This window comes from Pantherophis guttatus, chromosome 8, assembly GCF_059756535.1.
Source record: "Pantherophis guttatus breed Tessera chromosome 8, ASM5975653v1, whole genome shotgun sequence".
Taxonomy (NCBI): Eukaryota; Metazoa; Chordata; class Lepidosauria; order Squamata; family Colubridae; genus Pantherophis; species Pantherophis guttatus.
Window position 1 is genome coordinate 73,304,638 of NC_142070.1, and position 144,179 is coordinate 73,448,816.

Genomic DNA, 144,179 nt, shown 5'->3' on the forward strand with positions numbered 1-144,179 from the left:
TTGCAGTATCCTTTCCCTGGAGTGGGGTGGGCATGGGGATTTTGCAGTATCCTTTCCCTGGAGTGGGGTGGGCATGGGGATTTTGCAGTATCCTTTCCCTGGAGTGGGGAGAGAATGGGGATTTTGCAGTATCCTTTCCCTGGAGTGGGGAGGGAATGGTGATTTTGCAGTATCCTTTCCCTGGAGCGGGGTGGGCATGGGGATTTTGCAGTATCCTTTCCCTGGAGTGGGGTGGGAATGGGGATTCTGCAGTATCCTTTCCCTGGAGTGGGGTGGGCATGGGGATTTTGCAGTATCCTTCCCCTGAAGTGGGGTGGATATGGTGATTTTGCAGTATCCTTCCCCTGGAGTGGGGTGGGAATGGTGATTTTGCAGTATCCTTCCCCTGGAGTGGGGAGGGAATGGTGATTTTGCAGCATCCTTCCCCTGGAGCGGGGAGGGAATGGTGATTTTGCAGTATCCTTTCCCTGAAGTGGGGTGGGCATGGGGATTTTGCAGCATCCTTTCCCTGGAGTGGGGTGGGAATGGTGATTTTGCAGTATCCTTCCCCTGCCACGCCCACCAAGCCACGCCACGCCCACCAAGCCACGCCCACAGAACCGGTAGTAAAAAAAAAAAAGATTTCACCACTGCTTCCAACTCTTGTTACTCTTAACAACCCCCCCCACCCTCTCCCCGTGAGGCGAGCAAGTACGGGCAGTAGGGAGAGGAGGAGTCAGACTCAGCTTCGGCGTCATGACCCCCGACCGCGCATGCTCTTCGGGGCTTGCTTGCGGCTGAGGAGGATTGTTTTTTTCTGCGCCTGCGTGCTCGCTAATTCCCCCCCTGCCCCCGGCCGGAGGGCGCGAGCGCGCGCGCAGGCGGCTGCGAATAACCGTCGCCGCGAGTGGGCGGGGCGAAGCGGGCGGTGGGCGGGGCGCGGCGGCTGGCTCGCGGGCTCCGCCGGGAGGGCGCCCATTGCGGAGCTGGAGGGTGCCGGCTCCGCCGCCCCGATGAGCTTCAACGGACCTCCGGCACCCGCGGGAAGCGGCGGCGGTGGCGGCGGCGGCCGGCCGAGGCGGCTCCTTTGTCCGCCGCCGCCGCCGCCGTCGTCGTCGTCTCTGTTACTGCTGCTCCTCCTGCTGCTTCTCCCGCCGGCGTCTCCAGCGGATGCCGCCTTGCCCGTCCCGGCTACCCCGGCCGGACGCTGCTCGTCGTCGTCGTCGTTGTCGGGGGACAAGCGAAGCAGCTCGGCTAAGGCTTCTCCCGCCGAGAGGCGCCCGCCGGGAACCGGTAAGCTATAGGAGCGAGACGACGACGACGACGGCGGCGCCGGGTGGGCGGACACGTGTCAAGGCCGACGTGTGCACCGGACGCGGCTGCCACGTCATTGCGGGGCCCGGACGGGGCGGGCAGGCGGGGATGCGGATCTATCTGTGTGTGTGTGTGTGTGTGTGTGTGTGTGTAGGGTGGGGGGGGGAAAGGGTGTTTCGGGGTCTTTGTCCCCCCCCCCCCCCACCGAGGAATGAGCGGACACGGGTGTTGTGGACGGGTGGATGGGTAACCCAGGAGGGACGGGAACGGGAAGCCGGATGGTGTGCGGAATGAAAAAAGCTCTGGTTCCTTTAAAGAGAGAGAGAGAGAAAGAAAGAGAGAAAGAGAAAGAAAGAGAGAGATGTTGAATTCATCCTGGCGGGCTCCTCATGTATGGTCCAGATTAGAAAAAACACAGGACAAGTGTTTTCTCGGGATGAGAGAGCAGCAAACAAAGAGCTACAATCTCTTTTATTAGTTACCAAAATACAGCGTCATCAGAAGGCGTTATTATGGCCACACATCTCATATTACATACGAGAGATAGGAAAACAATGGTAAAGATAAAAAGCAAAACCTAACTCTGGCTGCTTGGTACCAGATACTACCAGGCGAGAGGCCCATCTCTGTTATCTGATTCTCAGGAATGTGTTTACAAAGAGATAAGAGATATTTTTACTTTGTATCTCAGGTACTTTGTATCCCAGGATGTTTATACAAGGAGATATCTTTACTTTGTATCCCAGGATGTTTATACAAGGAGATATCTTTACTTTTGCAGGCACGTCCTATGTTAAAAACAATGAAAGAATGAATTGGGCCCTTCAGAGAGTATCCATATGAACCCACTTTTCATAGTTTGATTATTTCATTGCTAAGCTCCATACAAGTGTCCAACCAGTTAAACTGGTCTATACATGTACTATGGCCACTGCATTCCCACATTTCCTCTGTTTTTGTTTTTTGCAACAGGGTTCAGCTGTGTTGTTATTATGATGTTCTCTTTATGCCTGGGAAATATGTCTATCATCATAGCAAACAAAGCAGTAATACATTGAATACTACAACATACAGAAATAAGCAAAGCAATAATCATGAGTACAGTAGACAATATGTTCTTCATCCATCTGGTTTCTGCAAATGTTTTTAGCTCACCCATCCTTTTATTACGGTGAACAAAGTTAGTGGAAAAGTGGCCAGGAGATGTCAAGCGAGGTAGGCCATCAAGTTTCTGAGTTGTACATTTCCACAAATCACTCACACAAATTGTAAATCCATCCGAATCCAGACACCCAAGAAAACCACATGTCAGGAGTTTGTAACCTCTGAGTTATCTTGGAAGCCCTATCTTGCAAGTCTCGAGCACCTCCTCTGACCACACCTGATTTGTTCCTCCAGTTCCAGAAGGGCTTTGGTTTCACTTTTCAGGACGTCCTTCCTATTGGAGGGAATAAAACCTTTGCACATTTGCAGAAGGGAGGGGAGACATTGGATACAGCAACAAAGCAAAACAAGCAGTACAATTATAGATACAATAGTTGGCATAATTGATTTCAACCAAGAACCATCCGGGAGCCATGACCAAAGAGCAGCCCAGATGTCAATGGCGCCAGATCCATTGGATGATAAGGGATTGTTTTTTGATCAAGTTTTCCATATGTTCTATGGTGTGAGTGATGTTATACTAATAATCAGATACATAGGCACAACAATGTGAATGTATAAGGGCACAATCGCCTCCTTTAGCTAAGGCATATCGGTTTTGTAAGACTACCTCTCTGATTTCAGCCAGTTTTTTATTCATCAGCGTCAGCACCTTGATAGTCTCGTTGAACATATATACTGTCCAGTTATTTAATAAATGAAGATCCCAATAGTTCATTGCCACCCGAGATTGGGCAAGATGTCTCTGGATATCTGAGTTTTTAATGAGCCACCCAGTGTCAGTGATGGGTGTGGTTTAGGAAATAGGAGTAGTGCAGTTTGTCCGATTAGCAGCTATTTGAATGTCTTTTATTACTGTCCCATCATGATTGAATATAGAGGCTGCTGACATGAAGGATCATGAGATGTAGGGGCAATAGATGCAAGATCGTGACTTAATTCCAGAATCCATGATATATAGTCTCCTTTATGCAATTGTTACAGAGGCCCATTGTCCTTATTCACTCCCCCCTCAGCTGGAAATGTCAATATGGGAACCTTAGGTGTTGGAGTAGACTTAGGTAGAAAGTAAGGACCTTGTGCATAGACAATGCGTTTGTGGCAGGAGCGTTCTTACATGGTCACTTGAGAGTCCCAAAGCTAACAATGTCCAAGGCCATAAACAAATCATAGTCACTTATACGTGTGAAACAAAATTACTAGCAAAATCAGAAAAACAATTCTACTAACATTAGTATGTGTAAGAAAGTGTTAAAATGTATATGTACAATGTGAAGTTTCCTCCTGATGAATCTTCCACTGTGCGCAGGGGACCAACTTCCGGTGTAGTCCTGCAAAGCTGATGGTCACCACCTTGCGTTAAGAGTCTGTTGCCGGGAGGACTCAGCAAGATGTTTTTTCTCTTAAATCTCAGCACCAGGGGTTTCTCCTTCTTTTTGTTGTAAATGAAATGGTCTTACGTGTCTTTTGGGGATCCAAATGATGCGATCATTGTCCTGGACAGCAGCATATCCATGGCCCCAGGTAATAAGGTCAGCAGGTCCTCTCCATGCAGGATCAGGTAGTTGGTGGAAATAGACCTTCGGTTTTAGGGCAGCTGATAGATAAGCAGAAAAATGACAGGTCGCAGCCGATGTGGGAGGCTGTCCAGTCAGATTAAGAAAGTTCAAAGTATATAAACAAAGATTGAGTTTGTTTTGCATGGCTGGGAGGCTGAGGCATTTTTCCTCTTTCAATTTTATAAGCCAAATTTATGTGTGATGGACCACTTGTTACAAAAGTCTGCAAAGGCAGTACTGGTGTACACAGGTCCATTGTCAGTTTTAAGTTCAATTGGGCGTCCCATCGATGCAGAAGTCCGAATACAATGATTTATTACATGTTTGGTTGCTTCCCCCCTTTTAGGGAATGCCAATAATAAATCCTGAATAAGTATCCAAGGAAACATGCAGATATTTCCATGGGGCAAAGGATGGATATTGAGTCACATCCATTTGCCAAATTTCACAAGCTTTTTAGAACTCTAGGGTTACACCCATAGGGATAGAATGAGCTTGTTGACTACAGGTAGGACATTGTTGTATGATGGCAGTCACTTCAGCTGCCATGAGACCAAATTGTTTCGCTAATGCTTTTTATTTTGATGAAAATAGGCATGACTGTCCCATGGTGTGATGGAAGATATAACCATAAGCGCAGTTGCAGCTTTGTCATTTCCCTCTTCCAATCTCTGTCTCCGCTACCCACAATATCTATAACCTTCCAATAAACAAATCTCCTTATAACACTAAACATTCAAGTCCTTCTCTCACTGCCATTCTGACTTCCAAGCCAGCCCGTCTGTGCAAACCAACTTTCTCTTAAACAATTCAACTCCTTCTTACATTCCCTGTAACACTGGGTTCTTTGCATACCAGTCTTTATTTAAAATAGCACAATTATCTATTTACAGCCTACAATATCCAGTCAATCCTAAAAATTTCCTCAACTCTTCAGGTGTTATTTTCTTTCATTAATTAAATGTCCTAAGTATTTGATCTGTCTACATATTGTAATTTCTAACTCATCTCTGTGATAATTCCTAGAAATGGCAGCAATTTTTGCTGCTGACAAAGAAACAAACAAATAAACAACAAACAACAAAGAACAAACATGCTATCTGTTAAATATGCAAAATGCACGTAGACATAAAAACAATAAGGAGTATTTTGAGTCAATGCTCTGAAATAGAATTGGGTATGAAAGTATTTAAAACGTCAAAAATGTTCAGAAGGAAAAAAATCAAAATTGCATTCTGAGCCGTTCAGTGCTCTGCAAAGGCAGGTATCAGATATCACCCTTTCACTCCCGCCTTTCTCTGGCTGGTTCTCTGAGAGAAAAAAAAATGGTTAAAAGTACAAAGTAGCCCCCCCCTCTTTCGTGCCTCTCGTCTCCCAGGGAAAAAAGGGAGGGGGTGAGGGAAAGGAAAACTTTTTTAAAACAGACCAAGCCTCCCTTCTCCTCGGAGGGCAGGGAGAGAAAAGAAAAAAGGTGCTTATACACAAAATTACATTTCATGCAATCCAATATACACCCATTCACATCTGTACTGCAATCAGACCTTTTGTATAATACATCCTTCATGCGAATCAGTCATTCAAATTATTTCAATGAACTAGTTTATTCCCAAAATAGTGAAAAAATTCAGGCAACAGTCATAATCACAAAAAGTGATATGGGCCCATAACCATTGCCCGGTTTTCCACAGTTTCAAGTTCAAACCCAGTCAATTTTTGCTGGCCAGCCAAGCATATCAATTCCACACACTATCATTATAGATGCACATCAACAAAATATTTTTAACAGAAATCACTTCAAGTTGATTAGTTCAAATTATCTGAGTCTTCCCATTTAGACAGGCTCTAATTTTATTTCCTGCTAAACCCCGGGTGGGAAGAACAATAAACAATTTATTTATTTATTTATTTATTTTTTCAGCCTGAGAAACATACTGAGAGTCAGAGATCAAATTAAAAGCTTGTTGAGAAAAAGTGTGAAAGCTAAGATAGTCGCAGACAATTAGTGTAAGATTCTTTCCAGATGTCCTTGTAAGCAGTGGCTCCTCTGGAGAAAATCATTAAGCAAGTAAACCTAGGATCTTTAGGCAAATGATATGAAATACAGTTTACATAGTCAGTTAGAGCACACTGAAGAGATGAATCATTCCGAAGACAAAAGTAAAAGTCAGATTTTGAGATAGAAAGAATAATATTTATTAGATCAGTTCCATTTCTTCGACAGTGTGGATTACGTCCCATGGTTATAATTTCAGCAATAGCTTAAATAAAGGGTAAAACATTTTTAGATGGTAATAAGACAAATAAAGCAATGTACCTTTTGCTGTTCTAAAACAGAATTAAATCTCCTGGCTTTTTCTTTTAGTCAATAACTCAAATAATGGACTAAGTAAATGCATAGGTAAAGAGAAATATGAGCAGTCCCAATTAATAGTATCCAGTAATTGTTGCAAATTTAACTTTGGGTAACTTTAAAAGCCGGAGCAGAAAGAGATTGCACATAGTTTATGCCCTATACAGATAAGAAGCGTACAGTTGTATTTTTTCTGGGGCAATGTGCAATTCATTTACACATAAATCATTTTGTATTTTCAAAAAGCCAATTAGGTTGTAACTTTTGTGCTCCAATTAAAATGTCATCTATACGATGATCCTGACACACTTTAATCATATCTGCCAAATTAAGATTTTTTTTTTTTCCAGCCCAACAATAGCTTTTAAGTGGTGTTGTTTTTTAGTTTTCTTTCTTTATGTTAGAGAAGGCTTGTTGACGCTTGCCAGAAACAAGCATTTTTCTGAAGGCTTGTTAAGCACATTCAGAAGAAGCTTGCAAAATTGCAGCCGGCAGACACACTGAAAGCATTTCAGCAATTTATTCTATCCATCCCCCTTTTTTTTTGTCTAACTGTTTCTTTAAATTCTGCTTAATGGGGGTGTAACTGACTCCTTCAGAATGAGCTGATGCTTAATTTCATGCCGTGCGTCTGCGTGGGTGATTTAACGTGAGAGCAATCTCTCAACAAAGTCTGAAAAGGAACTATTAACAGTGTCCTGAAGGCTTTTATTTATTTATTTTTTAATGTATCATAAAACACTCTATAACTAATCTCCAGAGTGCAAAAAATTTTTCAGGGCTGGGGAGGTTTGTGGAGGCATGTTCCCATCTGCTTCCACATATTCACTTTTAAAGAGCCCTTTTATTGCCAAAAGTATTTTAGAAGGTAGATCAAATTCTTTTCATGGGCAGGACTTTCCCGTTATCTTTTTAAAACAATAATTGAAGACTTGGCCAATTCTCTAAGTTTGTGGAGGTACGTAACCTGGGAGAACTAGAGAATTCTGCCCCCATACTCACGATTTATGGGAGGGTGCTTCGTTCGCAGACGACCGGCCCTGGTTTGCAGAGGCTCTTCCAGCCGAATGAGTATGAGGGTGCCAAGAGACGTGCTCGATCCATGAATCACGTCGGGGTCACCAGATGTTGAATTCATCCTGGCGGGCTCCTCATGTATGGTCCAGATTAGAAAAAACACAGGACAAGTGTTTTCTCGGGATGAGAGAGCAGCAAACAAAGAGCTACAATCTCTTTTATTAGTTACCAAAATACAGCGTCATCAGAAGGCGTTATTATGGCCACACATCTCATATTACATACGAGAGATAGGAAAACAATGGTAAAGATAAAAAGCAAAACCTAACTCTGGCTGCTTGGTACCAGATACTACCAGGCGAGAGGCCCATCTCTGTTATCTGATTCTCAGGAATGTGTTTACAAAGAGATAAGAGATATTTTTACTTTGTATCTCAGGTACTTTGTATCCCAGGATGTTTATACAAGGAGATATCTTTACTTTGTATCCCAGGATGTTTATACAAGGAGATATCTTTACTTTTGCAGGCACGTCCTATGTTAAAAACAATGAAAGAATGAATTGGGCCCTTCAGAGAGTATCCATATGAACCCACTTTTCATAGTTTGATTATTTCATTGCTAAGCTCCATACAAGTGTCCAACCAGTTAAACTGGTCTATACATGTACTATGGCCACTGCATTCCCACAGAGAGAGAGAGAAATTAGGTAGATGGGAAAAAAGAGAGAGAGACATTGGAGATGACAGGCAGGTATTGGAGAGGATAAAGAGAGAGAGAGGTTGGCGATGAGAGATTAGATAGATAGATTGATAGATAGAGGGATAGAGGGATGGATAGACAGACAGGCAGGTATTGGAGAAGATAGAGATATATAGAGACTTTGGAGATGAGAGATAGAGGGATGGATGGATAGATAGAGGGATGGATGGATGGATAGATAGAGGGATGGATGGATAGATAGAGGGATAGATAGATAGAGGGATAGAGGGATGGATAGACAGACAGGCAGGTATTGGAGAAGATAGAGATATAGAGAGACTTTGGAGATGAGAGATAGATAGATAGAGGGATGGATGGATAGATAGAGGGATAGATAGAGGGATAGATAGATAGAGATATAGATAGATAGAGGGATGGATACAGACAGAGACAGAGGTATTGGAGAAGATAGAGATATAGAGAGACATTGGAGATGAGAGATAGATAGATAGAGGGATGGATGGATGGATAGATAGAGGGATAGATAGAGGGATAGATAGATAGAGATATAGATAGATAGAGGGATGGATACAGACAGAGACAGAGGTATTGGAGAAGATAGAGATATAGAGAGACATTGGAGATGAGAGATAGAGGGATGGATGGATAGATAGAGGGATAGATAGAGGGATAGATAGATAGAGATATAGATAGATAGAGGGATGGATACAGACAGAGACAGAGGTATTGGAGAAGATAGAGATATAGAGAGACATTGGAGATGAGAGATAGATAGATAGAGGGATGGATGGATGGATAGATAGAGGGATAGATAGAGGGATAGATAGATAGAGATATAGATAGATAGAGGGATGGATACAGACAGAGACAGAGGTATTGGAGAAGATAGAGATATAGAGAAACATTGGAGATGAGAGATAGATAGAGGGATGGATGGATAGATAGAGGGATAGATAGAGGGATAGATAGATAGAGATATAGATAGATAGAGGGATGGATACAGACAGAGACAGAGGTATTGGAGAAGATAGAGATATAGAGAGACATTGGAGATGAGAGATAGATAGATAGAGGGATGGATGGATGGATAGATAGAGGGATAGATAGAGGGATAGATAGATAGAGATATAGATAGATAGAGGGATGGATACAGACAGAGACAGAGGTATTGGAGAAGATAGAGATATAGAGAAACATTGGAGATGAGAGATAGATAGAGGGATGGATGGATAGATAGAGGGATAGAGAGGCATGAATAGACAGGCAGGCAGGCAGGTATTGGAGAAGATAGAGATATATAGAGACTTTGGAGATGAGAGATAGATAGAGGGATGGATGGATGGATAGATAGAGGGATAGATAGATAGAGGGATAGATAGATGATAGAGGGATAGAGGGATGGATAGAAAGACAGACAGGCAGGTATTGGAGAAGATAGAGATATATAGAGACTTTGGAGATGAGAGATAGAGGGATGGATGGATGGATAGATAGATAGAGGGATGGATAGAGACAGACAGACAGACAGACAGGTATTGGAGAAGATAGACATAGAGAGACACTAGAGATGAGAGATAGAGGGATGGACGGATAGATAGCTAGATAGAGGGATAGATAGAGGGATAGAGGAATGGATAGCCAGATAGCCAGAGGTATTGGAGAAGATAGACATTGGAGATAATAGATAGATTATAGATAGATAGAGACAGGTATTGGAGAAGATAAATAGAGATATATAGAAACATTGGAGTGGATGGATGGATGGATAGAGGGATGGATGAATGGATAGACAGAGACAGACAGACAGGTATTGGAGAAGATAGATATAGAGAGACATTGGGGATGATAGCTAGATGATAGCTACATAGATGATCGATAGAGACAGGTAATGGAGAAGATAAAGAAATAGAGATATAGAGAAACATTGGGGTAGATGGATGGGTGGATAGATAAAGGGATAGTGGGATGGATGAATGGACAGACAGACAGACAGGTATTGGAGAAGATAGAGATATAGAGAGACATTGGAGATGATAGCTAGCTAGATGATAGATAGAGAGATTGGAGAAGATAAATAGAGATATAGAGAAACATTGGAGATTAGAGATAGATAGATACATACATATGATGGATGGATATGATGGAAGGGTGGGGTGTGTGGGTGTTGTCTGAATGATCCTTTGCAGGGCTAACAATGCCTCTTCTGGGTTCCCCCATTGCAATGACTGCTCCTATGCAAATAGGGTCTTTCAAGACGCCTGGTTGATTTCCTTCCCCCCCACCCCCCCCTTTTCTTCAAAGGAGCAGCTTTTTCCCGTCTAGCCGTGCTGCTGCTTTTGCTTTTCCCCACCAGCCCTTTGACTTCTGCCTGTCTTTTGCTTCTGGTTCTTTTTTTTGGGGGGGGGGGGTGTCGTCGTCGTGCAATTGGGAGGTGTGTGTGTGTGTATGGGCTCAAAAACAGCAGAATAAGCAGCAACCCCAGCAACAGCAATGCGCCAGGGACGCTTCTCCATCAAAGCTTCTGAACCCAAGTTCCTAAGAGCCTCTTGACAAGATGTTCCTGATCAGGAATGTATTTTTTGGGGGGGGGGGTGAGAGGGAAGGAAGAGAAGGAGGGGCAAGTGAGCACCAGCACCTGCAGCCCCATTAGTGGGTGGGTGGGAGCAGCGGCTGCGGCCTTCAGCACAAGGGAAGGCACAACAACACACCAGATGCACCGCTGAGGCATCTTTGCTTTGGCATCTCGGCCGAGTCTTTTCTCCAGCAAAGTTGGAACGAGACGGACAGTCCTGCGAGAAGGGTTCGTCTTGAACGATCAACAGGAAGACCCCCTGGAAAGTGGTGGAATTCAACCCCAGGAAATGGATCGGCCATTTGTGTGTGTGTGTGTGTGTGTGTGTGTGTGTTGCCAATGAGGAGCTGGAATGCAGATTGTTTTTGTAGAAAATTTGCCAGGTTGGTTGGAGATGAAGTTTGAGCCCCAGGGTAATGGGGCTACCGTGGACTTGAGAAATTTTTTTCAGAGGGAAGTTTCCTGCGCGTTATGTTTGATTCCTGGGATCCATCCATCCTTATCAGGGAAGCTGTTTGTGTGTATGTGTACATGTGTAAAACCAGCTTGTTATGCCCACGCACCTGGCCTTTCCTGGTGGTCTTCTTTCCACATATTAAGCAGGTTCTCAACCCTGTTTAGGTTTTTTTTTTTTTTTTTTTGAGATCAGGCAAGGTAAACTGTATGCTGCCACCTGCCGTTAGGTTATATATAACAACATGGAGGAAGCATTTCATATTGGAGGGGGGAAAAAAAGGCTTTTTGTTTTTGTTTTTATTTTGTTTCTTCAAAAGATTGAGGTTTTGCTAAAGGTATTCCTATGACATTCAGTGTTAGATGTGAATTCTGGATTGGAAGCTGACCAGCAAATTGTGTCAACTGAGAGTGAATGTGGGTGAGAGTCCAAAGAAAGAACGAGATGAATAACTTCCATCTCTTTGAAAGAGATGAATCTCATCTGAATTGTTTTAAGTATATGTAAATAAATCAGAAGATATAAATCTTGAATAAGAAAAATATCTTCTGGGCTAGAACCATTTTAGGGTTTTTTTTTCTCCCTGAGCAAAATAAGCTTCAGTTTTGTCAGCCTGTTACAAAAGACTGTTGCAGCAAAATTAGCAGCTTTATGGTACTTAAAAGACACAGCCTAAACTCTTTTGGAGTACAGTCTGATGAAGTAGATTATTGCCAGTAAGCACCATAATATGCTTTTATTGTTTAGCTTGGATAATTTTGCTTTTAATTTCTGCCCTTTTAAAAAAATTTCAAAATCACATTTTAAGATGTGGGGTGAGAGAGAGAGAGAGAGAGAGAGAGAGAGAGAGAGATTGTTTTCTTTCCTTTTCGTAGGCTTCATTTGTATTTCTCTTTAGCCAGGTTTACGTAGGAAGAACCTGGCGCTCTCTCTCTCTCTCTCTCTCTCTCTCTCTCTCTCTCTCTCTCTCTCTCTCTCTCTCTCTCTCTCTATATATATATATATATATATATATATATATACAAAATATATATGTGGTGTATATATATATATATATCTGATTTTAAGTGATGAGACACCAGAGCACATATGTGCGCCCTGGTCTCTCATCACTTAAAATCAGCTACTATTTGCTTAGATCATATCAGCATGCATAGGAACCTAAATTATTTCCCCCCCAAATACATCACTTTGCATTGGTTTACATGTTCATTCTCCCACATCAAAGAGGTCTTATAGTCCCTCCCTCCCTCCCTCCCTCCCTCCCTCCCTCCCTCCCTTCCTTCCTTCCTTCCTTCCTCCCTTCCTTCCTTCCTTCCTTCCTTCCTTCCCTCCCTCCCTCCCTCCCTTCATTGATTTTTCTCTTCTTTAATCAGTTACAAAGCAATACAATAATTTCCTTTTTGTTCCATTATTGTTGTTTTCTGGGAGATATTCACGAAAAGCCCTTAAAAGCCACATAAACATAATTGATTGGATCACTGGGTCCACAGGATCCTGTCAACACAGTCAGAGAACTCTTAAGAAATTATTTTTGCAGAAGTTGGTTTTTGTGTATGTTTATCCTGACACTTTGTTATATAAAGCTTTTACCAACTTAGAGGAGTGAACTTTAAGATAAGAAACCAGTAATTTCCTGCATCCTCCCTTAATCCCTTAAAAAAAAAAAAAGATGTTACATTGGCTGCTGTCCAGTCCTCTGGTACAACAGCTGATCTTCAAGTTATGCCACATGTTTTTTGTTAAAAAGATAAGTAATTTCACATCTGCATTCTGTTGCAATTCCTGGGTGAGTTCCATTTGGACCTAGGAACTTGTCCGCTTTCAATTTTTCAGCAAACTTCAGCTGCTCTTGTTTTCACTCAAACACCCTTTCTAAAATCCCCAATTTAGAAACTGGCATCAAATAAAACTATTTAGTTAACTTTGGTATATTTTCCTTGCCTATTTTAGAACTCTTCTTGTTTTCTTGTCATCCATTGGTCTAAGCTTCTCCTTAGCTGGATTCCTATTTTTGATATATATTTAATTTGTTGTCATTTAATTTGTTGACTTAAATCCTTAAAATGTTTTTTTTTTAATTTTTGGCATTCTCATTCCCTTTCCCCAAGTTTTTTTTTTCTTTTTTTCTTAATATAGATAAAAAGAGCAACATGTTCAAAATCAATATAAACAGTGTGTTCGCTGGTTACAATTCTTTTAGGTAACATTCATCATAGTAACACTAATAGCATTCTCCAATAGTAATCTCATAATAACAGTGCTTTCCCCTCTTAATATTAATACATATTAATTATTAATACCAATCAAAATTAATAAGTTACAGTAAACAACCCTAATAATAAAATTAATCTTTCTCTTGTAATTTTTGAAGTTCTAACTCCTGTTTCTCTCATCCAACCATCGATAGAACAGATCCCATACCTCAAAATATTCAGTGTCTTCCTTTTCTTTAATTTCAAATGTTAGTTTATTCATTTCGGCACATTCTAAATTTTTTGTTATTATCTTTTCTTCTGTGGAGATCTCGCCCTTCCAATGTTGTGCAAACACGATTCTGGCCACATGTATTATTAAGTATACATTTACTGTATTTGTCTGGTATGATGCCCAATAGAAATGTTTCTGGTTTTAGATCTATATGTTCCTTTATCATCTTTTCTAGTCAGGTATGTATTCTAGTTCAGTATTTTTTTGCTTTCGGACATGTCCACCACATGTGATAATACAAGCCCGGGGTTCCAACAAGTTGTTGCAATTCCAACAACTTTCCCCAAGTTTTCATTCCTTTGTATTTTTCTTGATTATAGTAGGGCAACAGTCTTATTTTTTGACAGTAGCTATACATTACCTCATGACTGCGCTTGTAATTGGGCCTTAATTGTTTTGCGATACACAGTAATATAATTCAATATTCTTGAGCTTTGTTTAATGCACATATACATGTATGTACATACCCACCCATCAAGAGTCAGATCACAGTGATCAAAGTCATGTCTTTTCAGCATAATGAGCGTAACAATTTGTAGATTTGGCATGCTTTGTGTTAAGTATGAATCCTGCCTCTTGCAGGATGTGGACAGCAGTGATAGAATCGACTTTCTTCATTTTCAGGATATCAATAATACATATTTTAAAATTAGGGAGATGGAGGGACATGCTGTTCAGAACAGAAGTCACTCTGTCAATGGAATGGAATGGAAGGGGAGAGGAGAGACCTTTGGGATCTTCTAGCCCAATCCCCTTCTTAGGCAGAAAACCCTATAACCATGATGGCGAACCTATGGCACGCGTGCCACAGGTGGCACACGTAGCCATATCGGTGGGCACGTGAGCTCAGCTCAGGCGCATATGCGCACACCGGCCAGCTGATTTTTGGGCCTTCTGCGCCCATCAGAAGTAGGGAAACAGGCTGTTTCCTGCCTCTGGAGGACCTCAGGGGATGGTGGGGAAGACCTGTTTTTCTCTCTCCCCAGCCTCCAGAGCCTTTCTAGGAATCTGGGGAGGGCAAAAACGGCCTTCCCCACCCCCCCGGAGGCCCTCCGAAGACTAAAAACAGCCCATTTGCCAACTTCCGGTGGGACCGGAAGGCCTGTTTTTTGCTGTCCCCAGCCTCCAGAGTCTTTCTAGGAGTCTGGTCTCATCAGAAGTTGGCAAACGGGCGGTTTCTGGCCTCCAGAGGCGGGTGGGGAAGGCCATTTGCCTTCCCCAGACTCCTAGAAAGGCTCTGGAGGCTGAGGAGAGCAAAAAACGGGCCTACTGTGCCATTGCGTGCCAGGAACGGGGTGGGGGGAGCATGGAGGGGCACACATGCATGCATAGGGACACGGTACATAAAATTATGGGTGTGGGCATGCGGACGCGCGACCCCCCTCCTGGCACGCAATGGCAAAAAGGTTAGCCATCACTGCCCTATAACATTTCAGACAAATGGTTTCCCAATCTCTTCTTTAAAACTTCCAGTGTTGGAGCATTCACAAGTTCTGGAGGCAAGTTGTTCCACTGACTAATTGTTCTCACTGTCAGGAAATTTCTCCTTAGTTTTTAGTTGCTTCTCTCCTTGATTAGTTTTCATCCATTGCTTCTTGTCTTGCCCTCAGGTCCTTTGGAGAATAGCTTGATTTCCTCTTCTTTGTGGCAGCATTCCAAGTGTGGCCTTACCAAGGCATTATAAAATGGTATCTTCATGTGATCTTGATTCTATCCCTCTGTTTATGCAGCCTAGAACTGTGTTGGCTTTTTTTGGCAGCTGCTGCACACTGCTGGCTCATATTTAAGTTTTTGTCCACTAGGACTCCCGAGATCCCTGTCACAGTTAGTACTATTGAGCGAGGTACCATCTATACTTTACCTATGCATTTTGTTTTCCTTGCCTGAATGCAGAACCTTACTTTTTTCACCATTGAATTTCATTTTGTTTGATAGCGTCCAATGTTCAAGTCTGTCCAGATCCTTCTGTATCTTGAGCCTATCTTCTGGAGTGTTGGCTATTCCTGCCAGCTTGGTGTTGTCTGCAATTTTGATGAGTTCCCCATCTATCCCCTCGTCCAAGTCATTGATGAAGATGTTAAAGAGCACTGGGCCTAAAACAGAGCCTTGGAGTACTCCACTGCATACTTCCCTCCATGTAGATGCAGTTCCATTGAGGGCTAATGAAATCGTGCTCCATTAAATGAATAAATTACTAGTTGTCAGTTTTTACAATACGCCTTAGAATCATTTGGACTGGCACCAAAGATGATCAATAGAAAAATATCACTCAGTGGACAACCACTCATTTAAGTGATTCGCATGGAGACCAGTTTTTTGGCTTTTTTGATTGACTTCTTTTATCCATCTCCTGTAAGATGGAGCCATCTTTAGTGGCAAAGCAATCTATATAAATTTAATATGTGCTAATGATCAAATATTCGTGCCTCTTTCCCCTTCCGGAATAATTTGGACTTGTGGCATAAATATAAAAGTAAGACCCTTACTGAACAATAACATCATTTTTTTCTCAATATGTGGCTTTCATTTTCATAGTTTTTATAGACTAGGGTAATTTTAAACAGGGCTTGAGTTTGAGTGTCATTGTTTAATGCAGCTAATAACGAGTTGAAATGAGGGTGTGTGTCTTACATTTGCATGCTTCTCCTTTTTTCCTCCCTCGCTGCTCAGATATTCCACCGATTGGGGATAATATCCACTGTCACTGTACTGACTGGGTGCCATTCAAACTTCCTCTACAGCCTGGTCACGCCCCTTTCTTCTGCGCATGTCCAGTCTTTTCACTCAGTCACAGGTGATCAGACTGGTGTGCCTTTCGTTATTAGATACATTTGGTTAATTTGTTGCAAATGGTAGGATTTTTAGTTGTTTCTTTGTTCGGAGATGTCCTCCAGATCTGTGGGATGTATCTGGAACAAGTCAGAGTGAATAAATCACAGTGTTGCATTTATAAAAATGTGATGCTAATATCAAAGAAACTACGTTACAGCTTGGTTTAGTAGCTGTACAAAGAGCATCAGTGTATGAATCCAACAAAGATCCTTCTAAAGGAGAAGACAGATAAGTTATGGGAAACTTCCAAACTCATTGTAACTATATAGGAGGAACAGCGTGAGAGCCGAAGTCTCCCTGTGAAATTACTCGTCGTGTTTGAAGGTAAATATTAAATTAGAATTTTAAAGCCACTTCAGCCCATGGATTAGCTTCTTTCAGACCCACCCATGCATGCATCCTGTGCTCCTAAGGAATATAGATAGTTTTTCTACTTTTCACGCAGGACGTAATTAACTTGCTTTTTCACAAAATTTTTACTACGAAATGTGATGGCTTTAAGAAGGGATGGGATAATTTAATGGAGGACAAGCCCTTGAGGTCTGGTAAAGATTCATAGAATTGGGGGGTTGGGGGGCAGCGTATTTACAAAACCCCAGTTTGTAGAGCAAAAATGGCGAAGGTGAGTTTGTTTCTACTTCATTGCTGGACTAACAGAATTTCACAAAATTAGAAGGTCAGAATCTGTCAGAATTCTGTTAAACAGAAGATTGGGTCTTGACCTGATCCATCAAGAGTTTTTTATTTTTTTTTTGGTTTATATTTATAAAAAGGGGAAAAATCTGACCCACCTCATTGTCGACCAACAGTTCTTGGCAAACTACTGTATTTTTTGGAGTATAAAACGCATCTTTTTTCCCCCTAAAAGGGGGTGAAAATTTAGGTGTGTCTTTTACACAGAATGTAACCCCGCCCACCCACTGGCTCCCACCGTTTGGCCTCTGCTTCCCAGCAATTTACCTTCTTGCAGCAGGAAGAAACAGCTCCTTTCAGCTTCAGCACAGCCTAATTAGCACATTGGATTGATTGATTGGATTGGCCTCCCGACTCTCAGCTATTTTTCACGGGCCTCTGCTGCTTGCTGCAAGGAGATAAATTGCTGGGAGCAGATTTTTTTTTTCCTTGTGCTAATCAAGCTATGCTGAAAACGAAAATGAAAGTAGAGCAGGCTGTTTGCTGTAATGAGGCAAAATTGCTGGGAGGCAGAGGCAGATTTCTTTTTCTTTTTTTTCCTCACCAAAAAAGGTAGGTGCGTCTTATAGTCTGGTGCGTCTTATACTCCGAAAAATACGTTAAGTATAAAGCATTTGAATTAGAAGCAAGTGATTTCGCAGGAAATTGGGACCAGCAGTGGGGGCTGCTGAGCTACTCCATCCACCCAGTGCCCACCACAAGCAGAGTTATCTTGCTGCTTGTATGCCCTATGCGTTTCACGCTAAAGGAATTATATACCACAGCTTATTTTACCACTCATCCACGATTAAAAGCTAACTGCTTCCAATCGTTTATATGTTCTCAATATGTAAATCAAGGGTATTTTTTGATTTTTTGATTTTGTCTTATTATCTTCATGAATAGTCCAAACAAAACTGACTATGTGTTTATTTTGATTTCCTGTTTGCTTGTTTTATCCATTTGTATAAACAATAGATTCAGAAGTTTCTGATCTTTGAGCCAAGAATAACAGAGTTGGAAGGGACCTTGGAGGTCTTCTAGTCCAACCCCCTGCTTAGGCAGGAAACCCTATAGAATTTCAGACAAATGGTTATCCAACATCTTAAAAATTTCCAGTGTTGGAGCATTTACAACTTTTGGAGGCAAATTGTTCCACTGATCAATTGTACTAACTGTCTGGAAATTTCTCCTTAGTTCTAAGTTGCTTCTCTCCTTGGTTAATTTCCATCCATTGTTTCTTGTCCTGCCCTCAGGTGCTTTGGAGAATAGCTTGACTCCCTCTTCTTTGTGGCAGCCCCTGAGATATTGGAAGACTGCTATCATGTCTCCCCTAGTCCTTCTTTTCATCAAACTAGACATACCCAGTTCCTGCAACCGTTCTTCATATGTTTTAGCCTCCAGTCCCCTAATCATCTTTGTTGCTCTTCTCTGCACTCTTTCTAGAGTCTCAACATCTTTTTTACATCGTGGCGACCAAAATTGGATGCAGTATTCCAGGTGTGGAACCAAGGCATGATAAAGTGGTATTAACACTTCATATGATCTTGATTCTATTCCTCTGTTTATGCAGCCTAGAAGTGATGGGTAGAACCATTTTACAGGATGCATGATCCATGCCCCTAACTGGTTTAAGGAATGAGTTATGAGATTTTGGACTCTTCAGCGAAATTATATATTTTATTGTCAAAAGTTGAAGGTTCTGGTCTTTCCTAACAAGTCAATTAAAAACAAAGGGCAAATAATGGAAATTCTTGACCAAGGCTTGATAAATATTTGAGTTGACATTCATGGATTTGGGATTATAGAACATTTAGCTAGAGGACTTAGAGGAATGGGATTGTCACTTCAGTTTTTCAAGTCTGGACATGATCTCTTGTAAATATGTTGCTCTATCCAAAGAGGCCAGCTGCTTTGAGGATCAGAGATCTGTGCCTACCAAATTTTGGACCGCACTGAAAGTATGTGTTCCAGTTTTTGAGAACTTTATTTGCATTAGTACCTTAGAGTCTGGGATGGTTTACAACTGAGATTGAAACTTGTATCTGGTTTTGTAATTTATGACTTAATCCTTTAACTTTGCTAGTCTGCCTACAAACTGCCTGGAAGGAATCCCTGAAGAAAACAAAAACTTTGGTCATGCAGGTGTCCTCATGAATACAGGTAGTCTTTGACTTACCGCCGCGTGTTTAGCGACCGTTTGAAGTTACAGTGACTCTGAAAAAAGTGACTTATGATCACTTTACGACCGTTGCAGCCTCCCAGTGTTCACGTGACCAAAATTCGGATGCTTGGCAACTGACTCCTATTTATGACGGTTGCAGTGTCCTCGGATCAGGTGATCCCCTTTTGCGACTTCCTGACAAGCAGACTCAATGTGGAAGCTGGATTCACTTAACAGCCGTTGTTACTAACTTAACAACTTTCCCTTAACAACTGTGCCAAGAAAGAAGGTGAAATGGGAGAAAACTCACTTAGCAACTGTCTTAATTAAAGGTAAAGGTAAAGGTTCCCCTCGCACATATGTGCTTGTCGTTCCTGACTCTAGGGGGCGGTGCTCATCTCCGTTTCAAAGCCGAAGAGCCAGCAGTGTCCGAAGACGTCTCCGTGGTCATGTGGCCGGCATGACTAAACGCCAAAGGCGCACGGAACGCTGTTACCTTCCCACTGAAGGTGGTCCCTATTTTTTCTACTTGCATTTTTTTTTATGTGCTTTCGAACTGCTAGGTTGACAGAAGGTGGGACAAGTAACGGGAGCTCACCCTGTTATGTGGCGCTAGGGATTCGAACCGCTGTAACTGCCAACCTTTCGATCGACAAGCTTAATTTTTAAAAAAAATTTTTTTTTTATTTATATGCCGCCCTTCTCCGGAGACTCAGGGCGGCTTATAAGGCGTTAAGCAATAGCCTTCATACTTTTGTATATTTTATACAAAGTCAGCTTATTGCCCCCACAAACCGGGTCCTCATTTTACCTACCTTAGAAAGGATGGAAGGCTGAGTCAACCTTGAGCCTGGTGAGGATTGAACTCGCAGTAATTGCAGGCAGCTGGAAGCTAACTACTACCTTTAACAGTAGCATTAGTCTGCTGCGCCACTCAGGCTTAATTAATTAATTAATTAATTAGCAATGGAAATTTTGGGCTCGATTTTCATAAACCGACGACTTACTTGGTTTCACTGGCATTTTTTTTTAGAGTGATTGCTCCCCCCCGTCCCCCCTCCGCCCCCGTCCCTACACCATGGAAGTGAGTGGGTTCCAATTTTCTTAGTCTCAGAAGAGTCTAGGAATAATTGTGCACCCCTCCCATTCTTCGCTTTGAATCTTCAAAGCGCCTTGTTGAAGGCCGGTTGAGACAGAAAAATGCATTTTCCTGTATTGGCCGCAGTCTTAAGAGTTATCTGGCTTAGTCATCCAGTATTACAAAAATTTTATGCCAGGCAGGACTGCTATGATTTAATTACCTTTCCCCCCCCCCCCCCGCCCCATTAGATTAGCTTTGGGCAATTTCTGAAGAAGTTGCCAGGTTCTGGGCTATTGTTTTTATGCCTTGTCAGTGAGTGACTCAGTCCTCCCAGCTGGCTTTCTCTTAAGGGTGTGCTGATTTTAAAGCTGTCTGTCCCCGTGTTTTGTTTTTAATGCCCTTCTATTAGCCCTCGGTTGCAGGAGAAGAGTGCCAATCATCCATTTAACACATCAGAGCGGCCCACCAACCAATTTTGGGCACTGGAGAACGTGGCTCCTGTGTTTTTGAATAAGGTCATTTCAGCTGCCGTTGAGAACAGCCCTTTTTCCTCAGGGCAGGAATATTTCTCCTCAGTTCGCCCGATTGATGCTAGAAAGTTCTGCAGAACTTTTGAGCCCACCTACCCATTCCCTATTTTCACAAGCAACTTCACGACATGTCCATAAAGACATCCCCTTGGTCTCATCCCTAGTTTTTCTGTTGCATTTTTTTTTAAAAAAAAGGTCTTTCCTTTAGCATGAAACATGTTGTTTCAGTCTGTGCCTTTTATTTTAATTCTAACAAAACAGCATGGTTGTGATTCTGAAGTATAATTGCTCATGGTGTACCATCATTCTTTGACATTAACTGAGGCCAGGCAAATGTGAGACTGTCTGATTTTTGAGGTGAAAACAGTTACTTCCATCTGGAAATTGAGTCATGGCAACTGGTCTGTCCATCTTTCTTTCTTCCTTCCTTCTTTCCTTTCCTTTCCTTTCCTTTCCTTTCCTTTCCTTTCCTTTCCTTTCCTTTCCTTTCCTTTCCTTTCCTTTCCTTTCCTTTCCTTTCTCTCTTTTCTTTCTTTCTTTCCTTTCTTTTTTGTCTTTCTCTCTCTCTCTCCTTTCTTTCCTTTTCCTTCCTTCCCTCCTTCTTTCCTTTCTTTCCTTTCTTTTTTTGTCTGTCTGTGTCTTTCTTTCTTTCTTTCTTTCTTTCTTTCTTTCTTTCTTTCTCTCTCCTTCCTTTCCTTCCTTCCTTCCTTCTTTCCTTTCTCTTTTCTCTCTTTTCTTTCCTTTCTTTTTGTCTTTCTTTCTCTCTCCTTTCTTTCCTTTTCCTTCCTTCCCTCCTTCTTTCCTTTCTTTTCTTTCCTTTCTTTTTTTGTCTGTCTTTCTTTCCTTTCATTTTTGTCTTTCTTTCTTTCTCTCTCTCTCTTCTTTCTTTCCTTTTCCTTCCTTCCTTCCCTCCTTCTTCTCTTTCTTTCCTTTCTTTTTTTCTGTCTGTCTGTCTGTCTTTCTTTCTCTCTCTCTCCTTCCTTTCCTTTTTTCTTCCTTCTTTTCTTCTTTCTGAACCAAAAAAGAAAAGTCAGTTGCCATTACTCAACTTTCAGACAACTCTACCTGGACGCCCGAGAATCTTCATTGACAGTTCTTTCCATCATTTCATGGCACAGACTTTGCACAACACGGGATCCTTCAGCAATGACTGGTAACCACCCAACACGAACTGGCATCTGCCCGGCTCTTATTACGTGCTTTTGGGTTAGTGTAGGCACACTTTGCCTTCTCCAGTTCCTCCTGACTTCCCTCCGTTGCTATTTTGGGTTGGGTTGATGGACCACCATGACGCCATAAGAGAAGCAACAGCACCACCAAAGCTAGTGGAGAAAGCTATGGACCAGAACATCTCTTAAGTGCTGGACTACCATTTTGCCCACCTATATCCTTAGAAAAGGTAGTAGGATGTTCCTAAAGTGAAGTGTAAAAGTTCTGAGGCATATCTAAACCTTCTGCTTTAGCCACTGTCCATACTGCTGGTCCTCCTTCAAGACCAGCTTGTGTTAGAGGGTGTGATTAGATAATGTTTTCCTGTCCAACTATGACATCCCCAGCCGAAGTGGCGCAGTGGTTAGAGTGCAGTACTACCGGCTGCTTCTGCTGCCTGCCGGCTGCCTGCAATTTGGCAGTTCGAATCTCACCATGCTCAAGATTGACTCCTCCTTCCATCCTTCTGAGGTCGGTAAAATGTGGGGCAAGAGGTTGATTGTAAACCACTTAGAGAGGGCTGTAAAACACTGTAAAGCATCATATAAGTCTAAGTGCTATTGCTACTGCTATTTGTACCTCCACTTGTCTCAGAGCAAACCATATTAAAGAGGCTGCATGGATAGATCTATGACTAGCTCTAGCCATACTGAAGGCTGTGCCAGTGCTTCTTTTAACTGATTTAGGGTTTTTTTTTTAAGCATCAGAAAGCATAGAGTTCAGTTCATCAACTCCCCCCCCCCTTTTAATTAATTCACAGGTAAGATTTGCTATACAAATCTTGTGGGTCTAACACCTTTTTCTATTCCATTTTCCTTTTCTGAAAAAAATGTCTTTGGAATGCGATCTGTTCCTTTGATATGATGGTAGACTTGTTTGCTAGATGTTAATATTGAACAACAACAACAACAAAAATCTAGATTAAGAAGAAATAGGCATAAATTCACCCCTCCCTGAAACCTAAAAGTTTAGTTGTGTTTGAAATGATATTTATTCATGTAAAGAGCCTTTCAGTTTGAGGTTTGGAATGAAAGTTGTAATCATTTTTTAAAATCCATGTTGTTATGGATAAGAATACCTTGTTTCCCCGAAAATAAGACATCCCCTGATAATAAGCTCAATTGGGCTTTTGAGTGCATGCACTAAAATACTCCCCCCCAAAATAAGCCCTCCCCAAAAATATTTAAACGCATGCACAGCTGGTCCCCACCATTTCCTCTGGTTACAGAGACCAGACAGAGCTGGAAATCAGGTTAGAGGGCAAGAGGAGCCCCGTCTTGCTCCACGCGCCCCAAAATAATAAAACCTCCCCGAAAATAAGGCCAAATGCTTATTTCAGGGTTCAAAAAAATATAAGACAGGGTCTTATTTTCGGGGAAACACGGTATCATTACGTCCAAGGAATGTGTTCAGTGAAATTAATGACTGCTAGTTGATTGTCATTTTCTGCATGATTTTCCTCGTCATGGGGTGGAGTTGGAGGGGAGAGCTGCTTATTTTGCATGAATTTCTGATGTTCCTTGATTAAACCAATGTATAAGCAAAGATTTAAAAACAAAAAGCAAAACTTAACATAGGTTAAAAGTGATACATCCCCAAATGTTCAAACCTTTGTGCTTCTTTGTTCCAAATTAAAGCTTGACTAGCCTTAAAAAACCTGCAGTTTTGCTCCAGGGTGGATCTGATTTAAATCAAGTCGATTTAAATCGTGATTTAAATCACGATTTAAATCATGATTTAAATCGATCTGATTTAAACCAAGTCGATTTAAATCATGATTTAAATCACGATTTAAATCACTAGTAAAAAGGCTTGATTTAAATCAACTAGATTTAAATTATAGTTTTTAAAGAGCAACTGTCATCTCTGTCCCGCAGCAGCTCCTCCTCTGACCCGCGGTTGACTCACCGACGGTCCCAGTATTGCACAATATACAGCCTCATGCTTCATAACTAAGCTCCATTTCATGCTGAATAAACTAAATTATTAATGGATCTTAAATAGAAAAACTATCGTTAGACAGATTTTTACTCCAAAAGCATGTTATTAAAATAAATTCGATAAAAATAAAAAAAAAATCCGATTTAAATAAAAAGAATCTGATTTTAAAAAATCCAATTTTTAATTTTTTTTAAAAAAAAAATCATCGATTTTTATCTACCCTGGTTTGCTCATTCCTTCTCCTGCACTAGGCCAAGATGCCTTGAGTTTTATATGTATTACATTTTGGGCCTGTATGAATCCAAGGTTTTTACACATTGCCAGGAAAGTCCTTGGCAAGTCATTTTTGCAGAAGCAAAAAAAAAAAACTTCCTGCTTTTTGAATTAGTGATTGGCTTGTGGATGAGTCAAGGACTTATCCAGAGGACAAGTTTCATCAGTTTTAGCACTTTCCTGTTATTGTGTTACTGAAGGACTCTTACGGCAGGGGTGTCCAATCTTGGCGACTTTAAAACTTGTGGACTCCAACTCTCAGAATTCCCCAGCCAGCATGGCTGGCTGGGGAATTCTGGGAGTTGAAATCCACAGGTCTTAACATGAATTTCTATCTCTGATGCTTCCAGCTTCTCCCTTTTGAATCACCTACATATTTATGAACGGGTGCTAAATCTGCTCGTTATTACAGCTACTCTGAGTCAGTGGCAGGTGTTCATTTTCTCATAGGTCAACTTGATGCCCAGTATTTGTGTGTGTTCCTGTCTGTCTGTCTGTCTGTCTGTCTCTCTCTCTCTCTCTCTCTCTCTCTCTTCTTCAAAAGCAATTAGTATCTAGCTACATAACAAAGCTCCATTTCGTGCTGAATAAACTATATTATTAATGTATCTTAAATAGAAAAACTATCGTTAGACAGATTTTTACTCCAAAAGCATGTTATTAAAATAAATTTGATAAAAATAAAAAAAAATCCGATTTAAATTAAAAAAAAATCTGATTTAAATAAAAAATAGGAATATTGGTCCTCTGTCTTTATTGTTGGTTCCAGCTAGAGATTAAATAGTTTTTTTTTTATTTTTTTTATTTAAATTTGTATACCGCCCTTCTCCTAGTGGACTCAGGGCGGTGCACAGCCAAGTAAAAAACATCCAATACAAAATTTAAAAATTTAAAAGAATTATACCCTTTGGCCAAACATTAAGAACCTTGCAACTAAAACCCATTAAACAATTAAAAAATCTAATATCTCAAAAACGGGGGGGAGGGGGGGAGATAAAACCGGATAATGATGTAAACGATCAGAGCAGTAGAATGAACACAAGATGCATTAACTTTAACCTCAAACTTTCCTTTGAAGAAAAAAAAAACCCCCGAAAACAGCTGAAGCAGAAGTAATGGTTTTTATACGAATTGCTCTCCTGCTTATAAAACTGCTAATCTGAGTCAAGCAGCCCTTAATAATAATAAAAAAAAACTGGAGCTTTTCAAGATTCAGGTGTCCCTCTCTGAAAGTTGGGGAGCCAGTTCTGCAGGTGGTGGAATTCCATCTGATATATAACGGAAAAAAAAATATAAATTCTGAAAGGTTGGTTGTTGTAGAAACCGAGCTGCGTGATAACCCCTGTGGTTAAAAAAAAGAAAAAGAGAGAGAGATTACAGTATATAACACTTGCATGCTTTCAAATAATTAACTACTCTTTTGTGTCACCCATAGACAATTAAAAAAAAAAAGAATAAAATTAAAAATAAGGGCTTTCCCGAAAGCCAGCAAATTGCCGCACTACAGGCATGTGTTTCAGATTATTGCGTAAGGCTCTGTTGTTTGCCTGCAAGCATTTTAATGCCTTGGCTTGTATTAAAAGAGAGATTTCCATAGTAACCGGAACTTCAGCTGGGGAAGATGCAATGAGTCCAAAGCAGAAATCTTAACTTTTGGTTTCTCTGCATGTCTTTGCGTCCGTTGTGTGTTTGCCAAGAACTCTGCGAGTTTTCATTTGCAACGGAGTTCTTTGATACCAGAGGAGTAACGATCGTGGAGTTTATTATTATTATTTATTATTATTATTGTCCTAGAATTTTTCATAAAATGGGTGACTCTAGAAAACACATTACGATTTTGCTTTGACAGACAGGGACTTCTCAGAGTTTGCAGCTTTGCAATAAAGATTGGCCTGACGAAAAGTAAATCAGGTGGCAGTCCGTCGTTTTGCAATAGTATTCGCGATAACTCTGGAAACCGTCAGCTTGCATTATTACAGCTTTTTTATTTCTAGAAAGAAAAAAAAGAACCCCGTCTTTTCTTTTTGAGCCTTGTTTTCTTTCTGGGTCATAACTTGGCTCCTTGTTCCTGCGTCACAGCTTGTTTTGAGTTTTCAGTCACGTTCCTGGGTCTGTTTAGTGTTCTTTTCTAAGCCTTTTGAAAAAAAGCGAAAGGCCCCCACAATGGGAGGCGAAGGGGATCTTTTTTAATTCCTTGGAAACGCCACAAGTCTCGGCTTTTGTAACCAAAGCTGAAAATATTTTAAAATAAACCCCGTTGATACATGGGTAATCCTTGAAAAATAAACGGCCTCTTTTTGCTTGTATATATTTAGGAAAGTAACACAGCGACATACGTATCTTTCCATTTTCTCCAAATTCAGTTTTTTTTTTTTTAAAAAAAAACTTCCTTTAAAATTGCTGGACGCTTTAAATCTCTAATTTATTTGGGGGAAATATAGATAGTCCTTGACTTACAACACTTCATTTAGTGATCGTTTGAAGTTACATTACTAGAAATAAAGTGTTCTAGGATTGTTTTTCACACTTTTTTTTTTTTAAATTTGATTTTTATATGCCGCCCTTCTCCGGAGACTCAGGACGGCTTACAATGTGCTCAGCAATAGCCTTCATCCTTTTGTATATTTATACAAAGTCAGCTTATTGCCCCCACAAACTGGGTCCTCAATTTACCTACCTTAGAAAGGATGGAAGGCTGAGTCAACCTTGAGCCTTGGGGAGTTTCGAACCTGCAGTAATTGCAGGCAGCTGGTCTTAATAACCAGCTTAATAACAGGGTGCCTTAGACCACTGTACTACCAAGGCTCTTAACCACCATTGCAGCATCCCCATGGTCACATGATCAAAATCCAGCTATTTGATAACTGACTCAACTGGATGATGGTTGCAGGGCCCAGAGGGGTTATACGATTACCTTTTGTGACATTTTGTTGAGCAAAGTCAATCGGAAAGCCTTAACAACTGTCTCACTTGCCAACAGAAATTTTGGGCTCAGCTGTACAGTAGTGGCCAAAATTGTGGAAACTTTTTTGGAAAAGTGTATTTTCTAAAACTAGCTAATAACATCACTTTTTTTTGGAGTAGTGCCATAAAATTATATATCAATGGAAAGATCATTTAACCAAGAATGTAATGCAATAACTTGTATGGAGGATTTGCTATTAGAATAGAATAAAGAAGAAAAGTGAAACATGTAGAAAAAACGAGATATACAATAATTGTCACCATATCAGTTAATACTTAGTTGGGTAACCTTTAGCAAGAATTACGGCCTTACAACATCTTCCCATGGAGTGAACCAAGCCTTTGAGTTCTGCAGCTGTTATGATGTGAAACCAAGAATGAAGGATGGCTTCTATTAACTGGGTTTTATTGCCGGGCCGCTTCTGACTAACAAGTTTCTTTAGCCGGCTCCATAGATTTTCAATAGGGTTAAGGTCTGGGCTATTCCCAGGCCATTCCAGCAGTGGAATAGGATTATCTTGAAACTCCACAAAAAAAGTGATGTTATTAGCCATCAAATCTCAAAAATACACTTTCCCCAAAAGGTTTCCATAATTTTGGCCTCTACTGTAAGTGTACAGGAGTCTTAAAACCTGGTTTACATATCTTGGTAAACCTGTTTGCAGTATCGCTTGGATTGCAAGAGCTTTTTTTACCCTCTGTATGCCAATCTGTTCTTCTCCGTAGTCTTTCAAATCCAATCGTTATTTTCTCCAACTGACTTTTTCTGCAATCGTACCATGGCGCCTTTTAAGAGTCTGAGCCATTTTACTCTAGCAACAAATGAGGTAATCTAGAGAGCCCCCCCTTTGGGAGGGGGGGACCGGTTCCATGGAGAGAGGTTTTTCCGCATACCAGAAGGGACATGGGTTTCACATGCTGCCTGCATCCCACGGATGGGGCTTCTCTGGTTTGAGTGGCCCAGTTTCTGGCATGCCACGGGGACCGGTGCTGGTCCACAGACTGGGGGACCCCTGAGATAATCTATGCTTTCATCCCTCATTTTCCATAATCGGCATTTGGCACTGTCGGAAATATGTTTCATTTTGGTTTTGATGGCATCGTTTTGCAGGGCTAGTTCTTGAGCTTCCATGGCTCCTTAGTGTTCTAGGGTTCAACTAAAATTCTGTTAAATTTTAATCTGCTTTTCCTTCAGAATTGTGCTTAAAGTGGTTTTGCTTTGCTTGGGTCCATTCAGCTTTGAATTGTTTCCTCGTATTTCAACACAGCTAGTATGTGACTTGCAACCATTCATTTACCAAGTTACAACGACTCGGACTTAAGTCCATCACAACATCCCCATGGTCACAGTGTTCCAAAATTCAGGCACGTGGCAACTAGCCTGCACTTCTGATGGTCCTGTTCTGAGCCAGCCTTAGCAGAAGCAAGAAACAAACTCCTTGTTGCGAAAAACTCCTCTTTATTTACCCCTTGTGAATTAATGGCATTCACCCACTGAAAAGTCCAGGCAAGAGTCCTGCAAGGAGTTAAATGCAGCAACAGACCTTATCAGTTTCTTGCGGATAATTACAAGGCCGGGAGCTCCCAGCCGAAAGGCTGCAAATTAAGTTCTGGTAAGCAGTCTTTGATGCACGAAACACAATGAGCAAAATCTTCAGAAATACGAACTGTTGTCTCACACAACAACCACTCCCTTTTCCTTCTATTTATTCCCCAGCCAGGGAGGGGGCCATTCAGCGTCCACCTTTGCATTGCTTCCTGAGTTGACTCCTTGTCCTCTGTTGTTCCCCTCTCTAACTACGCATACGCATATCTGGAACAGGCCCCAGCTGTTCTTTCTCCTCACTCATATCAGCCTCCAAAAGCAGCTGCCTTCCCAGTGGCTGGGAAATGTCGGACGGCCCTGGCTCTATCTCTGTGTCCAACGCGGAGCATCCATCAGATTTTCCCCAGATTCCAGAACTGGCCCAAGTTCTTCCCCAACCTCCTCATCATCCGATTCTGCCACCAGCTCTGCTGGCATACTGCAGTCATTTGCAACCTTTCCACTTCCGGCAAGCAAAGCCCATGGAAGCAGAATTGACTTAAATGACCCTGTGATTAACAACTGAAGTGATTCGCTTAACAACTGTGGCAGAAAAGGTCATAAAATTGGGTGCGACTCACTGAACAACTGCCTTCCTCGGCCATAGAACTTCTGCTCTCAATTATGAGTCATGTTTTAATGCCATTTCCTGGAAGGACCTCTGCTTGCTCGGTAAATACCGAGGCCTGCCAGTCTACTATTTTCGGTTTTTCTTGTTTTACAGACCTTCTTTATAAACTCTTAAGTGGGTTTGTCTACCTATGCCTGATGCAATAATTCAGACTGTTTTGTTTTATTGTTTCCAGTACTCTTCTATTATATTTAATCTGTGGCTGTTGGGCTTGAGTCCAGCCAGTTATCTCTGCCCAGTATATTTAATTTAGAGACTGCTGAAGAGGTTGTTCTGCTAACCATATTTCTATCATTTACCGTATTTTTCGGAATATAAGACGCACCGGAGTATAAGAGGCACCTTAGTTTTTGGGGACGAAAATAAGAAAAAAGCTGATTGGTGGGTGGATCGGCCTCCTGGAATACCCCCAATCAACTGTTCCTAGAGGTGAATTTTAGCAACAGGTTCCTTGGTTGTGAGCTCTGTGCCTTGCTTTTTTTTCAGCCTCTGAAACTTCTGAAACAGTGTTTCAGAAAAAAACTTTTTTTTCTGCCTCTGAAAGCCTCCGAAACAGAGCTTCAGAAAAAAAGGCTTTTTTTCTGAAGTTTCTTTCAGAGGCTTTTTTTCTGAAGCTTCTTTCAGAGGCTTCTTTCAGCCTTTGAAATCTCCGTTTGCAGGGTTACATTCGGGGTTACATTCGGAGTATAAGACGCCCTCAGATTTTCACCCTCCTTTTTGGGGGAAAACGGTGCGTCTTATACTCCGAAAAATACGGTAGTCCAGATTTTATACCAGTTGTCTTTTTAACTTGGTTAATCAATAAACCGACTATGCTCAACATGTCGCCCTCAGTGGAATTTCATCTACTACATGGAGAGTAACCTGTGGTGGGATAATCTTGAGAGTTATAGACTACCATAGTAATAAAGTGACAGTTACAACAGTGTGAAAAGAAACGGAACCCCAGCACCAGGGTCAAAGCAATAATCACTATAGAAAACAAGGCAAAACATTTAGATACATTTTTCTAATCTATTAAACTGAGCTTCAAGTGGTTTTTGGTTTTTTTTTGCAACTCTTACAGTAACGTTTCTCAAACAATCCTTATCAAAAGGTACATAGCAAGCAGAGTCCCTTCCAGGAAAATGTCATTAAAACATGACTCACAAACTTTAATGCCACATGGAGAAATTGTGCTACTTCATAACTCACTGGGACACTTGCCGTTTCAAGTGCCCTGAAATCAGCCAAAAATTAATTCCGAAGAAAAGAAGAATAGGATTATTTTTTTTTTATTTTTTTTTTGAGAGAGAGTGGGACAATATGGGGCAGGTAGACAATTTGTTGCTACAAGCCTAGCCAAGGGAAACTGAGTAACACGGACTGTACTGCATGCCATACAGGTCAATATAAAAAGAGGCAAAACTAGACAAATATTTGTAAAGGCACTTTAAAATTGGGACACAGTGTTAATATTTGTGTACCCGAAAAACCTTACTCACTTCCAAGAAACATGGGAAACAAGTGTTCCATTTGGATCAGATGAAATTTCAATTATTATTTTTTTTCCTTTCCGCAGTAGCCAATATTATTTATTTACCGTATTTCATCATTCTAGCCATTCCATTGCAGGATGAAGGCTTCTTCTGCATGTTTCTAACCAATCTGGTCCTGAACTTCCTTTTGCCAATTGGGCCTGCCATACTTGCTGACGTGGTCGGTCCATCTTGTTTTAGGCCTCTTTCGTTGAGGCTTTTGATCAAGTGGGATCCATTTTAGACCGCCATGGTCCACCTGCCGTCCGTTCTTCTTGCTCCGTGACCAGCCCGTTTCCATTTCAATTCTTTTACGCTCTTGATGATATCCTTTCATTTGTCCGCTAATCCAGGGGTCAGCAACCTGTGGCTCTGGAGCCGCATGTGGCTCCTTCCTCCCTCTCTTGTGGCTCTCTGTTGCTAGTCGGCTCCACAATTGATAGGGCTTTCGGTTAGGACAGGTAGAGGAAAAAGGATGCCATGCTAGGAGGAGACTGATGGGGGAACCGACTTCCAGTCGGCAGAAGAAAAAGGATGCCACACTAGGAGGAGATTGATGGGGGAACCGGACTTCCGGTCAGCTCCAGAATTGAATGGGGACCTTTGTGGCTCTTTGAGTGTTTAAGGTTGCCGACCCCTGCTCCATGTGCAAGTCTTTCTATCTTGTCTTCTGATGCTGAGCGTGTATCTTTCCATGACTTTTTGTGTCCCTCATCGCTTTTGTATCAATTGTGAGGTTAGTGTCCCATGTTTCACCGCCATATGTTAGAACAGGTAGCACACGCTGATCGAAAACTTTTCAGGCATAGTGGGAAGTTCTTCTTGGATATTTATTTATTTATGCCTGCAGTGTCTCATTGACTTGATTATGGCTGTTTAATTTTGTGCCTGTATAGTTTCTTCATTGGTTTTGATCTTAAAAGTAGGTCTTAAATTGATTTTGCAACAACAAAAAATGTTTATCAGCATTTTCCTTCTTCCGGTGTGCCTCTTGTAGAAAAACAAATTGCTTTAGGATCAGATTGGCTGCAAAGAGCTACGGTGGCGCATTGGTTAGAATGTATTTATTTATTTATTTGATTTGTATACCGCCCTACTCCCGAAGGACTCAGGGCGGTGAACAGCCAACAATAAAATACATAAATACACAAAATTTAAAAACCCGATAAAATCAAATTAAACTTTTTGGAATGTAGTATTGCAGACTAATTCTGCTGACTGCCAGGAGTTCGATCCTGACCGGCTCAAGGTTGACTCAGCTTTCCATCCTTCCGAGATCGGTGAAATGTGGACCCAGATTGTTGGGGGGCAATAGGCTGGCTCTGTAAACTGCTTAGAAAGGACTGTAAAGCACTGTAAAGCGGTATATAAGTCAAGGTGCTATTGCTATTCCTATTCTCCAACCAGCCCTCAAATCTCACTGGCTCAAGGTTGACTCAGCCTTCCATCCTTCCGAGATCGGTAAAATGTGGACCCAGATTGTTGGGGGGCAATAGGCTGACTCTGTAAACTGCTTAGAGAGAGCTGTAAAAGCACTGTGAAGCGGTATTGGTATTTCTCTCTGGATTTAGCATCCCGCAAATAATTTATATCTACATCCTAAATTCTATTCACAGTGAGAATTGATAGCGGTGCTGAATTTATTCTTTTTAATTCGGGAGCAAGTCAGAATTTTCAATGTGCTTGAGTGTCATGGAATTGGCTCGGAAGGCAGCGTGACTGTAAGGAAAACTTGCTGCTCATGTTGGCTGCATTGGGTGAATCAGAGCCAGTTTGGTCTAGTGCCGTGATGGCGAACCTATGGCACCGGTGGCACGCGGAGCCATATCTGCGGGCATGCGAACCATTGGCCTAATTCAGCTCCAGCATGCATGCTGATTTTTGGCTGGCATCACCCATGGGTCCCCTCCCAGGAGTCTCCATGCAGACCGTTTTGGATGCCAGGTAAGTACAGGGCTCATGTGGAGGCTCTGTGAGGGTGTTTTCAGCCTCCGGGGGGTGGGGAAGGCCGTTTTCGCCCTCCCCAGGCTCCAAGAAAGCCTCTGGAGCTGTGGGATGGTGAAAAACAGGCCTACCAGGCCTACCGGAAGTTTGGAAGCAGGGAGGCCTTCTAGGCCCAAAATGGGATATGGGCGGGGGGGTCATGCGTGCATGTGCAGAGGAGCGCAGGGGGATCGTGCGCATATGCGAAGGAGGCACGCACGGGGGGCATTAAATTATGGGCGTGGGCACATGCGCGCACGACCTCCCCGCTTCCCCCACTTTTGGCATGCGACAGCAAAAAGGTTAGCCATCCCTGGTCTAGTGGCTAAGGCACCAGTCTAGAAATTGGGAGGCCATGAAAGCTGGCTGAGTAACTTTGGGCCAATCACCAGGAGACGGTGAATTCTAGTCACGCCTCATCCATGAAAGCCGGCTGGGTGACTTCAGAGTTAGTTCCTATCTCTCAGCCCATCTCACGGGCTTGTTGTGGGGAGAATAAAAGGAGAAAGGAATTTTATGTATGTATCTTTGCCTTGCAGTTACTTTTTAATCTAATTAAATAAACTTCCTGTTCTGGACCATGTTCAAGAGCTGCTCAGGAAAAAGCTACTTTTCCTATGTCATCCTTGAGTTAACAGAGTGTAAATCACTGCAATCAAGTTTATCTTCTGAGTAGGGATGCACCTGTGTTACCCAGCTGTTCTTGACACTGATGCTTCCTTAATGGAAGAGAGAAATTTGCAGATGCTAAAATCTCACCCCTGAAACCACAAGCCTTGCTGCCTTATCTGAATTCCGGCTTCACTTTATTGTTTTACATCTACTTCTTTACAACCTAGAAAAACAGGGCCTGCAGTAAAGTTTAAAAGATAGGAGAAATATATGTATTTTAAACAGGAATTTTTTTTTCGAATGGGAATTTCATAGTACCCCAAGATTTTATAATGAAACTTATTTTTTTTTATTTCACCTGCAAATCAAATCTTGCAGTTACCGAGTTTGTTCTGAATTTTGAATTTATAATTCTCTTTTATCAGTAATGCCAGCAATACCAGCATTTATTTATTTAACAGAAAATATATATCTACCGGCTTCCGTTTTGCCTCTGGAATCAGCAACTTCTCTGCCTTGTCCGAGTTCTCTTGATTTTTAATTGCAGATCTAAGTTTACATATAATGGCATTGTCAATCTACTGGTATATATTTTAAATACATCTGATGCCAAAATGAATATTTAGGATAACCTGAGAAAACTTTAGACTAACTACCTGACTCCTGAAACAATATTGATTGATGCTACCCGTAGTAATATTGAGTGACGATATATTAGTTTAACCAAAATTGTGCCTATATTCAGTGGTGAGACAGCATTTCGTTTTTTAAACATCTCTCTGCCTTCTTTTAGCTTGACTGTATTCTTAGCGAGGTTATATTCACTATTTTAGCAGATGCTTTAGAACTCAAAGGAGTTCCATAAGATAGTTTGTCTTTAGGTTTGATACCCTCTTTAATAGCTGAGCTATAGTTACAACATAGGGACGTGGTGACTCAGTGGCTGAGACACTGAGCTTGTCAATCGAAAGGTCGGCAGTTCAGAGGTTCGAATCCCTAGCGCTGCGTAACGGGGTGAGTCCCCGTTACTTGTCCCAGCTTCTGCCAACCTAGCAGTTCCAAAGCACGTAAAAAATGCAAGTAGAAAAATAGGGACTGCCTTTGGTGGGAAGGTAACATCATTCCGTGTGCCTCTGCCATTTAGTCATGCCGGCCACCTGACCACAGAGACGTCTTCGGACAGCGCTGGCTCTTCGGTTTTGAAACGGAGATGAGCACCGCCCCCTAGAGTCAAGAACGACTAGCACATATGTGCAAGGGGAACCTTTACCTTTATAGTTACAACAGTTAGAAATCAACATGAACATTCTGGCATATATGAACAAGTAGGGCTGCATTGATTTCAAGAACAGTCTTATCTTCCTATTGCATAATTTGCCTTGTGGGTAAGTGATTTTTGAAGACAGGGTTGAAAGTAAAACTTTACTAAAAGAGGAAACACACCCTCTTGGCAATTTGCAGTTTGATTTGGTGGTGGCGGAGCTGCAGAAATCAAGAAACCTCTGGGGTTGACTGAGTGGTTATTTAAAAACATTTCTACAGGAAGAAATGACAAATGCGAAACTATTTTTTTCTTTCTTCAAAAAGACATTTCTCCAGGAACAGCCTCTACCATATAGAATAGTTGTGCAAAACCTGTAATATATCACTGATATTTGGAAATAGATGATATATTTTTTTAATGTAGCTTTCCTTGATGAGTTTAATATATGAGACCTTCCTATTCGTTACAGTTTGCTTCTTAGTATTTTTCTAATAGAAATTGTTTAGTCAAATCATTGCCTTGTTACTGCGTAATTTCAAAATACATTCTGTAAGTCTTTTGTGTTCAAAAGAATGAAGGTAGTTTCTCTTCAGAATGTACATAATACACATGGATGTACATTCATTTCCAGCAAATAAGGATTGACAGTTTATTGTTATATTGTGGTAAATAGTGGCACAAAAAATAATCTCTTATTTTAGAAGTTAATCCAGGGCATAGTTCACAATCTGGGAGGAAGGATGGATGATATATCTCTATATATAAATGCAAAAACCACTCACGCCATAATCACGAAATCTCAAGAAACTGTAAAGCCTACAAACTTGAAATTTGGCACGTATGTTCCTCTTGGCTTCTAGGTGCTCGCTAAGAAAGGATTTTTCGAAATGACCATCAGATCATTAGTATTTCTTATATTATTATTAATACGCTCTGATGCTAATTAGATTTTCTACGCCCCCTCCCAATCTGAAAATAACTCTGGAGAGAAGGGGATAGGAGGATTCTGCGCTGAAAGCCTGAAGGAGAGAAGGGACTAGGATAGGAGATGTTTCTGTGGGGCAAGGCTGAGGGAGAGAAGGGGAGAGGAGAGCCGATCGTAACTACTCATTAATTTTCAAGCTGTAAGTGTCAATTTATCAAGCTCGATCACATAGTTTTGTAGCGGAGCACAGGTATTTTCCTCCCTCGCTGCTCAGATATTCCACCGATTGGGATATTATCCACTGCCACTGTACTGACTGGGTGCCATTCAAACTTCCTCTACAGCCTGGTCACGCCCCTTTCTTCTGCGCATGCCCAGTCTTTCACTCAGTCACAGGTGATTAGACTGGTGTGCCTTTCGTTCTAGGATACAATTTGTCAATTTGTTGCAAACGTTAGGGTTTTTTAGCTAAATTTCTGTTCGGAGAGTTGTGGATTTAAAGAGAAAGGGACGTTGACTAACCTGAACGTCCGTTTTATCCTCGCTGCGACGACATTCCACTGATTGGGATACTCTCAGTCTCACTGGACAGTGAGACTGAGAGTATCCCAATCAGTGGAATGTCGGAGCAGCGAGGTGGAAAAACAATGTATCAGCGCTGAGCAGCTTCGGCGTTTCCCGGCTGGGGCGCCAGCTGCCTTGGATTTTAGTCAAAGGAAATCAGCGCTATACACACACATACATATATACATGCATACACACACACACACACACACACACACACACACACACACATATATATATGTATATATATATATAGGTAGGTCTTTGGTTATTCGGGTCTTCTCCCACGTAAAATTGGAAGTGTCTTGGCGACGTTTCAACGAAGTCTCATTCGTCATCTTCAGGCTGGTGTTCTCGGCTTCGTGCTTCCAGGAGCAATGGAATTGCTCCTGCCTGAAGATTACAAATGAGACTACGTCGCCAAGACACTTCCAATTTTACGTGGGAGAAGACCCGAATAACCAAAGACCTACATACAAACACCCGCGAAAACCTGAGAAAACATATATATATATATATCATAAAGATTATATACCATCTTTAGCAATCTACAAATGGTAAACAAATTAAGAGGAAATACAAAGAAAATTAGGAGTTTGCAATATTTTAATCCTTTTATAATTATTTTTCCACAGCCAAGTATATCAGGTAGATAGTTCTTTTTCATATTTTTTTAAAACATGAGAAGTATCAAAATCTTCTTTCGTCCTAAATACAATAGAATTCATATTGACATGTTGAAAGGTTTAAAAATGGGACTGGTTGCTCTGCTGTTGTTCTATATACCACAGCTTATTTTACCACTCATCTACGATTAAAAGCTAACTGCTTCCAATTGTTTATATGTTCTTAATATGTAAATCAAGGGCATCTTTTGATTTTTTTTTGGTCTTATTATCTTCATGAATAGTCCAAACAAAACTGACTATGTGTTTATTTTGATTTCCTGTTTGCTTGTTTTATCCATTTGTATAAACCATAGATTCAGAAGTTTCTGATCTTTGAGCTAAGAATAACAGAGTTGGAAGGGATCTTGGAGGTCTTCTGATCCAACCTCCTGCTTAGGCAGGAAACCCTACACCACTTCAGACAAATGGTTATCTAATCTCTTCTTAAAAACTTCCAGTGTTGGAGCATTTACAATTTCTGGAGGCAAGTTGATCCACTGATTAATTGTTCTAATTGTCAGGAAATTCCTCCTTAGTTCTAAGTTGCTTCTCTCCTTGATTAGTTTCCACCCGTTGGTTCTTGTCCTACCCTCAGGTGCTATGGAGAATACTTCGACTCCCTCTTCTTTGTGGCAGCCCCTGAGATACTGGAAGACTGCTATCATGTCATCACCCCAGACAATAATATATAGCTGAACTTTGTAATAATATGAAGAAATATGAGTGGCAAAAGTTGTTCATTTTTTGAATAGCTTAAATAATTGATTTATTTTATGTTAACTTTACTATTTTTAAACAATACAGTTAAAAGACACATAGATGCAAGCATTTCGTATAGACTCAATCAGTACCTACATTACAATAACACCGTTAAAATCAGCCTCAAATATAAGATTTAGCAAGAGCATTAATTAAGCTTCTAATGTGTGCAGGGAAGCAACCAATGACAAAAACTTTGTGAAAGTTTTTGGACTTAATTGGTCCTCATTGATGAAGAGACGGCTACAAGTGGCCTCTGATTTGGGCAATCCCTATTACTACAATCGGCTTTTTATTAGTTTAGAAACATAACGGGCCATCTTTAAATATAAACTAGTTGAATAGTGAAGGGGTATTTCAACCAAGGAAAAGTTTTGCAACTTTGTCATTTGCTAGTAAGGGTGCATATAGGCAGCTGGATCTGTTTTTGAAAATTTTCTACGATCTTGTTTTCTCTAAATAATAAAAAAACGGATTTGAAAGCTTGCATGTTCCTATACAATTATAATAACTGTAATTCTAAAAATTTTGAAACATACAAGGGACTGGAGGTTACAACATATGAAGAACGTTTGCAGGAACTGGGCATGGCTAGTCTATAGTGAAGAGAAGGATCAGGGGAGACATGATAGCTGTTTTCCAATATTTGAGGGGCTGCCACAGAGAGGAGGGGGGGGGTTCAAGCTATTTTCCAAGGCACCTGAAGGCCAGACAAGGAATAATGGATGGAAACTGATCAAGGAGAGATTCAACTTAGAAATAGGGAGAAATTTTCTGACAGTGAGAACAATCAACCTTCAGAAGTTGTGAAAGCTTCATCACTGGAGGCTTTCAAGAAGATACTGGACTGCCAGAAATGGTATCTATCTATCTATCTATCTATCTATCTATCTATCTATCTATCTATCTATCTATCTATCTATCTATCTATCTATCTATCTATCCCCCCCTCTCTCTCTCATTTCCAACTCTGTTATTCTGTTCTGTTCTGTTTTGTTCCTCTCTTCTCACTTCCCCTTTTTATTTCTTTATCAGAAGTTAAGAAAGAATCCCACAACAAAAACATATTTACTCTCTTTCTTTCTCTAAGTTACTAATAAATACTTTTGGCAGACAGTCCAAGATCAAGGCCATGTGTTCTGGATTATTAAAAGGAATGTAGATACCACTCTCATAAATTTCATTTGCTTAAATCTTTATTCAGCAAGAAATCAATTAAAGTGTTTGTAAAGAACAACAACGAACATTGTGTTCTTTTATAAAGCTTTAATTTGTGCAGTTTAGATGGATGTGGATTAAAATCCTTTTGCTTTTAAATTTTAAGTGGGCTGGGTTATTGTTTTCTGAATCCTAGCACAACTTATGACAGAAGCATGGCAAATTGTATCAAACCTTAAAATGACATTTGATCTCAAAATTTGCATTGAATTAACAATATGTGCCAAATGAAAACAGCGTTCTTATAATGCACCTTGTACAGTGGTTAATTTTATAGCATTAACTGTAGGTCTTATTATCTCAATTGAAGTAAGCTCTGTCAAATTTAGGATTGCAGTCTTCACAAAAATCTAAAAACCTAGATAAATCGTTATGTTTACACGAGTTTAAAATTTGAGCATTTTTCCTTATTAAAATGTTTTTTTTTAAATATGATACTGAAATTTAAATGAAAAAATTACTTTTCGTTACTGCTTATTTACCTTATTAATGAGGTGTGGCTTGGCTGTTTTGCTCTTATTGTTGCATATAATTCAATCTGTTTCCTCCTGTGCAAATATATAATGAGAATTGGTTATTGTTTGCAAAAGACACAAGAACAAGGTTAGAGAAATGTCCGTAGGGAGAGCATAGAATGTGTGGGAAGGAAATATTTTGTATTCATCAGCATCTTTTGATATGTAGTTGCTATCTGAAAAGTAGCATAAAGCCTACGCAAGTGTTTTATTAATGCATTTAAGCTAATTGTATAATCTCTGATACAGTTAGTCCTCGACCTATAACCACAATTGAGTTCAACATTTCTGTTGCTAAGTGAGACCTTCATTAAATGAGTTTTGCCCCATTTTAACAACCTTTCTTACTAGAGTTGTTAAGAGAACCATTGCCGTTGTTAAGAATAGAATAGAATAGAATTCTTTATTGGGCAAGTGTGATTGGACACACAAGGAATTTGTCTTAGGTATATATGCTCTCAGTGTACATAAGGAGAATAAAATACATTCATCAAGAATAAAAAGATACAACGCTTAGTGATAGTCAGGGTTATTAATAAGCTATCAAATCGTACTAGGAATTAAAAACAATATAAATTGAAAGATACAAGCAACATGGTTATAGTGATAAGTGGGAAGAGATAGATACTAGTAAGGAAGAGAAGAATAATAGTAGTGCAGACTTAGTAAATAGTTTGACAGTGTTGTGGGAATTAGTTGTTAAGCAGACTGATGGCATTCGGGGAAAAAACTGTCCTTGTGTCTTAATTGTTCTGGTGTGCAGTGCCCTATAGCGTCGTTTTGAGGGTAGAAGTTGAAACAGTTTATGTCCAGGATGTGAGGAGTCTGTTAAGTTAGTAACATGGTTGTTAAATGAATCTGGCTTCCTCATTGACTTGGCTTGTTAGAAGGTCACAACTGTCATAAACACAAGTAAGTTGTCAAGCATCTGCATTTTGATCACACATTCATGGGGCTTGCTGCAGTGATCGTAAGTGTAACTTCAAACGGTCACTAAACAAAGCGTTGCATGTCGAGGACTACATGTAGTCCTACCTGAACAGGATGTTGTTCCCATGTAGAATTCAACATGTGAGGAGTGGTGGGCAACCAACCCCTCTCCAAATCACACAGAGATTGTCTATGACTAAAGTAGAGTTGTCTACTCTGGAGAACCTTTGTGTATTTGTGAAAGCTTCACTGTGAGCTACAACGCTGTATCCGTACATATTGAATTCTGCATAGGTATATAATATCTGAACATTACTATTTGTTATTAATTCTAACATTATTCTTCATAAGTATACATTATATAAGTAATTCCTCTGTTCATGTGTGTGAGAGATATTACCTTGTGCATCATATTTTGGAGTAGCTGAGGAAGGTGGAGTTAGATAGATTTATTTATTTTAATAGCTCATCTTTCTGCGTGGAGAAATATTCACATTGGTTCATGAATAAATATATTCAAATGGGTCTTGAAGCACTGTTCATTTCTTTCAAAATCCTATGGATTAATATATAAATAATATACAAAATCTCAGCGTAAATACCAATATTTAGTTGTCCAAGGCTAATCCAGTCACTATTAATTACAAACTCTTTTTAACATATTTTACTAGAATGATTTCACATTTCAAGTTTCCTTTATGAGTCTCTTCCCGGCTTTTTTACACGTCCTTTTGATATGACTTAGGGATTTTCTAGAGATACCATGTTTCCCTGAAAATAAGACTGGGTCTTATATTAATTTTTGCTCCAAAAGATGCATTAGGGCTTATTTTCTGGTTAGGTCTTATTTTGGGGGAAATACGGTACTAAATGCATCAATCTGACTGACAATCTTAACTGGGGCTTATTTTGGGGGTATAGGGCTTATATTACGAGCATCCTGAAAAATCATGCTAGGATTTATTTTCCAGTTGAGTCTTATTTTCGGGGAAACAGGGTAGTAGTGTTCTGTCCCCCTTCCTCACACAGGCAAACGTAATACCAAGCATGCCTGCCAATATTTTATTAGGTAAACAGATTAGAATTCTTGACAGACCAAGGTTTTGGCAGCAAACTGCCGAATGCCTGCCACGACCGGTTTCACTCCCATAAAGCAGAAGAGGACTTATCTTCAGTCCGTTCCAGGAGCAACAAATTATCCACGAGACAAGAGTTTAGTCAATGTTCAGTCCAAAATATATCCAAGCCGAATTTCAGAGATCACGATGTGACTTTCAAGGTTTAACTTTGTCCGTCACAAAGCCTGAAGAGCAATCCCACCCACTTTTATTCCTGGTGGGGCTTGGCTCCGTGACTCAGCTCAATCTCTGGCCCTCCCACGCCTCTTCCGTTGCTGCACACGCTTCTCCCTCCGACGCTGCCTGGGATCAAGCCAGGATTCATCATCCTCACTCCCTATCAATTGGTGCTCCGATATGCCTTCCTCCTGGCAATCCCGGGCTGTTCCTCCTGGCCTTCGGATGGAACCTGAGGCATTGCCAGAAAGGAGGGTCCTGGAGAGGGAGGCCTTGTCAGTTCCTCCCCATCACCTTCTGAGTCCTCTTCCTCTGTTAGGACAGGCTCAGGAGTCGGGGTCACAACAAGTAGCCTGAACGCTAACTTGTTAGAAGTAGGGGACACATATTTTTTGCTTTATTCAATGGCTTATAGCTGTGTTTGGAAGCGCCACCTGATTAACTGAGAAGATATCAGTAAATCTAAGTAATAGACGATACACATCAAAAATAGACAGAATAGCTATGTTTACATTTCCTGGAGGATGTCTTATGCATTTTTGCAATAATGGTGGAATATCTGTAGCTCGGGTGTAGAATGAGGGTGATGTTGTGACCCAGACCCATGTAGTTGATATTAAATGCAAACAATTTCAAAACACAGATTTTATTAAAACAGCTGAGAATTAACTCATTTTCCGACAAAGAGCCCAAAAGCCGTTGCTGGTCTTTTAAGCCTTATGGGACGGGCCAATCATCTCTTGGCCCTACTCCCTAGTCGTCCTCTCTGCTTTATCTGCTCCTGCCTTCTGGCAGCTCTTCTCATGCGTGCACTAGGAACAGGCTCCTCCTGTTCCTCTGCCTCTCTACTGTAAGCCTCTGGAGGCTCTGGAGTCTGCACATCACTCCCCGATGGCCCTGGCCCCATCTCTGCCACCGACGCAGAGCCCTCATCCGGGCCTTCCCCAGCCTCCAGGACCGGCCCATGCTCTTCCTCAGCCTCCTCACTGTCTAACTCTGCTGCCAGCTCCGCAGGCTGCTGGCGGACCACAACACTACCAGTTCACTTGAACCGGTCCTAACCGGCTAAATCCCACCCCTGAAAAGAGGGCACGGTGTGTGTGTGTGTGTGTGTGTGTGTGTGTGTGTGTGTGTGTGTAGATAGATATACACACACACATATATACACATACATACATATGCCTCCTCACACACATACCCAGCCTCCTCACTGTCTGACTTGTTTGCCTGCTTTGCAGGCTGCTGGCGGACCATAACAGGTGAAGAATTGTTCTCTGAGCTTGTGGGTTGGTTTCCAAACGTTTTGTTACCAGGCTAGGTAACATCTTCAGTGGAGTTTAGGGGATGTCGGTGTCCGTGTTCTTCTGTTTATAAGGGCTTCAGGTGTGGGTGTGTCAAGTGAGGGTCTTGTGATGGGTCAGCTGTGAGTCATCAGTGAGAGTCTTAGGACGGGTCTTGTCATTGGTCTTGTTTTACATATCACAGTATTAGTAAGAAGAAAGATTGAGCTGCCATAATAAGCACACATCTACTGTACGGGTAGTCCTCGACTTACAACAGTTCATTTAGTGACTGTTCGAAGTTGCACTGAAAAAATGTAATTTTATGACCATTTTTCACATTTACAGCCGTTGCGGCTTTCCCCCACGGTCACATGATCAAAATTCAGATGCTTGGCCACTGACTCATATTTATGACGGTTGCATCCCCTGAGTGTCCTGGGAACCCCTCCCCCCACTTTTGCGACATTCTGATGAGCAGAAGTCAGTGGGGAAGCCAGACTCACTTAACAACCATGTTACTCACAACTGCAGTGATTCACCTAACGACGACTGTGTCCAGAAAGGTCGTACCATGGGGCAAAACTCACTTAACAACTGTCTTGCTTAGCAGCTGCCATTTTGGGCTCAATTGTGACTGTACGTTGAGGACTACCTGTCTACAAATAATGAATTGGTGTTTATATCAACAAAGGAAAGTGATGACCCTTTGGAGAAATGTTGACCTCCAGCAGACCTGATATGTAACCCTCATTGAAGACCCATTTAGACCACTTACACCAGGGGTGTCAAACTCAAGGCCTGCGGGCCAGATCTGACCCATGGGGTATTTAGATGTGGTCAGCGGGCCTGCCCTGGAAGCAGCAAAGGACCGGATTGTGCCTCTGCCAGTGAAAACATAGCTTGGGAGGGCAGTGCGTGGCCCGCCCAGGTTACGTTTTCACTGGCAGAAGGTTGTAGGAGGCCATTGCGGCCGAAAGCAGAACCTCGATGAGTGACATGGAGCTGGCCATTCCCAACCTACCCATGGCCCCCGCCCCCCCGAGGTCAGACAGAACCCTGATGCGGCCCTCAATGAGAGGGCCTTGGTGGTGCAGCGGACTAAGTGCTGTTATGTAGCACTTAGCTGTCAGCTGCCTGCAATTAGTGCGAGTTCAAATCTCACCAGGCTCAAGGTTGACTCAGCCTTCCATCCTTCCGAGGTAGGTAAATTGAGGACCCGGATTGTGGGAGCAATAAGCTGACTTTGTAGAAACACTGCTTATGGGGGGGCCAAAAGCCCTAATAAGCAGGTATATACAAAAGAATGAAGGCTATTGCTATAAGTGCATTGTAAGCCGCCCTGAGTCTTCGGAGAAGGGCAGCATATAAATTGAACTAATAAATAAATAAATAAATAAATCAAGTTTGACACCCCTGATTTACACAGTAATTTAGACTTAGAACTTAGACGTAGAATAACTTTATTGTCACTTTAAATGTACACTAATCGTCATACATTAAAATGAAATTATGTTGCATACGGCTCCCAAAGGGTCACCACCTCCAATATACACTACCTAAACATGACAGAAGGAGACGTGGTGGCTCAGTGGCTAAGATGGTCAGCTTGTTGATCGAAAGGTCGGTAGTTCAGCGGTTCGAATCCCTAGTGCCACATAACAGGGTGAGCTCCCGTTACTTGTCCCAGCTTCTGCCAACCTAGCAGTTCGAAAGCACGTAAAAAAAATGCAAGTAGAAAAATAGGGACCACCTTTGGTGGGAAGGTAATAGCGTTCCATGCACCTTTGGCATTTAGTCATTAATAATAGATTCGTTAAGGGAATCCAGCTTCCCCATCTGACGTTGCTTGTCAAAAGGTCGCAAAAGGAGATTGCGTGACCCCGGGACTCAGCAAAGGTCATGAAATATGTAACAGTTGTTAGATATTTGGCAGTTCAGTGGTTCGAATCCCTAGCGCCATGTAACGGGGTGAGCTCCCGTTAATTGTCCCAGCTTCTGCCAACCTAGCAATTTGAAAGCATGTAAAAAAAAAAATGCAAGTAGAAAAATAGGGACCACCTTTGGTGGGAAAGTAATAGCATTTCGTGCGCCTTTGGCGTTGAGTCATGCCGGCCACATTACCACGGAGATGTCTTCGGACAGCGCTGGCTCTACGGCTTTGAAACGGAGATGAGCACCCGCCTCCTAGAGTTGGGAATGACTAGCACATATGTGCGAGAGCAACCTTTACCTTTATTCTAGTGAGAAGAAGGACTAGGGGTGACACGATAGCGGTGTTCCAATATTTGAGGGGCTGCCACAGAGAAGCGGGGGGGGGGTGTCAACCTATTTTCCAAAGCACCAGAAGGCCAACCCACATATGTGCGAGGGGAACCTTTACCTTTACCTTTAAAGGTGACAGAAATGTAAATAAATGAATAAATAAAAAATTATTATATATTATGTGGGTTAAGGTTGCACATGAATCTTCTATTTTTTTTTAAAAAAAAAACCTCAGTAGTATTTACTCTGGTCAAAAAGGGATTTGCAACACCACAAATGTCTATGGCATTGGAGGATCCCGGTGTCAAATATTCTTAGAAGCTCATATGGCATCACAGATTTGAAAAGCTCACACAAGTAGTTATAACTTTTGGATGACGGATAACTTTCCAGTAATTTTTTTTTTCCACGGCCTGAGAACCTCTTGTTTCAATTGAGTTATCGCCGCATGTTACATAAGGAGCTGTCTCTGGAAATGGCCCGGAAGCTTCACTTCAAAACACAGCAACTGTATCACCAGCTTTGAATGACTGATGCCATTATATTCTGTTAGCACATTGCCATCTGCAGCGGCTGCCAGTCATTTTTTTCAGGCACAAATCAGAATGTTGGCATTAACCTACTAAGCCCTAAATGATTTTAGGCCAGACTACTCCTTGGATGAGTAGCTGCTCCCAAGCTGCTCTTCATCAGAGCTCCTTGTCCAAGTAGCTTTTCTAAACAAGCTCCACCAGGTGTGACATTGGGTGGAGATCCATGTTCACCTTCTGTCATGGAAGCTCACAGTGCAATTTGTTACTAGTAGTAACTTTGAGCTCCAGGTATCTTCCTGGGGTTTGATTGGTGAATAAAAATCGGAGGAGTGAATTCTGCGTGGGCTGCTCAAGTATGGGAGGCTGTAGATCTAATAAAAGAGACAATCAAACTACAAGTAGTCCTTGACTTATGACCAAAGCTGAGCCCCAAACAAGTGAGTTTTGCCCCACTTTGCAACCTTTCTTACCAGAGTTGTTAAGGGAATCACTGTGGCTGTCAAGTTAGTAACACAGTTGTTAAACGAATCTGGCTTCCTCATTGACTTCGCTCGTCAGAAGATTGCAAAAGGCGAATACATGATTACGGGGTTGGAGGCTAAAACATATGAAGAACGGTTGCAGGAATTGGGTATGTCTATTCTAGTGAGGGACGTGGTGGTTCAGTAGCTAAGACGCTGAGCTTGTCGATCGAAAGGTTGGCAGTTCAGCGGTTCGAATCCCTAGCGCCGCGTAACGGGGTGAGCTCCCGTTACTTGTCCCAGCTTCTGCCAAGCTAGCAGTTCGAAATGCAAGTAGAAAAATAGGGACCACCTTTGGTGGGAAGGTAACAGAGTTCTGTGCGCCTTTGGTGTTTAGTCATGCTGGCCACATGACCATGGAGACTTCTTCGGACAGAGTTGGCTCTTCAGCTTTGAAATGGAGATGAGCACCGCCCGCTAGAGTCGGGAACGACTAGCACATATGTGCGAGAGGAACCTTTACCTTTATTCTAGTGAGAAGAAGGACTAGGGGTGACATGATAGCAGTGTTCCAATATTTGAGGGGCTGCCACAGAGAAGCAGAGGGATGGGGGTGTCAGCCTATTTTCCAAAGCACCAGAAGGCCAGACAAGAAACAATAGATGGAAATTCATCAAGGAGAGAAGCAATCTAGAACTAAGGAGACATTTCCTGACAGTGAGAACAATTAACAATTTGCCTTCAGAAGTTGTGGTTGCATTTCCTGGTCTGGTGTCACCCATTCCTCCCATTTCCTGTACTGGAAAAATGTTTTTGGAAAGTGTACAACAAACCGTAGAATGTGTTAGGATATTTTCTCTGGGTCTCTATATATTCCAAACTTTGTCACAGTAAAATCTATAGATTCTTACAAAACAAAATAAATGGATTTTATTTTTTTATTTTATTGTTTTGCCCACCAAGGTTTTAGGTCAGCAAATTTTGAAGTTTAACTCTCTGCATGTTTAATTGGGGGCCGGACATATCACTTGACAAGATGCACCACTTCTTACTACCCTGTTTCCCTGAAAATAAGACCTCCCCGGATAATAATCCAAATCATTTTTTGAGCGCATGTGCTAAAGTACCCCCCCCGAAAATAAGCCCTCCCCGAAAATATTTAAATGCATGTGTAGCCGGTCCCTGCCTTAGGGATAGGGAGACAGAGCTGGAAATCAGGTAAGATGGCAAGAAGAGCCCCGTCTTGCTCAACGCGCCCCAAAATAATAAGACCTCCTCGAAAATAAGGCTAAGCGGTTATTTTGGGGTTCACAAAATATAAGACGGGGTCTTACTTTCAAGGAAACACGGTAAAATGTGTCTCTGGGGCTATTTCTCATAGTCATGAAGGCCATGAAGATTCAGTTTCTTCAAGGTCTTCACAAGGAAAATATTTCTATCAAGATAGCCAGAAAAGCAGTTTTGGAGATTGATAAAGTTTTACCCTCTTAATACTTCTCATAATCTATTTTATACTCCAGACGTAGTAAATAAAGTGTATAGGTAGTGTCGACATACAACTATGCATTTCATCCTTCAAAGTTATGACCGTTGCCGCATCCCTGCACTCACGTGATCAAAATTTGCACACATGGCAATTGGCTCACGCTTACGACGGTTGCAGTGTCCCGAGGTCATGTGATCAACTTTGGGGGCCTTCTGACAAGCATAGACAATGGGGAATCCAGAGTCACTTCACAACTGTGTGACTATAATTTAACAACTGCAGGGATTCACTTAACAATGTGGCAAGACAGGTCATAAAATGGAGCAAAGCTCACTTAACAACTGCTTAGCACTGGAAATTTTGGGCTCGGCTGTGGTCATAAGTTGGAGGACTACTGGTATAGGATTTCTCAATTATTTATGGGAGAGCCTTACCAAATAATGCCATCTTGTCGGTTAGTCGGTGTCATGCAGTTTATTCTTTCCGGGCTACCTTGTAGAAGAACATTGTACCTAAATGAACATCTGTATAAATTTCATGAGATGTTTGAGGCATCAAAATACAAAATGTCCAGGAAATCCAAGAGTCTGAGTTTCTTTGTCATACAGCCTAATTTAAATTTTCAGGATTTATTTTTCTTTAGTAATAATTTGTGTGTGTGTTGTTTTATTTTAAATGGTTTGCTATATTAGGAAAATCCTTTGGGAATAAACGAAAGATTTACCTTGGTGCTATGGTAGAACTTGGGCCAGGGGTATCAAGCTCGATTTCATTGAGGGCCGCATCAGGGTTAGCTTGACCTTGGGGGGCCAGAGTTGGCGTGGCCATGGTGGCCATGGCCAGCTTGAGATCACTCGTGTCGGGGGCGCCTGTGGTGGCCCAAGCACTCTGCCAGCGAAAAAGGAATCCTGAGCTCCGTTTTCGGCCGCGATGCCTCCTGCACCCCTCTGCCAGCGAAAACCGAGCTCGGGAGGGCTGTGGCACCAAGGGCCTGTCCTTCGCTGTTTCTAGGATGGCCCCATAAGCCATATCCAATAGTGGGATTCAAATAATTTATCAACTGGTTCCCTGCCCTAATGACCGGCTGGGTGGCTTGGCCATGATAGGCATGGCCAGGGGTTGTGACAGGTAGCACTCGGCCTCCTGCACCCCCCAGGAGCAAAAATGGGCTGCGGGGGGGGGGTTGCTGTCCCCCCCCGCCGTGCCCTGTTTTGGGCCTAGTAGGCCTCCCTGCACTTACCTGGGAGCCAAAACAGGGTGCGTGAGGACTTCTGAAAGGGGAGGGGCAGCAATTAACCGGTTCGGCCAAAGTGGCGCGAACCGGTTGAATCCCACCACTGGCCATATCTAAGCACTCTGGAGGCCGGATCCGGCCCCCCAGGCCTTGAGTTTGACACTCCCGACTTGGATGATAGTTAGGATCAGATGGAACAAATGGGCGTATTTTTGTATCTGTGGTACCCAGGTCACACTAAGCACGCAGTCACAAGCAGGTGGTTTTGCTCCTCCTCCCCACTTTTAGTTTTACAAGCATTGTAGTTGAGGAGCAGTTGAAAATAATGCTTTATTAAGATCTCAGTTCAGATCTTGCTCCGGCCTTGTGTCTTTCATTAGTATAGAGGAAACCCAGTGAAGCTAAAAACATATTGTTTCCTTGCTCGTATTTCCTGTATTTGGCACTGCAGTCATTTCCAGTTGCTGTCATTAATCATTCGCAGAAGAAATTTTCTCTTTCGCTAGAATCTGCTAGCTGGCAAGCCAAGGTTGCCATCAAGCTCTTACAGGGCATTGACATGACCATGCATATTAGATATTTCAATATCTAATTTTGATATAGATATATTTTCAATTTAGATACATATATATACATACATTTTCATATCTTGAAGCAATCATAACAGACAATAATTTCCTAGTGTTTGCATTTGATAATTTATAAATTTGATAAATAATATTCATTTGATATATAATATTAAAATGTATCTTGTCTTTTTATGTACACCGAGAGCATATGCATCAAAGACAAATTCCTTGTGTGTCCAATCACACTTGGCCAATAAAGAATTCTATTAAATATGATTAGCTCCAATTGGCCAGGTTTTGACTCCTACAATACAAAAAATAGAATAGAGCTGGGACCTTGGAGGTCTTCTAGTCCAGCTCCCTGCTCAAGCAGGAGAACCTATACTATTTCAGATAAGTGACTGTCTAGTCTCTTCTTAAAAACCTCCATGATGGAGCTCCCACAATTTCTGGAGACAAGCTATCCACTGGCTAATTGTCCTCACTGTTAGGAAGTTTCTCCTTAATTCCACGTTGCTTCTCTCTTTGATTAGTTTCCAGCCATTATTTCTTGTCCTGCCCGCTGGTGCTTTGGAGAATACTTTTACCCCGTCTTCTTTGTGGCAGCTCCTCAAATACTGGAATACTGCTGTTATGTTCTTCTTTTCTTTAGACTAGTCAAACCCAAATCCTGCATCTGTTCTTCACACCTTCCTGGAGTTATATAGAATTACCATGGATATATGCTGTGGTGGGTTCCTCCCGGTTTGGCCGAGCCGGTAGTGGTGACGATATGACGTCACCGAACCGGTTCTCCCCCCCGCCCTCCCACCCCCACCCCCCCACATTATTCTTACCTTTTATTTGGTCCCACCCCCAATCTATTGCTGCCTCCTGAGTCCCAGCTGATGACTAGAGGGAAAAAAACTGTTTAAACTCTTGCCGCGGGGCTTCAAAGGGCCGTCCTACAGCTGATCAGTGTTAAAAGCAAACAAATGAGTCAGGTCGTAAGTGCGAGGACTGGTCGTAAGTGCGAGGACCTTCCAGAAATGATTCTGACCAGCTAGCCACGCCCACCTAGTCACATGACCTCCAAGCCACACCCACAAAACAAGCCACGCCCACAGAACCGGTAGTAAAAAAATTTAGAACCCACCCCTGGATATATGGAGTATTATCATGGTTTATATAGAACTGCTGACAGCATGAAGTAAATTGTGTTTGTACCAGAGGTGGGTTTCAGCAGGTTCTGATCAGTTCTGGAGAACTGGTAGCGGAAAGTTTGAGTAGTTCGGAGAACCGGCAAATATCACCTCTCACTGGCCCCGCCCCGATCTATTCTCTGCCTCCCGAGTCCCAGTTGATCAGGAGGAAATGGGGATTTTGCAGTATCCTTCCCCTGCCACGGACACCAAGCCATGCCATGCCCATCAAGCCATGCCCACAGAACCGGTAGTAAAAATTTTTGGAACCCACCACTGTTTTGTACCTGTGCAGTCATATTTGTGTATTTTTCTGTATGCATATAATCATAGTTATGGTAAAATCCCCCCTCCCTCTTTCATAAGGTCACCAAGTGTGAATTTTTGAGAGATCTGGTAATTTAGTGGTGTCCTTTTTCCTGTTTCTCTCAGATGCTTCTGCCTTATTGGAAAGCACCTGCCACAAAGGAAGAATCATGGAGCGTGGTTTAAAATAATCCAGGACAAGATTATCACCTTATGGCTGCTAGTTTATAGCTTCCCATTAAGTTATGGCTAATGCCAGTATCCATGTCATTTGCACTTTCGGTGCTTAGCAAACCTTGGCATGTATACAAAATAGCATATTGTTAAGTCCTATGCATTTAACTTTCTGTAGCAGGTAGTGTATTTCTCTTGAACAGTTTTCTAATCTTTACATTGCTATTGCTGTTTACTCAAACTTGTTTTACTTTTTTATGGTAATTTTTTATTAACGGTTATAATTATAACAGTAAAAGCTAATGCAAGCTGTAAAGAAAAAGATAGAAGATTAAAAAGAGTAGGAAAAGGCAGAAGAGAAGAAAAGCAAAGAAAGAAAAATAGGAAGATAGTACAGAAAAAGAAAAGAAATATATAAAAAATGACTTCCCTCTTATCTTAAGTATCAACACATTTAGTAATATCATCTTCTTTTAAAATACAGCAAATGATGTCTTCTTCATATATACCATGTCTTATCTATAAACAAATTTATATTTGCATTTCAACACTGATGTCACCAAAAGTCTATTAAGAGATCAAATAAACCATCTTTATATTCCTTCCTTTTACGTTTCACGATCTTGATTTTAAGTTTTCAATCTTAAAATTAATGTCCTAGTACCTGATTTGTTTTCCTTTTTAATTTGTCCCTTCTCACAAGATTCTCCAAAGCTTATGTGTCTTTTTTAAAACCAACATAAGAAAGTTAGGTGATTGCCTTGTTTTGTTATCTACATATCCTTTTAAATTATTAAAATATCAACTGATTCCTTTGGTATGTTCAGTGTAAGGCATTATTTTTGTAGCTTATAATTTTTAAATTACTTTCAACTCAATCTTGATCTTACCATGTAGAATTTGTTCCTCTTCTATATCTTTTAGACACAGTCTATCCATACAGGCAGATGCTATTAAAATTAACTTCTGAGTCCACTGTTCAAAAATATCCTTTCTCTTATTTTACTACATTCTGTAATTGTGAAGCATTCTCTTCCTTTAATTGTAACCTTTAGTTCCATCTAGTGTCCAATAAAATCTTTTCTTATTAAGTTTTTTTTAAAAGGAGAATTACAGCATATTCTCAGGGGAAGAATTCTTTGCAGTTAATTCTTGAAATCTTATTTCAAATTTATCTAGATTTGTTCATTTCTAACTTTTTAAAACCAAAGTTTTATCCACTCTCTTACAATATTTTTTGCATTTTTAAAAAAGTTCTAAATCTTGCAGTTAAAACTTCATTGAAACTTTCCCCATGAAGTGTCCCTGTGCGGGGAGTGTCTTTTCTGAAGAAATTGATTAATCATAAACAGATGCTTGGATGAATTTGATACATGAACTGACCCAGGAATCAGTTCACTTTTATAGAAACGTTCGAGATTCTTATAAAATAGCTGGGAATATAGCTCCCTATTTTATATAGTTTTTGTCCCAGCCATATTTTACCTTAAGAAAGAATATATTTTTAAGGAAGATATTCACCCAATGGGATACAAACAATTTAAATTTCCAGCCTTAAATTCAATGATCATTAAAAAAAAAAGAATTGTGCTAAATAAATCAGTGGTTCTGAACCTTTTCTTCACCACGGACCCCCTTTAAAGGGTCTATGAGAATTCGCCACGGCCAACTTGCTGCAGCCAACTTGCCATGGTCAAGTCGCTGCAGGACAAGAGTTACATTAATATCAAAGAAATGGTGGAATGGAATCATTAAAGAAAGGATGCAAAACGAGGGACAGAATGAAATATGAATGGCATATTTTCATGCATCGTTGCGCCGACATTCCTCACTTCTGGGACTTTCACTCATTCGATTAGTCACACTGAGTGCTTGTCAAATATTTATCTCCCTCTGCAGTATGGTTCCGCCCCCTCCTTCTGCTCATGCTCAGTCTTTTTCACTCAGTCAAGTTAACAGATCTAGAGTGCTTTTTTTCTACAGTTAATCTGTCTAAATTTATTATTGAATACCTGCATTGACAAATTTATTATTTATTATTTATTATTTATTTAATTTATTATTATTATTATTAATTAAAGAATTAAATAGAATTGTTAAATTGTTCACCAATGAGTTGTCCTGCAGTGAGTTGGCTGTGGCAATTTGTCCCATTCAATTTGTATTGAGAATCACCAATATCCAAGCCGAATTTCAGAGATCACGATGTGACTTTCAAGGTTTAACTTTGTCCGTCACAAAGCCTGAAGAGCAATCCTACCCACTTTTATTCCTGGTGGGGCGTGGCTCCGTGACTCAGCTCAATCTCTGGCCCGCCCATGCCTCTTCCGTTGCTGCGCACGCTTCTCCCTCCGACGCTGCCTGGGATCAAGCCAGGATTCATCATCCTCACTCCCTATCAATTGGTGCTCCGATATGCCTTCCTCCTGGCACATCCCAGGCTGTTCCTCCTGGCCTTCGGATGGAACCTGAGGCATTGCCAGAAAGGAGGGTCCTGGAGAGGGAGGCCTTGTCAGTTCCTCCCCATCACCTTCTGAGTCCTCTTCCTCTGTTAGGACAGGCTCAGGAGTCAGGGATCACAACAAGTAACCTGAATGCTAACTTGTTAGAAGTAGGGGACACATATTTTTTGCTTTATTCAATGGCTTATAGCTGTGTTTGGAAGCACCACCTGATTAACTGAGAAGATATCAGTAAATCTAAGTAATAGATGATACACATCAAAAATAGGCAGAATAGCTATGTTTACCCATTTTGTCCCATTCAATTTGTATTGAGAATCACCAATACAAACGATTGGTGTTTGTATTGGTGATACAAACACCAATTCAACCCCTTGAATTGGTTGAATTAGGTTACACAACTGCCACTGTAGTGAACACATTATTGCATTGATTTACTAATTTCCCTGTTGAATACCAGAGCAAATCCAGGATAATAGCTTTGGTAACAAGTAAGGACAAACTCTTTTCGGTGAGTAATACTTTGTTTTATAACTGTGTTAAATTAAAGCAATGGAATTAGGAAATGATTGTTTCTAAGGGAGCTCTTTGGAATTAGTCTTTCTTAGAAGAGATCAAAGTTAGTGAAATCTGATTTAATCTGCCAGAAGTCCTGCCACTTTCTTTTTGGTTTTTGTGTTGCTTATTTGCTCATCTAGTATTTCCGTTTTGGAGTGATGTTGTTTCAAGTTGAATAAAATCATGTTTCTTTATTATATCTAGATATGTATGTATGTATATATATGTGTGTGTGTGTGTATATCTATCTATACACACACACACACTCACACACACACACACACACACCGTGCCCTCTTTTCAGGGGTGGGATTCAGCCGGTTAGGACCGGTTCAAGTGAACTGGTAGTGTTGTGGTCCGCCAGCAGCCTGCGGAGCTGGCAGTGGAGTCAGACAGTGAGGAGGCTGAGGAAGAACATGGGCCAGTCCTGGAGGCTGGGGAAGGCCTAGATGAGGGCTCTGCGTCGGAGGCAGAGATGGGGCCAGGGCCATCTGGTAGTGATGTGTGGACTCCGGAGCCTCCAGAGGCTGACAGCAGAGAGGCAGAGGAACAGGAGGAGCCTGTTCCCAGTGCACGTATGAGAAGAGCTGCCAGAAGGCAAGAGCAGCTAAAGCAAAAAGGACGACTCGGGAGTAAAGCCAAGAGATGATTGGCCCCTCCCATAAGGCTTAAAAGACCAGCAATGGCTCTTGGGCTCTTTGTCAGAAAACAACCGTTGATAGATTTGTTTCTTGTCTTGCTGCATTTATTTCTTGTCGGCGTCTTCAGCTTCTGAACTTTTGCCAAGAAAAGCCTTTGACAGTTTGCCACAATAGACCAAGGCTGGTGATAAGGCTGAAGAATTGTGTTATGAAGAATTTGTTTTGAATTAGTTTGGACTACGCTGAGAATGAGTTAATTCTCAGCTGTTCTAATAAAGTCTGTTTGTTTAGAACTGATTGCGTTTGATAATACCTACTTGGGCCTGGGTCACAACAGGTAGTTCCGACGGTCAGCTGAGAGTGAATCAGTTCGCTCCGACGATCAGTTGGGCTGCCCGCCCGCCCCTGCGCTATATCGACCTATATTTCCTTTGTTTGAAGCCCAGCTGATAGGCATGGTAAGCGGATTGCCGCTCCTCAGCTGTTTTACTCACCGGGGCTGCAGTAGAAGGTAAGTTTTGGAGCTGTTTTCAAACAGAATGCGCATGCGCGGAGTGCCTGTTTTGTGGCGCGAAAGCGCAGTCAGAGTTGCTACACTGGTTGAACCACTGCCTCTTTTCCATCATGTCACAGAATCTCTATGGTTGTTTTATGATGGTTAGTCATGGAGGCCAAGATACCAAAACAGTGTGTAGAATGGAAACGTTTATTTATTTCTATTATTTATATGCCCCCCATGTTCAATATGGAGTCATGGGAATAGATAGTAAAAACCAAAAAAACCCCAATAAATGTAATATAAAAATGGTATGGTGTGAATTCCCCCACCTTCTTGTAATTCGTAGGATTTTTATTTCCAGTTACAGCTGAAAAGCAAATAGAATTCTAGTGACGCAGCAAAAACGTAGAAGGTATAGTAGAACCACTAGTAGTTAATAGATTGCATTAATCTTAAGTCAAAATGAATTTAGATCTGGGCAGAATTTGTTTCTGGTTAGGCGGTCTGTTCCTTAGTTTTCACAAAATGGTTCACCTCTATTTGTCAATCTGGTTACTGTTATCCTTCCTCTTGACACATCCAGGAACTCGATCTGGGAAAAGTATCAAGTGTTTTCCGGAGAACTGACGCTGTTTTCGCTTCTCTTCTCTTAAAAAAAAAAGCTTTATAAAGAGTAAACAGAGATATATTTTTTCCAGTACCTAATTAGAAATGAACTGTTTTTTATTTCCTTATCATGCCTTTTGCATGCTATCTTCCAAATCATTTATGATATAAACTATCAGCAGCTGTTTATACTTATTTATTTTGCGGGTATTTTCTATTGCTGTCTTTTATTGATGTTTTTTAAATTGTTTTAGAATTTTAGAATTGTAAGCTGCCTAGAGTCACTTGGGTGAGTTGGCTGGCTAGAGAAATTGAATAAACAAAGAAGTTCCAAAAAAATTAAAAATACAGTGTTATTGATAATGATGGATAATTATTAATTAATTAATAACTTTATTGTCATTGTATGTATATACACAGTATACCCATACAATAATAAGCTGTAAATAAGCTGATGAAAGCAAATTTGAGGAGGTTTCTGAGTAACAGACGTTGAACTGCAACCAAGAACATAATGGATGTCGTGTGTGTGTGTGTGAGAGTGTGTGTTTGTGTATGGAAAGGACTTCTATAATTTGACTTCTATAATAATATATGTATTTAAAATGCAGGAGGGCCTAGAAAATGAACCTTTGAGCTATGGACTAATTAGTGAGTGAATGTCTATGGGAGTTATTGATCCAAAGCTGTTGAGTATTTTAAAATCGAACAAGCACTTTGAGTTTGGTAAATTAGTAGCAAAACAATAAAAATGAAATAAGAAAACAACATGTTCATGTTTGCCGTTTCCTCATCAAGTAGGAGCCGATGAAGTTTTACAAGTTATTAAATGGTAGTTTGGTCTTGAGTTCAACAGGACATGCCTCCCATGTTGTCTTCCTCGAAGAAATAGAATAACTGGCATACCCACAAATTCTTCTTTACCTTCATATAGTTTAACTTTTTTACCCGGAGCTTTCAGTTTCTTTTTTATCCATCTCTGTATCTAAGGTAGAAAACAACAATTCGTGCCATTTTGATAGCTAGCGAAGGAAATTTAGCTAGCCCCTCAGGTTACCTTGGAATCTTTGCTCCTCAAGAAAGCAGCGAAATCTGAGTCATTGGCCTGACTTTTTGAGTGACTCCCTTGGAAAGGTACAGCGGGCGGAAAAAAAAGTGATATTGAATCCACGTGTTGCATAAGGTTTTTTTATTTTTAAATCTGCCCTCTAAAATCACAGACAGGATGTTGATACCCTGTGCTAGCAAACATTCTGCACTGTTTAGAAATAGAAAATGAATCAGGGGTTCTGAAAGGAGTGTGATTATATGGACTAGAATGGAAATTAATTCGTTTTCGGTACAATTCACCTGATAACGTTTGCTCAAGGACTAAGTTTGCTGATTCCTAAGAGCGATTTTCATCTTAAACTCACACTGTTTCCCCCTCCCCCACAAAATAAAGGTGGGAAGAGGAAGGTTTCTTAGTACAAAACATAACTTTATTCAAAATTAAACACAACAATGTGTGAGAGTATTAAGACGCCTCTCGTGTCTTGCAAATGGTGAATGGTTTTTAGAAAAGAGAAAATGGATCCAATTCCAAGCAATTCTGTCATCTCCCGCACCTCCTATAAAACAGGTATCCTGTCTGATGCCACCTCTGTCTCTTTGTTGATTTTTAAGTATCTTTTTCACCCCAAAAGCAAAATACATTATTCACTATATTTCTTCATTTGAAATGTCTGATAATTAAGTTTATCTGATGAGCTTTCTTTTGAAATGATACAGATGACTTACCAGCCAGTTGCTGGCATTATGGACTAATATAAAATAGCTGATTCCTTATTTGATCCTTATCTGATCCTTACTGTGCTGTCTTTTTCGCAAGATTTGAAAACTATTTTAATAGGAACTATCAACTATTAACTATTAAAAACCAGGGTGGATTTGATTTAAATCGAGTTGATTTAAATCACAATTTAAATCATGATTTAAATCACTAGTAAAAAGGCTTGATTTAAATCAACTCTATTTAAATCATAATTTTTAAAGAGCAGCTGTCATCTCTGCTACTCCTTTGACCCACTGTTGACTGACCGATAGTCCCAGTGTTGCAGAATATACAGCCTCATGCTACATAACTAAGCTCCATTTCATGCTGAATAAACTAAATTATTTATGTATCTTAAATAGAAAACTATCTTATGATAGATTTTTACCCCAAAAGTTTTTTATTAAAATAAATTTGATAAAAATCAAAAAAATCCGATTTAAATAAAAAAAATCTGATTTTTTTGATTTTTTTAAAAAAATCATTGATTTTTATCCACTCTGTTAAAAACTATTTTGATAGGCTCTTGAGCATTAGAGGTACAGTAGAACTATCTTTTAATTTGGGGATATTTTTATTGTTGGCTTTGGTTCTTAGTTTAGATCAGGGGTGTTAAACTCAAGGCCCAGGGTCCGGATCTAACTCGCAAGGGTGCTTAGATCTGGCCCGGGGGGCTGCCCTGGAAACAGAAAAGGACCGGCCTCTGCCAGCAAAAACGGAGCTTGGGGGGGCCGTGAGTGCTCGGGCCACCACAAGCGTCCCTGACACAAGTGACGTCAAGCTGGCCATGCCCATCCTAGCCACGCCCCCCCACCCCGAGGTCAAACACAATCCTGATGCAGCCCTCAATGAAATTGAGTTTGTCACCCCTGGTTTAGAAGATAGTTTTATTTAACAGTAGGGGCTGGTTTTGTTTTCATATTTGGTATATTATACTGCTGTAAATCGTTTGGAGTCTTTGCAGAATGGATAATATTCAAAAGTTCATACTAGTAAATATCTATTTTTATAGGATCTTTTTAATTGCTGTGTGCTGCTTGAAAAATAGGTATTCTGTTTTCATGAATTAGAAATAAAAAATGAAGATTGTGTAGCAATACATTGTGTATCCAGAATGTGCCGATATAATTGATGGGATATGGGCAAGAGAATGTTGGTTCACTAGATGGATCAGAGAGGCTAACTTGCAAAGAATAACGTTAATGTGACTGGAACAAAATTGCCTTTGGTTCTGCTGATAAGCAAGCTGGCCAAAAAAAAGGGATGAGTCACTGATGAATGGATGTGAATTGAATACTCAACCGAAAAGAAGGACTTTTAGGTGGTTTGGTCATTTGGAGACAACTGAAATGAAGGTCAGCTTGTACAAAACAAATCTATGAAGGAAAAGTCAACGGGTTGAGAAGAAGGGAAGAGCAAGAATATTGCAATTAATGCGGTTCATGAAATTTGTCAAAAGAGAGAAAGCAATACATTCAAAGGCTAAAAGACACTCTGTGAGTCAAACTGCTTTCGGAAGTTGTGGGAGCTTCATCACTGGAGGCTTTCAAGAAGAGATTGGACTGCCATTTGTCAGAAATGGTGTAGAGTTTCCTGCTTGGGCAGGGGGTTGGACTAGATGACCTACACGGTCCCTTCCAACTCTGTTAATCTGTTAATCTAGTCCAGGGGTCAGCAACCCGTGGCTCTGGAGCCGCATGCGGCTCTTTGGGCCGTCTGTAGTGGCTCCCTGTCAGGTGATCCCACCACTGACTGGCTCCGCCTCTCGCCCTCGCCTCCCAGTCACTCTTCGTCTGGCCTGAGAAGGTAAAGCGATGGCGGAGGTTGGGAGAAGTGGTCAGGGCAGAGACAGAGAGATACAGAGAGGGGGGGAGAGGTGGGGAGAGGGAGGGAGGGGAGAGAGAGAGATGTCAAAAGGATTTTGTGGTTCACGGTGTTTTTTAACAACTGGTTCTCTGCCCTAATGACCGGCTGGGTAGGCGTGGCTGGGGGGGGTGTCATGTGACTGGTGGAAGTGAGTGACATCGAGTTGGCCACGCCCACCCAGGTTTTGTGGCTCCCGGTGTTTTCTTTTCTGTGGGAAACGGGTCCAAATGGCTCTTTTGAGTATTTAAGGTTGCAGACCCCTGATCTAGTCCCACCTTAGACATTAAACCCATCTGGGTGACTTTGGGCCAACCACTTAGGAGACTGAGCGCACGAATATGGCGAAGCCAAAATTGCAATGCTAGAAAGGCATCAAGAAGGATAGTGAACAGTGACGATGTAAATTGCCTTGTTTTTTTCTCTTGTTTTACATGTCTTCATTCTATATATTTATGAAACTCATCTCTTCTGGGTCATGACCAAAAGGACGGCCAGTGGCTTACATAGAATATAAGTAGAAAGAGTTTAAAACATCCACATCTGCAATTAAAACTACACAATATGCTTGCTACTTCTCACTCTCTTTATGGTCTTTGTATTAATATTGCTTAAAGTGAAAAGAAGTGGCATGGAGGGTATATGCATGACAATAAATTGTTAATTGAGAATTCTGTTGAGTGCATACTAATGCAAATAAGAACAGAATAACAGAGTTGGAAGGGATCTTGGAGGTCTTCTAATCCAACTCCCTGCTTAGGCAGGAAACCCTACAACACCTCAGACAAATGGTTATCCAACATCATCTTAAAAACTTCCAGTGTTGGAGCATTCACAACTTCTAGAGGCAAGTTGTTCCACGGATTGATTTTTCTAACTATCAGAAAATTTCTCCTTAGTTCTAAGTTGCTTCTCTCCTTGATTAGTTTCCACCCATTGCTTCTTGTCCTGCCCTCAGGTGCTTTGGAGAATAGCTTCACTCCCTCTTCTTTGTGGCAGCCCCTGAGATATTGGAACACTGCTATCATGTCTCCCCTAGTCCTCCTTTTCATTTTACAAATAAAAGGAAGGAGAAGGAATGGGGTAGAGAAAAACTGCAGATAAGTGATTTTTGTGTGATGTTGACAATAAAGTTTGGGTCAAATATCAGAAAAGATAAGAGAACGAAGTAAAACACGGAGGGATGTGAGGAGCTGCAATGTTGAGGAGAAAGATCAGGAAGACTAAGGGACCGAAATGAGGAAGAATGGGAATGGCGGTATTTGTGATTGAATGAAGAAGAAGCAGAGTATAAAATTAGAAGAAAAAACCCCCCAGCATTGTCGTTTGTCTGTTCTTTTAGGATTAAAAAAGCTAGGAAGGAACCAGTGATATTTCTTCTCCTAGAGCAAGGGTGTCAAACTCGATTTCATTGAGGGTCACATCAGGGTTGTGTTTGATCGGATGGGCGTGGCCGGGGTGGGCATGGCCAGCTTGACATCAGGGGGTACCAGTGGTGGCCTGGGTGGATCTGTGGGGATTCTCCTGCAGCCCTCTGTAGCAAAATGGAGCCTGGGAAGGCTGCTTGCGGCCATCCTAAGCTCCGTTTTTGCTAGCAGAGGCACCGCTGGCTGGTCGTTTGCTATTTCCAGGGCGGCCCCGGGGGCCAAATCTAAGCACCCCACAGGCCGGATTCGACCTGCGGACCTTGAGTTTGAAATCCCTGTCCTAGGGCTGATGAAACATATTACTCAGAAGTAAAATCAATGCTGGGACTTGTTTAACTAAGTCTCAGCAGAGAACTGGAAGGGGTATGTATGTATTTATGTATGTATGTATGTATGTATGTATGTATGTATGTATGTATGTAATTAGTTCGATTTATATGCCGCCCTTCTCCGGAGACTCAGGGTGGCTTATAATGCATTAAGCAATAGCCTTCATAATGTGTATATACCTGCTTAGTAGGGCTTTTGGGCCCCCCCAAGCGGTGTTCTTTTTTATACAAAGTCAGCTTATTGCCCCCACAAACCGGGTCCTTATTTTACCTACCTCGAAAGGATGGAAGGCTGAGTCAATTTTGAGCCTGGTGAGAATTGAACTCGCAGTAATTGTAGGCAGCTGGCAGCTAAGTGCTACTTTAACAGCAGTTTTAGTCCGCTGCGCCACCACGGCTCTTGACTTGACGTGACATGATTTGAATGCACCTCAAACTTGTGTGTGTGTGTGTGTGTGTGTGTGTGTGTGTGTGTGTGTGTGTGTGGCTGTTTTTAACATACCGAATGGTAAAAAATGCGGAGGATAGAATAAAATTGAAAGACTCAGACCAAAATTTACCACATATATGGATCCTGGCAGGATGCATTGCAACTGAATATTTGAATAGTAAAATTACCCTTTCCTGATCTTTCAAGATAGAATGGAAACCTTTCCCTTCCAGTCCAATTTTGACACAGGTTCGATTGGGAGTTAAGCTTTTAGGATGCTTGTGTTTGACCTGGGTAACCAAACTGACATAATAGACCAGGATGTCATAGCCAAGGTCCGCGGGCCGGATCTGGCCCATGGGGTGCTTAGATCTGGCCTGCGGGGCCACCCTGGTAACAGTGAGGGACCAGTCCACGGTGCCTCTCCCAGGGAAAATGGATTTCCGTTTTTGCTGGCAGAGGATTGAAGGAGGCTGTTGCAGCCAGAAACGGAGCTCGGGAGCCCGTTTTCGCTGGCAGAGCAATAAAGTTGCTACAGGTGCCCCCGACATGAGTGACATCGAGCAGGCCACACCCACTCTGGCCATACACACACACACACACACACACACACACACACACACACACTGCCCCCCTGAGGTCAAACACAACCCTGATGCGGCCCTGAGTGAAATTGAATTTGACACCCCCGTAATAGACTTAAAAGTAGGTGTGCCGAGTATCTGTCTAATAGTGTTTTGCTTCCGTCATTTTAAGCTTGAAAGCATAAAAGAGTAAGAATTTTTCTGTTTTTTTTCTTCATCTTTTAGATTTTTGCCATTTACTGAGCCCACCCTGTTTTACTGAGGAGGATAAATACAGTCTGGAAGCTCTCCGTACAATTCATAAACAGATGGATGATGACAAAGATGGCGGCATTGAAGTAGAAGAAAGTGATGAGGTTGGTATGGACATATGTTAGTTTTATCTCACGTATTCCCATGTAAATGTACAGCTGTGCTATTTCACCTAATCCTGGCAGACAAATTAGAAGAAGGGGAAAAAAAAAACACCAAAACCTTCACTTGGCATTTTGGAGCATTTGCATTCCCCAAGAATGCAGACGACAGATTTAAAATAAATCTTGGAATTAACTTGGGTAGCAATGCCTTAGATATTTCTGCTAAAAGTGTAGCTTTGCATACTGAAAGACAAACGGAGTGTGAAATTGGAATCCAGATTGTCAAGCCCCGACTTCGTTTTCTGTACATGCACAGGGGAAAAGAAAGGCTGTGGCACATGGATCTTTTATGCTATTCCGCATCATTTATTGTTCTTATAGCAGATCTGCTTCTCGATCACACTGTTATCAATCGCACTAATTAAATTCGGGACCCTCAAATGTTTTTCATGCTTTGTGTGTTACAAGTATTTCCTGTTTTCTTCGTTTTTCTGACGCTAGCTTTTTAAAACTCCTGTTTAAACAAATGGCTTAATATGAAAGCTATTTTTCTTCCACCCTAGTTCAATTTAGTAAAGATGGGAAAAGTTTTAAAAAAGGGCAAGACAGAAAAATGAATAGTCTCACTCATCTTTAATCGTCTTCTGGCACTATTAACAGGGTCTTGTTACCAAACATGTTTAGTAGCCTGGTTCAAATAAAAACTCCAACTCCCCCCCCTCCTCCTGTCTTCCCCATCTATCATCACCATAGAGTAGGGGTCAGCAACCTGCGGCTCTGGAGCCTCATGTGGCTCTTTCACCCCTCTGCTGCGGCTCCCTGTCACTCAAAATATGCATCACAATCGCCAATGTGCGACACCCGCCAGCACGCAATTTATTGAGCTTTTCAACCCCTGATAGGCCAACCATGGATAAATCCAAGAAAAGAAAAGTTTCAGAAGAAAACAGAACGTTTAACTCAACTATATATGCTAGTTTTGTGGCTGCTCAAGAAATAGTCAGCACAGGAAGGGTTTTGTGGCTCCCGGTGTTTTTTTTTGTCTGTGGTAAACAGGTCCAAATGGCTCTTGGAGTGTTTAAGGTTGCAGACCCCCGCCATAGAGAAATTAATAATTAATACAGTAAAGAGTAGACTGCACTAAGATAGGATAGGATAAGAGAGGATAAGATAGGAACAGAATACAGACATGTGAGAAAAGATGCGTTTTGGTTTATGCTCATCTTGTGCAGAAGTAGGACTTTCAGCGATTCCTTTTCAGATGCCCTCACAGAATGAGTGCCATCAAGTTGGGTGAGCTGATCCCGATGTAAAGCTGCACTGTGAAGAGCTTTTCTAGGTGATAATAATCAGCATTTTGAATTGGACCCTGCAGTTGTGTGGCCACTGTATTCTCTCACAGCCATAGCATCCGCACATTGCAAAAGTCCAGACTTGTGGTGGCAAAACTACCATATTTTTCGGAGTATAAGATGCTCCGGACTATAAGACGCACCTGCCTTTTTTTGGTGAGGAAAACAAGAAAAAGAAATCTGCCTCTGCCTCCCAGCAATTTTGCCTCATTTTGCAGCAAACAGCCTGCTTTACTTTCATTTTTGTTTTCAGCATAGCTTGATTAGCATAAGAAAAAAAAATCTGCTTCCAGGAATTTACCTCCTTGCAGCAAGCAGCAGAGGCCCCCGCAAAACAGCTGAGAGCAAAACAGCTGAGAGTCGGGAAGCCGATCCAATCAACTTGTGCTAATTAGGCTGTGCTAAAGCTGAAAGGAGCTGTTTCTTCTTGCTGTTTGCTGCAAGGAGGTAAGTGCTGGGAGGCAAAGGCCAAAGGGTGGGGGCCACTGGGTGGGCGGGGCTACATTTGGTGTATAAGACGCACCTAAATTTTCACCCCCTTTTAAGGGGGAAAAAGGTGCGTCTTATACTCCGAAAAATACGGCACTTGGTGTTCCCACCACAGAAGATGCTGCTAAAGTTTGTCACAACTGACAGACCGTCAGTCTGTGGTTTACCCACAGCGAAGTGTTTTCATTGGTTGCTTCAGTTTTCTGAAATACTTTTCCTGCTCAAATGTATGAAGTACCTGTTGTGACATCTTTTAGAATCTTCCCTGTATGAGCCTTTTGTAGGTAACTATTATTGATGAATATGTTTTCATTGCCTTTGTTCCTTCCTGTTTTTTATATATACATTTTATATTTCTATATCTATCTATATCTATATCTTTACATCTATACCTATTACCTATACATCTATACATCTATATCAGAGGTCTTCAAATTTGGTAGCTTTGAGACTTGTGGACTTCAACTCCCAGAATTCTCCAGCTGGCTATATCTTGGGCCACCTAGAAGTTTGGCATGTAGCAAGGAGGAGAGTTTTGGGCAAGTGGCAGAATTGGTGGGTGGAGAATTCTGGGAGTTGAAGTCCACAAGTCTTAAAGCTGCTAAGTTTGAGGACACCTGATCTATATCATTATCTATCTATCATCTATCATCATCTATCATCATCTATCATCTATCATCTATCATCTATCATCTATCATTTATCCTATCCTATCCTATCCTATCCTATCCTATCCTATCCTTTCCTTTCCTTTCCTTTCCTTTCCTTTCCTTTCCTTTCCTTTCCTTTCCTTTCCTTTCCTTTCCTTTCCTTTCCTTTCCTTTCCTTTCCTTTCCTTTCCTTTCCTTTCCTTTCCTTTCCCTATCCCTATCCCTATCCCTATCCCTATCCTTATCCCTATCCCTATCCCTATCCCTATCCCTATCCCTATCCCTCTCTCCACCATCCATCCATCCATCCATCCATCCATCCATCCATCCATCCATCCATCCATCCATCCATCCATCCATCCATCTATCTATCTATCTATCTATCTATCTATCTATCTATCTATCTATCTATCTATCTATCTATCTATCTATCTATCTATCTATCTATCATCTTTTACTGTAGTTTCTCAATGTATTTTAATAGCATTTATTTTTGTTTGTAAACTGTCTTGAGATGTAGCTACATAGGAATCATAATATAGAAGGACTACATCGATACATCAAATTTTTTTTTCCTTCTTAAGATGGGAAAGGAAATACTGTATCCTGATGGGACCTTTTCTAGAATGTTCAGTCCGACCCTGGAGGTTACCACTGCGATTTCGATGATTTGTTGAATTCACAGGCTGCCCAGTTCCCAGCAACTCTGCTTCGTTGTAGATTGCAAGGAATTCAAATATATTGATGGGCCTGTGATCATCTCATTTTTTTCCCCTCTATCGTCTGCGCTTGCAGTATTCTTTTAACAATTATATAAAGGAAAAGAAAAGTACGTTCTTTGTCTTTTTAGCGTGGGATGTACAGTTTTATGTAAGGAAGGAAATTCAGTCCGAAGAAATTAACCCCTTTTCCAAAAGCTGCTTCCTGTTCAGTTAAATGCACGCCTGAAACAATTCATAAGGGACATTATTTAACCTTGTGTTCAATGTTGATCCAGGGAGTGACTGGAAAAACTCTAGTTACTTTCCAGTAGGCTTAGTCTAGTCACAAAAAAAAAAAGTGTTGTGACATTACAGACTATAACGTCTCACTACAAAATATAATAGCAATTTATTTCCAGAAAGAAGCAGCGACTTTATGCGTCACCGTAATGACATATAGTCTAGTGCCAAATACCTAGTGCGTCGTAATGTTACGTTTTGGCTATCATTTGCAACACGAGCACGCTCCTAGCTTTGAATCAGAGTGATTCAGCTGAATTTGACGAAGGGAGTTCTTGAAAATGAATCCCCTTCCTCAAGGGAAAAATGAATTTTTCCTCGCTCCAAAGAACCAGTCGTGATAGTCAGGGAAACTTCCGGCTTTGACTGGAATGGGTTGAACGGAAGGAAGAAGTATCAGTTGGTAGCTAATCTGAGAATAGCAATTGTTGTAGGAACAGCTGGGCAAGTTAGCTGGCCTCTTGTCTCTGAATGCAGAAATTGGGAAGGATCTGGAATCATGGACTTCTCTCTATTTCTGAGAGTAAAGCACATTGGCGGTCTGAATTAGAAATCTAGTAATGGAGCGGGGGGGGGGGGGAAGGAAGAAAGGAAGAAGCAGACTTCCTAGAACGGGTGTCAAACTCAAGGCCTGCGGGAAGAACCGGCCGGCGGTGCTTCTGCCAGCAAGAACGGAGCTTGTTTTCAGCTGCGATGGCCTCCTGTGACCCTCTGCCAGCAAAAACAGAGCTTGGGAAGGGCCGGACAAGCTCCATTTTTGCTGGCCACCACAGGCACCCTTGACATGAGTGATGTCGTGCTGGCCATGCCCCCTGGCCACGCCCCCTTGAGGTCAAACACAACCCCGATATGACCCTCAATGAAATCGAGTTTGACACCCCTGTCCTAGAATGATTAAAATTGAGTAGAATAGAGAGTAACTGTTTAAGCAGGGGGTTGGAAGGGACCAGTGATGGCTAATCTTTTTGCCATCACGTGCCAAAAGTGGGGGGAGCATGTGGGGGGTCGCATGCGCGTGTGCCCATACCCATAATTCAATGCGCCCTGCCCCCCGCACATGCACACATGTGTTTTTTGCCCATCCCAGGCTCCAGAGGCTTTCTTGGAGCCTGGAGAGGACAAAAACAGCCCGTTTCCCAACTTCCAGTGAGACCGGAAGGCCCGTTTTCACCTTCCCGAGACTCCAGAGGCATTCTTGGAGCCTGGAGAGGGCAAAAATGACTCATTTCCCAACTTCCACTGGGACCGGAAGGCCTGTTTTTTTGTCCTCTCCAGGCTCCAGAGGCTTTCATCCCCAGAGGCCCTCTGGAGGCCGGAAACGACCCGTTTCCGAAAATCAGCTGGCTGGCGTGCGCATGCACACTGGAGCTGAGCTAGGGCAACGCTCGTGTGCCCACAGATATGGCTCCACGTGTCACCTGTGGCACATGTGCCATAAGTTCGCCATCACGGTCCTATACCATTCCAGACAAACGGTTGTCCAGTCCCTTCTTAAAAGCTTCCAATGATGGAGCACCCACAACTTCTGAAGACAAGCCATTCCACTGGTTATTTATTTATTTATTGGTTCGATTTATATGCTGCCCTTCTCCGGAGACTCAGGGCGGCTTACAATGCGTTAAGCAATAGCCTTCATACTTTTGTATATACCTGCATAGTAGGGCTTTCTGCCTCCCCATACAAAGTCAGCTTATTGCCCCCACAATCCGGGTCCTCATTTTACCTACCTCGAAAGGATGGAAGGCTGAGTCAACCTTGAGCCTGGTGAGATTTGAACTTGCAGTAATTGCAGGCAGCTGGTGCTAGTTAACAGCACTTTAGTCTGCTGCACCACCAAGGCTCATTCTGTTAATCATTCTGACTGTGGGGAAATTTCTCCTTAGTTCTAGGTTGCTTCTCTCCTTGATGAGTTTCCACCCGTTGCTTCTTGTCCTGCCTTCAGGTGCTTTGAAGAATAGTTTGACTCCCACTCCTTTGTAGCAACCCCTGAGATATTGGAACACTGCTATCATGTCTCCCCTAGTCCTTCTTTCCATCAGACTAGACATACCCAATTCCAGCAACCGTTCTTTATATGTTTTAGCCTTCAGGCCCCCAATCATCTTTGTTGCTCTTCTCTGCACCCTTTCCAGAGTCTCAACATCTTTTCTAATATCGTGGCGACCAACATTGGATGCAGTATTCCAAGTGTGGCCTTACCAAGGCATTAATAAAGCGGTATTAACATTTCATGTGATCTTGAGTCTATCCTTCTAATTCAACGGGATGGAACATCGGCAGGAAATTCACAAGTTAGAAATACATTTCCAAGATGAAACTTCTGCAACCAACCATTATGTATTTTATTTATTTTTTTAATTCTTGCTGGCCCATCCGCTTGGTTATTATATCAGCCATTGAGCTTTAAAATCCTGATTTATGTCTCAGGTCCTGTTTTCATTTCCTGTTCGTTTCTTCTCCCCATTCTCTCTAGTTTTATGATCCTCTGAGCTTTCGATCATGGGCAATTTATTTAACTACAGTTTGTGCTTTCTGCTACCTGATTGCAAGGATCGGTTAGTGGCATTCAACCTTGGCCAGGACAGCAAGTGAATTCTATATTTAGTAACCTGAAGTGAAGATTATTAGAGAAGCAGGAGGCGAGAGAACCTTCTCCTTAGATTTTTCAGTCCCAAACATTTGTCTTTAAAAATTGTTTTCGCTGCAGCTTTAAATGCTCCGTTTATTCAGTTGCCCTCCGGTAAGCTACGGTTTATCTCCAGGATGCTAAACTTAGAGATGATGGAGGAAGGCTGCAGATGACCTGAATGTTGCATGGGCTACTGAGTGCCTTGCCCTCACCAAATACAGCAGACTCTGTGAAATGAAGAAGAAGGTGTCAATTGCTCAGCTGCTTCTGCTCCTCGGAGTTGAGGGCAGCTTGTGTTACAAGGAGGGCATCAAGACAGTGCCCATCTGCTCGGTACAAGGAAAATGCTCTGGGCTAAATCAGATTTGAAATGGGGATGAGAAAGCAACTCCTTTTGGTACAAAAATGGAAATGACATTCCTTTAAAGGGACGGGTAAGCAATTCTTTACTTACTGCATTCAACTCCAATTTGGACCAATAGATAGAATATCCTGCTATTTTATTCAAGGCATCTACCATTTGCATCATCACAGGCATAAAATTGTGAATTTTAGAAATAATCAAAAGGATTGCCATCAGCAGAGAAAAGCTGATTCACAATTCAACTGAATTGTGTACATGTAGTCCTCAACTTAACGAGACCTCAATTGAGACCAACATCTCTCTTGTTAAGCGAGACAGTTGTTAAGTGAATTTTGCTCCATTTTTCTTGCCACAGTTGTTAAGCAAATCACTGCAGATGTTAAGTTAGTAACACGGTTGTAAAATGAATATGGCTTCCTCAAAAGGGGATCACATGACTCCAGGATACTGCGACAGTCATAAATATGGATTAGCTGCCAAGTGTCTGAATTTTGACTATGTGACCAAGGGTTGCAAGTGTGAAAAATGGTCATAAGTTACCTTTTTCAGTTCTGTTGTAACTTCAAATGGTCACTAAGTGAACTGTTATAAGTCGAGGACTACCTGTATTACTTCGCAAATCTCTCTACCTTGCCTAGTTCCTCTAAATCAGGAGCATCAAACTGGATTTCTTCGAGGGCTGGATCAGCATTGTAGTTCTCTCCGTGGGCCGACCAGGGAGGGGGGGAGACGGAACGGACGCCTCCTGCACCATCCTGCCTGCCAAACTGGGATGTGGGGGGCCACAGGTGCCCCCCGCCATGGCCCGTTTTTGGCTTAGACGGCCTCCTGCAGCACTCTGTTGACCAAAATGGCGCATGAGGGGGCTGTTGACTCCATTTTTGCCAGTAAAGTGCTGCAGGAGGCCGTCCAGGCCGAAAATGGGGTGTGCGGGGGCCATGTGCGCCCCTCGTGCCCCGTTTTGGCTGCCAGATGCACAGCAGGACGGTCCTTTGCTATTTCCAGGCTGGCTCCGCGGGCTAGATTTAAGCACACCGCGCAGGCCTTGAGTTTGACACCCCTGCTCTAATTAATTGGGAAAGTGTCGGAGAATATACTGCTAATCTTTATTTTATTTGATTCATATAATAATCTTGATCCATTTTATGAATTTCAAAGGAAATCCAGCCTGTTTAATACAACAAACATGGTCTGTCTCTACATGCCATCAAAGATGTTTTTTCAACATCTAATGACAGTACTTATAAATTGGTCGCCCTGCTTATTCAAATCTATTAAATGTATGATTAACCTGTTATTGTCTCCTGCTTGTCTAGTTTTTTTATAAACCCATCTTGATAGTGTACGGTAACAGTTGCTGTAATGAATTTATCAGCACCGCAGTTAAAATCTGTATGTCAACATTAATCAATGAAATTGATCGATAATTAGGACACTGGGTATAATTTTAACCTGATTTTGAGTATTACTGTAATATAAGTCTGATTAAATGCCTCTGATAATATTCTCTGATCAAACACCTCATCATGCAATGGGACAGCATTTTGGGGCCATAAATATTTTATACCATTGTAGAAGAAATCCATCCCATCCTGGTGTCTTCCCATTAGCCACTTTTTAAATTATTTGTTTAAATGTCTGCCTCAGAAACTGAGGCAGATTAAGATTCTTTTTGTGTATCATTGAAGAGTGATAAGTTTATGGTATTTAGAAAGGCCTCTAGACTCTCATCTGATACATTTTTCAGTTTACTATGTGGTTCTGAGTATGATTTTTTTAAAAGAATGACGACTTATATTCTTGAAGTTTTACTTATCACTTCGAATAATTAGAAACTTTGCCTTTTCTTTCTTTTGCTTTAAATGATTAGCCCAAATCCTATGAGATCTTTCACCATTCTCTAGTATCTCTGTTGTAAATATGTTAGCATGAAGTCTCTCTTCTGTGCAATTATAGTATTTAGTTTGCATTTCTTAGATACTTTGCTTGCCTATCTTTGCTCAAGAGCTACTGCTGGTAAAGGCAAGCATGAGCATATGTTCATTTTAATGTACATTTAAACATATGTTCATCTTAAGACGAAGCCAAAACATGTAATTCATAATCCAGATCTCATTTGGAAATGTCAGTATACTAGAAGTATTCCTTCAGTATTATTCAATTTTAAAAAAAAAAACACTTACCCAAACTTTTTAATTTAAATTTTTGAATCACATAAATTCCTTTTACTTTATATTCAAGAAAGTATTGTGATACATAAGAAACATCTGTTACATATTTGTATTATTGCGAATAATTCATTTCAAATCTCTGGAAAGTGTAGGAGAGCCAAATGTAGGAATATTATTTCTGCCAAGGAAGGGCTAAAGTTTATATAGATAGTCCTGGATCCATGACCAAAATTGAACCCCAAATTCTGCAGCTAAGCCAGATGGTGAGTTTTGCCCCATTTTACAACCTTTTTTGCCACAGTTCGTAAAGTGAATCACTGCAGAGGTTAAAATAGTAACACGGTTGTTAAGTGAATCTGGCTTCCACATTGACTTTGCTTCTCAGAAGGGAATCACAAAAGGGGATCACATTTATCCAAAATAAACACATGCCAGTTGCCAAACATCCAAATTTTGATCACGTAACCACAGGGAGGCCACAAAACGGTCCTAAAGTGGGAAAAACAGTCATAAGTCGTTTTTTTTTGCAATGGTGTTGTAACTTTGAACGGTCACTAAATGAGTGAGTGTAAATTAAGGACTACCGTACAGGAGTTTAAATTTTGTAGATCTGAAAAAGTTAAGATCTGAAGGGATTTAAAGTCCAGTCTAAAATTAAATTAAAACTTTTCTGTTTCGAAGTCCTGTTGTAGTAATGTTGTCAAGAGTATGGCATGAGGTATCATCTATATGTAAATAATATCCAATTATGCATCCCCTCTTAAAAAATCTGTCAAAAAACTGTCCTTGTGTCTAGTTTATTTTTTTATTTATTTATTTATTTATTTATTTATTTATTTATTTATTTATTTATTTATTTATTTATTTATTTATTTATTTAATATAACTTGCCAGAACAACTAGTCAAAAGGGCAGTTTTTTCCACCCATGCCATCTCTCTGCTAAACAACTAATTCCCACAACACTGTCAAACTATCTAGTAAGGCTGAATTACTATTATTCTTCTCATCTTTCCTATTACCTATCTCCTTATCTTCTTATGGACTATAACTTTGTTGCTTCTATCTTCACAATTTCTATTGTTTTATTTAGTATCCTAATATGATTTATGTTGATTGCTTATTTAGTATCCTATGACTATCACTAAGTGTTGTATCTTATGATTTATGATGAATGTATTTTTACGATGACTATGATCATGATTTATCACTTGTGGTTTGTATGTACAGCAAGAGCTTCTGCACCGGAGACAAACTCCTTGTGTATGTCCAATCACACTTGGCCAATAAAGAATTCTAATTCTAATGAAATAAAACAGAGCTCTGTATATCTCATCCCAGTGCCTGGAGGTTGTGAAGGTGTGGATGATACAACAGGCTTCAGCTGAACCCTGGCAAGACTGAATGGCTTTGGGTTTAAGAGCCTGCTGGTTCTAAAACTTTGATAGTGGGTGGGATTTCATTGCCCCAAATAGATCCAGTGTGCAACTTGGGGGTCTTTATGGATCCGTGAGTCCTGCCTGAAGAGCAGGTGGCATTTGTGACTAGGAGAGTGCTTTAAAAAAAAATATGTATCCTGTTTTCCCCAAAATAAGACATCCCCTGATAATAAGCCCAATCGGGCTTTTGAGTGCATGGCAATAAGGCCAAGCGCTTATTTCAGGTTCAAAAAAATATGAGACAGGGTCTTATTTTCGGGGAAACACAATATATATAAACTCGTTATGCCTATTCTTAGATCAGGGGGCTCTAGTTCATTGCAAAATGCCATGGGGTTGCAACGCATTGCAGCGACAGCTCTGGTAGTCCTGAGTGCAGTAGTTAGGTCAGGATTGTCGATGAGGACTCTCAATCATCTAGGCCAGGGGTGTCAAACTCAAGGCGCTTAAATCTGGCCCGTGGGGCTGGCCTGGAAGTAGCAAAGGACTGGCCTGTGGTGCCTCTGGCAGCCAAAACAGAGTGCGGGGGGTGGGGGGGTGGGGGGGACATGTGGCCTACCCGTTTTCAGCCTGGACAGTCTCCAGCAGCACTTTGCTGGCCAAAACGAGGCATGGGGAGCTGCGTGCAGCCCCTGCGCGGTGCCGTTTTTGGCCTGGATGGCTTCCTGCAACACTTTGGCGCCCTGTTTTCGGCCACGTAGCCCCATGCACCACTTTGCCACCCAAAACAGGCCATGTGGGGGCCGCACATGTCCCCCATGCCCTGTTTTGGCTTGTGAAGTGTTGCAGGGGGCTCTCTAGGCCAAAAATGAGGCATGCGGGGGCTGCATGCGGCCTGCCCCCGTGCCCTGTTTTGGCTGGTAAACTGCTGCAGGAGGCGTCCGTCCTGTCTCCCCCTCCCACCCGGGTCCAGCCCACAGAGGAGAACTACAGTGCTGAGCCGGCCCTCGAAGAAATCCAGTTTGATACCTCTGATCTAGGCAAAGGTGTCTAAAGGTTGAATTGTGGCAACTGGACTACTTTTGTATTGTTAATTCGAGATATTTTGCTGCTCATCCAAGCAGCTTCCATCAGTCAGAGTTTAGGTCAGGATGCATCATATCTAGGCCGGAACCTCATGCTTTTCGTGCCTTGTTGCCTCTGCTTCAACTCCCTGCTCATGTCCCCTCCATCTCTGCCCTCTGGGCCATCTTGCAATCCACTGCCTAACCCTGCCACTCCCTACTGTCCCCAGTTGAGTTTTATTTATTTATTTATTTATTTTTTATTTGATTTATATGCCGCCCTTCTCCGGAGACTCAGGGCGGCTTACAATGTGTTAAGCAATAGCCTTCATACTTTTGTATATTTATACAAAGTCAGCTTATTGCCCCCACAAACTGGGTCCTCATTTCACCTTCCTTAGAAAGGATGGAAGGCTGAGTCAACCTTGAGCCTGGTGAGGTTCGAACCTGCAGAAATTGCAGGCAGCTGTGTTAATTACAGGGTGCATTAAACCACTGTACTACCAAGGCTCCTACCATGTTTTGCCTCCTTCCTCCTTCCATTGTTGATAAAGACGTGCCTGGCAAAGACAGCTGCCTTTGGCCGCACACGCCTCTTTAGCAGCAGGAGAAAGGAATGTTAGCTGGGATGAGTGGTGGCGGCAGGAGTAGGTGGCGATGTGGGGTGGCCAAAAGAGCAGAGACGGAGAAGGATAGGCAAGCAGTGGAAGTTGAAACACCTGGTAGTCATTAGTGTGGGCAGGCTTGCAAGTGCACGAATTTTTATCACATGATTCCAGCGTCTCTGCTATGGAAATGGGACAACTCTCCGCTGCCAACTTCATCATCTTCATTTAATGACCCCATAATCCCTTGCAGGGTGGAGTCTGGGCAACTGAATGGAGCTGAGTGTTTTCTGGCCGAATGCCCTTCCTGTTGCCAATGCGGAGTTTTGTTCAGCAGGTATATTCTCATTGTGCCCAGAGAGAGAAATATCGGCCTCTACCTAGGATCGAACTCATAGATTCCTGATTGTGAGGCGAGAGCTCCACCTCTAGGCCACCTTACCACTCTTTCACTGCGGCTAACTTGCTGCAGGACAAATCAATGCGGGACAATTTAACAATTCTATTTAATTATTTGAAATAAATTAAAAAAATATTTTAATTTTTGCCATTCACATTTCATTCTGTCCCTTCTTTTGCATCCTTTCTTTAATTATTTTATTCCACCATTTCTGATATTAATGTAACTCTTATCCCGCAGCAAGTTGGCTGTGGTGAGTTGGCCGCAGTGAATTGTCATAGACCCCTGTGCAAAAACTGGCCATAACCACAATTATCAGAGTTCCATCACTCTAATTCCCACAGGACCATCATAATGCCTAAATGTAGTAGGGCTGTATTGCTATTATCCTTCTCATCTTTTCATTTTTCCTACTACCTTCTCCTATTGGTTTCTTATGATTTATCACTTGCTGTTTGTATCTTATGATTAATGATTGTATCTTATGATCTATGACCTGTCACTTTGTTGTTTGTATGTACACTGAGAGCAGTGGTGGGTTTCACATTTTGTTGCTACCGGTTTGCCATGTGCACGCTCACTTCGCATGCGCACGCACCTGCGCATGTGCCCGGCCTTCGTGCATGTGCCCAGCCTTCGTGCATGTGCCCGGCCTTCCGACATGCGCTTTGCTTGTGCGTGCGCCTTCCATACATGCGCCCGGCATCAAAACCATGCCTAAATAGGACGGCATAGAGCCGGGGCAGGTGGCCGAGCCCACCTGTGATGTCCGCTACCGGTTCGTACGAACCGTCTGAATACCACCTCTGACTGAGAGCTTATGCACCGGAAACAAAATCCTTGTGTGTCCATTCACAGTTTGCCAATAAAGAATATTCCTATTCCTATTCCTATTCCTACTCATTTAGCACCATTGTAAATTTGAACCATCACTGGAAAATGGCAGTTAAGCAAATGTAATTCAGTTTGAACAGCAGGAAAGCAGAATGCTCAAAGAAGTTCACATTGGTTAATAGTAAGAAGCTGGAGCAAGAAATTAGCCCAAAGTGGTGAATATCAAGCTGATCAGAAAATCTTTTATTTGCGCGTCATTCAAAATGGCTCCCAGGTTCAATCTGATGCAAGTGGCATTCTCAGCAGTGTGATATCCAAAGACTGTATGGAAGTGGGTTAAAGGTTCTGTTTTATTACCCATGATGCTAACTACTAAAAATTACTCTGGCAGGTGTGTTATGTTGCAATGTTGTCAGAAAAGTACACATCCTTTGCAGCTGCGACTGGCCTACGCAATGATCTAAAAAAAGATCCTGGTCTGTATTGATCAGTGCGATTTGATCCAAGGCCATTTCCCTGTTCTCATTTATGCTGTTTTCCCAGCTATTGATTCAAAGGAATGGCAGCAACCCGGTTAGATGACATAAGTTGTAGCACGTTACTGATTGGCCAATTTGCCCTCTCGGGAACTTGCCTTTTCACAATAAATGAATGAGGGTGTAATGTTTTTGACTCATTGGGTTCTCTGTCTAGTTTTAGGTCTTCTGTGGAGAGAACATCACATTTTCCTCCTCGTTGTTCCGACACTCCACTCATTGGGATTTCCTCTTCGCCATTAGCCAGACTGAGTGCCAATCAAATTTTCCTCCACAGCTTGGTTCCGCCTCCTCCTTCTGCGCATGGTCAGTCTTTTCACTCAGTCGCTGGTGACTAGACTTGAGTGCCTTGTGTCTTGTGTAATTTAGCGACTATTTAGTTAAAATTGTTAATTTTAAGGAGTGATAGGCTGAGGGCTACGATCTGTGATTTAATTGACAGAGGCGCGAACAGGCATTTTCCGGCTGGGACGCTGGCCGCGGCTTTTAACAGTTTGAATTAGTGCCTTTAAGGAAACGGTGTTTCCCCCTTACAGCTGAAGTATTGAACATTCACTTTTAATATAGAGTGTTGGAACTCACAAATTTTTCAGCACTGCTGTATATAGGCCCCGTTCAGAGGTGGTATTCAGCCGGTTCATACCAGTTCAAGCGAACCGGTAGCAGAGATTCCGGGTGGGCTTGCCCGCCCCCAGCTCTATAACATCCTATTTAGGCACTTTTCGAGGCCGGGCGCATGCACAGAAGGCGTGTGAGCAAGCAAAGTGCATGCGTGGAAAGCCAGGCGTATGTGTGGCAAGAATATTGGAAACCCACCGCTGGCCCTGTTGACTGTCAGCACTCCAAACTACATTCGTTCCAGTGCTGACATTGATGTTTTTATGGGACAATGGAGTGACCAGGAGAGTCCAGGAAAAGAAATCAGGTACTGATGTGTGTAGTATGTATACTCACACCTGTTCTGAAGCAGTTTCCCCAGTTTGAATTAAAAGTGCTCTGTATTTTTGGTAAGCGAATGGGTTTATGCAGATATATATATCCACATATTTTAGTGGCTCATAAGTGCAAACAGTTGGGAGAAAATTTATTCAGGATTGGATTCAGTTCCTAGTTGTGAATGGTGTATCACATTTTGTTGTGGTCCGCCGGCGGCCTGCGGAGCTGGCAGCAGAGTTGGACAGTGAGGAGGTTGGGGAGGAACATGGGTAAGTACTGGAGTCTGGGGAAGGCTCGGATGAGGGCTCTGCGTCGGAGGCAGAGTGGAGGCCAGGGCCATCTGACAGTTATGGGCTGCCTCCAGAACCCCCAGAGTTGGACATCAGTGAGGCAGAGGAACAGGGGGATCCTGTTCCCAGTGTGCGCATGCGCAGAGCTGCCAGAAGGCAAGAACAGTTAAGACAAAAGGGACAACTCGGGAGTAGGGCTTGGAGATGATTGGCCCCTCCCATAAGACATAAAGGAGGAGCAAAGACAGACATGAGCCTTTGCAGGAAGCAACTTTATTCGTTCTGGTTGGTTTAAATTCTGAAGCTCCGTTTTCACTCTGTTCTCCGTGTGGCCTTGCAAAGTTAATTGCCAATTAGGTCTTTGGCAGCGTGTCAAGGGAGATAAGGTGGGTGTTTATCAGCCTTATCCCGTAGGACTGTGGCAGACTTCTATCGAACTCTTTACAAATTATTTGTGACTCATTACGGGCTGTGAATGAACACAATTCACAGCCGTTGAAATAAAAAGAGGGTTTTTGGGACTAATCGTGTGCTTTTTACTGTCTCAGGAGGCCTAGGTCAGAACATATTTTTTCTCTTTTGTATCTTTATTCCATTCAATCTTTTCTGCAGGATTGTTTTAAATTCAGGGTTGGCTCTCTCTTTTTTGGTATTCAGGGTATGTTTCTAACTGGAGGGTTTGAACACTTTCATACTCTCAAGTGACAGTGAATGTTGCATTCTAAAGACGACCTGCCAAAGGGAGAACAGGCTTGCCAAATGAAAATAATGAACCAAAAGAAAATGTACTTAATGGTTATTGCAGTGCAGATGAAAATCCTAGCTTTAATACTATATCAGAATATCTGAGTTGAAATGGACCTTGGAGGTCTTCTAATCCTCAAGCATGGGGACCTTATACAGTAGTGGCCAAAATTGTGAAAATGGTGTTACTAAGCTAGTTTTAGAGAATACACTTTTCCCAAAAGGTTTCCACAATTTTGGTCACTACTGTACTTTGTCAGACAAATGGCCGTCCAATCTCTCCTTAAAAACCTCCAGGAATGGAGCACCCACAACGTTTGAAGGCAAGTCGTTCCACTATTTAATTGTTCTCACTGTCAGGAAATTTCTCCTTAGTTCTAAATTGGATCTCTCCTTGATAATTTCCCATCCATTGCTTCTTATTCTGCCCTCAGGTGCTTTGGACTATCAATCAAAGACTGGACAGCTCTCTGATATCTATCACTCGTTACTATATCTCTGATCCAGAAATTTAAAAGCCAACTTTCCCCATTTTTTTTTCAAATACTACAATGTCCCAGCAATTTCAACTTTGTCCTTTGTGATCCTTCCCAGAACAGTTTTATTCATGCTTCTTCCTGGCTTTGGGATTTAATAATTCATTGGATGTCATGCTGCACGTTGAAGGAACTGCAAATGAAGCTTAGGAATGCCACAGCTGCTGGATTTATGTAGCTGTTAAAAGGACTATGGAGTCTTTCAGATCTTGGAAAGCATTCTGAAACCTAGCTGGAGGATAGAAGATTAATAACTGGACCTCAAACTCTGGGAAGGGAAAAAAAAAACATCCTTCCTGTTTTAAAAGTAATGTGCAAATAATAGTTGGGGTTTGGGCACGATTCAGCAATTCTTATTTTAAGTATGTACTTGTAAAGTTACAATAGAATTAGAATTAGGAATAGAATAGAATAACAGAGTCGGAAGGGACCTTGGAGGTCTTCTAGTCCAACCCCTTGCTTAGGCAGGAAACCCTACACCACTTCAGACAAATGGTTATCCAACATCTTCTTAAAAACTTCCAGTGTTGGAGCAGTCGCAACTTCTGGAGGCAAGTTGTTCCACTGATGAATTGTTCTAACTGTTAGGAAATTTCTCCTTAGTTCCAGGTTGCTTCTCTCCTTGATGAGTTTCCATCCATTGCTTCTTGTCTTACCTTCAGGTGCTTTGGAGAATAGCTTGACTCCCTCTTCTTTGTGGCAGCCCCTGAGATATTGGAAGTTAATCGGTTGTATCAGAATATATTTATATAAAGATCTATTTAAGTTTTTAATTGGATATATTTACCTAGAATTTTATGGTGGATATCTTGGGGGAAAAAAATTCATTCCTAAATGAAAAATACCATTATTTCAACAGGGCCAAATCGTGTAGCTTGTCTTTGTGAAAGTTAATTTCTCTAGGACTCTTTGCTTTTGGGCTGCCCAGCCCTATGGTAGCTTCACAAGGGGTTGGACCACCGTATATATGATATCAGTGCGAGGATGTTGGAAATTGTTGCTTCTGGGTTGACTGGATCATCCTTGAATTTTGTGCTGTCTGGGCCCAGGGAACATGATCTGCTGTTTTCAGAACAATGGCCTGTCCTTCATTTAAAAAAAATTGGCAACCTCCAGTTATACTTTTCCATGTACAAATAATTGTATTATTCTTATAAGTTGCTGAGCACAAATAAGAGAACCTGTTCTCTGTCCTGTTGTCTGTTCCCTTATAAATCTATCCTGCTTTGAAAGACCAATTGATGGCAACCAAGAGAGAGACATTTTTGGGCCCAGCATAACCATCTGTGGTAGAACAAGCTTCCCCGAAGGGACTTGTTAATTATCGGTGCTCAATGAAGACAATTTTATTTATCTAGATATTAACTTCCTAGATTGTGTCAACATAGCTTTTACATCCTTTCCTTTATTTGTTCCCGTTTTCCTCTCTAATTTCATTTTACTATGCGTTACATTATGGTAAGGCCCACTGGGCATTTAAACCACGGCAGGAAAAGCTGCAAGAAATAGTCTGAAATATAAACTGCCAGTAATTTAGGTCGAAAGTATCAAAGGCAGGCCGGTAGAAATTGCAAAATTGATTTATTGACTTCTTATCTTCAGTGACTTCCTCTGAACCCCAACTGACCCTCTTTCGTTCAGGCTGAAAAACACGAATAGAATCAGATAACATTGGGCGAAATGTCAGTTTAAGCCAGTCTTGACAACTTGTAAGATTTGTGGACTTCTTCAACTCACAGAATTGAGTTGAAATGGGGAATTCTGGGAATTGAAGTCCATAGGTCATACAGTTGCCAAGATCGAACAGCCCTGGTTTAATCATTCACTGTATAACAAAATTATTCCTGTAGACCTTTGTTATAAAGTGAAGACCACTGAGCTCAAAGGGACTTGGTCTCATCTAGATACTCTTAATAAGTTTTAAGTATTTGATATTGGAAAATGTTTAACATAACAATGTTAGGCGATGTATAGATGCTGTCACAGATAGAGAAAAGCTGTATTTTCTTAGAGACTGGACTGCCATCTGTCAGAAATGGTGTAGGGCAGGCAGTGGTGGGTTCCTCCCGGTTTGGTCCGGTTCGGCCGAGCCAGTAGTGGTGACGATATGATGTCACCGAACCGGTTCTCCCCCCCGCCCCCCCACGTTATTCTTACCTTTTATTTGGTCCCACCCCCAATCTATTGCTGCCTCCTGAGTCCCAGCTGATGACTAGAGGGAAAAAAACTGTTTAAACTCTTGCCACGGGGCTTCAAAGGGCCGTCCTACAGCTGATCAGTGTTAAAAGCAAACAAATGAGTTGGGTCGTAAGTGCGAGGACTGGTCGTAAGTGCGAGGACCTTCCAGAAATGACTGACCAGCTAGCCACGCCCACCTAGTCACATGACCTCCAAGCCACACCCACAAAATAAGCCACGCCCACAGAACCGGTAGTAAAAAAATTTAGAACCCAGCCCTGAGGGCAGGGGTGTCAAACTCGCGATGACACATTGACACATGATGTATCGCCACTTTTTCCCCCTTTGCTGAAAACGGGGGTGGGCGTGGCCAGTGCAGGACGTATCCGGCCTGCAGGCCACAAGTTTGTAGAGTCTTCTGCTTGGGCAAGGGGTTCGATAAATACAAACCAGTTGCCAATGTTTGAACCACATGACAATGGAGATGCTGCCACAGTCACAAGTGTGAAAAACGGTCATCGGTCACTTTTTTCAGTGTTGTCACTGAATGAACTGTTGTAAGTTGAGGACGACCTGCATTCTCTGAAATACCCGTACCGCTACAAGAATCGGAGGATAAGCCGAATTGAAATTGGCAATCTGGTGATTACTACAATTTTGGAACTCATTTGTTTGGAACTCATTTTAGCCACAGCATTACAATTGCCACATGCCTTTGCAAGTCTGTTCTTGTCCTTGTACAACTTTATTGCTGACTTTTACAAGAATGCTCGCTATAGTATTGAAGGCTAGTTCCAGAGATTCAGGTATCGAATACTAAAACAGTGACCTCTCCCCTCTTCAGTGATTCCATCCAGCCGTCTCCTTCTTCTTTTGCCCTCCATCGTTCCCAGCATTAGGCTCTTCTCCAACGAGTTTAGTCTTCTCCTTCTCATTAGGTGGCCAAAGTATTTGAGTTTCATCTTCAGGATCTGGCCTTCTAAAGAGCAGTCAGGGTTGATCTCCTCTAGGACTGAGCGGTTGGATCGCCTTGCAGTCCAAGGGACTCGCAGGAGTCTTCTCCAGCACCAGAGTTCAAAGGCCTCAATTCTTTGGTGCTCTCCAATGCACTATTGTTACCTTTTTATTTGGCTGTTATTTGTAGTCAGTCTGTGTGATGTTTTTGCATCAGATAATTGGGTGAACCATTGTTCGGTCAGCTTCTTTTATTATTGTCATTATTTTTACAGCCGCAGTTGTAGCTTCTGAATAGAGATTCCTTCCTTCCTTCCTTCCTTCCTTCCTTCCTTCCTTCCTTCCTTCCTTCCTTCCTTCCTTCCTTCCTTCCTTCCTTCCTTCCTTCCTTCCTTCCTCCCTCCCTCCCTCCCTCCCTCCCTCCCTCCCTCCCTCTGCCCTGAACTCCATCTCCAACCTGTATTCTCTTAATTTTGGCGAATTGTGAAAGAAAAGACTGGTATATGAAACAAGATAGCCCTTTTAAGAAGGAGGAAGCAGCGGAGGTAAATGTTTTTTTTTTTTAAACAGGCACTTTTTATAAGTACCTGGCCTACGTATATTGCATCCACACCCACAAATTCAATTCGCACCTTTATTGTCAGAGTCCAACATGTGTACAGTGAGATTGGCTGAGCCTCCCTTCGTGCACCCTCCTCCCCAAACACCATACAACTCACAGTGAAAGACAAAAATCCCTAGCCCAGTGAATCCTACTAACAAACAAACACTCAGTCCATGTGAACTTATTGCACATCGCGCCGGCCCCGCAAGTCAATCGTACTATGTTGTTGTAAAGTTATTTTTCGTTCAGGAGTCTGACAGCCCCGATGGCCTGTGATTGAGCGGACTGGAACTTTCTATTTTGGACTCTCTGAAAAATGGATTATGTATATGTTGAGCTATAAGGCAAGAGAACTATGGAATTGGGGCATGCAGACGATCTGGCTGTTACCCTAACGTGGTTGTTGGAATTAATAATCTAGACAAAAGACATTACAGAAGATACCATATGGAATATAAATATAAAGTCACTCGGGTTTTTTTTATATATATATACAGAAATGCTTATTAATGATGGAGGCAGATGGTAATTGAAGATACTGAATACACTGTTGGAAGCAGGACTTGATGTTACCCTAACATGGTCGATGGAATTAACAATCTAGTTGAAAGACATTACAGAAGATACTATATGGAATACAAATTTAAAGTCATTTGATATGGGCAGAAGAATAAAGATATTAAATATATTATGTATGATAGACCTGTAGGAAAGTGGGTGATATAAAATTGATATGGTACAAGGGGATAGGTTAGGTTACTGATTGCTTAGTTTAGGAAAAGGGATGTTATGTTTAGATATTAATATATTTAAAAGAAATATAAGTATCCAGATGGAGGAAATGGGTAGATTAGAATAAACGCCAAAATAGGATCTATTATATAGTTTTTAGCCGAATGCTGTTAAATGTATAGTATACAGGGGATATAATAATAATGTTAGGAAGAAATGTATAGTACATAGGGGGTGGTGTATAAGGGTGGTAAAGTATTATATAATGTGATATTAATTTGGATTTCATCTTGGAGAAGCCATGGGGGGAGGGGAGGGGGAGGAGGGGTTGGGGGGGGAAAGGGGGGTAAATTTGTATTTGAAAAACTTTTTCAATAAAAAAAAGAAACTGTTCTTCAGCCTATTTGTGCGGCTGTCTATGCTTCTATATTTCCTTCTAGACGGTAGGAGGATAAAGAAGGGCTGACCAGGGTGTGAGTCGCCCCTGAGGATTTTCCTCACTCTTCTAAGGCAGCGAGCCCTAGCGATGTCGTCTAGTGGTATCAGGGGACAGCCCATAATATTTTGTGCTGTCCTCACCACCCTCTGTAATGTCTTTCTATCCACGGCTGTCAAGCCAGCACACCACACCACAATGCAATGAGTGAGGACGCTTTCTATTGTGGACTTGTAAAAGGAGGTCATCAGTTGTTGTTCCACTTTATTTTTTCACAAGACCCCAAGGAAGTGGAGTCTCTGATGGGCCTTTCTGGCTACCTGGGTCGTGCTGATTTTCCAGGTGAGATCTTCTCTGAGATGGACTCCCAGGAATTTAAAGGAGGAAATTCTCTCTGCACAGCCCCCCTCGATGTAAAGTGGGGCAGGTTCAGGGGTGAAATCCAGCAGGTTCTGGCGAACTGTTAGCAGAAATTTTGAGTACTACCGAGAACCGGCAAATAGCACCTCTGGCTGGCCCTAGAGTGGGGTGGGAATGGAGATTTTGCAATATCCTTCCAGCAGGAGAGGTGGGAATGGTGATTTTGCAGTATCCTTCCCCTGGAGTGGGGTGGGAATGGAGATTTTGCAATATCCTTCCCCTGCCACGCCCACCAAGTCACGCCCACAGAACCGGTAGGGAAAAATTTTGGATTTCACTCCTGGGCAGGTTCCTCTCTCTTCTTCCGGAAGTCTAACACCATCTCCTTTCTCTTGCTGATGTTCAGGTGCAGGTTGTTTTCCAAGCACCATATGGATACTGTGTTTCCCCGAAAATAAGACCCTGTCTTATATTTTTTTGAACCCTGAAATAAGCGCTTGGCCTTATTGCCATACGCTCGAAAGCCCACTTGGGCTTATTATCAGGGGATGTCTTATTTTGGGGAAAACAGGATAGATAGATAGATAGATAGATAGATAGATAGATAGATAGATAGATAGATAGATAGATAGATACCGTGTTTCCCCGAAAATAAGACCCTGTCTTATATTTTTTTGAACCCTGAAATAAGCGCTTGGCCTTATTGCCATGCGCTCGAAAGCCCAATTGGGCTTATTATTAGGGGATGTCTTATTTTGGGGAAAACAGGATAGATAGATAGATAGATAGATAGATAGATAGATAGATAGATAATACTGTGTTTCCCCGAAAATAAGACCCTGTCTTATATTTTTTTGAACCCTGAAATAAGCGCTTGGCCTTATTGCCATGCGCTCGAAAGCCCAATTGGGCTTATTATCAGGGGATGTCTTATTTTGGGGGAAACAGGGTAGCTTTTGAATATATGTGGGTAGTTTTTGAAATATGCAAAGAACAGCAAAATGAGGCAACCTTGACTGAGTTACGAAGCTAAACAGAGCTTTGATTTGCTTAGATAGAAGTCTACCAGGAAACCCCACAGTTTTCGGCTACACATCGAGAATTTTTTTAAAAAAAATCACCCCGGAAGAATGCAAAGACAGATTAATTTCACATTCTACTTAGGCAAGTCTATGAAGTCATCATCCATCAAGCTTGTAATTGTAGAAGCCTTACAATTTCATCTGCATGTACGAATACAAATTTATTGAGCACATAAAAGTAGTGCTCTCCAGCAAAGGTTTCCGCTTCAAAAAAAGTAGGGAACGCTCGGGGTTACATCGCATTTTTAGTTGTGTCTAGTTGTCTGCTCTAAAATTTTTAAATTCTTCTTGATGGTGGTTTTGCTGAATAGGAATAATTATATGGACTATTGAATTGTGTGGGAGGATTTGCAGATTTGTATAGAGGTGGGCTAACCTTCGACTTAGAACCGCAACATTTCTGTTGCTAAGTGAGGCAGTTTCTAAAGGGAGTTCTGCCCCATTTTACGACCTTTCTTGCCACAGTGAATCAGTGCAGTTCTTAAATTTAATCACACGGTTGTTAAGTGAAGTAGCTTCCTCGGTGACTTTGCTTGTCAGAAGGTCATAAAAAGGGATCACGTGATCCCAGAATACAGCAACCATCATAAATATGAATCAGTTGCCACGCATACAAATTTTGATCATGTGACCATGGGACGCTAGAACGGTTGTAAGCGTGAAAAATTGTCATAAGCCACTTTTTTCAGTGCCGTTGCAATTTTGAACAGTCACTAAACAAACGGTTGCAAATTGAAGGCAACCTATAGTTGCTTCAGCCAATATTCCAGTTATTTTCTCCTCTATTTTTTTTTTGTCACTCTTCACTATTGGTAATGTATTTGTAGCATACGGACTGAGAGAAATATTGTCCAGTTGTGTCATATTTGAAAGAAATAAATGATATTAGGTGGCGATATTGTCCGTCCCTGCTTGGGGATTATTTGTTGTGGTCCGCCAGCAGCCTGCGGAGCTGGCAGTGGAGTCGGACAGCGATGAGGCTGAGGAAGAGCATGGGCCAGTCCTGGAGGCTGGGGAAGGCCCGGATGAGGGCTTTGCATCGGAGGCAGAGATGGGGCCAGGGCCATCAGGGTGTGATGTGCGGACTCCGGAGCCTCCAGAGGCTGACAGTCGAGAGGCAGAGGAACAGGAGGAGCCTGTTCCTAGTGCACGTATGAGAAGAGCTGCCGGAAGGCAGGAGCAGATAAAACAGAAAGGATGACTCGGGAGTAGGGCCAAGAGATAATTGGCCCCTCCCATAAGGTTTAAAAGACCAGCAACGGCTCTTGGCCTCTTTGCCGGAAAACAACCGTTGAGAGATTTGCTTCGTATTTAGATGTATTTCTTTCTTGTCAGCGTCTTCTGTTCCTGAACTGTTGCCAAGAAAAGCCTTTGGCAGTTTGCCTAATTATCCCAAGGTCAGAGATAAACTGAAGAATGGTGTTTTGAGGACTTTGCTTTCATTTAATATAGAATTTGCTGAGAATGAGTTAATTCTCAGCTGTTTTAATAAAATCTGTTTGTTTTTTGGAACTGTTTTGCATTTAATATTAACTAAGTGGGCCTGGGTCACAACATTATTCCCATTTTTTAAAATAACTGTAATGACTATCTAAATGAGTGATTAAGAAAAATGATTAGATACACAAGGAGATTCCTTGCCTGCCTGAACCTGGAAGTGAATAATTTAAGCCCTGTTGGTTTGAGTTGTTACGGTTGAGTTGTTGAGTTGCCTGACATAATGTCTTTGACACCACAATTTTCTTTTCTTTTAGTTTATCAGAGAAGATATGAAATATAAAGATGCATCAAATAAGCACAGCCACTTGCACAGGGAAGACAAGCACATCACCATTGAGGATTTATGGAAACGCTGGAAAACATCAGAGGGTAAGGCATCCATTTTGTGCATTTTCTTTCTCCGTCCATTTCTCCTCTAGGTTTAATAATACCATGTTTCCCCAAAAATAAGACCGTGTCTTATATTTTTTTGAACCCCAAAATAAGCGCTTGGCCTTATTTTGGGGGAGGTCTTATTATTTTGGGGCGCATGGAGCAAGATGGGGATCCTCTTGCCGTCTTACCTGATTTCCAGCTCTGTCTCCCTAACCCTAACCAGAGGAAATGGCGGGGACTGGCTGCGCATATGGTTAAATATTTTCAGGGAGGGCTTATTTTTGGGGGAGGGCTTATTATCTGGGGAGGGCTTATTTTCGGGGAAACACAGTATAAAAAGCAATTTAATGCAATACAATTTAAAAACAAAAGCTGAAACATGTAAAGCCAAAGTTTATAATGTAACATAAATTAATCTTTTTTTTAAAAAAATAAATAAATGCTTCCTGCTTTAGGCCTGGATCGCTTTGGGAAATGGTGAACTTTTGAGCTAAAGTCATAATTTCAGTGGTTTGACAGAATATACTACAAAACGTGTTGTAAGCATTTGGAGGCCAGTAGGAGGTTACTGCCAGATGTGAAAGATCAGATCCACATAATGAAGATTCAACTCAGCTGATTCATGGGCTGCTACATTAAAGAATATCTTAACCTGGGGAAGAACAAATGAAAAGAGCTATTTGCCCCTTTTGTCTCCCAAAGGAAAATAAATATGAAAATTGAAGGAAGAGCAGACGTTGGATAAACCTGGGTAGTAGAATCAGGCACCCAATATATAGATGGTTGTTGTAAAACACAACCTCGTTGTTATTCTGCTAGAAAGCTGTTACTTGACCATTGTGTTGGCAGTCTTAACAAATAGGACCATCTTCATCAGTGGTGGAATTCAATTTTTTTTACTACCGGTTCTGTGGCGTGACTTGGTAGGCGTCCTGTGGTGTGGCTTGGTGGGTGTGGCTTGGTGGGTGTGGCAGGAGAAGGATACTGCAAAATCTCCATTCCCACCCCACTCCAAGGGAAGGGGACTGCAAAATCCCCATTCCCTCCCCACTCCTGGGGAAAGGATATTGCAAAATCTCCATTCCCTCCCCATTCTGGGGCCAGCCAGAGGTGGTATTTGCCGGTTCTCCGAACTACTCAAAATTTCCACTACCGGTTCTCCAGAACCTGTCAGAACCTGCTGAATAGCACCCCTGATGTTCATTGTTGAATAATTAATTATGAATTTTTCTCTGTGGCAAAAACTGAGTAAATTAAATATTAATTAAATTAAATTACATTAAATAATTAAATTAAATTAAATTAATTAAATTCATATAAGCAAGCGGCTGCTTTGGGATATCAAAACTATCTCATGTAGCAGAATGATCCAAGGTAAGATATATTTAAAAGTATTCAGATGGTTTGGTTTCTCTAATTAATATTAGTGACTATGATTATTCCAGACCATTAGATACTGCTTTTGTAGGTACTATAGTATTCCTGTTGTTATTACATGTGGGTGGAATAAATGTACACATTTTAATACTGTCCTCTTAACGTCTATCAAATCAAATCACGTATATCATGTATAAAAATGTCTGCCTGATTGTAAGCAAACTATGTATTTATTTACATTCATTCTCTAAACGGATCTTTGGTACAGAAATTCATAAAAATTACCAAATCATTATTTATCATTAAGGCCAGATGGACTTAATTAAGCTCTCAGTTTGCTTTTAGGTATTAACGTGCAAACTTGCTCTGTAAACAATTTCTCCTGCTAAAGTGTTAAAGGCATGTCAGTTATTTATTTTCTGGGAATATAATTGTGCTGTTACAGTTTCTACACATTCAGTTCCAGCCTTTGCAAAACAAGTTCATATTTTGTTTTGGGCCCGTGCAAAATAGGGTGGTGGAAAAAAAAATACTTCCCTAGTTTATAATGTTTGACTTCATGGTGAACCCATGTTTTAAAGTTTAAAAGTATGTGCTTGTTTCCTCCCCACACTTTTTATTCACTCCTACATACTCAATTGTCTATAAATATGATTTAAAATGCTCATGCAAAAGATTGTGCTAATGACATCTGGTTCTCTGAATGTTCATTAAAGGAATGTGTAGCCAAATGATGCTCAAGTCGAACCCTAGTAAGATAACAGCATGGTAAACTCATTCTTTGATAAGACAGCCATTTAAAGTTTTATTTTTAATCAACAAGACTTTACATATTTACAGATTAACAGAGTTGGAAGGGACCTTGTAGGTCATCTAGTCCAACCCCCCGCCCAAGCAGGAGACCCTACACCATTTCTGACAGATGGCAGTCCAATCTCTTCTTGAAAGCCTCCAGTGATGAAGCTCCCACAACTTCCGAAGGCAACTTCTGTTCCATGGGTTGATTGTTCTCACTGTCCGAAAATGTCTCCTTATTTCCAGGTTGACTCTCTCCTTGTTCAGTTTCCACCCATTATTCCTTGTCTGGCCTTCAGGTGCCTTGGAAAATAGCTTGACCCCCTTCCTCTGTGGCAGCCTCAAATATTGGAAGACTGCTATCATGTCTCCCCTGGTCCTTCTCTTCACTAGACTAGCCACACCCAATTCCTACAACCGTTCATCGTATGTTTTAGCCTCTGGTCCCCTAATCATTCTGGTTGCTGTTTTCTTCACTTTTTCTAGAGTCTCAACATCTTTTTTATAATGTGGTGACCAAAACTGGATGCGGTACTCTAGGTGTGGTCTTACTAAGGCTTCATAGAGTGGTATTAGTACTTTACCATTTCTTGACCGATTTATAAATTGAAGTTGAACTTATTAAGAACTCTAGGTTTTATTCCCTAGAAGCAGCCTATTTGCGTGCTGCATTCGTAACCCACCCTTACCCAAAGAATTTCAAAAGTATAGAAGAAAAGAAATCTTTGGGGGGAAAAAAAGAGTTGTGGCAGTGTGCATTTTCTAGCACTGAAGTTAATAATGAAGCTGCTGGGGATCCCACTGGGCAGATCAATAGTAATAATGCTATTAATTATGGCAATTTCAGAATCATCTTCATTTTTTATTTCTCTTTGGTTATCAACTTCCCTTTTTTTTTTTTTTTGTAGATTTTAGCAGCGCAACAAGCACTTAGAAAGAGGGTATCCAATGAAGAGTTCTGAGGGAAATTTTCCTCTCACATTTAGTTTCCCGCACACCATACCTGCTTCAGAAGTTGGAAATTCCTCCCCCCCCCAAAAGAGTTAGAGATGCAAAGGAACCCAAATGTTCTTTTTCAAGAAGCCACTGGACTTTTTTTGTTTTTCCTCGAAGAAGTTTCGCTTCTCATCCAAGAAGCTTCTTCAGTTCTGAGTTCTTCTTCAGTTCCGAACTGAAGAGAAGCTCCTTGGATGAGAAACGAAACATCTTCGAGGGGGGGAAAAAAAAAGAAAGAATACCCAGTTGCCATTTGACAAAAGCACCTTGGCGACAACCTGAGCATCTCCACAGACAGATGCAGGGAAAAATAAGAAAGGGAAATGGGTTTGCAGTGTGGGAAGGCACCCATCCCTCTCCTAGAAGGATGAAATAGTTTGAGAAATATGAAAAAGACAGAATATTATATTTCCCTGGATGAAAAGTGGAGAAACATATTTTTTTTAAAAAGACAGAAAGCAGACTCAATCTCCCTCCCCACAGCAGATTTTTGTGCCCATTGAGAAAGATTGAGCCAGCCTATCTACAAAACAAAAGACCTTTGGCTCCAGGATGATAGGATTAAGGCATGACCCTCCAGGACATAATAGGATTAACCCTCTACTATCTAGCACAGTGGTTCTCAACCTTCCTAATGCTGCGACCCTTTAATACAGTTCCTCATGTTGTGGTGACCCCCAACCATAAAATTATTCCTAAAACCATTGAAAATATGTGTTTTCCAATGGTCTTAGGCGACCCCTGTGAAAGGGTCGTTCGACCCCCAAAGGGGTCCCGACCCACAGGTTGAGAACCACTGATCTAGCAACACAATTGTGCACCACATTGCACAATCTCCTAAGGACATTGCATCACCCTCCAGGCTTCAACCAAACTTAGCTCAGACAAACTCCTAGGATTTGTACATGGCACCATGGGAGTCTGACAACAGCCAATAGAATACATGTTCTTGCACAGGAACAGGGAGCTCTAGTTCAAAGCCCAAGAGAAGGTATAAAAACCCCTCACTCTCAACTCTATGTGGTCAGCTACAGCGGTGGGTTTCCAATATTCTTACCACCGGTTCACCACACATGCTCGCTTCATGGATGCCTTCCGTGCATGCGCTTTGCTTGCATCCAGCCTCAAAAACGTCCCTAAATAGGATGTCATATAGCCGGGGCAAGTGGGTGGGCGGGCCCACTCGCGATCTCCGCTACCGGTTCACCTGAACTGGTATGAACCGGCTAAATACCACCTCTGGTCAGCTACCCAGAATCACATGTCCTTGGTGGTTCTGCTTCATCATTAAACCATCTTTCCAATCAGCCTCCGTGTTTCCAGTGTCTTTATCCCGGCTTGGAATTGAACCCAGATGGACATTTCTTCCAAAAGCAGAAAGAGAATACTCTAAAAAAACACGACCAAATTTAGCAACTAATTTCGATTAGGGATCCGAAGTTGCCATTGTCCGGTAGACTTTGCAAGGAGACAATACGGTGAAATAGGCTACCGATAAGGAGCTTCATTGTCATCTCATAGACATACGGATGAATTAAGAGTGCATTCTTCTGTTAGGTCTAGAAACACATACTTTACATGCCCGTACACACAAACAATCCCTCATCATGATCAGGCATGTTCCTTGGAACTGTCTCAATCCGTTTATCATTGCAGGTATCGTAGTTGAGGCTTTTTAAAGGAATTCACTGGAGTGACACTTCTATGTCTCTTTTTGAGAGAGTTCTCTGGCAGGATTAATCTCTTAGTAAAAATAGCATGATTAATCAGCCAGATTCTACAAGAAATCGATTTTATGGGGGACAGAACTCTCGCTGTTTCAGTAATGTGCTCCTGTATGGCAAAATTTTTTATGGCCTTCACTAAATTGTTCTCGTGACTGAGTTCAACTCCGAAGGATTTTTAAAACTCTTACTTGCCTCAGAATTATGACTACAGAAATAAGTTGAGGTTTAGCTGACTGGTCAGGTACCAGAATGAGATTTCACTTTCATCTTAATTTATATTAAGTAGAGTTAATTCATTTATAAATATTCAACTCCTGTGATGCTGGGATCAGCAGTTACATATTTGTCATCCTAAAATAATGCTTTTTTCCCCCTCCTGAAGCCTTACATATCTAAATCCACAAAGTGATACCTCTGATGTTTTTAAGTACTTAATTTATTTACGTACTGTTCCTCATATTGAAGCATTTCAGCATGCTTTGCAATAAAAGCCATTTTTTTTAAAAAGAAAAGCTTGGTAATAGCAGCTAGGTATGTGCAGAGTTAAGAACCATAAATGGAACCTTCTGGAAAACTGTGGTTTGGGGGGTGCTTGCCAAACCAGCTTCCAAATGGCATGGCCTAAAGAGTTTTGGGATGACCTAAGGGTGAATTGAGCCTTCCAGATTTAATTGGTACATCGACAAAATGTTGAAAATGAATAGCAGATAGTAGAAATAAAAACAACGTAGGAGCAAACATTAGTAAAAGTACATCGGTTAAAAATATTTCTTAACATAAGTGTAATCTTTAGAGATGTAAAGAAATAAAAATAGCCTCTCCTCTCCCCTCTCCTCTCTCTCCTCGTCTTCCCCTTGCCCTCGCCCTCCCTCTCCTTTCTCCTCTTCTCTCTCCTCCCCTCCCCTCCCCTCTCTCCCCTCCCCTCCCCTCTCCTCTCTCCTCCCCTCCCTTCTCTCCCCTCCCTTCCCTTCCCTTCTCTCCCCTCCCCTCCTCTCTCCTCTGTCCTCCCCTCCCCTCCCCTCCCTTACCTTCCCTTCTCTCTCATCCTTCTCCCTCTCCTCTCCTTTCTCTCTCATCCTTCTCCCTCTCCTCTCCTCTCCCCTCATACTTATGACGGTCACAGTGTCCCGAGGTCATCCGATCCTCTTTTATGACCTTCCGAACAAGCAAAGTCATGGGGGGAAGCCAGATTCACTTAACAACCATATTACCAATTTCACAACTGCAGAGACTGACTTAACAACTGTGTCAAGACAGGTCGTAAAGTGAGGCCAAACTCACTTAGCAAATGTCTCACTTAGCGACAGACATAAGTCAAGGACTACCTGTAGAGGAAAAAGTAATCAGCCCATCTGGATGTTCTGGCCCCATACCATGCACACACCCAACCAGCCAGCCGAGGGTTAAATAAACTCTTCAGACACACAACGTCAGTGATAAGGAACTTGGCAGCAACTCCGTGGCTGCCTGCCAAGAGCTTTTACTCTGATAACACCGACAAAAATACAGTTTGAATAGTCCAGTTTGTAATTAAATCCACGGCAAATAGATGTTGTGTCCGAAGGTGCAAGTGCCTCGCCAGAAATTAGCTTTGTCCGTCACAGAATCCGAATGGCCACCACACTCCCTTTTATAGCCTGTGGGGTGTGATCCAGTGACTCAGCTTAATCTCTGGCACGCCTCCTTTTCTGCTGCTCACGCTTGTCTCTCCGATGCTGGCGTGGGTCCAACCACAATGTTTCTTCGTCACTATCCGAAACACCTGGCTCCTGGCCAATCTCTTCTCCTTCGGGAGACACCTGAGGCATTGCCAGAGAGGAGGGTCCTGGAGAGGGAGGCCTGGCCAACTCCTCTCCTTCATGTTCGGAGCCTTCTTCCTCCGATAAGATAGGCTCGGAGGACGGAACACTGGAGAACCCAAAATGAATGAGTCGTGATGTAGCAGAATGTTATTTGGGTTATGGCCGTTTTTCACATTTACGACTGTTACAGCATCCCTACGGTGACCTGATCAAAATTTGGACCCTTGTCAACTGACTCATATTTATGACGGTTGCAGTCTCCTGGCATCATGTGATTCCCCCTTCAGCGACCTTCTGCCAAGCAAAGTCAATGGGGAAGACAGATTCACTTAACAACCGCATTGCTAACTGAACACCTGCAGTGATTCACTTAGCAACTGTGACTAAGAATGGGGCAAAAGTTGCTTAGTAACAGTCTTCCTTCCTTAGCAATGGCAATTTTGGGATCAATGGTGGTCATAGGTCGAGGATTAACCAGCAGTGAAATCCTACCGGTTCGCACTGGTTCAGGTGAACTGGTAGGAATAAAAAGCTACGGGGTTGATCCGAACTGGTATTTCCGATGATCAGCTGTGCCGCATGATTTAAAATCGCTAGAAAGCAGGAAATTGTGCTTTCTAGTGAACCTAAATCGCGTGGCATAGTGTTGTGGCCCGTACGCAGCCTGTGCAACTGGTGGCTGATTCGGACAGCGAGGAGGCTGGTGTGGTGCTGCACCAGCAGCCTATGCAGCTGGCACTTGAGTCGGACAATGAGGAGGCTGGAGAAGATGTGGTGTCAGAGGCAGGGATTCAGCCAGGGCCTTCAGAACCTCCAGAAGCTCTCATAAGTGAAGAGGACAAAGAAGAGGAGCCTCTTCTTGATGCACGGGCACGCAGAGCTGCCAAAAGGCAGGAGTGGCTCCTCAGGAGGAGGTCTCCTCGAGAGTAAGGCTTGGGGCTAATTGGCCACTCCCTTAGCCTATTTAAGGAGGAACGCCGACTGAAGCAATTTGCAGGGAACAACTTTGTTCACTCTTCTTCACGTCTTGATCTTAATTCTCTGCAAATTGCTTCTGGGCTTTCTGCCAACCATAGTAAGATTACGATTATTTATTCTTTGGATTCTTGTAGGCTGTTAAGAAAGTTAGTTAACGGCCTTTGTGTGAAAAAAACCCTGATTTTATTTTAGTAAACTAAGGTTTGTACAGACTTTGTGTGTGCTGCGTTCTTTGGGGTCCGTAGCTGGGGCAGAACACACACGCCCCCCGTCGCTGTTCTACTTACCTTCCCAAACTGCCTTTTTCCTTGTGAAGCGCACGTTTGGTGCGCACTGTTGGCACATACGGTGTATGCGCGCACTTTGCGTGCGCTGCACATGCGTGGGCAGCGAACTGGTGGAAAACCAGGGAAGATTTCACCACTGCGATTAACCACATAATTCATTAAATGCCAGACATTTTTGTGCTTCGATATTTATATACCGCTTGCATTTCTTGGCTTTGTTACCCGCCGTTCTCATTGTCTTCCTTTGGTGTCACACACACGCCAGAATTACGCAACTTGTATGGGATTCCGAAGCAAACACATGGACTCCATTGTCTGTGGGAAAAGATCCCAAATCAACTCCGAAGCCAAGTTCTGCAGAAGAGGATGGCAGGGATCAAAAGCTCTTAGAGTAAATTTTATCGGTCACAAGATTTTATGTTTCAAAGACGCTGTGGAATTTTTTAATAAAGGAATATTTTGAAGAATTACTTGCTTATAATCTTTGGATAATCTTCGTTCTGATGAGCGCATGATGAGAACGGCAGACTTGCCAGTAAAGTACTTTTTAATTTTTTTTTTTTAAAATTTGGACTGTTGATTCAGTTCTTGATAATCAGGCCTGTGGAAAATAACGTTTGTTTATATTTGTTGTAGTTCACAATTGGACGCAAGAAGAGACGCTTCAGTGGTTGGTGGAATTTGTCGAACTTCCTCAGTATGAGAAGAATTTCAGAGAAAATAATGTCAAAGGAACAACATTGCCAAGGTCATTTTTTTCAATCTACTTAATTTCAGTAGAAGTTGTACCTTGATATCGTCCATTTTGATCACTATTTGGAAAGAAGAAAGCGAATAGAGTAGAGTAGAATAGAGTAGAGTAGAGTAGAATAGAATAGAAGAATGAAGAATAAGAATGAAGAATAGAATAGAATAGAATAGAATAGAATAGAATAGAATAGAATAGAATACAATGGAGGAATGAAGAATAGAGTAGAGTAGAGTAGAATAGAATAGAATAGAATAGAACAGAATAGAATGAAGAATTAGAATAGAAGAATGAAGAATAGAATAGAATAGAATAGAATAGAATAGAATAGAATAGAAGAATGAAGAATTAGAAGGGAAGAATATAGAATAGAATAGAATAGAATAGAATAGAATAGAATAGAAGAATGAAGAATTAGAAGAGAAGAATGAAGAATAGAATAGAATAGAATAGAATAGAATAGAATAGAATAGAATAGAATAGAAAACACTTCCAGTGTGCACCGAACATGAACAGTGAAATTTATCGATGCCAAAGTAATTTCGATATTTATATTAAGGTATTGTTTACAGATTCTTTTCTTTAGTGCAGGATTACATTGACATGACGCAATTATATCTGCAATGATTATATGTGATTATATGGCATTTATGTCCATTATTTTTAAATGCTTCCTAAAATTGTATAAATCTACACATCTCTTGAACAACCACAGTCACTGTTCTTTAGTAGAAAACTTGTAAACTATTTCATATATGAGGGATTTAAGAGACAAAATTATAGCATTAAGCCTTGCACTCGTGGACACACACACAAAACAAATTTAGCTTTCTGGACACGAAGTCTTTGCTCTTACCACAATACTGATGATGATGTGGACGTGGATGAAGATGAGGAGGAGGTGATGGAGGTGGAAGAGGAGGAGGAGGGGGAGAAGGAGAAGGATATAACATTATTAAGGATGAATGGATCCATCCCTTAGATAGGATGATCTTTAACCACTTGCACAAATCTCACAGATGGACATTTTTGTAGACAGGTAGACCAGGTGTGGGCAACTGTGGCCCTTTTACAACCTGTGGACTTCAACTCCCAGAATTCCTGAGACAGCCAAGCTGGCTCAGGAATTCTGGGAGTTGAAGTCCACAGGTCATAAAGGGGCCATTTTTCCCCACCCCTGAGGTAGACTAACAAAAGTCCGTTTAGTGACCACTCAAAGTTACAGTGACACTGACAAATGTGACTTATGACCATTTTTCACAGTTACGGCCTTTGCAGCCTCTCCATGATCACATGATCAAAATTCAGACTCTTGGCAACTGACTCATATTTATGACGGTTGCAATGTCCTGGGGTCATGTGATCCCCTTTTGGGACCTTTTGACAAGCAAAATCAATGGGGAAGCCAGATTCACTTAACAACCAGGTTACTAACTTAACAACTGCAGTGATTCCCTTAACAACTGTGGCAAGAAAAGACGTAAAATGGGGCTAAACATACTGAACAAATTTCTCACGTAACAACAGAAATATTCGGCTCGACTGTGTCGAGGACTACCTGTATTTACTTTAGTATATTACAGACTTATTATTATTATTTCTGTATCTGTAATCCATGAAACGGGTAAATAGAAAACCACAGTGCCTCCGTGATTGTTGATTTTTGAACATGGCACAGTATGCATTTTAGTTACGCCCTTAACAGTTCTTTTCAGGACAGCATTCTTAAAATCTCCATTTTATTGTGCACAGGATAGCAGTTAATGAACCTGCATTTATGATGTCTCAGTTGAAAATTATTGACCGGAGCCACAGGCAGAAACTTCACCTGAAGGCCTTGGATGTTGTTTTATTTGGACCCCTTACACGTTAGTACATCTTCACTATCTTCCGTAAAAAGCTTGCGTTGTTTGTAACGACTAGCAGAGTTACGCTTTTTAATATTTCTCCCACACGGACGCTTCAGCGTATAACCTAGTGGTGTTTACAAGAGTGCTATTACATAATGACTTAGTGAATGAATTTCCGTCCATTTTGACATATTTCTGTCAGAGAGGAGGACGAAATAAAAAGCAGAAGGGAAGATGCGAACATTTACATCAGGTGCCCAACTACTCTCTTGAACCAGAGTAGAAATTACTACTTGTTGTAGCAATGCAACTTCCTACCCTTGGGCTTTCTTCCTGTTATACGTGCTATACCAGGGGTCAGCAACCTGTGGCTCTGGAGCCACATGTGGCTCTTTCACCCCTCTGCTGTGGCTCCCTGTCACTCAAAATATGTGCAACACCTGCCAGCACATGATTTATTGAGCTTTTCAACCCCGGTAGGCCAACCATGGATAAATCCAAGAGAAGAAAAAAGTTTCAGAAGAAAACAGAATGTTTAATTCAACTACGTAGGCTAGTTTTGTGGCCGCTCAAGAAATAGGCAGGCACAGGAAGGGTTTTGTGGCTCCCGGTGTTTTCTTTTCTGTGGGAAACGGGTCCAAATGGCTCTTTGAGTGTTTAAGGTTGCAGACCCCTGTGCTATACAGTAGTGGCCAAAATTGTGGAAACCTTTTCGGAAAAGTGTATTTTTTTTTTTTAATTTGATTTATATGCCGCCCTTCTCCGAAGACTCAGGGCGGCTTACAATGTGCTCAGCAATAGCCTTCATCCTTTTGTATATTTATACAAAGTCAGCTTATTGCCCCCACAAACTGGGTCCTCATTTCACCTACCTTAGAAAGGATGGAAGGCTGAGTCAACCTTGAGCCTTGGAGGGATTCGAACCAGCAGTAAATTGCAGGCAGCTGGTCTTAATAAGCTTAATAACAGGGTGCCTTAAACCCCTGTACTGTATTTTTGAGGTTTGATGGCTAATAACACCACTTTTTTGGGGGGAGTTTCAAGATAATCCTATTCCACTGCTGGAATGGCCTGGGAATAGCCCAGAATTTAGCCCAATTGAAAATCTATGGAACCGACTAAAGAAACTTGTTAATCAGAAGCGACTCAGCAATAAAACCCAGTTAATAGAAGCCATCGTTCAATCTTGGTTTCACATCATAACAGCTGCAGAACTCAAAGACTTGGTTCACTCCATGGGAAGACATTGTAAGGCCATAATTCATGCTAAAGGTTACCCAACTAAGTATTAACCGACATGGTGATCATTTTTGTATATCTCATTTTTTCTACGTGTTTCACTTTTCTTCTCTATACTGTAACTGCTTTTCTAATAGCAAATCCTTCATAAAAGTTATTGCATTACATTCTTGGTTAAATTGTCTTCCCATTGATATATAATTTTATGGTACTGCTCCCCCCCCCCAAAAAAAGTAGTCTTATTATCTAGTTTTAGAAAATATACTTTCCCCCCAAAGGTTTCCACAATTTTGGCCACGACTGTATAAAGCCCATTCATAGGAGAATAATCCAGATCCAGTTATACAAGTTAGGAAAATTAAAAGATTGAAAATCTGTCAAGTCACTTTACCCATTTGTGGCGTTCTCCTTCTCGCCTTTGCCTTAGTTTGAAAAGCCTGTTGCATTCACATATAGCAACCTAAGACTCTGCTATTCAAATATAATTTAGGTCAGGCATTTGAGAAATCTCCTGGGGTGATTATTAATTGCTTCCCAGGGCCGAGCATGAGAAGTTTTACATTTTATTTCTTTTCATTTTGTCAAGTCACAAATGATTGAAATAGACGTGGATATGTATCTCATGCTAGTAAACTATTTTTCTGTGTTTATTATTATTTTAATTTTTTTTAGATTTGTTTTGCGAGGCTATTTTGGACTCGCACCTGCCCAACTGGGTATCTTGTTCTTTAAACAAGTCAAATAAGCACCCTGCGAGATTATTATGGGATTCTTTCAATTTCAGGAGCGTGGGGGAGATGATAGCTTACAGAATGCCACCCTCAAGCTAGTCAATGAACTTACCGTATTTTTCGGAGTATAAGACGCACTGGAGTATAAGACGCAGCTTGGTTTTTTGGGAGGAAAATTGGGGGGGGGGATCTGCCTACCAGGAATTCATCTAGCTAGTGTCCTTAGCCTGGTCAGCTTCAGCACATTATTTTGCTGGTTTTTTATCCCCTGCTTGGTAATAAAAAATAGCTTCTAAGGCACAGCTGAGAGGAAGCAGCAATGAGAAAAGCAGGCAAAGCACGGGGAGATCGCTTCACTCGGCTAGCGCCTAGTTAGGGCTGAAAAAAAGCTTCTAAAGAACAGCTGAGAATCGGAGCAAAGTATGGAGATCGCTTCACTCGCTAGTGCCTTGTTAAAGCACAGCAGAGAGTCGAGGGAGCAGGCAAAGCTGGGAAAATCGCTTCACTCGCTAGCGTCTCGGTAGCACCTCGTTAAGGCTGAAAAAAAGCTACATTCGGAGTTTAAGACGCACCCAAATTTTCAGCCTCTTTTAGGGGGGAAAAAGGTGCATCTTATATTCCGAAAAATACGGTAGTTCTTTGGAAACAGGCTTTTAAGTTAAAAAAAAAAATGGACTAGGTTAGATCCTGTGAAAGAGACCATGAATTCGAGTAAGATAGTTTTCATTCCCAACCTGTCAAGTTAAATGATGATTAGTGGAAGGCGATGTGTTTTCAAAGGTTTGCCCTCATGCTGCTAGCTTTTGAGTACAGGTTACAGCAGCTCATTCAGTGACAGTTTGAAGTTACAACGGCACTGGAAAAAAAGTGACTTATGGACCCTTTTTCACATTTATGACCGTTGCAGCATCCCCGTGGTGACGTGATCAAAATTCGGAAGCTAAGCAACTGACTCATATTTATTTATTTATTATTATTTTATTTATTAGTTTGATTTATATGCCGCCCTTCTCCGGAGACTCAGGGCGGCTTACAATGCTTTTAAGCAATAGCCTTCATACTTTTGTATATACCTGCTTAATAGGGCTTTTGCCCTCCCCCCCCCCAGTGGTGTTCTATTTTATATAAAGTCATCTTATTGCCCCCACAATCCGGGTCCTCATTTTACCTACCTCGAAAGGATGGAAGGCTGAGTCAACCGTCAATTTATGACAGTTGCAGTGTCCTGGGGTTACGTGATTCCCTTTTGCGACCTTCTGACGAGCGAAGTCAAGGGGGAAACCAGATTCGCTTAACAACCGTGTTACTAACTTAAAACAACTGCAGTGATTCACTTAACAACAGTGGCCAGGAGGGTCGTAAAATGGGGCCAAACTCACTTAACAAATGTCTCACTCGGCATCCTAAACTTTGGGCTCGACTGTGGTCGTAGGTTGAGGACTAATAATCTTCTTAAAAAAAAAAGAAGATGAAATTCGTATTACGGCTTGGTTGGTGCTTCCGACGTGAATCCAAAATATTGCTTCAAAATGCAGAATGCTGCAGCTGCTGGCAGTTCATTAAAGCAGCTGCATCCTTTTCTATATTTCCATAATATTTCAAGTCCTGGAAAAAGATACAGATCCTTCAACGATACTTTTTGGAAGTCACTCTGAAGCCATGGCCCACCTGCCTTGCTTTTACTGTAGGGAATCTGTATGGGGAATAAATTTTCAAGAGGGATGCTTTTTAGAATGGCGGGAAAAGAATAATAACTGTGTTTAGATACAGTATGTAACAATGTTAAGTAATGTGTGACTTCCTTAATTCTTTCTCCTATTAACCACTGTTAACCACAATGAGGTTGGTGCACTTTGGCTTCACCTTTAGATGAATTAACTATAGCCTGTCATCAAAACCTAAACTTCGGTTATTATTTTTTTTTTCTGTGGTTAGTTAGTAAATGTTCTGACTCGGCTCCCAAACACGACAAGCCCTTTGTAGTTAACGAAACATTCCCTTTATTAGGAGTGCCAGCAGCCACGCTCTCTCACAGCAGGCTACGAAGTCTCTAAGTCCTGTGGAAAGCGATGCTCGCTCCCTTTCCCCTTGAAATGGCCCAACACACCAAGACTCACTCACTCACTCTTCCCACATTTGCAAAGAAGTCAGTGTGCTTGACTTGCTTTCTTCCAGCAGCAGAGATACACAGTCAGGAGGCGCTGCAGATTCCAAGAAGAATAATTTCCAGATTTGGAAATACAGGCTATCAGTAGCGCACTGGCAGGGAGATGAATAGTTGCCTTCCACACCTATTTATCTCCATCCCCTGCCTTTTATCCACAGGTGGGGCTTCACTAGCCGCCCTGAGTCTTCGGAGAGGGGCGGCATATAAATTGAATTAATTAAATTAAATTAAATTCACTAGCAGCGGTGGCTCTTCCTTCCTAAGGACCGGCCCATAGATTTCCACTGCTCTCCTCTCCTCTGCCTTCTGTGCATCCCTGTGTCAGGCACTGGACTCAGCTGTTCCTCCTCTTCCTCATTGGCCACTTCCAGACCTGGGGGCTGTTGACTCTCCATCTGAGGGCTGACGGACGGCCCAGGCTCCGCTTCTGTCTCTCTCTCTGCCAGCTCCATTCCCTCTTCCCCCTCAGAGCTCTCAGGTTGCCTTGATGCTGACCCCGCCTCCTCCTCCTCCTCTGATTCGGCTTCTGGAGGGGCCGGCGACCGACAAGCCACAACAGTAAAGTAGAAACAGGCCAAAGTCGTAAACTCTACCACAAGACGTGTCTGACTAATACGTATTTTCAATAAAAGAGAATTTTCAAAATCTTTCTCAAGTCTACATCCGAGAAGGATAAGCAGTGCCTCTCTTTTCGTTATCCGAATAATGCCAAAATGCGTTTTCCCAAACTGACCTCGCTGCCTTTTCTAGGCCCGCCCCACAATTGGATGAAAGATTTTGTACTCACCATCTCCATAATGATTGGTATCGGAGGTTGCTGGTTTGCCTATACGCAGAACAAGACTTCGAAAGAGCACGTTACCAAAATGATGAAAGACCTGGAAAGCCTCCAGACCGCTGAACAGAGTCTTTGTGAATTGCAAGAAAGGTATTTGAAAACGCTGGGATTATATACTCTGTTAGGGTGTTCAAAAACTTTACAAAAATTGTTAATACCAAATGTGACAGGCCCCAAAGCTGAGAAAACAGTGGCTTCCAGCTGCCCTTTACTTTTACATTCTCCCTATGTTGAGCTTAGTTAAGTTCGTTAACCTAAGTTAAACTTGTATTAAGAGGAATATTGACATGCTGCCCTTTACTTTTACATTCTCCCTGTGTTAAGCTTAGTTAAGTTCGTTAACCTAAGTTAAGCTTGTATTAAGAGGAATATTGACATGTTTGATTAAGCCAAAATGCGCCCGGTCTGATTTAGCATAATTTCAGAATAAAACCCGACCGATTTGTCAAAAGATTGGCAATCATTTACTCTTCTGCCTCCACTTTGATGCGATGCTTAGAATCACGTTAAAGTGTTTGCCCAGTTAATTGAACCATGCACATAATGAGATAAATGTGGTTATTTTTTTGCTAAAAATGTTTACCAACCCCCCCAAAGGCTTGAAAAAGCACAGGAGGAGAATCGAACCGTTGCCGTAGAAAAGCAGAATTTAGAACGCAAGATGATGGATGAAATCAGCGATGCCAAACGAGAAGCCTGCCGGCTCAAAGAGTTGAGGGAAGGAGCTGAATGTGAACTCAGCAGACTTAAATATGCAGAAGAGGAGCTGGTGCAGGTATTTTTTCAAGTTACCTGCTAAGTTTCAGTTTCCATCTGGGTTCCGGGAGGCTTGTAGAAATTCTTGTAAAAAAACTTTGAACTCTACATCTAGCGACCATTATCTCTTGTCTATGAAGATTCTCAGTCATCCAGGTCATGGTTGTCCCAAAGGTGCTTTTTTTTCCCAAGAGGCAACTGCACTTTCTTGTTTTTTTTTCTTTTGAAGACAATTCGCTTCTCATCCAAGAAGCTTCTTCAGCTCTGACAATGGTGGGAAGGATTTATACTCCTTGCAGGCACCTGAACATTTGCATTCTTTTAGAGCAGGGTGTCAAACTCAATTTCATTGAGGGCCGCATCAGGGTTGTGTTTGACCTCAAGGGGGGGGGGGCATGGCCAGCTTGACGTCACTCGTGTCGGCGGCCCCCTGTGGTGGCCTGAGCGCTCTGCCAGCGAAAATGGGCTCCCGAGTTCCGTTTCCGGCTGTGACAGCCTCCTGCAACCCTCTGCCAGCAAAAATGGAGCTCAGGAGAGCTGTGGGCGGCCGTCGTGAGCTCTGTTTTCAGCTGCGATGGCCTCCAGCAACCTGTGCGACCCTCCGAAGCTCCATTTTTGCTGGCAGAGGCACTATGGGCCGGTCCTTCACTGTTTCCAGGGCAACCCCACGGGGCTAAGATCTAAGCACACCGCAGGCCTTGAGTTTGACACCCCTGTTTTAGAACGTCATTGTGGCCACGTGGGGATTTGTCTGTGTCCTCAGGGTCACCTGAATAGTGCAAATGGGTGTGGACAAAGCCCCAAGTGGCCTCAACGACTCTCTAAAAGGATGCAAATGACCAGCCGTCTGCAAGGAATATAAATCCTTCCATCCTCCACCATCCAGTCAGAGCTGAAGAAGCTTCCTAGATGAGAAAAGGAACATCTTTAAAGAAAAAAACCAGAAAGTCCAATTGTCTCCTGAAAAAGCTCCTTTCGGGGCAGCAATTATCTCTGTACATTTCTATGATAAAGGGCTGCTCTACTGTGGCTTTTGAAGGGTAGAACAGAAGCGTCCAATCTGGAACTCGATCCAGTCTTTAAACTCTCCATTAGTCTGTTCTAGATAAATAAACAATAAAGTCAGGAAGAAATGCAACTGTAAATCAGTGAGGCAAATTGAGGTCAGTCACAGAAATTCATTTCAGAAAGTGAAATGTGGGTAAAAACCAGGCAATTTTATCAATGGAAATAGAAAACATGGAATGTTTACAGGCTACCTATGCGGCAAAATAGAACAAGATCTAGATTCATGTTCTATTTGGTTAACTGAAGACCTTTCTTTCAGATTCGTTAATAAATTACCCTGTTATCCTAGTCATAAATGTTCAATTGGTTCTGTCAGATGTTGTCTCAGGCAAAATGGTTAACGGGCCAGCATCTTTATCTAATCTAGCGCCTTCTCTTCATCCCCCCCCCCCAGGTCCGCATGGCCTTAAAAAAGGCAGAGAAGGAGTTCGAATTGCGAAGCAATTGGTCTGTTCCAGATGCGCTGCAGAAATGGCTCCAGCTCACGCACGAAGTGGAAGTCCAGTACTACAACATTAAGAGACAAAATGCAGAAATGCAGCTAGCCATCGCCAAGGAAGAGGTAAAGCTACACGCTTGAAAATTATTCCGGAACAAAATGGGGAAAATGGAAGATGGTGGGATTCGGCGGCCATTGTTCATCACCTCAGGATGTAGGGTTACCATTCACCGGTTTCGGCGATGAAACTTCATTGAGAGGTCCTCAGTGTTCCATTTGCTCTTTAAAAAGGCCACTATTGGGACACCTCAATCTGCCGGCCTTAGGAGGATTTGCTTCTGGAACCTGTTGAGATATGCTGCAGGGTAATGGCATGGTTTCAAATCATCCAGAAGGAGGATGGAACTTCCTGCTCCTGGATCTTGAAATCAGCTTCAAATGGTGTGAAAAGGAGGGTAACCCCTCGAATTCTAGAGTGCCACATTCCCCTGTCTCCCATTAATTCATGAATTGAATTGAGTTGAGTTGAGTTGAGTTGAGTTGAGTTGAGTTAAGTTAAGTTAAGTTAAGTTAAGTTAAGTTAAGTTAAGTTAAGTTAAGTTAAGTTAAGTTAAGTTAAGTTAAGTTAAGTTAAGTTAAGTTAAGTTAAGTTAAGTTAAGTTAAGTTAAGTTAAGTTAAGTTAGTTACGTTACGTTACGTTACATTCTTAGGGCTGTAACTTCTATTTTTAAGAGTTGCACCTTCAATAGCTTTCCCTGTGATTCTAACAGCCTTTCTGCTAGACACAGCGAAGCCAGATATTCATGAGTTGATTTTTTTTTTTTTAAAAAAGAGTTGTTATTTTTGCCTATGCTTTAAAAGATCGTGATAGCAACATCAAAGGCCACAAACTGCAAGTTATTTTTCTTAAACAAGAGGTTTTTTTTTTTTTCCAGGAGGTGGATTTTAAAAATAATAATAATAATGTGGTCTGTTGGGAAGCTGTTGGCTACATGTAAAAAAAAGTCATTAAAGTAATAAAATACAGTATAAACTGCTAACGTTCCTCATTCCAGGCTACTGGGTGGGAAGCCTTGTGTATTTGTGAAGCAGCTTGCAAGAATTTCTCTCGTCAGGCAGGCCTAACCTCGCCTTAATTTTACTGGGCAGTTATGGTAACCGTATCAATCCTAAAAGGAAATTAACCCTGTCTGTCCTTTGGGAGGTCAGATACTGAAGCTGTAACCCAAATACTTTGGTCATCCAATGAGAAGAGAGGACTAATCAGGAAAGTTTCTTATGTTGGGAAATATAAAAGGCAGAGGGGGAAGAGGATGGCAGAGTAGGAGATGGTTAGATAGTGTCATTGAGGCCAAATCCAAATCCAAAAATTCCAAGGAATTTCTAGCAGCCTGGCACTCTGACAAATCAGACATCAACAAACACATAGATATTAACAACGTTTATAGACTATGCAAAAGACACCATCAACCAACCCAAAAGGAAAAAAGACTCCAGCACCTCTCCACCAGTAATCAGCATAGATCTGTGATGGCGAACCTATGACACACGTGCCAGAGGTAGCACACAGCGCCCTCTCTGTGGACTCATGAACTGTTGCCCCAGCTCAGCTTTGCTGCGCATGCGCGTGTGCCACCCGTCAGCCGGCTGGTCTCCGGGTCTCGGCCACGCATGCGGGAGGGGGATGGGGCGCATGCGGGGGGCCGCAAGCGCATTTGCGGGGGCCGGGGCACATTGCATTTTGGGGGTTTGAGCACTCCGTCTGGAAAAGGTTAGCCACCACTGGCATAGATTAACTCCAAGGTCAACTTCAGATCAACAATCAAATAAGCAATACCTCAATCAAGAAACTGCCAAAGAGCCATCAGTAAACGGCCCAACCAAAGATCTCCACCCACACAGACATGCAAGACACCAGAATATAAAAAAGCGAGCAGCACTCCTTATTAGCACTGATGATGGTCTGTAGAGATTCTCAGTCATCCAGGTCATGGTTGTCCCAAAGGTGCTTTTTCAGGAGGCAACTGGACTTTCTTGTTTTTTCTTTTGAAGACATTTCGCTTCTCATCCAAGAAGCTTCTTCAGCTCTGACGGGATCGTGGGGAATGGAAGGATTTATACTCCTTGCAGACAGCTGGTCATTTGCATCCTTTTAAAGAGTCGTTGATGCATTTGGAGGTTTATCTGTGTCCTCGGGTTCACCTGAGTTGTGCTCCTGGTTCCTGTAGTTTGTAACTTGTAATCTGACTCTCTAAACAGAATGCAAATGACCAGCTGTCTGCAAGGAATATAAATCCTTCCATTCCCCACTATCCCGTTAGAAGCTTCTTGGATGAGAAGCGAAACGTCTCCAAAAACAAAAAAAAAAAAAAAAAAAAAAAAGAAATTCTAGGTGCCTTCTGAAAAAGCACCTTTGGGGCTGCAACTGATGATGTTACCTAGTTAGGGTAATGAAACGTCTGCAAGAAAACAAGCAAGCTCAGAGAGCACCAAGGATCCCTCAGTGTCATCGATGCAATGAACATGAATTTGGATAAATTCCAGAAGACAGTGGAGGACAGGAGGGCCTGGAATGCTATGGTCCACGGGGCATGACTTAATGATTGAACAATAACAACAACAAATAGTAACAGCAGTCATCTCGGCCTTGGTAGTAGTTAGCTTGTGTAATGATAACTGCAAAAGGGATGGGGCGATCTTTGAAATAAACATGGCAGAGAGCGGAGTAATCAAATAAGGTTTCAGCCTTGAGTATTAGCCCATGCTAATACTCCCAGAGATGCTCTGGAGGCTGGGGACAGCAAAAAATGTCACTTCCTGTCCAACCGGGAGTTGGGAAATGGGCAGTTTCAGGGGTGGAGAAGGCTGTTTTTGCCCTTCCCAGATGCACAGAGAGGATCTGGAGCCAGGTGAGAAAGAAAAATGGGCCTTCCTCACCCCCCAAGGTCCTCCGGAGGCAGGAAACAGCCTGTTTCCCTACTTCTGGTGGGCCCTGAAGGCCCGAAAATCAGCTGGCCGGTGCGCGCATTTGTGCAGCACGCATGCCATAGGTTTGCCATCGTGAGCATAGAGCCTGGGCGGGTGGGCAGGCCCACTCGCGATTTCCGCTACCGGTTCGTGTGAACTGGTCCGAACCGGCTGAATACCACCTCTGGACAGAATGTCTCTTCAGATAATGGCCACAAGAAAGGAAATTCACCTCTCTTTCCCCCCTTTCGCACGGCTGAAATAAGCCTTAAATCTCTGCGATGTTTCATTTCAGGCAGAAAAGATTAAAAAGAAAAGAAATACTGTATTTGGAACGCTACACGTTGCACACAGCTCTTCACTTGATGAAGTGGACCACAAGATTCTGGAAGCAAAGTAAGACACGGAGTGGGTATGATGCCCTTTCTATTGGTTACGGAAACCTTGTCGTTGTTGTTTTTCAAATGGGGTTCACAAATTTTAAATTAAAAGCTCAACGTAATTTGAACAAGATGGGGATGCTTGAGGAAGAGGTAGAATTGTCTGTAGGATGACTATAGCTTCCTGCCGAGTAGTTCTTGTCTATTCTTTCTGAGGGACGCGGTGGCTCAGCGGCTAAGACTCTGAGCTTGTCGATCGAAAGGTCAGCAGTTCAACGGTTCGAATCCCTAGTGCCGCGTAACGGGGTGAGCTCCCGTTACTTGTCCCAGCTTCTGCCAACCTGGCAGTTCGAAAGCACATAAAAAAATGCAAGTAGAAAAATAGGGACCACCTTTCGTGGGAAGGTAATAGCGTTCCGTGCACCTTTGGCATTTAGTCATTAATAATAGATTTGTTAAGGGAATCCGGCTTCCCCATCTGACGTTGCTTGTCAAAAGGTCACAAAATGAGATTGGGTGATCCCGGGACTCAGCAAAGGTCATGAAATATGTAACAGTTGTCAAAACTTACTAATGTAAATCCCGGGACCCCAGGGACGTTGCAACACGGTTGTAAGTGTGACAAACGGTCCTCGGTCGCTTTTTCTCACTGCCGTCATAACTCTGAATGGTCACTAAATGAGCTGTTGTGCGTCGAGGACAACCTGTACTCTTGTGAGTGTGTGACGTAGCCTGTTTTAATCTCTCGACCTCTTCCTAGGAAAGCACTTTCTGAATTAACTACCTGCTTGAGAGAACGGCTCTACCGATGGCAGCAGATTGAGAAGATCTGTGGCTTCCAAATAGCCTATAACTCAGGGCTGCCAAGCCTGACCTCCTCCCTCTATTCAGATCACAGTTGGGTGGTCATGCCACGAGTGTCCATCCCACCCTACCCAATCGCGGGGGGAGTCGACGACCTCGATGAAGACACCCCTCCCATCGTTTCCCAGTTTCATGGTATGTGGTGGGATATCTCAGATGACCTCGGACGATGGGGAGACACACATAGAATTCAGAATAACAGAGTTGGAAGGGACCTTGGAGGTCTTCTAGTCCAACCCCCTGCTCAGGCAGGAAACCCTACACCACTTCAGACAAATAGTTATCCAACATCTTCTTAAAAACTTCCAGTCTCAAAAACTTCGGGAGGCAAGTTGTTCCACTGATTAATTGTTCTCACTGTCAGGAAATTTCTTCTTAGTTCTAAGTTGCTTCTCTCCTCGATTAGTTTCCATCCATTGCTTCTTGCCCTGCCCTCAGGTGCTTTGGAGAATAGCTTCACTGCCTCTTCTTTATGGCAGCCCCTGAGATATTGGAACGCTGCTATCATGTCTCCCTTGGTCCTTCTTTTCATTAAACTAGACACACCCAGTTCCAGCAACCGTTATTTATATGTTTTAGTCTCCAGGCTCTCTAATCACCTTTGTTGCTCTTCTCTGCACTCTTTCTAGAGTCTCAACATCTTTTTTATATCGTGGTGACATAATTGTGGCTCGCTAAATGTCTATGGATATTCTCAGCCATCCAGGTCATGGTTGTTCCAAAAATGCTTTTTATCCAAGAGGATTAAAGACGTTTCACTTCTCATCCAAGAAGCTTCTTCAGCTCTGACTGGATGGTGGAGGATGGAAGGATTTACATTCTTTGCAGACAGCTGGTCATTTGCATTCTTTTAGAGAGTTGTTGAGGCCACTTGGGAGTTTATCCACATCCAATTGCATTACTCAGGTGACCCTGAAGACACAGATGAATTTCCCAAGTTGCCTCAATGACTCTGTAAAACAATACAAATGACCAGCTGTCTGCAAGGAATATAAAAGAGGCAACTGGACTTTCTGGTTTCTCTTTGAAGACTTTTCACTTCTTATCCCAGAAGCTTCTTCAGGTCTTACTGGATAGTGGGGAATGGAATAAAACGAATACATGACCTGGATGACTGAGAATCTCCATGGAAGTTCTGAGGGAGGCTTTGCATTGGATGCTCATTTCTGCAGCACTAGAATGTGATTTGGCTGATTTCACATCTCAAAGAAATGTGGTTGCTGAGATGTAGAACATAAAATCATAAGGCTGGAAGGCACCTTGGAGTCTTCTGGTCCAACCCTTATAGTATCTCAGTTAAATGGTTACCCAGTCTAATTTGGAAAATGTCCAGTGGGGCAAGCTGTTCCAGTAGAACAGAACAGAACAGAACAGAACAGAACAGAACAGAATAGAATAACAGAGTTGGAAGGGACCTTGGAGGTCTTCTAGTCCAACCCCCCGCTTAGGCAGGAAACCCTACACCACGTCAGACAAATGGTTATCCAACATCTTCTTTAAAACTTCCAGTGTTGGAGCATTCACAACTTCTGGAGGCAAGTTGTTCCACTGATTAATTGTTCTAACTATCAGGAAATTTCTCCTTAGTTCTAAGTTGCTTCTCTGCTTGATTAGTTTCCACCCATTGCTTCTTGTCCTGCCCTCAGGTGATTTGGAGAATAGACTGACCCCCTCCCCTCTTCTTTGTGGCAACCCCTGAGATATTGGAACATTGCTATCATGTCTCCCCTAGTCCTCCTCTTCATTAAACTAGACATACCCAGTTCCTGCAACCATTCTTCATATGTTTTACCCTCCAGTCCCCTAATCATCTTTCTTGATCTTCTCTACACTCTTTCTAGAGTCTCAACATTTTTTTGCATTGTGGCGACCAAAACTGGATGCAGTATTCCAAGTGTGGCCTTACTAAGGCATTATAAAGTGGTATTAACACTTCACGTGATCTTGATTCTATCCCTCTGTTTATGCAGCCCAGAACTGTGTTGGCTTTTTTGGCAACTGCTACACACGGCTGGCTCATATTTAAAAGGTTGTCCACTAGGACTCCAAGATCCCTCTCACAGTTAGTACTATTGAGCAAGGTACCACCTATACTGTCCCTGTGCATTTTGGTTTTCTTGCCTACATGTAGAACCTTACTTTTTTCATCGTTGAATTTCATTTTGTAAGATAGCGCCCAATGATAGCACCCAGATAGATAGATAATTCTAAGTTGGATCTCTCTTTAATGATCTTCCACCCTTTCCTTCTTGACCTGTCTTCAGGTGCTTTGCAGAATAGGTCAACTTCCTCTTTGTGACAGCCCCTCAAGTACCGGAAGACAGTTTTCATGTCTCTCTCTCTCCCCCGAATCTTTCTCTTCGATAGGCTAGATCAGGGCTCAGCAATCCACGGCTCTGGAGCCGCATGTGGCTCTTTCATCCCTCTGCTGTGGCTCCCTGTTGCTAGTCGGCTCCACAATTGATAGGGCTTTCAGTTAGGACAGGTAGAGGAAAAAGGATGCCACGCTAGGAGGACACTCTATGGTGAGGAAACTGACTTTCAGTCAGCAGAGGAAAAAGGACGACGTGCTAGGAGGAAACGCTATCGTGAGGGAACAGGACTTTTGGTCAGCAGAGAAAAAAGGATGCCGCACTAGGAGGAGACAGTGATGAGGGAACCAGACTTCCGGTCGGCTCCAGAATTGAACGGGGGCTTCCGGTTAGGACCTTTGTGGCTCTTTTGAGTGTTTAAGTTTGCTGACCTTAATCCTTTATGAGGAGTGCCAGCAGTCCCAGCCAACAGTCTCTCTCTCTCTCTCTGTCTCTCTCTCTCTCTCTGTCTCTCTCTCTCTCTCTCTCTATATCTGTCTCTCTCTCTCTCTCTCTCTCTCTCCCTCCCTCCCTCCCTCCCTCCCTCCCTCCCTCTCTCTCTCTCTCTCTCTCTGTCTCTCTCTCTCTCTCTGTCTCTGTCTCTCTCTCTCTCTCTCTCTATCTGTCTCTCTCTCTCTCTCTCTCTCTCTCTCTCTCTCTCTCTCTCCCTCCCTCCCTCCCTCCCTCCCTCCCTCTCTCTCTCTCTCTCTCTCTCTCTCTCTCTCACACACACACACACACACACACACACACACACACAACAGGCTAACAAATTTTTATTAGTTTATAATGTAGCATACAAAGAAAATACAAAAGTATAATAGGAAAAATAGAGGAAGAAAAGGGGAAGAGAGAAGTGGGGGAAAGAAAAGGGGAAAAAAAAAAGACATTGACTTCCGACTTCCTTTGGTGCGGTAGAATAAGGCATTATTAACCTCAAACCTCAACTTTTTTACTTTTACATAATAGTATAAACTAGCCATTTCTACAACAACAAATCTGTCTAATGGGTAAAACCCAAAATCAAAGTTTCATTTTTTTTTTTTACACCTCAAGCACAAAGTCCAGAAGCGGTTTCCAAGTAGAGATAAAAGTATTTGTATTATTTTTTTCCCCCTTCGGTCAAAGCAGTCAATTTAGCCATCTCTGCTAACTCCATCCATTTTTCCAACCATTCATCCATTGTGGGGATCGAGGTGACCTTCCATTTCTGTGCATGAAGTAGTCTTGCTGCCCTCAACATACATAACAACAACCCCCAAGATTCATACCTTAATGCAGAAAATTCTTAAAGTGAACATAAACAGAAAACCCGAGACTTTTCTTTTGGGTTTAATGGAAAGGATCCGTGTTGGTTTCTGTTAAATGTTTGAGTCAGGCGGCCTTCTCTTACTAGGCGGGAACCATGTCTGTCTCATCGGCTGCTGTGTTTTAAAGAAGAGCATTAGGAAGAAGGAAAAAAAGGAGTGGTGCAGTGGCCTAGAGGTGGAGCTCTCGCCTCACAATCGGGAGGCTGCGAGTTCGATCCTAGGTAGAGGCAGATACTTCTCTCTCTGGGCACAATGAGAATATATCAGCCGAATATAACTCCGCATTGGCAACAGTAAGGGCATCCGGCCAGTAAAGAGCCTTGGTAGTACAGTGGTTTAATGCACCCTGTTATTAACACAGCTGCCTGCAATTTCTGCAGGTTCGAATCTTACCAGGCTCAAGGTTGACTCAGCCTTCCATCCTTTTAAAGGTAGGTTAAATGAGGACCCAGTTTGTGCGGGCAATAAGCTGACTTTGTATAAATATACAAAAGTATGAAGGCTATTGCTTAACGCACTGTAAGCCGCCCTGAGTCTCTGGAGAAGGGCGGCATATAAATCAAATTTTAAAAAAAAACACTCACTCAGCTCCATTCAGTTGTCCGGACTCCACCCCGCGAGGGATTATGGGGTCGTTAAAAAAAAGACGATTAGGAATTAAAAAAACCAACAACACCCCATTTTATAAAGAAAGGGTTTTCCAGAGGTTTTTTCTCTGTCTTCACAGAGTAATGTTTTGGTGGGCTTCTGAATCTTGTCTCTTTCTGTTGTTCTCAGGGTCTGCTGTGAAAACCGGCACCTTAGCACGGAGCAGCAGCATGTATCGCTCCAGGCGAAATGTGGTGCCGTCGTCGCCTCAGTTGCAACACGGGGCGCAGACCCCCCACGCTGCGCACACGCAGGCGACTCTGCACTCTGCAGACCCTGACCTCCTTTCCGTGTCCAGTTGCCCTGCTGCTTACCGTACCGAAGAAGAAGAGGAAGCAATTTACTTCACCGCTGACAAGCAGTGGTAAGAACTTCGGCACGTTCACGCACAGGCCAGATTACGATAGATCAGTGATGGCTAACCTTTTCCGGACTGAGTGCCCAAAGTGCGCGCGTGCGCATGCCCAAATCTCCAAAATGCAATGCATGCGCAGCCCCTGCGTATGCAACCTCGCGCATGCATGCACAGCCTCCCCGCATATGCCCCCCTGCACATGTGCACGCAGGCCCCTGCCACCCACGCATGCGCAGCAGGGACCTGAAAACCAGCTGGCCGGTGGGAGGCGCGCACACATGCATGGCGGAGCTGAACTGGAGTGACAGCTCGTGTGTCCACAGAGAGCAGGGGTGAAATCCAGCAGGTTCTGACAGGTTTGGGAGAACTGGTAGCGGAAATTTTGAGCAGTTTGGAGAACCGGCAAATACCGCCTCTCTGGCCCCAGGAGTGGGGTGGGAATGGGGATTTTGCAGTATCCTTCCCCTGGAGTGGGGTGGGAATGGGGATTTTGCAGTATCCTTCCCCTGCCACGCCCACCAAGCCGCACCACGCCCACCAAGCCATGCCCACAGAACCGGTAGTAAAAAAATTTGGATTTCATCACTGACAGAGCGGGTGCTACGTGCCACCTCTGGCACATGTGCCATAGGTTCGCCATCATGGGGATAGATGATGGAGGATGCATTCTGGGCATTCCTCTACTCTGAACATTAGCACAAAAAAGAAATATATATATAGGTATTGCTCCAGTAGTATAGTATATCCTATTATTATTGGATCTCTCTCTCTCCCCCCCCTCTCTCCTATCCATCCATCTCTCTCACTCTCTCTCTTTATCATCCCTGTCATCCATCTATCTATCTATCTATCTATCTATCTATCTATCTATCTATCTATCTATCTATCTATCTATCTATCTATCTATCTATCTATCTATCTTATCCATCCATCATCTCTCTCTCTCTCTCTATCATCTATCTATCATCTATCATCTATCTATCAATCATATCTATCTATCATATCTATCTATCTATCTATCTATCTATCTATCTATCTATCTATCTATCTATCTATCTATCTATCATCTCTCTCATCTATCTATATCAATCTATCTATCATCATATCTGTCATCTCTCTCCATCTATCATCTCCCTCTCATCTATCTATCTATCTATCTATCTATCTATCTGTCTGTCTGTCTGTCTGTCTGTCTGTCTGTCTGTCTGTCTGTCTGTCTGTCTGTCTGTCTGTCTGTCTGTCTATCTATCCATCCATCCATCCATCCATCCATCCATCCATCCATCATCTCTCTCTCATCTATCTCTCTCTCTCTCTCGCTCATCTATCTATCATCTATCTATCTATCAATCATATCTATCTATCATATCTATCTATCTATCTATCTGTCTGTCTGTCTATCTATCTATCTATCTATCTATCTATCTATCTATCTATCTATCTATCATCTCTCTCATCTATCTATATCAATCTATCTATCATCATATCTATCATCTCTCTCCATCTATCATCTCCCTCTCATCTATCTATCTATCTATCTATCTATCTATCTATCTATCTATCTATCTATCTATCCATCCATCCATCCATCCATCCATCCATCCATCCATCCATCCATCCATCATCTCTCTCTCATCTATCTATCTATCTATCTATCTATCTATCTATCTATCTATCTATCTATCTATCTATCTATCTATCTATCTATCTTCTATATCCCCCCCCCCTCTCTCTCATCCCTCTGTCATCTATTGGCCATCTATCTATCTATCTGCTACCTACCTACCTACCTACCTACCTACCTATTTATTTGCTGCCTACCTCATTTTGAAGCTACTCTTTTTAGAGTTGGAGGCCCCTTGACTTAATGTGAACACATCCATGAAACTTTCTTGGAATAATAGAGAAATAACTCCTTATTGCCTTCTTTGGAAGTTTTTATTTTTTTTATTTTTCTAGTCTGGTTCCTGGGACTCCAGCATAGACTTCCATCCCGATACTAACTAGGGTTTGCTTAGCTTTCTAGATTAGACATGACTGGCTAACACTGCCACCCAGCGGAGCCTTCAAAATATAACTCTGATTGTCTATAGGGCTGTGCATATCAAACCAAGGATTACAGACCACAAATAGCCAGAGATACGCTTACTGGTTTCTCTACCATATATCCCAAAAGAATTGCCAGTGTTTAGGCTGTTGTGATGGAAGTGAAACCGTCACTGATTGTGAAGCCAATGCAATGGACCTCCTGCATAATTCAACTCTTTTGAGTTTCCATCTTAATATTCTCAGTAGGCAAAAAGTTAATCTAGTGACCTCCCATATTATTAGAAATACCACTGCTCTAATTGCATGATCTCAGCTGGGGCAGCTGGGGCTTATGGGTTTTGCTGAAATCTTAGCCACTTCTCTCTGCAAGTTACCTTCCCTCTGGTTTGAAGCCTTAAAATGAGATAATGGGAAACGGATGGAAGATGTTTTCGCACATATTATTTCCTTCCATAATGAGCATAATCTATGCATCTTTCTTTTAAATTATGTGCACATTTTATATGCCATTCATGAGTCAGCTGCAAAGGGTAGAAAAGGGTAGCATCCGTAAATTGATGATGCATTTGGGATTGCAAACTTGACTAAAACTGTGTCAACAGATTTCCCCCCCCCCCCCCCGACTTCTTTTACACAGAAATTTCTATAATTTTGGAGCTTTGCGAATATAGTGTTCGAGTAGTGTTGGATTAGATAAACAGTTCTTACTTCTAAATATTAATTCTTAATTAAGAGGATTACATACATACATACATACATACATACATACATACATAAATGTGTGTGTGTATTACATATATATGTGTATATATATTACACATATAAAAAGGTAAAGGTTCCCCTCGCGCATATGTGCTAGTCGTTCCCGACTCTAGGGGGCGGTGCTCATCTCCATTTCAAAGCCGAAGAGCCAACGCTGTCAGAAGACGTCTCCATGGTCATGTGGCCGGCATGTCTAAGCGCCAAAGGCGCACGGAGCGCTGTTACCTTCCCTCCAAAGGTGGTCCCTATTTTTCTACTTGCATTTTTTTAAACCTGCTTTCAAACTGCTAGGTTAGCAGAAGCTGGGGCAAGTAACGGGAGCTCACCCCATTACGCGGCACTAGGGATTCAAACCACTGAACTGCCAACCTTTCGATCGACAAGCTCAGCATCTTAGCCACTGAGCCACTGTGTCCCCTACACACACATATATACACATTTATACACAGTATGTCACAGAAGTGAGTACACTCTTCATATTTTGTACATATTTAAGTACATCTTTTCATGTGACAACACTGACGAAATGACACTTGGCTCCAATGTAAAGTAGTGAGCATACTGTTTGTATAACAGTGTAAATGTGCTGTCCCCTCAAAATAACGCAACACACACAGCCATTAATGTCTATAAACTGCTGGCAACAAAAGTGAGTACACTCCTAAGTGATAATGTAATGTAATGAGATGTTATGCTTACTTACACCATTAGCATTGAATCAAATTATTATTCACAACTGAGCTGCATTCCTGTATAACATTTAACTGAATTGAAAATTGCAAGGCAGGAATACTTGCTATTCTGTGCACAAGTATTTTTGGAAGCCATATCATAGAAGCGTTACTTCTTACGTAAACCAGAAGAGATCATATCTCATTTTAAGGATGCTTGCTGAGAAAGATGGGCATGAAGGAAACATATGAAGATAGCAAGTCAGAAGAGGGATTTTTGTTTTATTTTATTTTGCTTTGCTTTGTCTTTTGCTGCAAGTACATTAGGATATCCCAAGGATGCTTTTCAAAAGGCAACTGGGCCCCCTTGAAAACGTTTCACTTCTCATCCAAGAAATTCTGAAGAAGCTTCTTGGATCAGAAGCGAAACATTTTCAAGGAAAAAAACCCCAAAAGTCCACTTGCCTTTTGGGATAACCATGACTGGATGATTGAGAATCTGCATGAACATTAGAATGTTATTTATTCTTCGACTCTGTGGAACCTTGACACATACAGATAGTCCTTGATTTACGACCAGAATTAAGCCCAACGTTTATGTCGCTAGGTAAATTTTGTTGTTAAGTGAATTTTGCCCCAATCGATGACCTTTCTTGTCGTAGTTGTTAAGTGAACCACTGCAGTTCTTAAATTGGTAATACGATTGCTAAGTAAATCTGGTTTCTCCATTGACTGTTTGTCAGGGGAAATCACATGACTCTGAGACACTGCAGCTCTCATAAATATGAGTCAGTTACCAACTTTACTTTACTTTACTTTTATTTGATTTATATACTGCCCTACTCCCGAAGGACTCAGGGCGGTGAACAGCCAACAATAAAATACATACATACAAAATTTAAAAAGCAGAAATAAAATCGAACTAAATAGTTTGGCCCAGACAGATTAAAACCCCAATCAATTTAAAACAAATTTAAACTTTGAATATTAAAAATATTAAAAAATATTAAAAGTTGTTTAAAAAGAGGGAGAAAAGTTAGGCCAGGTCCGCCTGGTGAAATAAAAAGGTCTTTAGAGCGCGGCGGAAGGTGCGCAGATCCGGGATCCTCCATATCTCCGGGGGAGCTCGTTCCAGATAATAGGTGCCCCCACAGAGAAGGCTCTCCCCCTGGGGGCTGCCAGTCGACATTGTTTGGCCAACGGCACCCGGAGAGCCCCTCTCTATGAGAGCGTGCCGGCCGGTGGGAGGCTATTGGTGGTAGTAGGCGGTCCCACAAGTACCTAGGAGCGCTTTAAAGGTGGTAACCAAAACCTTGAAGCGCACCCGGAAGACTACGGGGAGCCAGTGCAGCTCGTGCAGGAGGGGTGTTACATGGGAATGCCATGTCGCTCCCATTACCACCCGCGCGGCCGCACTCTGCGCCAGTTGGAGGCTCCGGGTGCTCCTCAAGGGGAGCCCCATGTAGAGAGTGTTACAATAGTCCAGGCGGGAGGTGACGAGGGCATGATTAACTGAATGTTAATTATGAGACCATGGGGATGCTGCAGTGATCGTAAGTGTGAAAACCTGTCGTAAGTCAAGGACTGCCTGTATATAAACCTTATTACGTTGCCCATTGAATGGACTCGAATGACTGTACAGATTAACCCGATCCCTTGGTGTCTCCTCTGCATCTGTAGGGAAGTTCAGGATACCGTTTCCGAGTGCGACTCCTTCAATTCTTCAGCGGGAAGGAAGCAGTCTCCCCCTTCAAGCCTTGAAATATATCAACCCCTGTCACCTCAAAAGACATCCCAGGAGGATGTGTCCTTAGAACAATCCTCTACCGGGGACTCTTCTTCCCTCACCGCCGACATCTCCAGGGGTTCCCCAGACTGCGCGGGGCTGACAGAAACTAAAAGTATGATCTTCAGTCCCGCGAGCAAAGTGTACAACGGCATTCTGGAGAAGTCCTGCAGCATGAACCAGCTCTCCAGCGGCAGCGTTCCCGTCCCCAAACCTCGGCACACCTCATGTTCCTCCACCAGCAGCGAAAGCCGAGCCGGGCACGAACCTTCTCCTGTCTCCCGTCTCGGTAGCGTTTCGCAAGACCTTTACCACAACGGAGAGCGAAGCAAAAAACCGTCCAAAATCAAGAGCCTTTTCAAGAAGAAATCCAAGTAAGGCTGCTTGGAGAGGAGACACACCCCACCCCCCTTTTCAACCACACGGCATTCTTCTCCTTTGACTCTACGGTCATTATTATTATTATTGTTATTATTTAAATTATAAGAATGTAGTTGTCAAGACTTTTCTAGGCCACAGCAAGAAATCCTCTTTAGGTCAACTCTCTCTTTTTTTTTCCCCCCTTCCGTTTTAAAAAAGTCAACGTGCATCGGCTGTCAATGAGAAATTTTTCAATTTCAAGACAGTTTTACTACGGTCATTTGTCTATTTATTTCCGCTTTTTTTTTTTTTTTTTTTAGTTTATATATAAAACGTTTTTAAAATAAATAATAAAAAAAAAAGATCAGCAACACTTTAACACAAGCTTTAACGGACTTGTAAGCCTGCGTGGGCTTAACCTTATTTTTTTTTTCCTTCCTTCTTCCGTTGTTTACCTGAGCATCTTCTTAATCTTTCCATAGAAGCTATGGCATTGTGTACTGGACATAACGTAACTTTTGAATGAAGTACAACTTAACTTAAAATTGCACTACTGTTCTCCCTGACTGGAAAGTATCTTTGCAAGTGAAAACCGTTTTAAAAATAAAGAGAGAGAGATGGGTTGGTTCATTGTTGGGGTTTTTTTTTTTTTTTTTTTGGTTTTTTTTTTTTTAGGTCGTTTCTACGTAGAAGCTAGCATTTCTAACCGTTAACTTCTGGGACTGGAACCTCGTTTTAAATGCATTTATTAACCTAGTGGATTGGGTCCTGTCGTAAAGATCATGCTAATCCAGAGCCTTCACTATGATTTTTTTTAGCATTGCACACAATGCTGTCTGGGTAGAAATATGTGTCGAGAAGGGGATTTCAAACCCAAGCGGGAAAATGTCGGTCCTTTTACCACGACAGGCTTTCTAAGATATTCACCAACGTAAAGCCTGGTGTTGGGGAGAAATGTGGGCACTTGTTTACAAACTTTGACAGTGAAAGGATGATTGATTTGTGAATATTTGTACTGTGGCAAAGATAATAAATTGAAAATCCTATTGTGCAATGACTCGTGCGGATCATAGGCGTTCCCTTTTCCAAGTTAAACTTTTGGGGGGTTTTGTCGTTATATGTAATGGTACATATAGTATATCACCGTTACTTGTTGTGTATTTTCTTTATTCTCTACTCTTCTTGGGAATATTCAGATTTCTTTTACAGCAGAGAGGATGCAGAATAACGAAAAGAGAGGCACTGCTTATCTTTCTCGGATGTAGACTTGAGAAAGATTTTGAAAATTCTCTTTTAATGAAAATACATATTAGTCAGACACATCTTGTAGTAGAGTTTACGACTTTGGCTTGTTTCTACTTTACTATTGTGGCCTGTCGGCCGCTGGCCCCTCCACCAGCCAAATCAGAGGAGGAGGAGGAGGCCTGGGAGTCGGGGTCAGCATCAAGGCAACCTGAGAGCTCTGAGGGGGAAGAGGGAATGGAGCTGGCAGAGAGAGAGACAGAGGTGGAGCCTGGGCCGTCCGTCAGCCCTCAGATCGAGAGTCAACAGCCCCCAGGTCTGGAGGTGGCTGATGAGGAAGAGGAGGAACAGCTGGGTCCAGTGCCTGACGTGCAGACGCACAGAAGGCAGAGAGGAGAGGAGAGGAGAGCACTGAAAATCTATGGGCTGGTCCTTGGGAAGGAAGAGCCATCACTGCTAGCGAAGCCCCACCCTAGCTCGGGGGATAAAAGGCAGGGGGCGGAGATGAATAGATGTGGCAGACAACTATTCATCTTCCGGCCAGCCGGACTTGTTAGCCCGCGTTGAGAGAGAAACTTTTTGCCGGGGCTGCTGGCGCTCCTAATAAAGGAAACTTTGAGTTAATGTCAGAGGGTTTGTCGTGTTTGGAGAGTTGGGTCAGAATTTAAATTTAAATTTAAATCAAATCAAATTTAATTGGAAACAATCCCAAACATACTGCTTTAAAATGTTCTACCGAAGACTCTACTTACTTGAAGACTTGTAGACTTCCAACTCCCAGAATTCCCCCAGCCAATTCTGGGAATTGAAGTGCACAAGTCTTAAAAGTTACCAAGGTTGGACCATCCCTGATTTATATGCTGTGTGGATTGTAGTTTCACTGCTACCCCAGTGTTGGGCCACTTTCACGGGTTTAGGAACGCAACGGCCAGCGTGCCAAGTGCGACAGGCCATCAGGAAAAAAACAAAAGGAAAAAAGTGACATCAGTAGAAGGAATAGGGCAGAAAACCCTAACCCAGTGATGGCTAACCTTTTTGCCGTCATGTGCCAAAAACGGGGGCAGCGCGAGGGGGTTGCGTGCGCGCGTGCCCACACCCATAATTCAATGCGCCCCTTCCCCCCGTGCATGCACACACGATCCCCCTGCGCTCCCTTGCTTTTGGCACGTGATGGTACAGTGGGCCCAGTAGGCCCATTTTTCACTCTCCCCAGGCTCCAGAGACTTTCTTGGAGCCTGGGGAGGGCAAAAACGGTCTTCCCCACCTCCCCGGAGGCCGGAAACGGCCCGTTTCCCAATTTCCGGTGAGCCCGGAAGGCCCGAAAATCAGCTGGCCAGCACGTGCATGCGCGCTGGAGCTGAGCTAGGGCAATGCTCGCGTGCCCACAGATACGGCTCGGTGTGCCACCTGTGGCATGCGTGCCATAGGTTCGCCATTACGGCCCTAACTCCTTCCCTTTTTAAAGATTTTAAGGCAGGAGTATCAAACTCGCAGCCCACGGGCCGGATGCGTCATGGATGCTGGCTACGCCCACCGCCTGTTTAGCGAAGGGGGAAACCGCGATACATCACATGATGATGTGACGCCGTGAATTTGACTACCCCTGCTATATAAGGATACAAATAAGAGTAATGGGCTTTCAGAAGGCAAAACTATCCAAAGGTTTCTCCACCCCCTTAACTGCAGGCCGCCCTGGACTTAACAATAATTGGTTTAGCAACCATTCAAAGTTAGAATGTCATTGAAAAAGTGGCTTAACGACCGTTTTTCACGCTTATGACGGTTGCAGCCATCCCCATGATCACATCAAAAAAATGGGCCACTTGACGACAAAGCGTGTATTTGTGACAGTTGCACTGTCCCAGGGTCATGTGATCATCATTGGTAACCTTCCCAGCGGGCTTCCGACGAGCAAAATCACATGTGCTTAGTGACCCCGTGATTCGCTTAACGACTGTGGCCAAAGAGCCATGAAACGGGGGGGGGGGGGGGCAAAGTCACTTAATAACTGCCTTGCTTAGTTAGCCATGGAAATTTTGAGCTCAGTGTTGGCCATAAGTCAAGGACTGCCTTTTATGTTCAAGCTTTTATGCTCATGTTTGAATTAACCCCTTAGTGGCAAAGGTTTTCCTGAAAATAAAAAGAGCCGTCACTAATCTATGAATGCTATCAAACTGATTCAAAACAAGGACTTTACAAGAGAGCGTAGCACCTCTCTGCAATTCATCAAAGCAGCCAACCTGTTGTAGGCTGAAAAAAAGTTGTGTATGCTTTTAAGGCAGAAGTCTCCAAACCTGACAACTTTTTAAAGATTTGTGGACTTCAACTCCCAGAATTCCCAGCATGGATAATTCCCCAGCCTGCATGGACTTGTGCACTTCAACTCCCAGAATTCCACAGCCATCATGGCTGGCTGAGGAATTCTGGGAGTTGAAGTCCACCAGTCTTAAAAAAAGTTGCCAAATTTGGAAACTCCCTGCTTTACCCTCTTAGGTTAATGGACTGCAGCTGAGTGGAACACCTGATATTAATTAAAAACTCTCCCAGAGATGCCGGTTTGGTCCCTCATGAATCATTGTTATGCTTACCTACTGCCACGTTAGCCCTTCTTTGAGGGTAGAAAGGTGGTTTAGCGATACGAAATATAAATAAATAAATACTGGCTTGCAATTTAAGCCCAACCTGGTGTTTATTCAACCTGTGAAGCTTCTCGAGGATTTCAGGTAAGTGGATATTGCAAAATTGCTTCCTAGTTTAGAAAAACCACGATTTGGAATAAATGTCGGCTTGTTGAGAGAAGCCTTAAAAGCCAAGACTTGCATTGTCTGGTTTGGTAACTAGGATTCAAATGTTTCCTGGAAAAAAAGAAAAAAAACACACCCTTTTTTGACCAACAAATATTACTAAACATCAGGAAATTTTGTGAGCTGTATCTTACCTCATCAGACAGAGGAGTAAATATTGGCATATCTATATTGTATAAACTATACATAAATTATAAATATCAGTTTGCAAGATATAAACTAGCATGGAGGAAGAGAAGAGAAATTGGATATATAGGCCAGATGTGAGACAGAGTAAAAGTACCTTATCAGTTTATAATTGTAATGTTAATTATGTTTATTGAGGCCTGAGATTAGCTGAAACTTTTTGATGTTTGTTAATTCAACATTTTTTAAAAATTTACTTAAATCCCACCTTTATTATTTTTTTACAAATAACTTGAGCTGGTGAACATATGCAACGTAGTTTCTTCCTCCTATTTTCCTTACAACAGTGAGACAACGGTGCCGTCATACCAAAACAATTACAAATAGTCCTCATTTACAGTAGTGGCCAAAATTGTGGAAACCTTTTGGAAAAAGTGTATTTTTGAAGTTTGATGGCTAATAACACCACTTTTATTTTTTTGGAGTTTCAAGATAATCCTATTCCACTGCTGGAATGGCCTGGGAATAGCCCAGACCTTAATCCAATTGAAAATCTATGGAGCCAGCTAAAGGAACTTGTTAGTCAGAAGCGACCCAGCAATAAAACCCAGTTAATAGAAGCCATCATTCAATCTTGGTTTCACATTAGAACAGCTGCAGAACTAAAAGACTTGGTTCACTCCATGGGAAGATGTTGTAAGGCCGTCATTCATGCTGAAGGTTACCCAACTGAGTATTAACTGATATGGTGATCATTTTTGTATATCTCGTTTTTTCTACGTGTTTCGCTTTCCTTCTTTATACTGTAACTGCTATTCTAATAGCAAATCCTTCCTAAAAGTTATTGCATTACATTCTTGGTTAAATTATCTTTCCAATGATATATAATTTTATGGTACTACTCCCCCAAAAAAGTGGTGTTATTAGCTAGTTTTAGAAAATACACTTTTCCCACAAAAGGTTTTCACAATTTTGGCCACTACTGTAGTGACCGCCATTGGAACGGGCAACTCAAGATGTTAGCAAAATGAATCACAACTGTAAAAGTAATCTTACTCAAGCTTTCCTTTGCTTGATAGTCTTGCAATGGTCATAACCGTGAGAATTGGTTGTGCACTTATTTTTTCATCACTGTCAATCGTCGCTAAAGAAGGCGGTCACTAAACAAGGAGGATCTGTAATTTGGGGCCTTCTATGGAGTTTCCTGTAAGGTTAAAATGTTCTGTTATTACAAGGGATGGGGGCTCATCTTATAACAATTCGTTTAGTGACCGTCCAAAGTTATAACGGCACTAAAAATGTGTCTTATGGCTGTTTTTCACAGTTACGACCTTTGCAGCATCCCCATGGTCATGTGAGCTAAATTCAGATGCTTGGCAGCTGGTTCACTTTTATGACCGTTGCTGTGTCCCCAAAGTCACGTGATCACCTTCTGACAAGCAAAATCAGTGGGGAATCCAGATTCACTTAGCGACCAGGTTACTAGTTTAGCAACCGCGGTGATTCATGTGACAAAATGTGGCAAGAAATATCGTAAAATGGGGTGAAACTCAACTGGTCTCGGGTGTCGTCGTAAGTTGAGGACTCCCTGCACTTTGTCCTTGAGTGAGTAATAATGTGAAACTTGTGCCTGTTTAATTATTTTGAATATAGAATCTGAAGGGCCATTGCTGGCAGTTGCTGGCATATATCTAATCGAAGGAAGATTATACAGAATATATTTGGTCTTGTGCAGGGGTGGGATTCAAAAATTTTAGCAACTGGTTCTTTGCCTGGTTGCTAGGTGGGCATGGCCATAGTGGGCGTTGCCTACTCGACCTCCTGCACCATGGTGGGGGGGCATTTTCACTCTCCCCAGGCTCCGGAGGGTGAAAACGGCCTCTCCTGGGCTCCAGAGGCCCTCCGGAGGCTGGAAACAGGCCCATTTCCGGACTTCTGGTAGGCCTGTTTTTCGCCCTCCCCAGGCGCCGGAGGCTTTCCTTGAGCCTCCAGGAGGGCGAAAACGGCCTTCCCCGTGCTCCAGAGGCCCTCTGGAGGCCAGAAACAAGTCTGTTTCTAGGCTACCAGAACTTCCGGGAGGCCCGTTTTTTGCCCTCCCAGAGCTTCCGTGCGGGCCCTGCACTTACTTGGCACCCAAAACGGGCCGTGTGGAGACTCCTGGGAGGGGAGAGGCATGGTGGGAGGGTCCAGCCAGTACCTTGCAACTACTGGTTCGGTGAACCAGATGTAAAATTAACATCCAGTTTGCCCGAACCAGTCCGAAGCGGCTGAATTCCACGCCTGGCCTTCTGCATGTACTTGTGAGGGCAAAGTGAGACCCCTGTTTTGTGCAAAGTGGTGTTCCTCTCTTAGCATTGTTGTCTTATGGTTGCGTCTGAGAATCTGCTTTGTCTGTGCGACCACAACAGAGCCCAAAATTTCTGTCACTAAATGTCATTTGCCCCATTCTACGACCTTTCTTGCCATGGTTGTTAAGTGAATCACTGCAATTGTTAAGCTTGTAACATGGTGGTTAAGTGAATCTGGCTCCCCCTGGACTTTGCTTCTCAGAAGGTCACAAAAAGAGATCACAGGACCCTGGGACTCTATAACCGTCCTCCTCTCCTCTCCTCTCCTCTCCTCTCCTCTCCTCTCCTCTCCTCTCCTCTCTCTTCCCTTCTTGTTCTGGCCCCGTCTCACACACGCATACCAGCAGTCGACCAAGAGTTAAACCAGCAGACAAGAATTTCCTTTGATAACAGAATTGGCAGCAACCCAGTGGCTGCTTGCCAACAGTCTTTACTTACAAAGGGAGGTTTATCTCCTCCAACCGAAAACATCAAAGTCCACAAAAGCCAAAGAATAGTCAATTCCAGTCCAAAAAATCAGTCCAAGCAGAGCATTTAACAAAGTTCCAGAAATGCAGAATGACTTGCTAGATTTCAGTTTTTTCCGTCACAAAGCCTGAATGGCCACCACACCCCCTTTTATCCCCTGTGGGGTGTGGTCCAGTGACTCAGCTTAATCTCTGGAATGCCGCCTCTGCTGCGCACGCTTGTCTTTCCAACGCTGTTGGGGATCCAGCCAAAACTTATCCCCGTCGCTGTCTAACTGCGGCTGCTCAGAAATGCCTGGCTCCTGGCCTGTCTCTTCTCCTTCGGAAGACACCTGAGGCATTGCCAGAGAGGAGGGTCCTGGAGAGGGAGGCCTTGCCAACTCCTCTCCTTCACTTTCGGAGTCTTCTCCCTCCGATAAGATGGGGTCAGGGTCGGAGTCACAACACTTCTCCTCTCCCCTCCCCTCCCTCTCGATGTGTGGATTTCAGTTGTTAAAATCATCAGCGTGGCCTTTCTACACCTCTAGTAGGTGATCACATCAAATGGAATGTTGTTGTATCTTTTTTTTTTAAAAAAAATGTAAGGATGCAGCAACTCTGCCTAAACTAATATAATTCACGCCATTCTATCCATACAGTATATGCCGGTGATGGCGAACCTATGGCAACGCGTACCCAAAGTGGCACGTGGAGCAAGGTCGTCAGGCACGCGCGGCATTGCCCGTTCCTCTTCTGGGTTTCTGCCATGCATGCGCACGGAACGATCAGCTGGCCTTTGTGCGTGCAGAAGTGCTGGAAATCGGAACAGCTGATCTTCCATTTTCTAGCGTGAGCATGCGCGACGGACAGCTGATTGGCACATACGCTTGCACGGCAGTAACCGGAAGACTTGCTGGCCGGCAAGTGTGTGCCGGAAACTGGAAGTACCTTATCAGACACACGCTTGCCCCCTGGGCAGCTCCTCTTCCTGGTCGCGATCCTGATGATCATGCGCACATGTGCAAAGTGCTCCCTTTTCGGCACTTGGGGCCGCCATCACTGGTATATGCCCTAACTTACCTTGGCATGTGTAAAGCAAGCATCTGCCTCCCATCACGTTATCTTATGAATAATTTTTATTAAGGAAAGATTTACAAGCATTTAAAATGCTACAGAACCGTTGTTGTTAGTTGCGAAGTCGTGTCCGACCCATCGTGACCCCATGGACAACGTTCCTCCAGGCCTTCCTGTCCTCTACCATTCTCCAGAGTCCATTTAAACTCAGGCCGACTGCTTCAGGGACTCCATCCAGCCACCTCGTTCTCTGCCATCCCCTTCTTCTTTTGCCCTCAATCGTTCCCAGCATTAGGCTCTTCTACAGCGAGTCCTTCCTTCTCATTAGGTGGCCAAAGTATTTGAGTTTCATCTTCAGGATCTGGCCTTCTAAAGAGCAGTCAGGGTTGATCTCCTCTAGGACCGACCAGTTGAGCAGTCCAAGGGACTCACGGGAGTCTTCTCCAGCACCAGAGTTCAAAGGCCTCAATTCTTTGGCGCTCAGCCTTCCTTATGGTCCAACTTTCACAGCCGTATGTTGCAACTGGGAAAATCATAGCCTTGACTATACGCACTTTTGTTGGCAGGGTGATGTCTCTGCTTTTTAGTAAGCTATCTAGATTTGCCATAACTTTCCTCCCCAGGAGCAAGCGCCTTTTAATTTCTTGGCTGCAGTCCCCGACAGAGCCGTTAGTAGAAACAAAATATTACAAAATGGTAAAAGTAACCCTCCAAAAAAAGTGACTTCAAATCTTTGCAACAGCTACAAACAGTGCAATTAGCATGTGTACCCTTCCATATTGCATATTGTAGTTCTCTTCTCTCTCCAAACAACCTCCCACCCAAAAATAGCAGTTAAGTTTTAGCCATTTTCAACAAAAAGTCTATAAACAGTTTTCAGAGTTTGCTTGTTTTTAATAAAAGTAGCTGTAATTCCATCCTTAATCAGCAAGTCAATTTAACCATTTGACAAATCTGCCATCTTGATAATCATTTTCTCCATTATTGGTGTTTCTACAGTCTTCCCTTTTTGTATACATAATAACCTCGCTGCAGAAATCATATATAAAACAGGGATGAAATCTAAAATTTGTTACTATCGGTTCTGTAGGCGTGGCTTGGTGGTGGTGGTGGGGGGTTAATGTGACTGGGTGGGCGTGGCCAACTTTTTTTTTTTTTTTTTTTACTTTTAAAAGCATTTTTTTCTACAACCTCTTTGGCTGAAGAGGTTGCAGAAAAAAAAATGCTTTTAAAAGCCTCTGACAATCAGGCAACTCAGCTGGGATTGCCAGAGGCTTTTAAAGGCATTTTTTTTCTACAGCCTCTTCAGCCGAAAAGGGTGTAGAAAAAATGCTTTTAAAAGCCTCTGATGATCCCAGCTGAGCTGTGCGATCATCAGAGGCTTTTTTTTTTTTTACTTCTAAAAGCATTTTTTTGGCTGAAGAGGTTGTAGAAAAATGCTTTTAAAAGTAAAAAAAAACAGCCTCTGATGATTGCGCAGCTCAGCTGGGCATGGGGGCGGGGCACAGGGATTTTTGCTACCGGTTCTCCAAACCACCCACCGCCATCGCTACCGGATCAGGCAATCCGGTCCAAACCGGGAGCATTTCACCCCTGATATAAAGCCAAGACTCCATGAACCTTTGTCTAAGTGAGTGTCCATTAAGCCCTAATAAGAAACATTCCAATTTCATCTCTATGATAACTTTTGAAAATCTCTGCATCACCACATGCATTTTTTAATCCAGCATCTTTTTGCTTTTTCACAAGTCCACCCTGCATGATAAAATATCCCTTTCGTGTTTTTCACACTTCCCACAATGATTAAAACTTCCTTTAAACAATTTCTCTGGTGTCACATACCGTACAAATAATACACAGTTGTTGTTTGTTTGTTTTTTTAAAAAGAGCTTTCTTTTAAATTGTTCGACAATGTGAATTTTGGATCTTTAAAACACATTCTCTGAATTCTACAAAAATTGCATGTGTACATCATTATTTAAAGATGCCTCTCGCCCTTTCATATCGTCTGGAAACACTGAAGATTGCTACTTAAAGAGAAAAGACATATCATTGCCAAATGGGAGCTTCAGGCTGTCTTTTATTGAGTTTGAATAAAAATAATTTTCACAGATGGTTTCATCTGAAGAACCTTCACTCGTATCTTCAGTCTTATTTTAGAGACAGCTAATGTCCTTCCAGGTGCCACTCGACGCTACAAAATACAGAAATCAAAATGTTCCTTTGTAGAAGACTAGCTGATAAGCCGACGTTGCCCGGGAATTTATGTATCTCAATCCTTACAGGCTTTTAAAAGTATATGTACAGTATACACATTATAAAATAAAATCACTATAAATCTTTGGGCCGCACCTCCTGTCCATCTGGCTGCCCATGCCCAACAGTAACTACCATCTGGCACCCGGTGGCATTGGGGTTGCACATGGCCGGACACCACGGTAACTGCCTGGACTGCCACCCATCTGGCGGCAACAGTCCTCCTTGCCATCCGGAATGGCCCAGTAGGTGGCGCGTGGCCTCTGCAAAAGGCGCATGGCAGCTGCAGAAGGCCACTGGACCCATCAGCTGGGTGGCGCAGCCGCTATATTCATTCCGAGGGGTGTTAGGGATGTCTTACCACCACAGTATTTTTTTTTCCAGAGGGTAAGTCAAATGTGCACCAAGTTTGGTTGAAATTGCTCAAGGCGTTCCAGAGTTATGCTGGAACATACATACATACATACATACACACACAAAAAACACACACAGCCATTTATATATATATAAAGTGTAGTCTTTCTTAGATCTTATAGTAATTACAGGTAGTCTTTGACTTACAACAGTTCATTTAGTGACCATTCAGAGTTGCTACAGCACAGAAAAAAGTGACTTTATGACTGCTTTTCACACTTACAACCTTTGCTGCATCCCCATGATCATGGGATTCAAAATTCAATCACTTGACAACTGCTTCATACTTATGACTGTTGCTGAGTCCCAAGGTCATGCGACCCCCTTTTGCGACCTTCTGACGAGCAAATTCCACGGGGAAGTCAGGTTGACTTAACAACCGGGCTACTAACTTATCAACTGCAGTGATTCACGCAAGAACTGTGGCAAGAAAAGTCATGAAATGGGGCAAAACAGATGTCTCATTTAATGACAGAAATTTTGGGCTCGATTGTTGGCTGTATGTCGAGGACTTCCGTTATTTGTAAATGTAAACCTAATTTAGCCTTCAGGGTATAATTCTTTATTTTAAGGGTGTGTTGGATTGCGTTCATGCTTTTACAGAAGGGCAAAACTATTGCTGAGCACATTGTAAGCCGCCCTGAGTCTTCGGAGAAGGGCGGCATATAAATCAAATTAAAAAAACAAAATAAAACAAATTAAATGTGAACAGCAAAACTTCAGAGGTAATGTAGAATGCTAATCTAGACAACCGCATTTGACTAATTCTCATGCGCATAAATGTTTTCTGAAATGCACCCTGCTGGGCATTTGTGAGCATTTAACTAGCTATTGACTTCAAAGATGCCCTGACAGTTGTACAGTCTGACTTTGCTTATGTGGAATACACAGTGGATAGGTTGGTTGCAAAGATTAATACTATCATGACATAATTACCTATAACAGGCCTATAATAAGCCAATCAGCAGTGAAATTCAGCCGGATCTATCCGGATCGCACAATCCGGTAGTGCTGGTGGCAGGAGGCTCGTCAAAGGCTTTTCAAAGCATTTTTTTCTGCAACCTCTTCAGCCAAAGAGGTTGTAGAAAAAATGCTTTGAAAAGTTAAAAAAAAAAAAAAAAAGGTTGGCCATGCCCACCCAGTCACATTACCCCCCCCACCAAGCCACGCCCACAGAACCGGTAGTAACAAATTTTACATTTCACCCCTGGTTGAGACTCTAGAAAGAGTGCAGAGAAGAGCAATCAAGATGATTAGGGGACCAGAGGCTAAAACAATACAATGAAAGGTTGCAGGAACTGGGCATGGCTAGTCTAGTGAAGAGAAGGACCAGGGGAGACATGATAGCATCCTTCCTATATATATATATATATTTAATTTGATTTATATGCCGCCCTTCTCCGGAGACTCAGGGCGGCTTACAATGTGCTAAGCAATAGCCTTCATCCTTTTGTATATTTATACAAAGTCAGCTTATTGCCCCCACAAACTGGGTCCTCAATTTACCTATCTTAGAAAGGATGGAAGGCTGAGTCAACCTTGAGCCTGGCGAGATTTGAACCTGCAGTAATTGCAGGCAGCTGGTCTTAATAACAGGGTGCTTTAAACCACTGTACTACCAAGGCTCTTGAGGGGCTGCCACAGAGAGGAGGGGGGGGTCAAGCTTTTTTCCAAAGCACCCGAACACCAAATAAGGAACAATGGATGGAAACTAATCAAGGAGAAATTCAACCTGGAAATGAGGAGAAATTTTCTGACCGTGAGAAGAGTTAATCAATGGAACAGAGGTTGCCTTCAGAAATTGTGGGAGCTTCATCACTGGAAGCTTTCAAGAAGAGACTGGGCTGTCATCTGTCAGACATGGTGTAGGGTCTCCTCCTTGGGTGGTGATGTGGCCTGTCAGCAACCTATGCAGATTGCAGCTGATTCTGACAGCGAGGAGGCTGGTATGGTATTGTGATAGCAGCCTGTGCAGCTGGCACTCGAGTCAGACAATGAGGAGGCTGGAGAAGATGTGGTGCCAGAGGCGGGGATTCAGCCAGGGCCTTCAGAACCTCCAGAAGCTCTTTTAAGTGAAGAGGACGAAGAGGAGGAGCTTCTTCTCGATACACAGGCGTGCAGAGCTGCCAAAAGGCAGGAGTGGCTCCTCAGGAGTAGGTCTCCTTAAGAGTAAGGCTTGGGGCTAATTGGCCACTCCCTTAGCCTATTTAAGGAGGAACACCAACTGAAGCAAGTTGTAGGGAACAACTTTAGTTCACGCTCCTTTGTGTCTGGATCCTCTGCAAAATTGCTTCTGGGCTTTCTGCCAACCTTAGTAAGATTGTGATTACTTTATCTTTGGTTTCTTGTAGGCTGTTAAAGTTTATTAACAGCCTTTGTTTGGAAAAGACTGAGTTATTTTAGTAAATTTAAGTTTTGTATAGACTTTGTGTGTGCTGTGTTCTTTGGGGTCCGTAGCTGGGGCAGATCAGGTGGGGGGTTGGACTAGATGACCCACAAGATCCCTTTCAACTCTGTTAATCTGTTAAGGCCTGGCATTCGAAATTCTCTGTGCAATTTTTTGGTTAAAAGAGAAAAATCCAACTGCATCGGAAGAGTTTTAGATTCCTTCACGCATCTGGACCCTAGGTGGCAGGATTGTCCTATGGAAAGCTTTGGATTTGCATGAATTTCAGGCGCTGCCAAATTTCAAATAAGATCCTGATTTCTTTCGCTTCTTTATCGCCTCTTTCCCCATTAGTGTCAAATGTATCAGTAAGAGATAAGAATAGCAAAGCAGAATGCCGGAGATAGTATTCATTTTTTTTTTTCCAGGGTGGGGTGGGAGCCGCAAATAAAAAAGCACAGGATGAATTTAGCGGGTGTGGGTATATTCTTTTACAATTTTGTGAGTGTTTTTAGTTGTGAAAGCAAACTGCAAATTTAACAAGCGTGTCAGCGCTGCTGTTGAAGAGAGAGGGATTAAACTAGGATCAGCAGGAAAGTACAGGTACTTAAAAGCTGGTCTGAAATCCTCAGTTTCGTGGAAGGCTGCCTAAATATCCTGAAATTTCCTTGAGACTACCTATCTGTGGAGATTCTCATTCATTCATTCTTTTATTTTATTTTATTTTATTTTATTTTATTTTATTTTATTTTATTTTATTTTTTTATTTTATTTTATTTTATTTTATTTTATTTTATTTATTTATTTATTTATTTATTTATTTATTTATTTATTTATTTATTTATTTATTTATTTATTTATTTATTTATTTATTTATTTATTATATTTCTATACCGCCTTTCTCCCGTAGGACTCAAGGCGGTGTACAGTCAAGAAAAAATATAGATACACAAACATCATAAAATTACTAATTAAAATTATTATTATAACATAGTTTGGCCCAATTAAATAGAACCTAAAATTAGATAACATTTTAAAAAAATCATTCACATGTTCATATGTTTATCCCCACCTGTTGGAACATCAGGGTCTTGAGGGCACGGCGGAAAGCACGGAGATCAGGGATATTCCGTATCTCCGGGGGCAGTTCATTCCAAAGGGTTGGAGCCCCCACAGAGAAGGCCCTCCCCCTGGGAGTCGCCAGTCGGCATAATTTGACTGACGGTACCCTGAGTAGTCCCTCCCTGTGAGAACGAACTGGTCGGTGGGAGGCTATAGCTCCTGAACAAAGAGAACCGGTTTGGTGATGTCATATCGTCACTGCTATCGGCTCAGCCGAACCGGGCCGAACCGGGAGGAACCCACCACTGGTCCACACCCTTGTGCACTACTCAGGTGACCCTGAGGACACAGACAAACATCCAAGTGGCTTCAACGACTCTCTAAAAGGATGCAAATGACCAGCTGTCTGTAAGGAATGTAAGTCCTTCCATTCCCCACCATCCAGCCAGAGCTGAAGAAGTTTCTTGGAGGAGAAGCGAAACATCTTCAAAGAAAACTAAGGAAGTCCAGTTGCCTCTTGAAAAAAAGCACCTTTGAGACTTGAACTTGCATATTGCACATGTTCTTACACGAGACCGCAGGATTTTGGTGTTAAATGATGTTTAACTAAAAAGAGGGAGTTAGTTGCAAGTTGAACTCAATTCCTGGTGGCTGCATTCATTATGGTTTGCCACGGATTGATTGATTGATTGATTGATTGATTGATTGATTGATTGATTGATTTATTTATTTATTTATTTATTTATTTATTTATTTATTTATTTATTTATTTATTTATTTATTTATTATTTGAACTTGTATGCCACCCTATCTCCGAAAGGACTCAGGGCGGCTCCCAACAATAAAAACAAGCAAAATCAATGTTAAAAATACTCAATAAGATTATAAAAAGACCATCAAAATGCCCTTTAAAACCCTTTCAGTCCAAGCCAGCCAGGCGAAATAACCATGTTTTAAGGTCACGGCGGAAAGAGCAAAGGTCAGGGGCCACCCGGAGCTCCAGGGGGAGCTGATTCCACAGGGTAGGTGCACCCACAGAGAAGGCCCGCTCCCTAGGGGTCGCCAGCCAACATTGTCTTGCCGATGGCACCCCAAGGAGGCCCTCCCTGTGAGAACGCACCGGGCGATGGGGAGCTGTCGCTGGCCGCAGACGGTCAGCCAAATACCCCGGGCCTAAGCCATGTAGGGCTTTATAGGTAATTACCAGCACCTTGAATCTCACCCGGAGGGCAACCGGAAGCCAATGCAGGTCCTGCAGGAGAGGTGTAACATGAGAGTGTCGGGACACTCCCATTAGTACCCGCGCGGCCGCATTCTGCACCAGCTGAAGCCTCTGGATACCTTCTGGATTTTAAAAAAATCAACTATTAAAGGAGTGTAAATTCACAACTTATTTCCTGGCTGATGGAAAGAGTATTTTTTTTAAAAAAAATCCACCTGCCTAGTTCCATTCAGTCGGTTCGGTAACAAGATCTCCCTAATGTAGCATTTAAACGGTGCTGCGCTCATTTAAGTAATGAACCTGTGTTCTTGCTTGGTTTAAGCATCGCTTCTTTTATTAAAATGGTGATTATTTTACAATTAATCAAACAGGAGAGACCCTGGACTAGAAGATGAGTAATTAACAAAGGAAACCCCAAAGGTGCTTTTTTTCAAGAGGCAGCTGGACTTTCTGGTTTGATCTTTTTTTTAATTTGATTTATATGCCGCTCTTCTCCGGAGACTCGGGGCGGCTTACAATGCATTAAGCAATAGCCTTCATACTTTTCTATATTTATACAAAGTCAGCTTATTGCCCCCACAAACTGGGTCCTCATCTTTGAAGATGTTTCGCTTCTCTTCATCTTTGAAGATATTTCGCTTCTCATCCAAGAAGCTTCTTCGGTTCTAACTGGATGGTGAGGAATGGAAGGATTTATACTCCTGGCAGATAGCTGGACATCGGTATTCTTTTTTTTTTAAAAAAAATCATTTGCATTAACGACCCGCTAAAAGAACGCTGTCTGAAAGGAAGACACCATCATATTAAATTTTGTGAGATGGGCAGAAATGGTAGGAGTTTATTTGGTCCTGTAAATAATCTGGCCCAACACCATAAGTGATCAATTTATGAATTGCACCCAGAAGATCTCTGAGACATGAACCTGGAGTCTACTTCAATGGTGGGATTCAAATTTTTTTACTACTGGTTCTGTGGGCGTGGCATGACTTGGTGGGTGTGGCTTGATGGGCATGGCAGGAGAAGGATACTGTAAAAACTGCATTCTCTCCCCAATCCAGGAGAAGATTACTGCAAAATCCCCCTTTCCTTCCTATCAGCTGGGACTCGGGAGGCAGAGAATAGATGAGGGCGGGGCCAGTCAGGTGGTATTTACCAGTTCTCCGAATTACTCAAAATTTCCGCTACCGGTTCTCCAGAACTGGTCAGAACCTGCTGAAACCCATCTCTGGTCTACTTGCATGTGCATTGAAGACGTGAAAACTAGTCCTTGAAAGGACCAGGTGTTCTGTCCCCGTCTCACACACGCACACCAACAGACAGCCGGGGGTTAAATAAACTGGCAGACAACCAATTCTTCTGATAAGAAGCTTGGCAGCAACCCAGTAGCTGCTTGCCAAGAACTTTACTCCTAAACAAAATACACACAGTTCAAGAATTGTCCAGTTAGTAAAATAAATCCAAGGCCGATAATGTTGTTTCCAAAGATGCAATGTGACTCGATAGTAGTTAGTTTTGTCTGTCACAGAGTCTGAATGGCCACCTCACCCCCTTTTATACCCTGTGGGGTGTGGTCCAGTGACTCAGCTTAATCTCAGGCACACCTTTTCTTCTGTTGCGCGCGCTTATCTCTGCGATGCTGCCGAGGATCCAGCCAAGACTCATTTTCCTCATCACTGTCCACCTGTGGCTGCATGGACGTGCTTGGCCCCGGCCCTATCTCTTGCCCTTCGGCGGACACCGAAGGCATTGCCAGAGAGGAGGGTCCTGGAGAGGGAGGCCTTGCCAACTCCTCTCCTTCACTCTCGGAGTCCTCTCCTGCCGATGACACAGGATCAGGTAACGGAGCCACAACACCAGGGTTTTGAGCTCTTAGCTTTATGACGTGTGAAAAAGGGGCAGAAACAGATGGGAATGTATATGGCTTTCTTCAACTCATACTTGTTCACATTCCCAAAGGTGCTTTTTTCAAGAGGCAACTGGACTTTCTGGGTTTTCTTTGAGAGCTGAAGAAGCTTCTTGGATGAGAAGTGAAATGTCTTCAAAGAAAAACCTGTTGTGGCCCACCAGTGGCCTGCGCGGATTGTTGCTGATCCCGACGATGAGGAGGCTGGTGTGTTGTGCCAGCAGCCTGTGCAGCCGGCGCTTGAGTCAGACAGCGAGGAGGCTGAAGAGGATGTGGTGCCAGAGGCAGGGATTCAGCCAGGGCCTTCAGAACCTCCAGAGGCTCCTTTAAGTGAAGAGGATGAAGTGGAGGAGCCTCTTCTCAATGCACGGGCACGCAGAGCTGCCAAAAGGCAGGAGTGGTTACTCAGGAGGAGGTCTCCTTGAGAGCAAGGCTTGGGGCTAATTGGCTACTCCCTTAGCCTATTTAAGTTTGCACACAGCTTGTAAAAAGCTGCAGGAAACAACGTGTGTCTGTCTGTTCGTTTGCTGATCATTGAGTTTGAATTTTCTCTGTAAACCTGGCTTCTGGTCTTTCTGCCGACTCTAGTAAGCCTCTATCTTATCTGTGGAATTTCTGGCAGGTTGTTAGGAACATTTTATTAACAGCCTGCATTTGCAAAAGACTGTGTTTTGAAGTAAACTGAGTTTGTGCGTGCTACATTCTTTGGGATCCGTAGCTGGGGCAGAACAAAACCTCTTGAAAAAAGCACCTTTGGGACAACCATGACCAGGATGACCGAGATAGACCTGTCCATGGTGACACCAGCCCTTGTCAACCCAACTCAACTCAACCCAACCCCAAATCTCTTTCTTTGAAGGGAATGGAGTGACATTCTGGAAGGAGATAGAAATAGGCAATGGGTGACTTGGTCATCCATAACATGCAAACTGAGTTACTGCTTTTAGGATCCTGAGGGAAATAATACTAATAAGAGCCTTGGTAGTACAGGGGTTTAAGGCACCCTGTTATTAAGCTGATTATTAAGACCAGCTGTCTGCAATTACTGTAAGTTCGAATCTCGCCAGGCTCAGGGTTGACTCAGCCTTCCATCCTTTCTAAGGTAGGTGAAATGAGGACCCAGTTTGTGGGGGGCAATAAGCTGACTTTGTATAAATATACAAAAGGATGAAGGCTATTGCTGAGCACATTGTAAGCCGCCCTGAGTCTCCGGAGAAGGGCGGCATATAAATCAAATTAAAAAAAAAATACTGAATATGAATATTTCGCTTGGACGGTTTTCCTCGATCTGGGAAACATCTCAATTTTTCCGCCTCTGAAAAGGTCTGAAGTGGCAGGTGGAATTAATGTTTCATGTCTCGATAGGAAGCAATTGCTAAGTCATGAATCTGTTTTGAAGTATTGGAGCTGGTTTATTTTAGAATTGAATACATTCTCTTCTGACAGGCCGGCATGGTCTTCCCTTGAGCAGTTTAGACCCTATCAGATGAATTTAATGCACCATGTTGCTTTAATTATCTCCCATTTCCAGATTATTATTATTATGTATTTTTGAAGTACAGATTTACACAGATGAAAACATCACTGGCCTCTTCATTAGCTCCTACATGGCCTGCAAGCGGGGAAAAAAAAAACCCCTTTGTAGATCTCCATCTGACACAACAATTAGCATAATCAGGACTGAACTGCAAACCTGCGTGACCTTGCTGATAAGTTTTGCATGCCTTGCTTTAAACTTTTCTGCTAGTGGTAATTCGTTATGAAAATGTGGAGTCCTCGGCGCTCTCTGAGCTCGGTTGTTTGTGGATGATGATGTTACCAGTTGGGTAATGAAACATCTGCACGAAAACAAGCAAGTGAGCAGAGAGCACCATCATGTCCACCCTGAGCTACAAATACTCTCCTTTATCAGTCTTTGAAAGATTGTCTAGGCAAGCAATACCCACAGATGAATAGGACATCTAGAATACAATAGAATAACAGAGTTGGAAGGGACCTTGGAGGTCTTCTAGTCCAACCCCCTGCTTAGGCAGGAAACCCTACACCACTTCATACAAATGGTGATCCAACATCTTCTTAAAAACTTCCAGTGTTGAAACATCCACAACTTCTGGAGGCAAGTTGTTCCACTGGTTAATTGTTCTAACTGTCAGGAAATTTCTCCTTAGTTCTAGGTTGCTTCTCTCCTTGATTAGTTTCCACCCATTGCTTCTTGTCCTGCCTTCAGGAGCTTTGGAGAATAGCTTCACTCCCGCTTCTTTGTGGCAGCCCCTGAGATATTGGAACACTGCTATCATGTCTCCCCTAGTCCTTCTCTTCACTAGACTAGCCATGTCCAGTTCCTGCAACCGTTCTTCATATGTTTTAGCCTCCAGTCCCCTAATCATCTTTGTTGCTCTTCTCTGCACTCTTTCTAGAGTCTCCACATCTTTTTTTTACATCGTGGCGACCAAAACTGAATGCAGTATTCCAAGTGTGGCCTTATCAGATGACCTTATCCTAATGTTGGAAGAAATATCCATCTGGTTCAGTTCAGTTCAGTTCAGTGCCGGGAGATTTACATACATTACATACATAAGTACATACATACTTGCAGGACTACCTCCTACCGGCCTCCCACCGCCCAGTGCGCTCACATAGGACTGCCCTCCTCCGGGTCCCATCGGCCAGACAGTGTCGGCTGGCTGTCCCCAGGACGAGGGCATTGTCTGTGGTCGCACCGACCCTCTGGAATGGTTTACCACTGGGCTCCGGACGGCCCCCGACTTCCGCACCTTCCACACCGACCTAAAGACATGGCTCTTGCAGCAAATTCTCTGATCTGCCGTGCATTTTAATTTGGGGCATTTGGGGTTTTTAAATCGGATTTTAACATTTTAATTCTATTTATTGTTGGGTTGTTTTATTCTGTGAGCCGCCCCGAGTCCCTCGGGAGACGGGCGGCATATAAATATGACAATAAATAAATAAATAAATAAATAAATAAATAAATAAATAAATCAATCAATCAATCAATCAATCAATCAATCAATCAATCAATCCATCCATCCATCCATCCCATTTCTCTACTCCCAGAATTAGGATACTGCATACAATGCAGGAAAACAACTACGATTTCTGAAAGCTGGCAAGCTTTCGTTGTTAAATGCTAAAAAATATTATTCACTACTTTCTATCTTTCCCAAACATTTTACTAGGGTGTCCAAAAATCCATAAAAGCTGAGATGACCACAACAATGTAGTTGGACCTCTCGCTGTTTCCATCACAACACTGAGGCTGTCATATTGAGCTTTTTTGATCTACTCCATCCTTCTGCACTTAACATATTGGTCCATGTAGTAGGATGCTAACATACTCACTAGGTTGTTTTCCCTTCTTGTATAAGCCAAAATATATATTTTTTTCCTTCAGTAATTGTTCAGTTTAGTGCCCTCTTTAGCTGTTTTCCTCTTGTAGATGTTCCCAGCTGATTAAAATGTACTGCATCCATTTCTGTATAAAACGTTCCTTTACTCTTGAATTTGTCTTGACATGTTGATGGTTTGAGTCGGTAACGGTTGTGCCCGAAGCAAAATAGAGAAATAAAGATTAGTATTTTTGACTTCCTTGTGCCACTGCTGAGAAGCTTGTATTTGTTGTTACTAGCAGGCAGAGAAAATTAAAATCGTGATAATTAGTACGTAAACTATTATTGCATCTGAAAGTGGGAACCGTCTTAATTACATATGTTGATTTTTTTCTACTGGAATGCCAAACATACCCCAGATCCGTTATGACAGATAGCTCTCATATCCAGAGAGATCCCAGTTTTTACCTGCCGAACATACACGAACAGAAAGCATATATTCTTCCTTGTTAATTACTCTTGGTGTAATTAAGAGGGAAAGCACAAATCCATATCCACGGGCAGAATTGGGATTTGATTCTGCAACCTTGGACTCCTGGATTATTCCTTGACCTATGGGCTAATTAAACAAGCAAAGCAAATGGTGTCACTATAATAAGAACCGAATTGTGTTGATGTTGCACTTTGTAGCCTGTGTTTCCTTGTACCCTGTGTAAATAGCTTATGTAGCAAAAAATAGGTGGGCGGTATGATGCTCATTTAGAAATTAATTGCTGCTGGTTCCTCACCGAGCTCATTTTGCTAGAAAACCAAAGGGATTTGGGTTCATGGCAAAATGGTTTATGTCAGCGGTGGGTTTCACATTATGTTACTACTGGTTTGCCGCGTGTGTGTTCACTCGCTTCGTGCACGCGCCTGCCTTCCGTGCATGCGCCCCACCTCAAAAACATGCCTAAATAGGATGGCATACAGCTGGGGTAGGTGGGCGGGCCTGTTTTGACCTAGGCATACTGAGTCATTACAATACACAATTAGTCCTGAAAAAAACCTATTTTATTGTAACAGCTGAGAATTATGTTCATTCCCAGCTGAGTCCCAATTAGTTGCAAAACAAGTCCTTCGGATGAAGTCCTTTGGGGTAATCACCAACCTTTATCTTCTTTGACACCCTGCCAAAGGCCTTACTTGGCAAAGCCCCACGGAGTTCAGAAACAAACAAGAGATGCCGACTGGAAACAGAGTTAGCAACGTTGCTTTCCTGCAAAAGGCCCAAGTGCCTTTGCTTCTCTTGTAAGGCTTACGGGAGGGGCCAATCATCTCCTGGCCTTAACTCTCGAGTTGTCCCTTATGCTTTAGCTGCTCTTGCCTTTTGGCAGCTCTGCGCATGCGTGCACTAGGAACAGGCTCCTCCTGTTCCTCTGCCTCTCTGCTGTCTGACTCTGGGGGCTCCGGAGTCCAAGCATCACTCCCAGATGGCCCTCGCCCCATCTCTGCCTCCGACACAGAGCCCTCGTCTGGGCGTTCCCCAGACTCCAGGACTGGCCCATGTTCCTCCCCAGCCTCCTCACTGTCCGACTCCGCTGCCAGCTCCGCAGGCTGCTGGCGGACCATAACAGGGCCCACCCGCGATTTCTGCTACCGGTTCAGGCGAACCAGTCTGAACCGGCTGAATACTCCCTCTAATTTATATTCCTTTTGCATGGATACGTAGCCTTGCCAGGAATACATGTTTCTCGTAACCCCAAAGCTTTAGCGCAGATGGTGGATCGTGTCTGCTTTTGAAGATGCTGAGTGGAGCTGATTTTTTTTTTTTTTTAAAAAAAGCTCAGTGAAGGTTTTAAGGGCTTAACATTTGCAAAGCTGGTTTAGCTGCACACAATGCATCCTTATTGCCTTGTATCTTAATGGCGAGCCTTGCATCTTCCTTCTCAGAGTGGCCAATAGATGTCTCTGGAGGTTTAGAAATGGGACATGTCCACTCCCTTCAGCTCCTTCTTAAGATGCTGGAATTCAGGTAATCTGCCCTTTGAACATAGATTGGCTATGCATTCACCCAGTTTCCTTTAAAAGCCAGGTCTATTAATCCACACGAATTATTGGGAAATAAAACCTATACGTCAAATCCACATAATCTAAACTAACCGATACAGGGATCTAAGTTGACCTTGGAATTATTGCAGGCATGACATGATAATTGTCTTCCAATATTTGGGGAGCTATCACAGGGAAGAAAGATTGACTTATTCGCCAAAGCACCAGGAGGGCAGGACGAGAAACAATGGGTAGAAGCTTAGAATAGAATAGAATAACAGAGTTGGAAGGGACCTTGGAGGTCTTCTAGTCCAACCCCCTACTTAGGCAGGAAACCCTACACCACTTCAGACAAATGGTTATCCAACTTCATCTTAAAAACTTCCAGTGTTGAAACATCCACAACTTCTGGAGGCAAGTTGTTCCACTGATTAATTATTCTAACTGTCAGGAAATTTCTCCTTAGTTCTAAGTTGCTTCTCTCCTTGATTAGTTTCCACCCATTGCTTCTTTGAAGAATAGCTTGACTCCAGAGGTGAAATCCAGCAGGTTCTGACAGGTTCTGGAGAACCGGTAGCGGAAATTTTGAGTAGATGGGAGAACCGGCAGATACCGCCTCTGGCTGGCCCCAGAATGGGGAGGGAATGGGGATTTTGCAGTATCCTTCTCCTGGAGTGGGGTGGGAATGGAGATTTTGCAGTATCCTTCCCCTGCCACGCCCACCAAGCCACACCATGCGCACCAAACCACGCCCACAGAACCAGTCGTAAAAAAATTTGAATTTCACCACGGCTTGACTCCCTCTTCTTTGGCAGCCCCTGAGATTAAAGAGCGATCCGATTTAGAAGTAAGGAGAAATTTTCGGACAGAACAGTTCATCAGGGGGACAGCCTGCCTCTCAGAGTTGTGGGTCCTCCATTGCTGGAGGTTTTCAAAAGTATTTATTTTATTCAATTTGTATACCGCCCTTCTCCTAGTGGACTCAGGGTGGTGCACAGCCAGAACTAAAACACATACCAATACAAAATTTAAAATTATTAAAAGAATTACATAACTTTGGCCCAAATTTAAAACAATTCAAATTAAAACCCATTGACAATTTAAAAAGCTAAAAAACTAAAAAAGACTAAAGAGGGGGGGGGGTCACGCCAGCCCTGCTTGATGGAAAAGAAAAGTTTTCAGGGCACGGCGAAAGACCCGGAGATCCGATATCCTTCGTATCTCCGGGGGCAAATCGTTCCAGAGGGCAGGAGCTGCCACAGAGAAGGCCTTCCCCCTGGGGGTCGCCAGCCGACATTGCCTGGCTGACGGCACCCTGAGGAGTCCCTCTCTGTGGGAGCGTACTGGTCGGTGGGAGGCTATCGGCGGCAGAAGGCGGTCTCGCAAATACCCAGGTCCTATGCCATGGAGCGCTTTAAAGGTGGTAACCAACACCTTGAAGCGCACCCGGAAGACAACTGGAAGCCAATGCAGCTCACGCAGGAGAAGTGTCACATGGGAGCGCCCCCTCGCTCCTATAATCCCCCGCGCGGCCGCATTCTGCACCAATTGGAGCCTCCGGGTGCTCCTCAAGGGGAGCCCCATGTAGAGAGCATTGCAGTAGTCCAGGCGGGAAGTGACGAGTGCCTGAGTGACTGTGCGTAAGGAGTCCCGATCCAGAAAGGGACGCAACTGGAGAATCAGGAGAACCTGATAAAAAGCCCCCCTGGCCACGGACAATCTTCAGACCAGGATGGTATAAATTCTTCTGCCTTGAGCAGGAGGCTGGACTACAAGACCTCTAAAGTCCCTTCCAGATGTTTTCTCCATTCCCTATTTGCAAATCAGACCTTCAGCATCATCTGCAAAGTTTCTTGATTTCTCTCTGAGATATTCTCCCCCTTCCCTTTTCTTTGCTACTCTTTTCCAAACGAACTAATGATTTCTTTTAAAGTCTTTTTAAAAAAAAATCTTTAAAGAAATCTTTATCCCTAAATAACTCTAGCCTGAGTTGCAAGCTTCCTGGAAGGGGGGATTCAGCCCGCCATCCTCCTCCTGGCCTTGTTTACTCTATTTTCTTTGATTCCGTTAGTTTTCTATTTCACTTTAGTGTCCCTGAATTGAATCCACTGCTATGGCAACCCAGAGAGGTAAAAATTGGCCGAAGCAACCCACGCATCTCTGGAAAAGAATGGATACTTGAATGTCTAGACTCAACACTTGAAA

General features: G+C 42.4%; 1 protein-coding gene across 1 annotated transcript; it reads left to right on the forward strand.

The window, feature by feature from the left end:
- Positions 1-784: 784 nt before the first annotated feature.
- STIM2 (stromal interaction molecule 2) lies at positions 785-120,370 on the forward strand. Its single transcript, XM_034411304.3, has 12 exons — positions 785-1,272; positions 62,681-62,811; positions 86,891-87,005; positions 95,610-95,721; positions 97,474-97,589; positions 102,459-102,636; positions 103,144-103,321; positions 104,765-104,932; positions 108,073-108,173; positions 108,918-109,156; positions 113,460-113,694; positions 118,848-120,370. Exons 1-12 carry the CDS (start codon positions 993-995, stop codon positions 119,329-119,331), a joined length of 2,337 nt encoding a protein of 778 aa, XP_034267195.2. The 5' UTR covers positions 785-992; the 3' UTR covers positions 119,332-120,370.
- The last annotated feature ends 23,809 nt before the right edge of the window (positions 120,371-144,179 follow it).

Excerpts from the sequence above, each read along its gene's own strand:
- STIM2 (XM_034411304.3), top strand. The coding sequence starts at position 993 with ATGAGCTTCAACGGACCTCCGGCACCCGCGGGAAGCGGCGGCGGTGGC. Across the intron at positions 97,590-102,458 it reads TTTATTTGGACCCCTTACAC|GCCCGCCCCACAATTGGATG; the intron begins GTTAGTACATCT and ends TGCCTTTTCTAG. Across the intron at positions 103,322-104,764 it reads CAGAAGAGGAGCTGGTGCAG|GTCCGCATGGCCTTAAAAAA; the intron begins GTATTTTTTCAA and ends CCCCCCCCCCAG.